The 137,755-nt window shown below is 39.5% G+C and overlaps 2 protein-coding genes and 1 long non-coding RNA gene across 3 annotated transcripts; 2 read left to right on the top strand and 1 right to left on the bottom strand.

Moving 5' to 3' along the window:
* The first annotated feature begins 8,818 nt into the window (after positions 1–8,818).
* kcnj3a (potassium inwardly rectifying channel subfamily J member 3a) lies at positions 8,819–30,449 on the top strand. The gene is made up of 3 exons (XM_056390070.1): positions 8,819–10,370; positions 11,412–11,628; positions 28,595–30,449. Exons 1-3 carry the CDS (start codon positions 9,693–9,695, stop codon positions 29,188–29,190), a joined length of 1,491 nt encoding a protein of 496 aa, XP_056246045.1. The 5' UTR covers positions 8,819–9,692; the 3' UTR covers positions 29,191–30,449.
* A 19,493-nt stretch (positions 30,450–49,942) lies between these two features.
* On the top strand, positions 49,943–136,545 carry LOC130178136 (uncharacterized). The gene is made up of 3 exons (XR_008829111.1): positions 49,943–50,090; positions 54,018–54,173; positions 136,429–136,545. It is a non-coding gene; the product is annotated as an uncharacterized LOC130178136 (long non-coding RNA).
* Positions 122,429–128,561, bottom strand: nr4a2a (nuclear receptor subfamily 4, group A, member 2a). Its single transcript, XM_056390271.1, has 8 exons — positions 128,408–128,561; positions 127,799–127,900; positions 126,750–127,621; positions 126,154–126,283; positions 125,803–125,966; positions 125,189–125,391; positions 124,851–125,029; positions 122,429–124,738 (listed from the first exon to the last, which is right to left on the bottom strand). Exons 3-8 carry the CDS (start codon positions 127,617–127,619, stop codon positions 124,482–124,484), a joined length of 1,803 nt encoding a protein of 600 aa, XP_056246246.1. The 5' UTR covers positions 127,620–127,621; positions 127,799–127,900; positions 128,408–128,561; the 3' UTR covers positions 122,429–124,481.
* Positions 136,546–137,755: the final 1,210 nt, after the last annotated feature.

Genomic DNA, 137,755 nt, shown 5'->3' with positions numbered 1-137,755 from the left:
CAAGATAGCAAATTATCAAATTTCTGGAAATTTCTTAATGAAATGATTGTTTCAACACCAGAATATTGCAAAATTATTTGGACTTTTAATCCCTCTAGAAAAAGTGTTAAGCAAATTGTTTTATGGCAGATATTAATTAATGCAGTTTGCATTCAAAAGGACATAGGGAGAAGTATTCCCTTTTTAATAACTCAAACTCCAACTGCATTTTTTTCATTTCCTTCGCTTAAGCTTTTTAATAAATATTTGTAAATCTCTCCAAGGTAGCCACTGCAGAGGTATTAATAGCAGCTGTTACAGAGCTGACAACACATCAGTGCCTCACCATATTCTCAGCAGGGGCCCTGTGGGGACTTAATGCAGTTTCAGACAGCCTCACACCTGTAGGAAGCCGAACCCAGGCTGGTTAACTGGGCCTGTGAGGATAAGATAGGTCTGTGGCCTGGCCAGGGGAGTCCATTAAGGGGTGAGATGCTTTAAAATAATAACCCTAATGGAGGCTTTATCCGTAGCTATCTGTGGCTTGCTGTGGCTCTCCAAGGCAGAAAAAGATCAGAGCTTCTCACCATGGATGCTGCACAGTTCTCAACTACATAAAGCATGGGCTCATTTAATCTCAGGAAATATAAAACCCTGGCTCTGTCTAGAGACCTGGGACCATATTACATCCTGTATAATCTACCCATTTTCTTCAGTTAAGCCCTTTTATTCTTGAAACTATTTGTTTGAACAATTTCCTCTTGTTTTTAGCTTCAAAATGTCCATAGGCTCTTCTTTCAGTGTAAAGATAGCATGGAATATAATACAATTTTCATGTTTGACCTCATTGAATCAGTGATACACTAAAATCAGTGCATACAAAAGCTATAAAAGTTTCTTCACGATGCTTTACACTCAGTAGCCAGTTTATTAGGAACACAGAGCTAAAACTAATGCAGTCTAATACAACAACCCTGCAGTAAATCGTCCTTTAATGACAGTTTTGATGTTGTCAAGCGGCTCCCAACTAACTGTAAAGGGGGTGGGCTCACAAGGTAAATCTGAGGGATTGTGAGATGATTGGAAAAAGAGAAAAAAAACAAAACAAAGTTCTATTCAACAAATTTCATATTTGTAGTCTTTTTTTATTTTCCCAGATCTTTGCTTTTGTTAGGGTTAAACAATTCAAAAGATTTTGCAAATCTTGAATCTTGAATCTGAAATCTATAATGAGGGGCCCCAAGTGTACACTGTTTTTTGTAAGGGGTTTTGTATTGTATTTTATACGATTTTCATGTGTTTTTAATCAGAATAGTAGTAACTATAGCTGTCAGATAAAGACAGTTGAGTAAAAAGTACAATATTTCTCTCTGAACTGTAGAAGAGTAGAGGTTAAAAATAACAAAACAAAAAATGAAAATACTTAAGTACAAGTACCCAAAACTATACTTGAATACAGATGGCCTACTTGAGTTAATTAACTTACTTTCCACCACTGACATAAAAGTGCAGCGTTGGTGTGGATTGTGGTTTTTGTGCCAAGTGATCATTTAGAAGCAGATAGACCATAAGACCAACAATGCTGGCTCAAAGTCCATTGGTACAGTGAACAATTGTGGGCAGAGCACACAGCCGTGTTGCAACGACCACAAGGCAATGACTGTGATTTGTGATGACTAATTTGTAATTGCCAGTAATTTAGCATTAGTCCCAGTAACCTATATGTGACAGGATATGTTTGTAATATACACGGGTCGGCGCCAAGGGGGGGGCCTGCCCCCCTAAATGAGTTATTGTGCCCCCCCTCTCCCATCAATCTGCAGGCCAAACCTTTGGTGCCAAGCTTCCGTTTTATTAATTAATTTATATTTATCATATTAAAAGAGAAAACCCTTTCGCAAAAAAGAAATGAATTAAAAACAAAAATAAGAAAAAGAAAAAAAACCACACACCCTATTGGTCTTATTTGCTTAAGGTCACATTTGCGGAAGTAGCATGCTCATTGGTCTGGTGTTTGACCTATGACCTAATAGTGTGACTTGTTGTCATTACGTCCGGATGAGCGCGTAACGCATAGTGAGCAAGTCCGACTGCGCTTAGAGCTAATACGCTTCAGAAAGAACTAGCTACTACGGGACTGCACGTTGGACAGAAATGGATATAAGAAAATAGCTGTTTAGCGCCAGCCAGAGGTCTCGGATTCTGGATGCCTTTGTGAGTACGGACTTTAGTAACTGCAAGAACTGGAAAGAGATCGGGATTTCATAAACACGAATCTTCAAAGGAGCATATCTCTTGCTATAAACTGTGGATGGAGCGGGACAGGCATGTCAGTAGTGGAAAGCAGATTTCAACACCAACTAAGCCCAATTGCAAAAGAATAGGTATTATGTTTCCTCTCTCATCTATGTTGTCGGATTTCTGGCGGAAAACCAGTTGCATTTATGAGGGAAGGTAGAGGCTTCTGATAACACGTCTGAGGGGGGAGTGGACTTTCCCCCTCTTTACTGGACTATACAATTAAAAAGGAACCCTGACTGATGTTGCGAAAATGATCCCTCAAAACGCCACGTACACCTGTCATGCAAAATGAATTCATAAGTACACAGAGCAGTGTGGTGGCAGAGGCTGCAGTGGAGGAAATAAGCGACTCCTATTACACTTTGAAAGTAGATGGAACTCGTGACCCCTCCGGAAGTGAGAATATATTGATTGTCATTTGATTTGTAAAGGAGTCCTATGAGGTCACAGAGCGTCTGCTAACCATAGCAACAGTTGGCAAAGGTAATGCACAGACATTAACAGACACCGTTTTTGGCAGAGCTAAATGGAGTTGGACTGGAAACATCAAAGATTCTAAGCCAGGTCTATGATGCGGCTGCTCTGATGTCTGGGCGGCATGGTGGAGTCCAGAAGATACTGCAAGACAAACTAGGTTGTGGGATACCTTATGTACACTGTCTTAACCACCAGCTACACTTAGTGGTAGTACACGTGATGTCAGCAGAAACAGCTGTAGTCGACTTTTTTGATGTGTGTAATGCCCTCTACAAATTCTGTAAGGAGCCGACTAGTGCTGCGCACTATAAGGGTGTGCATCTTAAACGCCCTCTGGAACAGAGATGGACGGGACATCTCTCCATTGTGTCAGTCATTCTAAAATCCTTCAATGACATAACATCTCTTTTGACTGAGATTGACTCTGTGCTGGCCTATGGTGCAGAGATCCAAATGGAGGCTGTAGGCCTGCCGCAAGAGATGACCGAGTCCAGTCCAACTTGATGACAGGTTTAAGTACTGTGGCTAATGCAACAGCTTGTGACACGGGATCCCCAAATGGAGACGCAAAGCAATCACAAATATAGATGACTATGTCGTTGTTGGACCTACAGGACACAGGGACGATGGCGAAAAAACACAGAGACTGTGAGATGGATCACAGATTCAGCGAGTGCAACTCACGGTTGGCCAGTGCACTTGTTGCAATGAATCCAGAAAGTGACACATTTCTTGATGTGAAGGCTGTGAAGCATATTATTGACCTGTCACAATCGCTTATAATTAAGACAGAGTACAAAGCTGCTAAACAGTTTTTCAGCTCACAAAAAACAATCACAGCCAAGCCAGTGGGATTGGGCAATAAAGCACATCCTCTCGAAGTACCACACACATCTGATCGCAATGCCCAGTGTACTGCTTTCAAACATGCCTTAACATTTGACACATCCACAGCAATGTGCGAGAATTCATTCTCCACTCTGAGAAACGTGTTTTCAGACCACAATGCTCCACAAAAGAAAGGCCCAGTTGGTTCAGCTAGCGTTTGAGAGGGACTTAACCTGAAAATGCACAACTGAGTGGAAGGCCACTGTTCTTTGGAGGTTCAGCACCATCGCTCGCCATCTACAACTCTTCTAAAGGTAAAACATCTGTTTAATTAACTTTATGATGCCCCTGCTTTCATGATTATTACGCAAAATGTTGAATGATTTATACATAAACATAAAACATAATGGACTACATTGAAAGATATGTCTGAAAATGCATTCGGCATTGATAAATTACAGGAAAACAAAAAAGCAACAACAGAAAAATGTTTACTTGGGGGATGTCATTATTAATATTATGTTTAGGACACGTACAAGCAATAATATGGTTGAATCTGATTTACATAAGTATGTGTAAGGTTTGTAGTAATGTTCGGGAACGCAGGTGTGCATTTAAGAGTAAATCCAAGCAATGTGAAAAAGTTTATTTTTTATCACAACAAAAGCACATTATAATGTATTTGTCTGAAGCTCATATCCAGGGCAGCTCTCAAGGACACCACAGCAGGAATTGAACCTCTTACCTTCTGGTTATGTGATTGTCTCGCTAACCTGTTTCCATTAGACCATCGTGACAAGAAGCTCTCGACACCTTCGTGCCTTGACTTCAAATACGATGCTATACATTTTCTGTCCTATTTCTCCAAGTGTCTCCAGTCTGTTTGATTGTATGCTGGTCTGCTTGTCTCTCCCTGCTCAATATATGGGGTTCCATCAACTAAGTGAATCCAATAATGGGCACAGGCAGAGTGGGGGAGATGGGGAGGGGGGTAATCAACCCTTTGGATGTGCCTTTCCTACTCCTTCGAGACCAGAGAAGAAATCCTGCACTTAATTGTTGAGGGGACCTCAAGTTCCAGAGCGCCTGCACTGAAAAGCAGCCTTAATTAGACATGGTTTGAGGCCAGTATCTCAGTGGGGGTCAGATCCATTGCCACAGGAAGCACACACCCCCACACAAACACACAAAGTTATGTACAGCACCTGTCTTTACATGTGCAGACCCAGCCTTGGGATTTAGCTGAGACATTTCTGATGTATGCTTGCAATCTCTTGAGTAATTTTTATTGATTTGCAGGGAGGAAGTGGCTCTAACAAGCTTCTCCTATGTGATAATCTCCTTTTAGCGAGGAAAGCAGTGATTAGGAGGCGGGGCCCCGCTGCTTTCAGCAGTAATTGTGTAGTAATCAATCATCAATCTCCAGGAGCTGTTCCACAAAACACTCCTGTTTGGATGCTATTTTTGACCGCAGCGACAACTAATAAGGTCTCGCTTCAGCTGGGGAAAAAATACCCCGACAAACTAAGCCAGAACAATATTTCCATTTGCTTCTTAAGTGGACCTATTAAGGGTTGCCACTATAATACTTCATCAATGACTATGCAGCGATAAGATCTATCATTCTCATTATCAGATGATATTTTGGCTCCACTGACGGTTCACTTTAGGTTGAAACGCTGCTGCTTCTTTCACGGTCACTTACAAATATCTGCAATGTCCTTCGATTACCACAAGATGCTGACAATGTTATCTGTCCCTTGAAAGCTCCATATTTTGACCCAATTGCTGGACCCCCATGGAATCACATGGTTTCACATTACATGCCAAGCATTGGAGGAGACCCTGTTAGGGCTTCGGCATCCATTGAGCATGCTTTCAGATCATGTTAAGACCTAATCTCTGCAGGAAGAAATCATAGCGCATGTCTTTCACGAGAAGAGGGTTGTTTGTTTAAAATTCAAAAATCAATATTGTAGCAGCAAAATACGATTACAGGGAATATTTTAGTGAGGAAGTCGCAAATTTGTAGGGGGGGGATAGAAGAACAAATCCATCAAAGCCAACATCAAAGCAGAGGCGGCTCTCCCTGCTCTGCCTCTGATTGTAGAGATTATAAAGGAAGATGGAAAATTACAGAAGATTGTCTGAAGTGATTGGCTGATCTTCTTGGAGAATGACCTCAAGTGCTATCCTGGCTGATTCAGAGAGGAGGACAAATGCATCTTCTGTCCTACATTGGTCTGATTAGATTAATAAATCAATCGAATCCCCACCCGCCCATCAGGTTTTGCCTGGGCTATTTTTGTGAAATGGGTTACAGAAAAAGATCATCACAGTATTTTTGACCATTGAGTTTGCCAACCACACACACACACTCCACTGGTCCGTGATGGTGACGACAGATAGTGTGTTGATGTGGAAAAAGCAGCTGTTTTCTTGGGCTGATGGTAAAAAAAAATGTTTTTACTTGATAGGATTGAAAAGTGCAGCTTTTCCAAATCCACCCATTATTAGACGAGAACTAATCTGCATATATTCCAATTTAGTGCACAGTGTTACACATCAGCTGCCTCCTGGTGTGTGACAAGAACAAGCTCAGGCCTTAACCTCTTTCATGTATTTAGCTGTCACTGACAAAGCCAGTGTGTTGAGCAGAATTAAAGAAGTGTTTCTGCGAGGTTGGGAATGTTTGAATGATGGCTCAAATAAGGGCTTCTACAGGCTCCCTTATGCCCCATCATTCAAAGGCACGCCATAAATGGCACTTTCATCACACCACATGTGATTATGAGTGATCTTAAAATGTAACCATGTGGAAATAGGAGCTTATGAATTTGAAACACATGAAAATACCTCACTTTGAAAAGAGCTAAACCGAATGTGACAATAATCCTTTCCTGTAACCAGGTCTGTAAATGCAGTTTATAGCTGCATCACTTAAAGGCCCTGTAAACATATTTTCAGCTTCTTACCATGACTGATGGGATCCTACATGAACACATTAATTTCTGCCAAAGCTAGAACAGTTTTAGTTCTTTTACATGATAGATTTCTGTGTTTGTGGGTTTTTATTTTTTCCTCATTGGTTTCAAATAGAAAAAGATGATGTCATCTACATCTGTGCACCAATCAGGATTCAGCAACATTTTGAATCTGAATCTGATTTTCAGTTTCATATTCAGTCGGTGAATAGTTTGGTCACTTTCAATCAAACCTGATCAATTCATGCCCACACAGTTTTGATGAAGTTGATTAACTGACTGTTAATCCTCACAAATACAATAATAACTAAAAATGTTTTTCTACTTTGACTGTTGCATATTCATGAATATTTAATATTACACAGAAATACTATGATATTTGGCGAAGTTATCAGGGGCTTCGAAGCTCTAGGATGCTGCACACTAAAGTGAGTTCACTGCTTTCTCCAAATGTACATGCAGCACTGACACTGACAAGAGTTGTGGGAAAACTTTTGTTTCAATGAGTATATCAGTGAAATAGAGCAATTAAAAATTTCTAGCTCATGTTACTGGCTTGCTGGCTGATGGCCAGTCCAAACTAATAGCCTTATTTTTGCTCTGCAAATATGTGAATAGCCTTTTCCTGCTAATGAGGACCAGAATGCATGGTGGATGACCCGTGTCCCCATGCACTCATTATAAAAGCACAGTGTCCTGCAGATGCTGTTGCTATCGTTCACCTGGCCATTATGATGGCCTGGTGACTGATGGGAGAAATCTTTTCCTGTCTGTCCTCCTCAAGAGGACTGAATCACAGAGCTTCGCAGACAACACTTTGAGGCACGTCAACATTGCGCTGTGCTGCCATGCAATCGTTCATTTGGAAACAGTTATGTCAGGCCTTAGTGCTGTTTTTAGACGCTACCGTTTGTACAGTAGGGCATGCTGGGATCAGACTGGACATAGAATATCATGCGGTAAACCACAGGGAGCTACAGGATAACAGGGGAGCTGGATTTCAACTGGAACCAGACTGACTCGACAGCGTATCGATCGGCCTGAGCTCAGATAAACAAAAACCAAAAATGATTTAAAAAGAATATCAACAAACTAGATTCTTACAGTATATTTTCACAACGTATAAGATGAAAACAAGCTTCTCTAGTAGCGTGATTTTATACATTATGCAAGTAACCGTATAACTATCAAGTTTGATTCAGGAGTCAGGAGGTTCAACTGAAGGGTTTCTTCATTTACATGTCTAATGACATTTACTCCTTCTGAGGTGAAAATGATCAAATTGAATTGATCCCCAAATTGCTTTGTGGCTGATGCACTGCGTCTCCAGCTATAACTGGCTTCTTTTATAAATTTCAAAAGATGCAGCCATCAGCGATTTCTTGATTAGGTGATAATTGTGCTTTTAGCTTGGAGAGATATTGCCCGAATACACTGATTTAGTATAATTAGCAACATCACAATATTGAGTGAAGATGGAGAGAGAGAGACAGAGAGTGAGAGAGACCATGAGGAGGAGAGGTGGTGGTATGTTCATCCTGCCTCGTGTGTTTGAGAGACACCATACAAGCCTGGGTAACTATGGTGTGGGTGTATTCCTCTGTGGCCATGATATGATAAGTGAATTCTGAGTAGTGCATCCTGGTTGCAGCCCCCCACCCCCACCCCAAGAGATCTCCTACAGTTTGCTGTGAGTTGTCAGCAGCTTTCCATGCAGAACCCGTTTCCCCCGTTAAGATCTCCTGCTGTATATAGCGTTCACAGGGTAAAGCTGGTGCAGCCACCCATGGAAGTGGGGTCGTCAGTGGCTGTTACCAGAGGCCTACCTGAAGAACAACCAGTAAACAAGGTGCATTTGTAAATGTCCACCACAGATAGGAGGACTTTTCCTTAAACTGCAGATAAACTGTGGAGGAAATTAGGTGAACAATAACAATATATATTTGCTCAGCATCATGACACTATGCTTCATGGCAGTGTGTGTGCAGCACAGAGATAAAGATGTAAAATACTGTTGTTGTTTTTTTTGTTACTATTTTTTATCATAGCTACAATTTTTATATTTATATATTTACCATTTTGGCAGTAGCCACAGTGCTGTTCATTTATTGTAAGAGGCTCAAATGTGCCGTTCATAGTCATAGTATCTTGGCTGCTGTTTCATATATTTGATCACTTGGAGAAAAAAAAAAACTGTCAAACCAGGCGAATCCTCTTCCCTCCTCCTCCGAATTGTCTGTCTTTGTAGTACCACTAGGCAACAGTGAGTGCATCACTGGAAACGTGGAAGTGGGCAGGAGCCGCGCAGGGAAACCGAAGGGAAAAAAGGATCTAATCAGCCAAAAGAGCATTTGGTGGATCTCTAGCGCTGAACCATGACAATCCAGTCGACATTTTTCTAAGAGAGGAGGGAAGGTGCCCGAAAAGAGCCTGGCAATCAGCGTCGATGCGCGCAGCCAAAAATGACGACAGTGGGACGGTGATTTTCTTCCTCCAGCTCGTCATTTTTTACAGTCATATGCTTGGATGCAATTCATTTCCTATGTGTGCAGATCACAAAGAAAGGACTGGAAACCGACTCATCTCAAACACAGCCGCAAGTGCGCACAGAGACGTTTCACCCTGGAAAACGTTTCCAGCGAATAATTACGCAGAGATATTGGTGTTTAATGGCGCACTGAGGGATTTTGAACTTTCGCATGAAAACTTACTCTGTGAGTACACTTTTGAACAGGTCGATAATAGCCCCAACCTTCACGGGCGATGAGTAATCCACGACGCAGCAACTGATAAACCTGTAAAACCTGGACTGCGACTGGCGCGTTTGGATACCTTATCCTGTGCGTCGCTTATAAGGCTTCATATGGCTTCTATCTTCGGGGTTCGTAAAGTACTCGCACGTTGTTGATATTTCATGGCTGTAGAGTGTAGCAACAGTAGTGTGTGGCGAAAGAGGACGATGCAAGACTAACTGGGGCGAAGACAGCGCACTTTTATCGCCTTATTTCCAAACAGGAGACATTGCGCACGGGCATTAACGACTGCAGCAACTACAACCCAGACTTTTTTTTTTTTTCATTTCATCGAATCCTTTGTTATTTCTTTCGCTGCTGTCATCGTAGTATGTCTGCACTTCGAAAGAAATTTGGGGACGATTATCAGGTAGTGACCACCTCATCTAGCGGGTCTGGATTCAATCAACCTCCCCCAGAGAAAAAGAAGAAGAGGCAGCGGTTCGTGGACAAAAACGGGCGATGTAACGTCCAGCATGGGAACCTGGGTGGTGAAACCAGCAGATACCTCTCAGACTTATTTACGACACTAGTAGATTTGAAATGGCGCTGGAATCTATTTATTTTCATCCTCACCTACACAGTCGCTTGGCTCTTCATGGCCTCTATGTGGTGGTTCATCGCGTACATCAGAGGAGACCTCAACAAAGCTCACAATGACAAGTACACTCCATGTGTGGCCAATGTCTATAACTTTCCCTCAGCCTTTCTCTTCTTCATAGAGACAGAGGCCACTATAGGATATGGCTACAGATACATCACAGACAAATGCCCCGAGGGGATCATTCTCTTTCTTTTCCAGTCGATCCTCGGATCGATCGTCGATGCCTTTTTGATCGGGTGCATGTTTATCAAGATGTCTCAGCCCAAGAAAAGGGCCGAGACTTTGATGTTCAGTGAACATGCGGCGATTTCTATGCGAGATGGGAAACTAACTCTCATGTTCAGGGTGGGCAACCTGCGTAACAGCCATATGGTCTCTGCACAGATCCGCTGCAAATTGCTGAAAGTAAGTGATGCTACTTTTAGTGGAGATGCATTCTGTCTTTTTGTTTTATCCCAGTGGTTTATCATGGCCCACTTCAACATTTTTTTTTTAAGGAAACTGATACAGTAAGGCCTACACACTGACATTTAAGCCTACTCCTAACTGTGCACAAAGCTATGAGGCATTAGACAAAACAACATCCTCATCTCAAAATATTCATAATGGATGCAAAAAAAAAAAAAAAAATCCATCACCTTTCCTAAGCTATAGCAACACATGCAAATTACATATGACCACATCAATATGTCCCCTGTCAGACCTTGCTAAGAACATCTTGTTTATTTTCTCATTTCTGAAATTGTGTTGAATGACAAAGTGGCAGTGTGTTAAAACTTGGTGTAAATGTGCTGCTGTCCCTCATCAGGAGAACACCTATCGACTTCCCTGCTGTTCACCTCCTGGCCTCACTAAAGTCTATAAGTAAAACTATAACAACCTTTTCTTAGCAATGCTCTACAATGCAAATCCATATCCACCAATCATCATGGTAATATATAGGAATGCAGTGATAGTATATGAGATTAAATGAAAAGTTTAAGGTAAGTATTAACTCAATAAGTTTGAACAAAGACATAGTGCAACCACACCCACATCAGTAACTTATCAAAACCGTCATATAGACAAATAAACATTTTACCTGTTTGTAGTTTCAGTGTCCTGACACAGCAGGGGAGTATGAGGCAGATGAACCCAATAGTACCAAGAAATTTGAACCAACTGGTTTGAGTCAGTTGTCTCAAACAAGATACATTTTAACACTCAGTGGCACATCAAGTCACATGCTGAGATGCGTATTCTTTCAGTGTGGATGCCTCTTTAGACATAATGTAGGAAAATTATAGTCATTTTTCCTGATAGCCTGATGATTGGTTACTCTGGCTGCACATAAAATGCGCAAAAGCTTACACAAAGGTCTTTGAAAAGCTGTAGATGAGTCTGTCTTTATCCATTCCTTTCCCCCACCAAACATCTCTTTCTGTCTGTTTCTGTACGCTTCCATAGTCTCGCCAGACGCCCGAAGGCGAGTTTCTTCCGCTGGATCAGTTGGAGTTGGACGTGGGTTTCAGTACCGGGGCAGACCAGCTCTTTCTCGTCTCACCACTCACGATCTGCCATGTGATTGACACCAAAAGCCCCTTCTACGACCTCTCCCAGAGGTCCATGCAAACAGAGCAGTTTGAAATTGTGGTGATACTAGAAGGAATAGTAGAGACTACAGGTGAGTACCCACAGATGCATTTTTATAGGCCTGCTCTGGTCAACAACAAAAAAAGAGAGTCTATAGCAGTATACAGTAGCTGAAGATGTTGTAATGTCTTTTGAGGTGTTTGTCTATGGTCTCTTTCTGCAACAAATCTTATGAATAATAGCGGGCTTTCATAGGTGTTAATAGCTGACATCCAAATGGACTCACTATCGACCTCTTGATTGCATTTCATTGATTTTTATTTCTGTGGCAACTAAAGAGTTACTTATAATAGCAGTGGTTAGCCTTTATAAATCATAGATTATTGATTTTCTGTTGCAGGTATTAAGTAAAAGAATTTTTAATCTATGCGTTAAAACGCTTTCTGGGTTTGGGGAAGCAGAGCCAAGCTACCTATGAACACTTTCAAACTCCATCAGGTCAGTGTTAGGCTATACACACTTTCTTTTTCTCATTTGAGACAAATTCCTTTCCTCCGTCTTTGTGCCCGAACAGCACTTACTTCACGGCTGCTATTTCTCAGAGGGGATAATAATTTGCTTTCTAAGGTCCCTTAGGAATTAGGGAATTCCATTTCCACGAGATGAGTAACGCCCTGAGTAAAATTGTCCACTGTGGTCATTTTGAATTCGACCATTTATTTGACAAAGCTGATATAGCGGTGTGGGGAGAGCTCCTTCAGTGTTACAGAGTGAACAGAGGAGCAGTTGTAATATGACGGTTCAGAGAAAACAGCATATGGAGATGTGACAGGGAGGCTCACAGGCTGACACTGCAGACGGCAATTAGCAAAGATATTCAGCTCCTAGCAGATAGTTTTGATAGTCATATTTTTGCAGTTTCATTAAAGTCTCTTTGCAGCTGAGATGTATCTGACATATGATTCTTCACTACAAGACCATTGTAATTGCAATATGCAGTTAATTAACCTGAACTTGCCTGATGCTGTGTACTGCTTGCTTTGTTTTTAAATTATGAATATATTTAGCGTAGTGATGAGATTTAATTATCATTGATACATTGGCAGATATTTATAGTACAACAGTGACTGTCACAGGAGCATGTGTCATCATATTGTCCTCATATATAATAGTCACCATCTCAGTCTTAATTAAAGGGATTTGGCTTCATTCTTTGGGACTGTTATGTTTACACTTCACACACATTTCTGCATTAAGGAGCGGTTGTGGTTAGTCGGTGGAAAGGCTGATGAAGAAACAATCTATGGTTAAAAATTGATGTACAGTGAAAGTCTAAATCCTCAGACGCTTTCATTTCTGGCCAATGTAACTCTGTTTCCATGGCAACCTCTCCTTGAGTATTCAGGATTGCAGCACTGCACCTAAACTTAGGTTTTTTTATTCCTATGGTATAGGAATCATAACACAATTTCAGTAATAAACCGGACAAACATGCGATGCCAAACATGAAATGAGATTGCTGTGCTGATAGCATCACCTGGTAGCGAGGAGGATCTCCTCTGAAATATGAAAAGCCCACAGAGGCGTTACTGTACCATGAAGCGCTCGCCAGAACAGGTGATACAGCAGAGAAAGAATAAGATGAAATATTTATGAGGCTCTGTGTTTACTAGTGAACAAGCTGCCCAACTCCTCAGATCTGTCTTTTTTGTTATGTGTGGAAAAACCACTGTCTGGAACACGAGTTAAAATACTCTTCAGTGCAGATTAAAGCCTCGCATTCCCTGGTTTTTTGGATTTCTTACTAGATGATAACAGACACAACAGTGTACCCTTTTTGACATAGTAACCTTTTGTTCCCCTACATCACACAAAAATATTTTGGACTCAGATTCTCTTTACACACAGGAGAAATCGGAGCACGTAGGAGCACAGGATTGTTCCATTTTGCAGTAACCTCTGACAACCTCTACATTGTATAAAAAAGCTGTGAGCTATTCATCATTCCTTTTGAATAGGAGCCGAAGATGTTTTTGATCAGCACCTCAGCATGATGCACTTTCCAAATGAGACATGTAGGACGTCTGGTAGCAGCATATTTTCTTCTGGAGCGATGCCAGTTGTGGCTTTGTCGTATTGAGTTGGTTTTCTAACACGGCAGCAGAAAGATGTTGCGCTGCTGACAATGAATCGGCTTTACATCGTGTTGCAATTAATGTACTGTACATGCTGTCGGACTGCTTACCCTGAATAAAACTGGCATGCTGTGTGGAGGGAAAAAAAAAGCACAGACGAGAAGCCCGTAGTAAGTTTTGGATGAGTTAACGGCACTAACAGGGATGATGTCTGACACAATAACAGTCAATACAAACAACACAAACCACATCCCTCCCCAACATGTAGTTTTATAGTGACTGCTATGTCAGGAGCTACAGAGCAAAGTATGCATGCATAAGGCTCTGTGTGTGTGTGTGTGTGTGTGTGTGTGTGTGTGTGTGTGTGTGTGTGTGTGTGTGTGTGTGTGTGTGTGTGTGTGAGAGCGCTTCATCCTCACACCAACACCAAGCTGATTTACTTCTGCATTATTTGTGCACTGCATGACAGGTGCTTGGACAACAAAACAGGAATTGAATAGTGCTAAAGTCAATATTGGTTGTGTGTGTATAGTGCTAATTCCAATAAATAATACATTCATGTCATCCAATAAATTCTAATGTTTTGCAAAAAAACAAAAAGTACCTGTTAGATTTTATAGTTGACTATAAGCTTATTAATTCTGACAGACTCCGCAGTGCAGCAACATCAACTTAGATGTGATATGCTGGAGTCTGCAGGACAAACTAATCACACTTACTGTTCTGATGTCTCAATATTGATTCATTGAATTATTATATGCATATTATATGAATCTTGGAGCAACCCCATCTCCTAGAAGCTGTGTTTATGTAGTAGGGATGCAACTAAGGGTTATATTAATTATTGATTGATGTGCTGATTATATTCTTGATTAATAATTTAATACAAACCTCTAGTACAAAATGATAAAACATTGCAAAATGTAAAATGCGCATCACAGTTTCTCAGTGCCCATGATGATGTCTTCAGATAACGCCTGTTTAGTTTAACTAACTGTTCAGAAGCCAAAGATGTTCGCGGAGTCATAATGTAAAACACAGAAAAGCAGTAAATCAATGGAAGAGGAGGAACTACTGAATGTTTGGAATTTTTGCTTAAAAAATTACTAATATAATAGTATCTGCTCTTGCAACCAAAGCCTGATAAAACTTTGTTAAGGTTATGTTTCGTAAAACTCTCAGCACTCAGTTTGAGCTGCATGGTGACTCCTTCACTTGTATTCCTCAAAAGCTCTTGGCTAAGGTTAGGGAAAGATTGTGGCCTTGGTTTAACACAGAACAAGACAAAAATGACTTGATGCACAAGACATGAAATGTTTACTTCACTATCTTCAATCTTTTCTTAACTATAACCAAAGTGCCTCCATTGCCTGGGTGTCTACGTGTCAAGTCCTGTGCTTTGTATGCTCACCATCCACCCTGATGACCTCCCTGTCTTCAGTTGCATTTATATATTACTAAATTAGTTCCCCAATCATATGTGTGGTGACAAACATAAGTCCTGGCTGGAGGGGAATGGAGCCCAGATTTAGAAGAGCTGTGGGAAGGTGGTCAGGGTGGATGGTGAGTGTACAAAGCCCAGGCCCTAGACTCCAGGGACTGGGGTTCACGTCCCATATGTGGTTAGGTTTTTGGCAATGAAAGGTTAAACTTAGGGAAAGATTGTGTTTAGTCACTCCAGACTTTTTCTTTAATAATAAACCAAGACCACAATATCTCTCTAACCTCAAACAAGTGCTGCCTAAACATGAACATAACCATCAATGTGGGGCGGGTCAGCTCACCCTGTTTTCATTCTAATAGGTCCATACAGTTTTGTGACATCATGTGATTTCCACTGAAAACAGCTACAGTATTTGTAAAAGGGCTTTAGTTTACTGTGCAGCAGGTTTTCATTTTAGATATTAAGTGTTTATCTTGCATGTGTGAAAAATAATAGGAAAACAAATCATATAATTATATAATGACATATTAATGGCATTGCAGGGTCATTTTCACCGTTCCACTACAGAGCTGACGACGATGACCTAACTTTGACTCATCAGCTGATTCAGAGCTACTACATGCAGTCTTAAAATACATCAGGAGTTTAGATAAGTGTCCCATTAACACCAGTAATGCTGTTCAACACTACAAAGGCTTAAATCCCAAGCCAGAGGCAATCTGTTCATTAGTGGAGCTGATTCTTGAGAACCCAAAATAAACTGTAGCTGCTGGTAACAGACGTTTAGGTTCCTCGATCCAGCCACAAAACTAATCAGCGCATTGCAACTAAATTCATTTCATGATTTTCGGTGTTGAACTTGCACAGGATGCAGTCACACCACAACACTCCTGCGTGACTGCTGCATTCATGGAGTTTAAGACCTTGCCGTTTTCAGATCAGAGACATAATAACTAACAAAAGATAAACAAGCTGAAGATTTATTTCATGGGGAACTCATTTTCATTACGGAACAGAAAGAAGTCTGTCGGCACATTAGTCAACCCTGAAATTTTGTATAATGCTTTAGGTCTAATATGGTGGCAAAACACAGTGTTAAGATCTCTACAAGCTTTGCAAAGTGTTTTTAAATTCACTCATCAGCTATGAAAAGCAGTGATTCATGAGGATAAACTGTATCATGAGCATAAACCTTTTTTTCTTTCTGAGATTGACGTGACTTTCATGCAAATGAGTGCGATCATTACACTTGCCGTGAAATTCATAAAATGCCGCAAATATATTTACAAATGTTTTTTTGGCAATGTGACCGGGGTTTTTAGGATTCATAGGCGTAAAGTTTACTCCATGATAAACTCCGCCAGCTTAGTATTCATTGAGATGGTTGTGTTTGAGTTTCAGTTAGACTTGATTTCATTCTTCAGGTGATACAACAGACAATTGGAACTGCACGAAAACACTCTCTGCTTAGTGAACTAACTAATGTTTGTAAATGATCTTCCACTGAATTGTGTGTTTGACATGAAACGCTGTGTCGCATTTCATCTCTTGATTTGGTTCTGAGGCAAATGATGGCAAAAAAAAAAAAAAAAAAAAATTCAAAAGACACTCCTCTTCTTCTCTTTGATAAAGTTGTACGTTGATTTTGATTGTTTTCAGAGACGTCTGCCAGGCCCCCTCTTTTTCATACTGCTACAATGCTTCCCTATGATTCACTGTTAGAGAATGAAGAAACAGAATATCCCAGTTATCCGCTCTTTTTAAAATGAGTGTGGGGGTGGCAGGGGTTGGTTGCATATAGACTGGATCTACTGATAATGAGTGTATTAATACAGTATTGACTGGAGTGTATGATGAATTGCCTGCCTATATGCTTCAACATTTGAAACTGTGCCTGAAACCCTATCTTTTAATTGAAGTCTGTGTTTGGATCTGTTTCAGGAACAAAAAGAAGCTAAAAGTATAATGACTGAATTCATGCACATAGGTGGATCTTCAATATTTATGATTAGATATATTAATTATTAATAAAAAGGCACTAAAGAGACTCTTGCCACCATAAAAAAGTAATTACCTGATCTGTGTAGTGGAAAAATAATTTTGTTATATAATACTCATATAATCATCATAGCTTCAATTAAGTTATTGTTGTGCAACAAATACAAATAAAGCGTATATTTAGAAAATGAAAATGGGTAATAATTGCTTTGATGCAGACTGTCTAGTAGTAAAGCCAGCCAGCATAATTAATTGGAAACATCTATTGCCACTGATTAGCAGAGCAGCCAATGTCATGGCCCGATCTGTGTTTTATCATCACCAGCAGTAATTGAAATGAAAATGGAGAGCTTTCTGTTGCGCTGGAGGCCTAATAGTTTCAATCACAGGAGTAAGAGGCCGTAGCCCCGGAAGGTCTGGGGTTGCGTGACGTCAGGAGCTTCAGAGCTTAGGTAAACACCGGCACAAGCGAAATGAGCCTGGTGTGACAGACTGTGCCGTCCTCTGGAGAAACTGACCATAATTCATTCTGAGTCATTACACCGAAAACGAGTCCTCTCTTCCCAGTGTCGTGCTCCCTGGCACAGCCCCGCGGGTCAAAGGGTTAAAGCGGGTTCAGTGGGGAAGTTAACACTGCAGATCAGGTGAGAGCAGGAGTTTCCAATTAAATCTAATGTGCTCAGGGTGAGAACTCAGGAGAGAAGTGTCTGCCCGTGCTGAGCTCCACCTGTGAGCCGAGGTGATAAGACGCATGTTGGATAGCTTATAGCTCTCTTGTTAAAATGTATTTCACGCTTTTGGTTCACTTGTCTTTATTAGCAATACATTTTCCAATGACCTACTCTGAATATTCCAGCTCAACAATGCTGGCAGTGTTTGCAGCGTCACGAAAAGTTGTAGAGATACATAAAATCTGTATCTGAATACAATGAGATAATGATATACTTCCCTGGTAATGTTTAGTTGACGGCATAGATGGTGTGGTCCTGCTACTTAAGGTAGCTGCACTTTTTTACTTCTATACATTTCAGTGGTGAATGTAGTACTTTTTATTCAACTACAGTAGTGTGGAGCTGTACTTAATAGTTACTTTGCAGATGAAGATATTACGTACAAACAATATGGTGATGTTATAAAACAATGCATCGTAAAACAGAAAATAAACAAGTTAAATTAGCTTCAGCTTTACTTTAACTTTAAGTACTATTACTTCTGCAATAGTGTATTTTTATATCATAGTGTTTTTTAAAATACTGAATAAATTTGTAAGATTAAAAACACATTAATAGATTAGACTTGAAATAATTATAGAGGCTTGATGAAAAATCATTAAAATCTATATAATCCAGTGCAGTCTGCAGTATTACAATTGCCCTGCAATAAATACCAACTTTGTGACTCATAATGTTCTATTCTGAGACAGGCTCTCAGAGTGTTGGTACTTTTGAGTCTATGTTATGGTGTACTGGATTGTAGCAGATTGTATTCTGTACATATGGGCTATAGTTGAAATATAATTAATTTCATTACAACAATAATAAAAATGTAAACTTCAAAATCACCATAGGGACGAGTTAACACCCCACAGAGTCTAAAAATGAACTGAGGTGTATAAGCTTCACAAAGGTTTGTTGCAAGGCTGTTGGATATGATTAAATTAGATTAAGGGTGTTCAGTATAATTTGTCCACCTCCTGTATATTGACGACTACTGTACAATGACTCATTATGCCCTGCGCAAAGGCAACCTGGTTTAGCCTACATGTTGCATCAAAAAAGACTGAAATTCGCACTACTAATACTACGTAAACAAACAAGAGTATTCCAGGAACATGTGTGAGATTTACCTCCTATGTCTTCTGTACATATACAATAATTGCATTGGGGATGGACTCCACATAATGGGCATCGCAGAGAACCAGCTATGACATCCTGGATTCATTATCCCTTTTTAGATGAACTGTGCTGGGCTCCCGAGGGGGAGCACGGTAATTGTGTCTTTAGGGATTTGTCAAGTCCCTGTTGGATGGCAATAAATCACTGGTAGACGAGGTGTGGTGGCAGACCTCGGATGAACTCGCTCTGTGACGAAAGTAGGCAGAAATGCATTCGGCAACAATGCCTCAGTCTCCTTGTCGTGCTACGAAGAGTTAGAAATAATTGACTAGGTCTCCGTTGTTTTTATCGCAGAAGATGTGCGTGCTGTGTTGTTGTGAAAAGGACGCTTTCTTTTTTAGTGATTAACAACACAAACTGGAGACCTCGACATTAACCCCTGTCTTGATGGAGGATGGGGCAAAGTGTTACATGGCCATAATGAGAGATAATATTGTGGCTCTACTTGTTCGGGGTGACGGTTGTGAAGAAGGTTGTGTTGCACTTGCAGTGTTGGTCAGTGGCAGCATTGATCGGCGGAGTTGTGACCATCCCTGAAGTGCAGGTGAATCAATCCTGCAGCCTGAACACAGATCCACATGAACATGCTGTTTCTCAAAGCTCGCCTTCAAGCGGGACCCTCCTCTGGGATGTCTCCTTCTATTTTTATCAATCAGACATGCTTGAGTTTACTGGAATAATCTGCTCGCTAGCTCAAGTGACAAGACTTGAAACAACAATTGAGACTTTGTCTTAACAGGAGTGCACTCCTTTTTGTTAGCATCCAATCCAACCTTTCAGTTATAACTCCTCTCTTCATGTTCTTCATGATTTAAGTAGATTTAATAGCTGAAATCAATATGCGATTATAGCTTTCACTCATCCAGTCTGTTTTATAGAAAGAAAATAATTTTCTGATCATTTCTGCTCTCAATTTATAATGAAGAGAAAATCATTCACAGCCCCAGCTGGTGTGAGCATATTCCCAGCGTGTTTTTTCCTATTTGACCAATAGTGGTTGTTTGGCCTAAAGGAAATCCATCGATTGCCGTTTTGCTTAACTGGCTCCCTTTACAGCAGTATTCAGCATCGCCTTCACTTGGTAATGTGTGCTCTTCTGGCTGTGTTAATGGCCTACAGCCATATGTTCCTCTAGCCTGCCTGACACCCCACCTTGTGTGGAGATGGTTGGCAGCCCCTGCTCCTATTCCCTTCCCTTCCTTCCCTTTCCAGCAGCCTCCACACTCAAGCAATTGCCTCAGCATCCAGGCTCTCCCCTCCCCCACAGCAGTGCACTTCCCCTGCTTTCTCCCTCCATCAGCTTCCTCCTTGTTCTCATTGCTCGGCCGCTGCTGCTGTATGGGTGGAATAAAACCTCGGAGCTGCAAACAACTAGAAGCCACCTTCACTAATGGATCACACACCAAAACAGTATTTAGCTGAGGGAGGGGGGGTGGGGGTGGGGGTGGGGGTGGTGGTGGTGGGGGGCACACACGACTTATTTTCATCTTTGAAAAGTCAAACTGTGAAAAACAGGTCATTGAATGCTTCTGGATTTTTCTACCACTTGATGGTGGTCACCATAGAAACAGATAATCAGACAGGACTTGTGGCCACAACAGCAGTATCCGTATCAAAATTAGATTTTTTATTCTATTATAAGAACAGTTTGTTCTATCCTTTGTAACATGTTATTGAAAAGAATAACAAGTCAGCTGTGAAAAGCCAAACTACTCAGAACTATATTACTCAGACTTGTGAACTGAACTTTCCTCTCTTCAGTAACTTAGACACACAGCTCAGCATCCTAATATTCTCCTCTTCTTAGCTTTCCATTACCTTATTCAGCACAGCAGCTGAAAATGTTGTAACGCAGATCCTACAAGAAGACAAAGAGAAATTCTGCCCCCTGTTTTTTCAAAAAGAATAACAGGATAACTGTCAAATGAATCGTTGTTCCTCACAGTCCAGCTGTGCAGTAAAGACATTTTGTGGCTCACCTTGGCCACAGCGAACGCTCCGACAAATGAGAGCAAGTGCTTGGATAAAAGGGTGAATCTTGGACGGTGTTGTGTGGTGGCGCCCTGTGCGTGTGCAACGTCCAGATTCTCATGCTTGTTTTTGCTCGCATTTTTCTCATACATAACACTTGAGCTGTTTCCACAGCCGTGATAGACTGTCAGGGGACTTTGCCGACAGCACTGCACTGGTGAGTGAGTTTGTGTGTGTGTGTGTGTGTGTGTGTGTGTGTGTGTGTGCACGTGTGTGTGTGTGTGTGTGTGTGTGTGACCATTTGAGTGACTGAGTGAAAGGGAAAGCCAGACAGACAGAGAAAAAGAGATAGAGAGAGAGAGAGAGAGATAGATGGGAAGGTTATTTGTGATTTTGTCACTAAATAGGGGCTTGCGAAGAACTCTTTTACGCCCACCTTCCTTTTTCAGTGACTCGCATTGTGAAGAGTTCATATAGAGAAGTCATTTGAATAAACATTCATTTTCACATAGCTGTCAATTTTGAGTGTCATGCGCTTGGTGCCTGTGGGTTGTTGAATCATATAATAGCAGTGATTTATTTTATTCAAAAATCTAGATTGAGCCTCTGCCTAGATGATTTGACAGAGCTGCAATAAATAGATCTCTGCTCTCAGGTCTGCCCCTTGACTTTACTCTGTCCTCAGTGTGTCAAGTGCAGATCTGCAGCTGAGAATATGACAGACCGGCGCCAAACGGATATGATCCTCCCGGCTTCTACAACCTGGATATGCTTCTTTTAGACCACTGAGCCTGTGAATACCACTTAGGTTTTTTTTCAGCTACTATCAAGAAACACTGGCAGACTGCCTTCGAGTTTACAGTGCTTTTCTATTCCAGCCACCAAAGAACCCATTTTATCTTCACTGTCACTCCGCTGACTCTGCGGCTGCTTCACTTTGTGAGACCAGAGAGGCAGCCAGCTCTGTGTTATCAAGGAAAAATGCATTTATTTAGAGTCTCAAGTGGAGATGGCTTTTGGGCATCTAAATCTCAAAGTTTATTCTTGACACAACTTCCTGCCTTTTTGCTTCTTTCGTAGTCTATAATGGAATCAGTTTGGAGTATGTGAAATATTGCATATACTGTACAGAGCAGATGGAGCACCTGTAATCTCTACAGCTCAGTGTTATATAGTCACTTCCTCAGTTTTTAAAATTCCATTTGAGTCATTTCTGGAGATTTTACTTAAAAACATGGTTGATGGCAGAAAAATCTCAGCGCGTAACACAAGTACAAACATCTAGGCAGAAAATGTTTTTTCTCTGATTTTCTACGTTCTTTTCCCCCTGAAATTTACCTTTAATGATATGCATTTTTTTTTTTTTTTTACATCTCTTTGGAATTTGTGGATTCAGCAGAGGATTATTCTAATGCCTCTCCTGCTGTCGCATGCTGTAGATATTGCATATGAGAGCAGTAAACTGCCTGGTGAACTCCAGCGATGAAGGACTTCAGAGAGGATTTCACACTCTTGCAGGATTAAGATATACTGTACATTGGCCAGTCAGAAAACATCACATATCCCTCAGCCTGTATACTGTATACATCCTTTTATGAAACATATGATGGAGATGTAGTGGAACAGCTCTTACAATTTGATATGTGTTATTTGCTTCATGTGTTGAAAAATATTTTGCTTGTAATTTTATTGCCTTTACACATATTTTTTATTTTCATATGCTACATTTAAATTTTTCGTTGATAAACAGGATGTTTACTATATATATATATATATATATATATATATATATATATATATATATATATATATATATATATATATTTTTTTTTTTTTTTTTTTTTTTTGGAAAATACTTCAAAACTTTGTTGTGCAACAAGTCCAATGCAATATAGATGCTGAGGTGAAATGAGAAACCGAAATGCTTCTGCTGATCTGAAACCATGAAAATTGGAGAGATGCAATTTTTAAAAGATGGTGAGAATGTGACAGAAATGTAGAGTTTAATATTCTTAACAGTAAAATCGAAAAGTCAGACCATCAGCTGGACCTTTTACAAATTAAGATGTTGCTTAGCCTATGTGTTATAGCACATTTTACCTTAATACTTTAATACTAATAAAAGTACTTTCTGTTACTTAAAGCAGTACTAATGGATTTTTAGGGGCAGAGGAACAAGCTGTAAACACAACATTACATATCACCTCATAAATTTGATATGGTGGACATATTAGCAAACAGTTGGCTAATTGGATCAGCAGCAGCCACAGAGCAACATTAGCATTTATTCAAAGTTGTGTTTCTGGCCACCTGGCAAATGGCACGCCACTATTCACTCTCCTTTTAGCTATTTTAGACATTTGGCTTTTTAGCTGCCAAATGCTCCACTTTGTCTTTCTGGTGTTTGGTGAGGAGCAAATAGCGTATAGTGGGTTTATCAGCTAGGTAATGACGACAACTGTGATATTTAAAAAATTAAATGATAATATCGTGATGGGAGATATGGGATGAGAGATCCTTGTGGATATTTTGTTTATCAATTCATCTGGTTACCCTTTTCACTATCCATTAAGTGTCATTTTTCTTTTTGTACAGTTATTGTTTCAGACTCTCTATAGCAATAATATCTTAATCATGAATTCTTTTGGTCATGGTAATTGTGTATAATTGTGATGAGAGCTGGTGAGACTGAACCAAAAGTAATTTGTATGTGTCTCATGTCAAGCGCTTCTATCACATTACACATAGTCATTTTTATTAATTTTTGATATTAAAGTATTGATTAGTGCAGCTGTGCGGCTTTCACTGGCCTCACATGCTGATAAGACTGCTAGCACAAGAGACAGTGTGGTAGCTTAATAATTTCCAAAATCATTATCTGTACAAAGAGTTTCTTTGTTGTACAACTGGTGAGAAATACATGGTACCATAAGTTGATATATAACACACAGCAGTGCATTTATTTGTCCACAAAACATATGTAATATTGGTAAATCAACCAGAACACTGCTGATTCTGTAACAGGGGTGTTACTAAATCTCTCACTGTACGCCACTTTACTGTGAAAGGGCATTCCATTGTGGATTTGAGATGTATCGGTATTGGATTCTACCGAGTCACAGAGGGGAAGAGATAACCATTTACTGAAATTAGAAGTGTAATTGATCCTCAGAGTTACAAATTTCTCTCCTAATGGGCTGAATGAGGAATTGTCTCTTCACCGACTCCAGTGATCTTTTTCCCTCCTGGTTTCTTCTGCCCCCCTCTTTCCCCTAACAGGGCTAATGTTTGTTTAACTGTATTTTTTTATTGCTCATGAGTGAAGGACAGAATGAATCTGCTTATGTGCTGACTCGCTTTTATTTTGATGATTTCAGTTACTTTCCCCACTACTTTTGGCCTATAAATTGCCAGCTAATAGTAAAAAAAAGAAAAGAAAAGCCCACCACAACATTTCGGAGCCTAAGTGATGTAGTTCAATCTTAATACTTAGACACCAGCTGTTTTTCTAGTCTTTTGTTTGAAAAAAATGTTTTAAATATGCATATGTATTCTTATACTATCCTTTCTGAATTGAAAACCCAGGATCTTCAAATACTGGGATTTCTTTTTTTTTTCTCAACTGAGACTGTCTCCAAAGGGAGAGCCAGTGGATTAAAATCTTTAATCTTTAATCTAAAGCTTTAAATAACCTGAAAATAGGAAGAAAACACCTTGTTTTTCTTGGTTCTTTAAATGTTGACATTTTCTAAATCTCAGGCCATGTGAATTCCTATGTTAATTGGCCGTTACACTGGATTGCTTTAGATGCTGTATGGCCAGGTTTAGGGCATCCTCGTGGTCAAGTTGTTGCAAATCAATACAGTGTAATTACAATTCTGCGTCCTTTGTCACACCTTGTATCTCTCTATCAAATAAAGGCAAAAACACCATAAAAAATCTTTTGTGAAAACATATAATCAGGAGTACCTAGCATAGGATGTAAAAGGTGTGTACAAAAATAGTCTCATGAGCTCGCATGGTTTCACTTTTTGCTACATGTTAACTGATGTTATAAACAGCTCTAACCGGCTGTGACAACAGCGCACACCACATCGGAGGTGTTTCTTTCTCTCTGCTGTGATGCTCTTCAGTTGCTTGTTCCCAGCAGCAAACAGCAGCAGAGAGAGGGACAGGATTATAATGGGTTTCTTTCCCATCCTGCTGTATGTGTGTTTATGACACAATGCTCATATGGTACGAAGGTGGCACAGATATAAAACAGAAATATACTGTAAGAGTGATAGATGACAGAGGAAGGAGAAGGACAGTTGCTCTGTGCTTTATTAAAGATGACATTTGTAATATAAGTGCCGGCCTTCACTGATGATAAGTCACCAAAATATATGATTTACCCACTGCACCAAAACAAAGGCATTTTGAGATGAGGTTTTGTGTGGATGGATGATTTGACCCTGTCCTCAATGGAAAATCCATTTTGAGCAGTTTGAATGCTTTTCTTTTCTCTGTTTTCCCCCTGTCGTGATCTAAGAGAGAGACTTTTGTCCTGTGTTGTCACTGTTACTTTTGCCCAAACTCAGCAGTGAAAAGGTTTATGGCTGTTGCATGCGCACATTCCTACAGTTTTGTTTCCATAGAAACACTGAGTCCCGGGCAGGCGTGTATTTTAGAGTTACATAAGGCTTTACCAGTGATACGAAATACACTCAGATATGAGTATTCTCATTTGACTGGATTCCTATTTTAAGGCATAATAATACACAGTAACTGCAGAAAATGTAAAAAATCAGGGTTTATTTATTTTTTTATATTGGTGCTATTTTTGGCTGTTTACTCTCTTATGTGATCTTTGTCGAACATATCCCTCTACATGCCATCACAAACTGAACCGTGTTGTGGTCTCACTGAAATTGGAGGAGCACAGTTCATTAGCATTGCTGTGTCTGTTATACTGTGTGCCATATGAATGTGGGTGTTGCAGAACAGCTGGTCTTTAGCAACACAATTGTATCTATATGATGCAACCAGGTCTATAATTATGCAATGGCTCAGGCACCAATCCTTGATCAGTGTATGAGAATTAAATGTATATTAATGACCATTATTAAGGTCTAGTGCCATTGTTAATTTTGGAAGAAAGGTACAGTTGGTTAGACCGTCCACATCAGAGAGATTTGTTTTGGGGATTTTGGGGGGGGTGGCTCCAGAGGAACAGGAACAGGGAACAGGTTGAACAGGGATTCAGCCCTAGGCCTGCAGGGTTCATGGGTTTCTAGAGACAGAGGTCTTACAGTAACTCCTACACCATCTGCACGAACAATAGAGCATTATTAATAGATATAAGATGAAGCTATTTGGGTCTTGTGTATTACTGTAGCAACCTTTTGCCTCAGGCACAATTTCACTTCACTTGTTCAAACCTTTTTTCTTATCATGCACCAGTAAAGTTGCTATTGATGTTTTAGCCCTGTATACACAGTATGGATGTCTAGTTAGCATCGCAGCATTGACTGTACTATTCAATAAAGCAGGTACTGCTGACTGCTGGTAGTGATTAAGTAGCTGTTATGAAACCTAAACACAGAGCTTTTTACACCACAGCGTTCTCAGAATCAGTATACATACGCCTGTTCTTGATCAAATGGCGACTGCGCTTTGGCTGGAGGCAGTTAACAGGCTCACAATACAATAAGATTTCCATTCACACTTAACTCTCAATCGCTTTGGCCCTAAAGTTCTCATTAGTTTTGCCCACTTTATTCACTGCTGCACTGCACACTTCCATGTGCCTAAAGGCTCCGGGCCTCTGAAGCAATAGTGCAGAAGTAATGCTTTGAATACCCCAAACGCACTTGATGTTCAGTCTCTTGCACATCTGCGATTGTGTTCAGAGCTGTTATCAGTGAATTATTTTATGACCTTGGGAATCAGGCGGAATCACAGATGCCTCTAGTTTTTGACGATGACATCCTCGCAATCAGCAGTGGTGTCTCACTGTGAATGAGCGCTTTGGACCGAACTGTCGCTGCCAGAACAATATTAAGCTGGTAATTAAAACATGTGATAATAACCTACTGCAGTCCCTGATTTCCTAATGGATTTCAACAAGCCTTAACATGAGTACCCCCAGCTATTCCTCTATGCTAAAAGGGGCTTTTTGGGCTGATATAACCAATTTAGTGTTTTGTCTCACATGTAAACCTAATTATAGATTTTCTATGCTCACATTCAGTAAGAAATTAAAGTTGTTTTTTCAGCAGAATGTTAACTATGTTGGGATGGACAGGGCTTTGCTGTGAGCAGTGTAGTATGATAAAAAAACAAAAAACATTGATCATTAATTCAAACCTCGTAATTTTGCTAATTGCATTAATTTGTTTGTGAGCACATGAGGGGAGTTTTTAAGCAGGTATTAAATTCAGAGTTCCCTGTGAGGGAAAATTTATTCCAAGTGTATCATAATCTGCTATCTGGTGCCAAACTTGGAGAGCATAGTGCACACACAAACCCAGAATATACTAGATAGGATTTTTTTATTAGGGTGTTGTTTTAATTTGTAATTTCCCAATGACAGAATTTATTGCTTATAAGATAATTGTCACACTCATTTTGGCCTCTCAAGCTGAACAATCTTATGAAACAGACACTTTATGTAACTTTTTGTGTTTTGGATTGAATTGGATTCCTTTTATTGTATAAGAAGGCTCCTAACACAAAAATAGATGTTGGTGTGAGCTAGACCTCCTCAAGTCTTTTCCTGCAGCCGTTCTCTGTCTGGGTTTGCCTCTCTAGCAATTTGATTATCTTAATCCTTTATCTTTTGTAGCTACTAGCCAAGCTTAAGGTGTGGACTGAACTGTTAAGTAGCATAAGAGACTATGTGGGGAAGACCTGTTTTATTTTTATTTTTTTTACTAACTAAAATAATTATTCTTTCTCATGTAGACTTACTCTTCCTTTTATTAAATGCATAGAATTGTATGTGTAATTACCTACAGGTGTGTCAGCTTCAACCTTTCTTTTATGCATTAATGTGGATCCTCAGGTAAACAAAGCAGTAAACAAAATACTATGAAAACATTATACTGATGATCCAATTTACTCTGAAAATATGGCAAAATGCCCTGGCAGTTATGGCGTGCGCTTCTACAGTAATTTCAGAATGAGCTTTTATTAAAATAATTAGCCATATGTATAAAAAAAACAAAACAAAGTGAATAAATCAGCTATACTTTTAATTATTTTTACTTTTTTTAAATTTTTTATTTCTTATTTTTACTTTTTAATTATTATTTTTCTTACGCTGGAAATTGCTCATCACGTTTGGAAACTAAAAATCAATTAAGCTTTTTATTTAGGCGGCTGGCTCTGTAATACGGTAAGTACTGACTCAATGAGGCCGTGGCAAGAATCCTGGTGAAAAACATATTGTTGATTCTTATGGAACTGTGCCAAGCATATAATTAAATCAGTGCTCTGTTGTTAAACACTAGAGTCATGAAATGTTTCATAGGCTCTACTTTGTTGGGCTGCGGCAAGACAATGACACATAATTTATCATAATTTGTGAAGCCTCAATGTTATTTTTGTGTTTTCTTCTTTCCTCCTCGACAGGGATGACCTGCCAAGCGAGGACGTCTTACACTGAGGACGAGGTTCTGTGGGGACACCGATTCTTCCCGGTTATCTCCTTGGAGGAAGGCTTCTTTAAGGTGGACTACTCTCAGTTCCATGCCACATTCGAGGTGCCCACCCCTCCGTACAGCGTGAAGGAGCAGGAGGAGGCTCTGCTCCTCTCGTCGCCCCTCATGGCTCCGTCCCTGTGCAACAGCGGGGAGAAGAACAGCTCCCTGGACTGCCTGGAGACCCTGGAGGACAATGACAGCACCACCAAGCTGCCCACCAAGCTCCAGAAGATCACAGGGCGGGACGGCCTGCCCAAGAAGCTACTAAGGATGAGCTCCACCACCTCAGAGATGACTTACAGCTTTGGAGACCTGCCCATGAAGCTGCAGCGAATCAGCTCTGTTCCCGGTGTCTCTGATGATAAGCAGGCTGGTAAGGCCTCCAAGATCAGCACAGAGCCCATCAGTAAGTCAGTGGCGGACTTACCTCCCAAGCTGCAGCGACTGGCCGGGGGAGGAGGGGGCAGGATGGACGGACACCTGCCGCCCAAACTCAGAAAGATGAATTCAGATCGCTTTACATAAAGAAGGCAACAAATTTTAACTTATGCCAACCACCTTTATTTCCCTACCTGAAGTCCTTGTACTATTCCTAATTTATTAATGGACAATATTCTTATATAAAAAGAAATGTAGAATATGTGCACAAATACCTTATATAAAGTAGGGTGATGGAATTGAGCACATTTGTCCCTGGATGTAGGTGTACATGCTATGATGAAAGACCTCTGACATTTTTTAGGATGATGTACAATTAGCACAATCTGGCATGTAAGAAACAGCGCATGTAGAACAGAATCTCAATAATTTCTGGCATGACATTTATTGATATCTTATTTTACAAAAACAATTTCATTAGTGAATTTACTGACAGTGAAAAATTGCACAAAGCCATATGATTTACAACGTGGAAAACTTACATTACATGGTTCTAATTTGTGGTGGCGAAAGACACATACATTTGTTTTGAGTTGATTGCTTTTGTTGTTTAATGTAAAATTGTGGCAATGTTATGTTGATTGCATGCTCCTCTTATTGACTTAGCTATACAAAGGTAATAGACAAAGATGTTTAGCCTTAACTATATTACCTTGTTTCCATTTTCATGTTTGTTCACAGCTGTATTTTTGGTATTTCATATATAGACTATTTTACCATGTGCGATTTTATGACTTTATTAGTTGATCAAATACCAAATATGTTGCTAGATGATGCGTTTTACATTTGAAAACGCATTATCTGCATCATATGACCTGTCTGAGCTGGGCACAATGCTACACAATTTCACTTGCTTATTAAAGTAACACTTAAGTTGAAAAAGTCAGTACTTGTACTTGATAAGCACAAAGCAATCATTATATAATAACCCTATGATATTAGACAGCATTTATGGGCATTTTGTCTTAAATTAACTGCTTAGGGCAGTAGTTCAGTACTGTGCAATCACTTTGTTTCATTACAAAATCAGTTTAATCCGCAGTAGGCCTGTGTGGTCATATGAGACACTCCATTAGAATTTCAACTTAGGTGTTACTGGTTAGATTTAGAGGTGGGCCTGTAAGGAAATCATAACCTTTGTCTTAAGGGCCCATATTCTCTCTCCTCTGTGATGAAAGCAATAATATTATAATGACTATAATCTTTATATAGCCACAGGGTCTACCACAGCCCTATATTCATTCTGTTTACTGAATCCATGCCATAAAATCTGGTTTTCTCTAAATGCATCAAAGACATTGTATGATACCCAATCTCTTCAGGAATAAAGATCTGACATAACTGTTTAGCATCTTGCTACTTTGACCGGATGTAATGCATGCTTTTCCAGTTCAAAATCAATAAATTGTTATAAATGAGCTTATTACAGGGGGGGTGGTCAAAATGATGGAAGACCAACAACACTCTTACCTCACTGCTGGCCGGTGTGCGGCTGCATCTACCACCACCGCATTGAGTCTGACCATCACCCAAAGCTAAGCATATTCAAATCACTGTGGATAGAACCATTTTTACTGGTCACCTGCAAAGGAATAGTGACACTGTGGGGAATGCGGTTATTTGTTTTCTTGCTGAGAGTTAGAAGAAAAGATCGATACCACTCTCACATCTATACAGTAAATGTGAGGCTGGAGCCAGCAGCCATGTAGTGTGAACAGAGCCAGGCTATTATTTGTTTCATCTGTCTGTTGCATTGATTTGATTAATCTGTTTGTTTTAATCTATACAAACACCAATGTGTGAAGATAACACACCATTGCAGCATATAACCCCCTCTGTAAAATGGCACCACACTTCAGTTTTTATACAGATTTACCAAAAGAGACATGGCCTTGCTAAATAGTGAAATGTAGAGCAGCCGGCACCTCAGGACAGAACCAGTTATGCTAAGCTAAGCTAAGCTAAGCTAACTGGATGCTTGCCGTATAGCCACATCGTGTATACTTCCTGTACAGACACAAGAGTGGTATCAGTATTCTCATCTAACTTTCTCTGCAAGGAAGTGAATAAAATGTCAAACTGTTCCTTTAATGCCAAAAACGTGTAAGATCCTTTCTTGGAGCAACAATGCCTCTTACATACCTGACAATTTATTCCCTTATGTATGCATTTAAAGAGCAGAGACAGAAAGCCCTGGTAAACAGGAGGTGCTGGGGGTGATCACTCCAAATTTCAAGGCCGACAGATACTGAACATGTGCTCTGGCAGATAACTAGACCAAAACCCTGTCAAAAGTCTCCGGAGCAAAGATGCAGACGATTGTATCTTTTTAGAGTCAGTGGTACAGTCTGCAGACCTTTTTCAACAACACAAAAGATACAACACTCACCACGGATTGCTCGTGCTATTTTTGTACGTTTATCTCTCCTTATTGACAACACATGCAGGGCTGCAAATTGATGTGATCTATTTCTAAATCTGGACCAAAACTGTGCCAGATAAAGGATCCCACTTCGACACAGAGCCAGTGTCACTGCGAGATGTCTTTTCTTCTGGCGCTTTCATTGTTTTGATCATACCCTGTGTAATCATTGTTGCTGTTCATATTTCACAGTACACTCTCTGTTGCTGTCAAATACGCTGTGTAAATATTAACTGTATTTCAAGAGAGACCTTAAGAAAAGACTGGTGGAGATAAAGTCAGTGCCATGACTGTAGGTGTTGCAGGCAGTGGGCTTAATCTGAATCTCTCAAATAAACATGGGTTGGATCAGAATATCAAAACTGCTGATGGCATTACCCTCTGACTCCCTGGAGACGGGGTGCTAATCCCTTTAGGCCACCTTATAACATCACTTGTTTTACCAGAAAACAATTGCCCTTTATCACCCAAGAGATCGTTGATCCAGATGTCACCTTTTTCTTTTTTGGCTTTTGTTACAGGAGGAGTTGCAGGAGTGAGGTCTCTCCAGCAGGAGCCATTAATGCCTCCTCACAGAAATAGCATTTCAATGCTAAAATAATCGACTCAAGTGTATTTGGAAGATGTGGGAGGACTGTAGTAGGAGGCAAGAGAAGGGTTATTCAGAGTTTAAAATCTTGTTATGCATTCAACAAAAGATTTAATTCTTTTGGAGATGTTTTGATAATTTCCATTATCAGGTTTCTTGACATATAATATCTGACACAGACTCAGCCTGTGGCGAAGGAAACAGCTGCTTGCTTATAACACAATTTTTGCCCTGAAATTGCAGCGTTTTCTATTTCCCTTCCCACTTTCTATTGAATCCAAATGACTCACAAACACATCTTTTTTACTTTCTGAGAAGCAGTTTCCCCCCCAGAAGAAATTTGCAAGTGCAACAGTGAGATGACAATGAGAGCAGAACTTCAGTGAATATTCAGAGTTAAATATGGCACGCTGACAGCTGTTTAAACACTTCTCTCACTTCTCACGCCACATCACCATGTGTCAGTGTCAAGATGGGATGATACATGATGCATCACATATGAAGAATGGGGACGACATAAGACCGAACTCTTGGTGGCTTCGCACTGCATGACACACTGAGAAACAAGACAAATGTCCTCACACTATTCTAATGGTTTGCTTCTGTTTCCCTCTGAATGTCTGCCATTTCAGATGCTACATATGATGATGTCTCATCATGTCATTTTAAAAAGGAAATAACGTGTCTTCTTCCGGGCGGAGGGTGCGACATGGAAAACTCAATTCCCAGCTCTGAAGTGGACGGTTATAAATAAAAAGCTCTAACAATAAATCATAAATACAATATATACTCTGTTATGGCTTGTCGAGGCTTGTAAATTAAGCAGGAGAGATGGGTTGTATTACATCTTCACTTACTATACTGAGTTTTTGCCTTTGATGTGCAGCTTTAAGGTTGAGTTATGGTTATGTTATGCTACGTTATGTTTCCAACTGTTCTGAGCAGCCTCATTTGGAAGCAGGGTGAAGAGCGGGCCCACAGAGAGAGGGCTGAGATGCAATAATCGTTCAGATATGGACGTAATGGTGCCCACTTTCGGACAATCTCTCCTAGAAGTCGTTCATACTGTTAACCTCTTGGTTTTAGAAGTGACTGACGTAGCAAGAGCAAGAGAGCTATAGAGAAAGAATAAATTCAAACCATTCTTTGTTTATCACTTACAAGTAGCTGGACAATAACGGCCCGAGGGGACTGTGTATATCATCCCCAACTGATCGACCATGTGAGAAGCATTTCTGAGTATACTGATAACTATAGTCTTGGTCGTCTTGGTCTTTCAACTTGATATCATATACCCATAAAGTTTTTGGACTTTTTCTCTAGTATATATATTTGATTTTAAGTGAGATATTAGATAATTTTAACATCTATTGAAATTAAACCATGTGAGAAGTTCAGGGGGGGGGGGGGGGGGGGATCACTGGAGCTGTTAACAACTAAAGACACCTGTGTGAGTGTGAGCGAGACTACACACTGCTTTATATAAGATGTCAGAGGCCAAAAAGGTTTGAAACCACTGGTTTAATCTTTAACAATGTGTTCTATTGTAAAAGCTAGTTATATTATCCATTGTGTAAAATCTTCATCTGAAAAGCAACTACTATCTAAAGCTGACAAATAAATGTAGTGGAGGAGAAAATACAACATTTCCCTCTGAAATGCAGTGGAGTAAGAAGTGAAGTATAAAGTAGCATAAATAAAAATACTCAAGTAAAGCACAGCCGTTGTGTAAATGTACTCAGTTACTTTCCACCACTGCTGGCGTGGGCTTCACAGGCATCCTGTTATCACTCTTTGTGTTTTATCACATATCAGAAACCAGCAGATGTATATCACCCAGTCGCCTGTCAGTATACGAGCCCAGTTGTAGCGTACAAATGCAACCTTGTTGGATTGACAGTCAGTTTGCGTCACAGCCGCTACATACTCAAGTGTCAAGTGTTTTTACATGCTTTTCTCCTTCAGATCTTCACATTAGTCTTAAGTCCATCTGACTAGAGAGTAAATCAACGTTCAAGGCCTCAGCAGTGATTTCCAATTCGATTTTAGTGCTGTGGCTCCTGACTCATGAGCTCTGGGTGTGATTTACTGAGGTGCACACTGGGCTGGGAAGCTTAGTGCTCATTTCACCTCAAGGCAGTCATGATGATGGTATCTGCTCCATGAAACAAATATGAAGGTGGTATTATTGTTTGTTGTCCTACATGACTTTTGGCGCTGAACATAAACTGAGGCCATAGCACTAGAGAAAGCCACTGCAGTGATATGTGAATGTTTAAAATCAACAAGATGATGCATTTGAATTTAATCTTACGACAAATAATGGTGGTATTATTTATTTACATGTTTGATGACGTAAATTTCTGTGAATTTGTGAAATTTTCCTTTTAAACTTTGCAGTCCATTTCAGATCCCCAAAGATCAGTGCCGTCCTACGACAGAGCAAACCGAACAAAAGACAAAACTGACAGGGAGATGAGAGAAGTGCATTACAGGCAGCAGAGGAGACCCAAATTGGTGTGTGGGATGAATAATGCATTTGTCTCAATCCTTCCAATCCTGTAACTTTGCAAAATGACAGTGATCAAAGTTGAGTCTGGAAGGGATGGTATTAAGGGGGAGATTAAAATGGTTGAGAGAGTGTAAAAGAGAACACCAGAGGGGGAGAGAGGATATTTCTGTCTCTTGTCAGATCCTGTCATGACTTGTTTTACATTTACACTTTCCCTCTTTATCCCTTAGCTCCCATCCTGGCAATACAAATAGGTTTGATAATTCAGTGTGGAAACAGCTGCCACAGCCTAATGCTACTGCTATCAAGACAGTACACTGCTGTGTTTTGCACTATTACATTAACACAGGGATCAGGCCTCACCCCCACCACCCCGACCCACCCAACCCTCCCATTTCTCTTATATATAGTCTTTACAGTTTATAGTTGGAAGTTTGTGTTTTATATGGAAACAGAAAGGTGGAGAGGACAAACGATGCAAAAAAAATCCATCATCTGTTTGTCTTTAGATAAACATCCACAGACACACAAACACATCCCTGCATACTTTTACATCCTCACACCCACCCACACACACACACACACACACACACACACACACACACACACACACACACACACACACACACACAAAACCACACACACACACACACTCAGCCACAACAGATGCCTTGTCTCTGGTGTATTGTATTTGTAAGATAACGGGCTGGTGTGGGCGTCTGCAAAACAGCTCCGTTTGCACCTGAGTCAAAATCCATCTCTGCTTTAGTCGCCAACAGCGCAGGGAAAAAGAAGCTGAGGAGGACACATCACACCAAAGCTCACTCTCTCTGTTGAATACGTTTGCCTGATGCTTGCTTTATCTGCTCCTGTCCATTTCATGTTGGTTTTAAGATCAGTCAGCAACTGTTGCACTCCTTTGCCAAAAAAAAAAAACTGCTTTGCTTTGAGATCAGTGTAGGATCTATTTTATTTTGCAGCTATTGGAAGCCTCTGCATGTCATTCAGTTGATGTGAGCCTCAGCAGAAAATGATCTGAAACTCATTAGTATAGTAATTTGGCACTGAAGAATGATAAATGGTTTAATTTAATTTCTTGTGTGTGTGGTGCGTCATGATTTTGAATCTTTTGCTTCTTTGTGTCTTCAAATAAGAAAACATTAAAAAAAAAAAAAAAAGATTTCAATGTGAGAAAATTTACAAAATGCTTAAATTGTCTGGAAAAATTACCCCATCATTACCTCACTGAAGTGATATTACAGAGTAAGCAAAAACCAGGCTTATCCGTGGCCGCGAGGACTGTTTCTGTGAGCCGCAGTGAACCTTCATAAATCCTACCACCTTTTGTTCATCCATGTGGTGGATGTATGCTCGAGGAAAATGACTCTCCATACTCGAAGGGCACCAAATAATTGTGGTGCTTCAGGCAGAGCCAGTAGGGCTGAAATAAAACAAGTGCTCTCTCACAATCCATGCCTGCTAAGAATAGGCCTGTTCAGACGAGGGTGGCGGATTCTCGGCTGCATGCTCAGCTCTCTGGCTGTGGAGGCATAACCGTGCATCTCTGTTCCTTCTGCAAGCGTGACATACAGTACATGACGGCTTTTGATCTAGCACACAATGCAGCATTGTCCCATATAACAGTTCGTACTCATCTTTGGTGAATAAAGGATTTCAAATTCATTGAGGCCATTGGTGAGCAATGCCTGTATCGATTAAAAAAAACAAAAAAAGAACGGGTCCAAACGATGTGATGAAATCAAGTTAAATGCACACAAGCAGTTACTGATGTGAATATTGGTATTTAAAATAAGTATTCAAACACTTCTATCTGCAAATTAGCAATTAATGACGTGTTTTAAATACTTCATAATAAGGGTTTCCCCTGAACCACTTGTTACCTAGCAACTGCAACCAGAACACATTGCACCCGCACGCAGCCAGGACTTAACATGTTTTAATTTAAATGTAGATTTATTTTGTACTGTATGTTTGGGGGGGGGGGGGGGGGCTTTGATTCATGGTTTCTCTCTATGTTTTAAGCAGCGGGAGTAAAATCCACAGGAGATTTAAGGATGGTTTCACATGGCTGGACAAAGTCTCCGTCCTGCTGTTGGTCATTCACTTTATCATCGTCTTTTCGCTGCCATTGCGGTGTCTGCTGTGGCATTGGGATAAATATTTCAGGAGTCTACACTGTGTTCCATTTGTTACCTTGGTTGTAAACAGTGTTGGACTCTTCCCCAGGTAGTCAGGTGTTTACATGCTGCCAAAAGAACTGTTCACTGCACACAAACACTTGGCTGTGAGTTTATATGCAATTACAAGACTTCTGGCTTCTCTACCCATTTCTTTCACCTACTTAGTTATTACATTATTAAATATACCATTAGTTGTCATGCTATTAATAATCACCGTGCTAAAATATATATTACTTTCAGAAGGAATCCTAAACAAAAATGTAAAATCTCAACTGAAAAATCTGTACTGCGAGTGCATAAATTGCAAACCAAGCATGTATATAACAATAAAAGTCAGATTTTTTATGTCTCCTCCGTTGAATTTTTCAAAACAGACCATTAATAACCCACGGTGGATGCTTCATGATGAAGGCGCCAGTCAGTCAGTAAACTGTGGTGCTGAACCGCCATGTGCTTACAGACTAGATAGATTTGTAAGACGAAGCCCTGCATGTAATTCATAAAGCACTTCACCCACATGCATTTTTGATGCTATAGAAAAATAGAGCAGTCTCGCAGCCTCCACTTTCCTTCTCCACAGGAGCCAAACCTCCCATCGGCGTTCAGCCTCAGGGAGCTGATTGGACTAAATGTTGCAGAATGAAGCACTGTTTTCTTTGCCTCTCTGTCTTCCTTCTTTTTTTTTTGGGATCGGGGTCATGTAAGCACAAAAGAGCTTAATTTTCTCCCCCTGCTGTTAATTTGAAGGACTGGTGAGATCAATAGGTGACAGGGAATAGGACAATGCAGATAAAGATAAGCTGAGGAAAGTGAGGTCACTTTTGACACAAGGTTCACGTACGTATGAGGTGGATCAAAAGGGAAACTTGCCTTGAATAATTCAACGGTGTGTTTTCATTTAACTTTAACACTGTTGTATCACTTTACCACATCAATAGTTCCCTGATTAAACAGGCTAATTGATGTTGAGTCACAGTGAGTAGAATTGAAGAGCTCCATGCTCACAGAAGTGGAAAAGAGCACCTCATCTGTTTACGTCTAGACAACTGAATGACTGACCGGCTTCATCTATTAAACACGAAAACTCTTAAGAGAGGTGTGCCTGTATAAAAACACCGCCTAATTGGTTTGCTCAAACTTAACATTTGACCCTTCTTTCCTTTCCCCATCTCCCCCGTATTTCATTATTAGAGAGTTATACTGAAAGTAATATGATGGAGAAACAATCTTAATTGGGGTAGAATGGGGAGTAAGGCTTCCTGGAGGCGATGAAGTCGAATGTGGGTGTGTGTGTGTGTGTTAGCTCTCACAGCATTGCGTTTGAAGGCTACATTCAATTATGGGCTACTTGTCAGACGGAATAAATCATTCAGCAACTGTACTGCATAATGCAGTCAAACAAAACTTTACCACAAAAAATATTTCCTCGCTGGAGAACTAATGATCGTGGTGGTTTGGTGGAGTTTCCGTATCGTTAAATGTCAAAGCCCATCATCACTGAGACAGAGAAAAAAAACCCAAAACAAACATTATATTGCCTGAACAAAATAAGACTCTTATTAGAAGGGAGCTATTAGAGGGAGTCAGTGTTGATATTTGCAATTGCCATGAATGATATTGTAATTTATAGACGCTGATGAGCTTTTTAAAACAACATGTTGACAGTCTGACAATGTCAGACCCTGATTTGTCAGTGGTCAGTGGACTGACAAAAACCAGGGCCTTTCCAGAACATGGGAGCTGATGTGGAAAGAATCTGGTTCAACACATAATAAGCTGCACATGCTTGACCAAGTCACTGACTCTTTCCTGACACTATGAAGAAATCATTCGTCAAAGCATTAGGGAAAAAAAAAAAGTAGAAGGGTTTCACATAAAATGTGGATGAAAACATTTACCTCACTTTGCAGGGAAAATCTATTAAGGCATATTTGAAACGGATTATACCCTCAGTACTTCCAGGAAAAGTGCTGCCACCTCTTATTTAAACTGACAGGTAGGTCTGGGGGCAACTGTCCCCTCAAGGACAAACATCCAGCATCTGAACCTGAAAAGCTAAGCTGCTGTAAAAGCCGAATGTCACACACAGCAACAGCTTGTCTACAAAGGTAAAACCAAAGATCGTCACAGTGAGGGGAGTGCAAACTAAAGGGATTAAATTTTAAGAACGGGCTCGTAGGTGTTGTGATTTTCCAGCATTTTCTTATATAATTTTCACACTTTCACATGTTTTTTGCATTTTAGATTTGTCAAAGAAAAAAAATCTCTTAAAATGTGTTATTCCAAGGTTTGTGACATCTAGACAAAAAAAAAAAAAGAAAAAAAATGATGATTTGAGTTTACAAACTAAAACTTCACTCACAACAAGTTGGAAGTTTTCAAAGCTGTTGCTGGCGTTGCTGCGTCATCAGCTGGGGGAATTATTCATTCTGGCTCAGCTCAAAATATGCTTACCATCTGTTCCCTTTTATTCCAGTGCCCGGCTCATGGCTCATGTTTAATGTATCTGTGCTAATGGCATCATCTACGTACAGCACAATGGCCATCTCTACATCAGGAAATCAGCGAAAGCAATGAAGGAGAGAGACCTTGGCTGTATGAATGCCTTCAAAACAACCTTTAATCTGAATCATTTGCTTCATCGCCTCTAAAATTGACAATGACCATGAATAATCGTGCTTCTAAAATATATTACATAAATGAAAGCCTATTACAATCTCTCCGTTTTGCTTTGCAAATGGTGTATTATCAAACATACATGTGACATATTAGCAGCATATCAGTGATTTGACCACACTGCGGCAGCATTTATGATCTATTTAAATCCTCTGCAAGGCAGGTCAAGAGTGACTCACTCTAATATGATTATGCCCCTGAGTAATATATGAAGGACATATGGAAGTGGAAGATGAAATGGGCCTTTCTGGCACATTTGCTCATACATACAATCATACAATATAAAATATGCACATCAACACGTACACCCACAAGCTTGCTGTACTGTACGCACAAAGTCCATGTTTACATCCACAATTGCAAATCAAACACCGAGCAGAATTTCACAAACAAACTGTCTCAAGAAGCTGCTTGTGTAGGTTTCTGAGCAGGCTCTGATAAGGTACAAATGATCACCATATAGAGAAAAAGGATTTCAACTGAAGGATTAAAATTCTTAAGTCCTTAAGGCCTGTCACCCTAGGAACTCTGCATATTAAAGATACACCAAGTATAGCATCAGGGGGGTGGGGCTTAAACAAACTTAGTGGGGTCAGGGTGATGTTAGCTTCACCTGCCATCTCATTTAACAATTATATGTAGGGCTGCAGCTAATGATTCCTTTCAATGTCAGTAAATCTATGAATTATTCTCTCAATCAATGAATTACTTTGTTTATATAGAGAAAGAAAACAGTGGAAACATTTTCTTGATTAAATGTTTCTCTCTCTTATGACATGCTTTGTGATTTCACTGTTATTAAAATAATAAACTATAAATGAATGTATTATATAGCCTAAATGACTGATAGATCAACGTCAAAACAACTACAGTATTTTATATTTTTGGAAATGTTTGGCTCTGGACACATAAAATCTCCTCTCTGTAGCCAAATCCTCAGCAGGAGGAATTTCAAATGCACTCTGTGATGTGCCAAGTCAATCTTTCAATCGTCTAATGATAGCAACTCTCATCAAAACATATTTGAATATGTGTAATTTCATTTGCGATCTGCTGCCGAGCCGAAATGTTGGCTCCGGACGAGCAGCCCGTAGGGGCCACATCAAATGGCTCTGGCTTTGAGGAAGATGAGAGAGTAGCATCATCTTAATCTTTTGCTCCCAGAAAGGGTCTTCACTACTACCTTTAATCACCTCGCTTCAAATTCTCACTGCTGACTCATGCTTCCTCATTTCATTTTATCCTCGCCCAAACAGAGCCGCATGGCCTTGAAAGTAACCACAGTGGACAGCTGAGGTGGCTCATTAACACCAGGCCCAGGAAATGTGCCTCCTAATAGCTTAATTAAGACAGTGTAGTGTTGCTTTGCGAAGCAGGCTGCACATCTACTGCTAAATTGTGATCTCAAATCGTTTATGTATTATATAAGACAGCTAATCTACCCTCAAACAAAAGATAAATCATACAATAAATGTCTTAATTTGATCACGGGAATAACACAACAAACAATATCCAGTTGTTGCATTATGAGCATGCATTAAAAGAAAATGCAGTTTGAGAGTAGTTGATGGAAAACATTTACTAATACTGCTAGCCATATGCTCAGCCAGGGGGTAGGGGTGGGGGTGGGGGGTAGGGGTGGGGGTGGGGGGTGAGGGGGGTGAGGGGGGGCAAACAAATTAAATATAGGCACAGATTTGAAGAGAATCTTATCTCAGTGGGGTAATATCAGTGTCACATTTCTTCCCTGCAGTCACTGACGCTAAAGAGCGATTAAGCATGCAAGATGACTGTCGATTCATGGGCAAAAAAAAAAAAGAAAAAAAAAAGCTGCACTGCACACTCAGTTAAAATCTTTTATTATCCAAGACACTTCATAAAATGGCCTATTCAGATACAGACAGCAAGTAATGTGCTGTGTGTTGCCGCTACTGGGATAGAAAAGGATCTTTTTCTCTAATTCAACAAAGTAGAATTTTCCAGATTTTACAAGGTGTCTAGCTGTGGTTACATTAAAAAGAAATATGCCTGGATTAATTCAGTGGGGCTTCGGGCTGTGGGCTGAACACTATGCAGCAAGGAGTCACAAGAGGACTGCAACAGACTGTCAGTCTGCTGTGAAGTCAGCCAGATGGGAGACAACATCTTCTTCACCTTAGGGAAAAGCACTGGACAGAAACAGGTGAGGAGAGAGAGAGAGAGAGAGAGAGAGTGAGAGAGAGAGAATGAAAATAAAAAAGAACGGAAGCAGAATTAGAGGAGCTAACTCTGGGTCTGACACAAAGATGCTGGATGAGGCAGTCAAGCGGTAATCACAGGTCTAAGGGAAGCTTGTGATGATGGCACAGGAAGTTTAATATGAGACATGAATAAAACAAAACAATGTGAAGAGGTGCACAAGCAGCAAGGTGAACACGGTGCAGCAAAACATGTTGTGCTCCTGAAAGCCCCCCCCGCTGCATGCTGAGAAGCTGTAGACCCTAATATTTATACAGGTCGAGTTAGTTAGAAAATGTAGCAGCTGATACAGCTGACGAATGTATTTGTGCTTGGAGGGATGGGTCAGGGCAATAACTGTGGTAGGACTCCAAATATATCACCCAGGATAACAGTAAGGTGGTGGAGGTGAGGGGGTTGGAAAATAGAAATATAAAAACACAATTCTAAGCCAAGACCAAAGCTTTGAGGTCTGCATACCAACCCACATGCAGACAGATTCCCTGCATGGTGATTCAGAGAGATCTCAGTCGTGGTTTCGCAAGGCAGCTGGAGTCATGATCTCCTGTCCTGGAGAATATATACTGTCTGTCAGCCACATGATGAGGTGCCTTTATATGGGCCATAAATTTCACAGCCAGACTCAGGCAACAACAATACATGTAATGCCAAGATTCATCACCTGCAAACAGATAACCTCTCTCTATTCCCACTGCCCTCAGCTCATAGCTCTCTATTGCACTCCTTTTTATAGACTGTGCTCTTATGAACCTGTAGATTATTGTATTTAGTTGTTAGTTAAATTGTAGCACTTCTCTACCAGAATATACCTGATTAAGGCTATAGTGTAGCAGCATTACATAACAGCATGATGTATGCATTCAGACAGCTTCGTCATGACAGCGAGGTCCCTCAGTGAAATTATCCCCACTTATTAAAACCGTCTATCAGGAGTGCAGCTCAGTTAATGAAATTGCTCGGGTCAAAGTCAGTCTTCAGCAGAACACTGCTATCTGTCCAGGGCATTTCATTCAGAGGAACGAATGCTGATCAGCATTTTTCCCCTCATTGTATGAACCGGAGTCCTTACATTCTTGCATCATGTTAATTCTCTTGTCATGGAGTGGCATGCATGGGAGAGCCCTGCTGTAAACTATATTTTATCCTTTGAATCTACACTGTTTACTCCCATTTGTGAGGGAACAGCAGCAAGACAAGCACAGTTTAAAATGCACCATAAATCTTTTAACAAAGCTTACATGGAAATAGCAAAGCAGATTATTAAAGGCGCCCATGCGATGGGGAAGTACTGTACAGTACATTCAAGAGGCGTTGCTAGGAAACGCTACTGCTGGGTGAGTCAATGAGCAATCCACAGGCTCTAAGAGGAGCTACAATAGAACAGACAGCCTAGCAGCCACACAATAATCTCAGTCCACATGGTCATTGCAATTATGCTAATTAATATCATCCTTACAGCCACTTCAATGAAAAACGTGGTATTTTGCTCAAATACCCACGCCACCTATTTAAATCAGAAAACTGTGGGGCTGAGAGCAGGTTTCTGCAGTGAGGCAGAGCCACAGCAAGAGCTGATGGGGTTATACACCAGTGAACATATGGAGAAGGGAAGTTCAGGGGAAGAGAAAGACAGAGGTTGTCACATTTTAAGAGAAAATGTGAGGATATATGTGAGTTACAATAGCGGACACGCAGTAAAGGTCAGAGAATTGTCACGTTTAGTAAAACGCTGACCTCCATTCTCCCCATTGTCACTTTTTGTGCAATTTATAAAACTTGTCTCCCCTTTGATGGTCACACTGTGTTTGGATAAAACATGATGCCTTCATAAATGTCATGTAGGCTCAAAGGGAAAATGTCATATCACACAGATGTGTACACCTGTGCTAATGCATAGGCAAAAACACACAGAGACACATACACACACAAACGCACACGCACTAAGAGGAAGCAGATAATGAGTCACCTATAATGAGACACAGCTCTCCTGTCAGACGAGCTCTGTCAGGTGCAGAAGATTTTCCATTTTGATGTGGAGTGCAGGCCACCTAGCTTTGTAGGGGCTGTGAGAAAGTGTTTCGCTCTTTCCTCCATAACACCTCATGCTGTTCATACTGTACACCTGGAACTGAGGCCAGATTTGTGAAGAAATAATTCACATAATCAAGATAATTCAGATTCAAACTTGTAGTTATACTTATGGATTCTCAGAATCTTTAGGCTAGGCCTAACACATATAAATAATATGTGTTTTTGTTCTTTTGGACATTCTTTTTACAGCTAATGCAGCAGTGTGTTTAGAGTAGATTTCATGGGGCCTTGGTTCAAAAACCTTATCATATAATATAATCCCTTTTTTCAAGGAGAGACAAAGAAATATATTCAAATATAAGTTAAAAAGCAACCAAGCAAAAGATGAAAATTCTCAGTATTGAAGTCAGTGTTTCTACAGTCAGCGTGTTCTTAATAATTTAAACTCTCTGGACAACTGAAATGTATATCTAACCAGCTGCCTTTACATAATGTTATCAGATTAAATATTATATCAAATTTTAGAATGATTTGTTGTAATATTTAGGGATATCAAAGAGATTTTTATGTATATGCTTTTTCTATTATATATACAGTATATATTTTTATGCTTTGCACACCATATTCATGTGGCAGTCCGTACAAAAATAGTTTTTTCTCTTGCTTTCTGAATCATTTATTATGAGGCAGTGTTGACACTTTCATTTACCTTCACAGATATTTCCAAGCAAATAGGATTACCACCATCTGTCTTTGCAAAGTCTATTCCTCTGTGATTAAATAATAACAAATAATCCATGAGCACAATCAAGACTCCGCGTGTTTACAATTGCTACTCTTCATAAAACTGGGAACCTATAGCATGTGTAATAAGAACAGGAATGCAAGATAATCCTTCAGTACACCAGGAACACATGAAGGCAAAGTGGCTCCGGGATGTAAGCCTGTTAGCACCATGCATCTTCATTTAAAATGACAACACCGGGCTTGTGCAATATTAACTTCAGGTTCATGAAGCAAACCAACCAACCTTTACAGAGTCAGGAGATATCAGAAGAAAAGGGACTATGACAAATTCAATACATCACCAAAAATTATGCACTACATCTTGAACTGATTAGCTGTGCAGCTAAGTATATTATATACATAAACATTAAAATTCATTAATTTTAATTTCCGAATAACAGGAGGTTTTATTTTTGTTGTCAGATGATAACTTCCATGTTCCTCACTAATTGTATTCGATGGTTCTTGACGCTGTTAGCAGCAATTCCCCCTTGCTCAGCAGTGAAGTCATAATATGAGCACGTCATCCATCACTACTGAAACCTGCATTCACGACAGCAACACTGTAACTATATTTTACTACAGATGGACAGCATGGAACATGTTTTAGATGAAGACAGATACCGTTGTGAACTTGTTGGTAGCAGTTATGCAGTTATGAGTGTTTGTCTCGCTAATGCTGACGTGAGAACATTCTGACTTGACTGTGGGTTCCACCATCACATTAAAAGAGCAATAGTGCCATCTAATGGACAGAAGAAGAATTGTCAACATCATTTCACAGTTCAAGCTAAAGCACTGAATTCAAGTGTCATACTTTTCAGTTTTCCTTTGGAAGCATTAATGGTAGAAACATTACGGGCACCAACACTTTGTATAGCCCCTTTGTCAGTCCTCTCTAGTCTCCAGAGTCCAACTTCAAATCTCACTCTCTCCAGCTGCTCTCAGACTGAAGACAATGATGTAGTTTGCTGAGTGCAGTTTGTATTAGCTTCAGACCATATGTTACTGTTCATTATTTTCCACTTCTTCGATCCAGACAGGCAGCAGTATGACTGACAGCACTCTCCTGTCAGCACAGAGATGACAAGGTTGCCGGGTCTCCTACTATAAACCAGTACAAAACCTCCACTATCTGTTTATGTTATTCACTATCTCTCTTTATTTTTAAGCAGAATTATACAACGGTATTGTATGTTCAGATACAGCATGCATCACATTTGCCGCAGCTGTTTTAAAATTTTGATCTGTGCCATTTTGAGAGAGGTGTCTCTACTTAAGTGCAGATTAAAGAGACGGGTGACAGTAATTATAAAATTCAGAAATGCTGATTTGCAGTGCTGTGTAAATCCAGGTTGTTGATATTCAAATTCAATTTTTCTTCATCAGCTTGTTAAATATTTAAAACAGTGTTACGCTGACAACTCACTGGACATACTAAAGGAGCCTAACACAGCACGCATTAACCTGTAGGTTAAAACCCAATAGGTGGTCCTTATCAGTCTCCATCTCTAAGCTATCATCCTCTTTAATCTTGTTTTACTTTGGAGTGAAGTTTCCTGTATTCACAGGTCCAGCTCATCTGTCTGCAAGACATCTGTCCTGGTTTAGAGACAAGGCAACACCATTGTAATGCCTGATCCAATGTTTAAGCTAGATGGCTTTGAAAATGTTTCTCTAGTGCCACCATGCGGTCACAATTTTTCTCAACATCTTGGTTCTTAATAAGATAATGTGAAAACACATAGTTTTAATAAATTTGCTGTGAAAAAAATGGTCCTTAAAAGATCAATTGTAATACTTTTGATGACCTCTTGACCTTTACTGTGGAGCTAGGCTCAGGTCAATTTTTTGCAGACTTGAAAAAAGTCAAAATACCACTGACAGAATGAATTATACATTTTCTGAACAAAATCATGCTCTCAGAGGATAAAGCCCTCTGATCTAGATGACAGCATGGCTGTTCATGTAGCTCTACTGAAATTTGCATTTGTATATGTATGTAAAGCATGTATGAATTTACAGTACTGTGCAAAGGTTTTAGGCACTGTAGATGTTTAGATTCTTATCCATTAGGGAGGCAACTGATCTAAGCCAAATTCAATCTGCGACATGGCAACGACCCCTAACATGCAGCCATAAAGTCATAAAGAACTATCTTCAGTGACAAGAACAAGGAGTCTGGCAACAGATGGTCCAGCCTCCACAGATTCCTGCTCTCAACATCATGGAGTCAGTCTGGGATTACATGAAGAAGCAGAAGACAGAAAACAGCCTATGTCCATGGAAGAACTGGCAAGTTCTCAATGTTTGCAGCAACCAATTACCTTGAAAAACTGTCCATGGGTGTAGCTAGGAGACTGGGGCTGTGGTCGAAAAGTCAAAATAATCTCCTGTCCTAACCACTTTCCTTGACATCGATGGAAAATGTCATAAGGTCAAGGAAAGATGTGAAGGAGAATTCATAAGGACGTAGGAGAAGACAACCGCACTGCGGAGAGAATCCAACTGCACTTTCACTAGGATTTTTTCTTTTTAAAACCAGCTTTATTTATATCACATGGATGATATTTAACCACAAACATAATAAGAATAGAATTGAAATGTTGAAATAAGAGTACATGAAAGAAATATACAAATAGAAAGAGTTGAGCCATTCAAATAAAAAAGGAACTAAGTAAGGGCCATAATGGATTACATTCAAACATAAGTAGGCTATATAGTTTTTTGACTTTTTTTTATGCATTCCTTAAGTACAGAAAATTAAATATTTCATGCAGTGAGCTGGGTTTTGAAACCAAGATGTATGTACAGATTGTTATTATGATTATGAAAATGATATACTTACTCTTCACGATTGCTCCCCACTGAATTTGAAAGAGAGGAAATCTATATTTATGGATTTGGAGTTTAGCTAATCATACAAGGATATGGAGTTTGGATTGTATCACAAGCATAAAACAGGTGCTTTGTTGTCTCCACATTTATGTGGGTCTGCTGTGGTAAAACTAAAATTGTGTGTTGTTGAAAATGTGGCTCCAGCAAGGAATTGTGAAACAGCTTTTTCTCCTTTCCTTTCGTAATGGAAGGTCCTGTGTATCCTATGCTAAAGGAGATAAGAAGCACTGAAGCTCCTTTCCTTATCATTTCGATAATTCAACCAGCTGTTATCATGGCTGCCACTTAGATACTTCTAGGTCATTTCACTCAGTAAGGACCCATCCTAAGCAACTGTAGCCTTGGTGCTATTTTAAAAGACAAAGGTAAGTCACACCAAATATTGATTTGATTTAGGTTTTTTCTGTTTACAGCAGTGGTGGTCATTAGAGGGCACACTTGTGGTGCTCCACCAGCCACATTTGAAATAAGCCAGTGAATGAATTTCTTAGTATCAAGTAAAATGATGTTATACAGAATGAAATTAACCGCAAAATAAGTCTATTTTGTATTCTCTTCCCCCATGTGTGCTGCCCTAGTCATGCAATACACACCAATTCAAAACTAGCTTTCTCCTGATCTGGCTTCCATCTAATACAATCAATGGATGTAAAAGGGTAGCAGAAAACAGCACCCTCAAACGAATTAAATAATGGGATTCATGAGTGATTGGCTGAATAGCAAATCAAGACCTCCAATAAGGGAGACTGTCCCTGTTTGTTTCTTGTGCGATCAATAACGGTAGCTTATCATCGGAGAAGAGAGACTTTTAGCCACGGATTCCAGGTGCAAGTGGGTCAAAGTAGTTTGAGCTTTGTGCTATACAGTATTGCATGTTTGCAATTCTATCACAATACCAGTAAGTCTTTAAAGCTTCTGTAAATGAACGTCACTGCCACTAGGTATTACATTCTCAATCACCAAGGTGTTACAGAGTGCAGTGAGAGCGGCCAGCAAACACACAACAAGAAGCACAACTGAATAAAGTTACCCTGTGCAAATAAGAGCCAACAAAAACAATCTAGCCACAACCATTAGCTGACAAAGCTAGCATTGCTGTGATATGCGCCACAGCAATTCTGGTAGTAAGCCAACTAGCAATAGCAACATGCCACACACATTAGCAACATGGGTAAGAGTAGGTTAGTTAACATTATCATGCCTTCTGTAGCCGGTCACTATTGAAAACAGACACGTAACATTATGGACCCATCAAGTTACTTACACTTTGAGGAGAAGAAAAGCCTGATCCATGTCAAGCTGCAGCCCTTTGGCATTTCGTAGGTTCTCCATGTCAGTCAAGCCAGACCAGTATTGGATCCACGGTTAGATTGGGAAAGAAATTCAGCCTTGGACTTATTGGCTGGGACTGGTGCACGAAAAACCTCAAAAACTTTATTGATGTTTTCATGGCCCACTGGCCAACCGAGATTTGAGGCAGTAGTTCCAATGGTCCCCTGTTTGCCTGTGCTCCGGACTTATCTCTTTCTTTGTCAGAGACCTTTATAGATGAGAAAAGTTTCTTCAGTGGGGAAAATGCTGTAAAGTGCTTTCACCTGAATGCTGCATACTGCACTGTGCTGTCTGAATGTGTGTACTTTACTGTGATCATTCAAATTTTTTCTGGACAGATATGCAAAACTTAGTTACCAGATGGGTATTAATATAGGCCTACAGATTAATGTATTTGATATGATGTTATATTTTATGTTCAGTGAGTTGGATAGTAATATCAACCATGATCATTCTTGGAAAATTACACTTCCACACATTGAAATAATCTGGCTCCAAACCTCCCCCAAACAGTATAACACTTTAATAACATATGTGGAGAACAAAAAAGCATCAGACTTTCAATATTTAAAAGAGCCTACATTTTATTTGAACTCTAAAAGGAGTCATAATGAATGGACTTTGAACTCCTCGTTTTTCGTACATAACTAAAGTTTTGAAAAGTAAAAAAAAGTTCAGCTGATGTGAAAGCAGTTAGAACATTCAGTTGAAGTGTCAGTTATTCAGACAGCTAAATGACTCTCCTGCTTTATAAGCCAAATATTTGTGTGGGAATGGAGTTGCTAAAAGTATGCTGAACTAACTGAAGTTTGACTATCAATGTGAAAAAGAGAAAGCAAGAGATCAAGAAAGCTGAATACAAGCAAAAGACATCAAAAATCCACCCACCTCCATCTCCCATGTCCTTATGACCCCCCAGCAGAGTAAAACGGACACATAAACAAACCAAGAACATTAAGCAGAAATAAATGATCATATAAAATATAAATAAAAATAAGTCAGTAAGTGACATTTCCATTGATTTTTCAAATATAATTTAAATAAATAAATAAATAAATAAACCTGACAAGGCTATTTAAATTTCGGTGACGCATTTTCCAAGCCACTTCCGGGTCATATTTTGAAAGCTAGGGTCAAAATCGGTCAAAATCACAGACGGTATATAAGACGGTTAGATTTCTACATGTTTCTCTAAGGCATCTTATGTCAAAATGGAAATTTCTTCGGAACATTTTTCCCAGCTGGATAAAAGCTTGACAGAGGAGTCCTTGAGTGATCTGGATATGAAATTAAAAACGGCAGGTAAGTGACGTGTGAAGTGGTGAACGACCTGCTTTGCTCTTTAAAGTTAGCTAAGTTTGTATTTGACTCTGTGACCAGATGCATGAGACTCAAAAGTTAGTTACCTAGCTAGTTAAGTGTTAGCTCTTAGTTAGTTACATCCTTCTCAAGTGGATAAGTCGGCCTATTACCTGTTCAGACCATCGTTTACTTTAAAGTAAGATATTTTTAGATATTAAAGGTGAAAATATTTTGCAATTTACAGCGATTTTGATTTGATATTGTTGGGGATTTTCCTACTGATGATGCCAGTCATAGTATTTTAGTCACTGTAGTTTCTTTTTTTTTTTTTTTTTTAACAATTCGTCAGTGCCTCCTTATTAAATAAAAATGCCCTTGTCTCCTGAATATTCAACTTTGAATTGGTTAGGTAAGATGACACACTTTGATTCCACTGCTTACAAATGTAAGCCTACTATACCCAGGGCCTTCCCATGCTGCTTTGAATACTGGGCCTCTGAGCTTTTTAAAACAATGTTTTTTATCTGCTTGGCAGCCAGCAGCTCTGCTCTCTTCTCTCAGGTCATTTTCAAAAGGCTGTGAAAATTACATTTATTAAGCCTATAACCTGGATGGCTCGGTAATTAACAATTATTGGCCCATACTGTATAAACCAACCTCCACTTAGCAACTTCTTGGCCTCAATTAATTTCACAATTTTCGATCCTCCAAAACTGTGTCACCTCTTATATTGATTTATGTATTGATTCTGACAAACTTTCAGTCCTACGTAGCTGTAGTGCTGTGTTCAATATTGTTGAATACAGCAAAGTCCTTTATAACATCTCTGACTATAGTATATTGCTTGGCAGATTGGAAAGGTTTGGACCTTATGGCACTGTGGTAAATTAGTTTATGTTCTCTTAAGTTGTTTATGTTAGCTTAAGATGTGGACAGAAGAAAGCAACATCTGTACAATATACAGTCCATATACTGACAGTGGTTCAGCTTGAGTCTTAGCTTTATTTTGAGTAGATTTACATCAATATTGAAAGAACTGTGTGGGAGCTCCCTTTTAACACATACTGCCCAAATTGCAAGAGTTCAAAGTTAATTGGACACTTGGCTGCTTGTTGGGCAGCTGTGTATCCTTTAAACAGTCATTCAAGCAGAGCGTAGGACAACATAATCTATGCCTATGGCACACTTGAGCTAACTGTCTTTGAAGATAGTAGAAATTGTAGAAAGTAGATTCATGAATCCATAATCTACAATAGATAAAGTACATGAAATCTACCATGTGGATACTGTGGGCTTATTGCATGATATACAGTATCTGAACCCCATTTAAGCATCTGTTTATCCAAATTATCCAAAAACTTGCATTTTAACTCTTATACCATAAGTGGTATATGGAAATAATGATAGTCCGTAGGAATATTTGATCTATACTATATGTACTGAAATGCAAAATTTCTATGGCCTTTTTAAACTTTGCACATGGATTGGAGCAGACCTGCGCTCCTCCAGTAGCAGTGTGGAGTTTTTCCACTAGATGTCAGGGAGCTCCCAGATTTCACAATGAACGTACCCACATCCAGCTCTCAGTGAAATCACACTTTCAACTTCAGTTAAACCAAAATGATCAAACTCAAGAAAACAATGACATCTCATCACATGTTAAATTAAAATGCCCCCAGGTCCCCATGATTTTTAGGTAACAATGAAATACTTAAATATGAATTCAGTTTTCACTGCATTCACTTATAATATGTAAAAACCCTGGCCATTCTGAGAGTTACAGAAACTCAGAGACAGTTTTTAAATCAACATACAAATAAAGGTCTGCTATGATAAAAATCCTCCTGTTTTGGATTTCTGATCCAAAGGTTACTTGTCTTTATAGATTGCTGTCTCTTTCATTCTACAGCATCCACCAAAAGAGGGAGACATTACATTAAAAATAAAGAAAAATAATATTTCCAAATATGAAGCCTCTACATATGTCTCTCATGCAATGTCTCAATTCACATCACTTAAAACTCTATATGCCACTTAGTTTATAAACCCAGTCTCCAGATTATTGGATATGTTTAAATGTTCATATCCTCTTTTTTCTGCATAGTTCACTTGACACTGGTGCTTGCACCATTTTGAAATTGTGCCTTTGCTTTATGTTCTTGTCAATCTCTCAGCAAATGAAATGCCTTGTAACCTAGTATGGATCCCCAAAAAGCTGACACAAAGAGCCGTGTGTGAATATAGTCAGAAGATGGCAATGGTGTCAGGTTATTGCTTGGCTGTCGGTGTTGGTGGGCTGGACAGGCAGCAGCTCCGCGGTGAGCAGGGCTACTTTCTGCCTGCTGGAGATCTTGTACTGGCGGCTTGAGTCAGCCCTAAGCCGCTCTCCCCACGCAGGGCTCCCTTCACCAGCGTTCACCTAAATCTGTCACACAGATTTGACACTGTGTCACTTGGAGTGCGCTCTGAAATGACATGTATATAATGTGGAATATTGTGCACATTTACAGCCTGGACTACCCTTAGAGCATTAACGGTTTTCTTGTCTTTTTTTGTGTTTTTTTTTTTTTTTTTTTTTTTTCTCTTGTGGGGAAAATATAACTCAAGTTTAACACATTTTGTAATGATAATACAAGTTAACGTAATATTTTTTATGTCTAAGTCTAACATGCTAAAATGCAGGTTAGTATTTAAAGTGTTAGCTATTTCCTTTTTTAAAATTTTTTTATTTTATTTTGCATTGATTTTAATTGTTAAATGAAGACATTCAGATTATTATAAAGAGCCTACTTTTTAACAGAAAGTGAGATGGCGTAAGATGTTAATTGTTTGTGTAGGTTTTATCAGATCTAATGAGCAGTTTACTGTGTTGCCATGTGGAGACTTTTACCAATCGCAGCGGCCTCTTTACATTTCTGTGCACAGTCAAAATTTTACTGTCAAACATTTGGCATGTTTAGGCCATAAACCTAACAACCCAAATCATCTCAAATTAGGCTCACAGCTATTTATGCATGAGAAATGACCCTAAACACTGTCTTGAATCTCTTTCCCTGTGGAAAAAAACGTTTCACACTGATCCTGATTTTTAGAATAATTTAATTATAGCTCCTTATTTCAAATCAGTACTGTAAAAAATGTAAAATATGAAACTGAAATGTTAAGTCAACAATATCAATAATACTTGCAAATTATCTTAACATGTTAAGCCATGTAAATGATTAATGTACAATGAACACAACATTTAACTGTGTGTATTTTATCTGTTTAATCACTGTTTTTCTTGAATCATATTTTCACAGTTAGCATACAGATGTAATCTTAATTATATACTTGGTTTTATGATGTGACAACATTCTCCACCCAGCAACATGTATTTACACATGGCTTTCCATTGACAGCTAAGTATTTTGAAAATATCTTCAATAGTGATTGCCTAACGTAATATATTTCCAATGCAAAAAAAGCTCTGTGCTTATTCAGGCCTATGTCTCCAACCGTCTGCCTCTCTGTCATCGGCGTGTCTCCTCGATAAGGAGCTCCTGCCCTGAGAAAGTTCTGCATTAGGAACAGACACAAGACAGTGCACTGAGTGCCTATCACTTCTTCCCCTTATACAGCTTTCGCTCTGTCGCTTTCTTCTGCAGTATTTACTGGATAAAGTGGTAGCAACTGGCCTTGGTGGCCAGTAAGAAGGATTTTCTCTCCCCAGCTGGTGTGGCTTTGTCTGTTTGTGCTGCACAAAGTGGCTTGAAACTGGGTTGTGGTTGATGGTTCTTGAGGCATATAAAGTCTCAGGTTTAAAAAAAATATAATACATTATTTAACTGGGTTCTGCTTGATAGAATGATGTTTGTCTCTATATCTGAATTTTCCGTATGCAGTGTTTTGTTTCTGATTTAAAAACTGTGATGTTTGTGTCTCCAGCAGGCCTATGAGGATCATTATGACTCACTTATCCAGTTGTAAATGAGGAGTCATGGACTTCTGCTCCTTTGGGAATCTCCAGCCCTTTGAAAAGAAAATAGAGGTTAAAAATCTGCTAAACGAGTTAGCAGCAACCTGGATCCTTGTCTTCCACAGGTAATGAGTTTGATTAATTTTTGACCTTTGGAAACTTTTCACTCCTTTTTCAGCTGCTTTTTTTATTTTATTTTTCCTACCCTGGGATAATAAGGAACTGTGTTGTGCAGGGTTTTACACTGAGGGCTTGAAATGGGCACATTGTTTGCACATGAATTACATAGGTACACAGAGGCAATATTGAAAATAGTAATTATATTGTGTATATGATCAGCATTTTTCCTATATTTATAGAATATAAGCCATTTATTGTAAAAAATAAGTATATGTATGTTTTAGATACTTTCTTAACTTAAAGGTAGACTAAAAAACTTTTTGGCCTATAAATAATAATGCAGGGGATGCTTATTTTCTCACACAGGTGTTTAGAGATCCTCTCTCTGATAAATCATGATTTGTAAACTTTCCCATAGACAGCAGTGACAGGTTTCCTCTGATAATGTAGAAAAATGGGGAAAGAGAGGGCCGGGCTTAAGTAGAGCTGTGATTTAGAGCAGAGAGATGCAGCATCTCTCCTTTCCAGTGGAGGCCCTCCTGGGTTTGATTTAATTCTCTCCTTGCACTATTAAAAAGGCCTTCCACTCTCTTCACTGCATGCACCTTGCTGTCATAACTGGCACAAAATCATTTATCAATGCTGCTTGTAGGCAGTGCGACTAAGGCCTTTCGCAGTGTATATTTTTCCATTATTGATTGTGTGTGTAATGCATGAAGAAGTACAAAGACGTGTCTCCTCCTGTGTTGGAATGACCATATTAGGCCAGTAGATGAGGGAACTTTTTCTGCCTCATCTACAAATCCATATAGCGATCATCATTCCTGCTGGGAAGGGAACTTTGTGCTTGAAATGTTTCTTCATTTGAGTGTTGTCTTACTGGCCAATGAACTCAACAATGATCCTGTGCCGGACGTATGACAAGCAGTTATTTGGTGCAATAAACTGAAAGGCAGTGAATGTCAGTGTCCCCCTTTGTTGTTTAATTTATTTATTTTCAAAGTGAAGGGAGGTGTCCTTGCTGTGAGAGTTAGTCATTGATGTGGCTATAGTTAGTCCATCCCCTGCTGTGACTGTCTGTAGGAGATGCTACTTCCTCTTTCCTGCTCGTTCATGGCTTCGTTTGCCCGGGATGATCGCCTCGCTCTGTCTTTTTTGGTTGCATTTTGTATGGGGATGGGTGCACTTGATCAAGAACAAAAGATATAAGTGTGAAGTACAGCAGAGCCCCAGTTCCAAGAGTCGTACTGCTCTCGGGTCAAACAAAGTCCCGTAACCTTCTCAACAAAGCTGGCACTCTTAAGGTTCGCACACTGTTGGGAGGTTGCTGAGATCAATGTGTCTGTCTCTTTTTAGAAGTGTTGAATTTAATAAGTGTTGTTGGGTACCATAACATGTTGCATAACAACAACCTTTTAGCCCAGAATATTTCCATGAATTTAATCATTTATATGATACATTAATGGGCTTAACAATAGAATAAAGTTATTGGTGATACCCATGATTCTTGGTAGGAGATTTCAGATTAGTTAAGAAAAGGTTAAATGCTCCTATTCTATTATGCCAGGGGTAATGTGGTGTCTGAATGCAGATCCACTTCCGAAGGGTTGCAGGATTGACAGAATAGATTTTGCAGCATAAGAATTCACTTTACATGCTCCAATCTTAATGATGGCAGGCTATAGGAATTACACTTAAGTTGTTGTCAAATTGAAGGGCATAAATGCTTTTCAGAGAACATACTGTAATGTGTAACTGCAGTGTAATTGCTGGATGTTGATCTTATCTGATAACATCCACCATTTGTTTTATTTAGACTTATAATCATACTAAATTGTTTTATCAACAACTAACTAATGGTCTTATCAGCAACTGACGAACCCTCTGCTCAATAAGCTTAAGGTGAATAGGAAGAATCTATTACGGGCTAAGAGCCCTTTATCTCAGCTGTCTTAAATATTGACACTTACAGTAATTTGTCCCCATTTTGTATTGATTTCTTGTTTTGCTTCCAGGTTATGTTGTAAACAGGGTAAATTATGACAGATTTGAGCATTGGAGATGGTCCACACCTAGCAGGCTGTGTTGCTGACATAGATCACTCATCAGCTGTGTGACTAATGAAGGTTCTGTAGAGCGGCCATAGCAGTCATTTCGGTTTTTCAGTGGAGGCTAGGTCAGTGGTGACATCTCTCAGAAACGGATCAGGCATGTTGTCGATGCTGCAGGAAGTATGGTTGAAACCTGAAGATGCTGATCAGAGCTGGCAGGGGATGTGTTGGTGTGCTAATTGTAATTCATAAGTCAGATGAAAGGAGGTGTGGCTTTTGCTGGAGTTCGTTGAGTTCAGGGAAACGAACACTGGCAGGCACAGAAAACCATGAGTCAGAAGTACAGAAAAATGTTTGTAGAATTTCTCAGTGGCGTTAAGCAGGCTTGCAATTATTTTTATTAGCTTATGAGCAACATCTTCATAGGCATTATTTGATGTTAAGTGAAATGACTTTACCTTCTCATGTATCCTCTTATGACCGCAACATGCATTTTCTTACAGTATAAGATAACTGTTCTTCTAGAGTAAAACTGGAAAGTTTTCAACTTCCTTATTTATTTTGAAGATCTGTGCCTGTGATGTCTTTCCTGGGTTTTATCACTTCTATATCGCCGTCTGGAATGCATTGGTAAGCCTGGCCTCCAAGGGCTAGCATATAGCTCTCTCTGCAGGCTTTGTACAGGATGAAGAAGTCATAATCCTCAAACAGACTTAAATTCCTCCAGAAAGGCTCTTGATCCTGAATCCACTCATTTTCTTCAAACAACTTGGCCCAAAAGAGAAGGGGTATTTGGGCATGGCTGAAATCCTTGATTGAAATCGGCTACAAGTGGGCACAGACACACATGCACTTCCACACATGTGCATCAATGCACATGCTTGTACACACACACACACACACACACACACACACACACACACACACACCACACACACACACACACACACACACACACACAAATAACCCTAAAACACCTAAGTACACACACATACACCTCCCCAGCCATTGCCTTCTGTCTGTGAGAGTCTGGGCCAGGTTGTTGAGAGGGCCTCTCTGAGCTCTTATTAAAAGGTAAACTTCTCTAAGGCCAGGGAATCATGTCAATCACGGGTTGTGTTTTCGCACCGAGCCCAAAGCCTGCTCTCTCCACCCTGTCAGACGCTGTTATCACCCTCAAAGCCATATCAGAATGCTGTTTGTTCTGCGCTTTAGTTTCACCCACACAGCGGATTCAAAAAGGTACAGGTCTATTTGATAGTGTATATTTCATTGCCGGAGAGAGACTGTGTTTGTCTTGCTGTGTTTGTCAGCTCATATTTGAGCTGAGGGTTCCTATTAAAACTAAACACCATATCAGAGGAATATTGCCACCACCAGGCTCTTTTAAATCGCATATTGAGCCCATGGAGTGTGGAAGCAATTTAGTTGTAGCGTAGTTTATAAGTGTGTCTGTGCTTGTGATGTTTCTGTTTACTCTTGATTCTCATTTATTTAGCGACCGTAGCCTCCCTCCACATACCTCATATACTGTAATAATTACTTTACTTATATTTTCATTTCTAATTTCATAAAAATATTACCTTATTTGCAATTTCACTTATTTAATAAATCTCTTTGAAGATATGGCTGTTTTCATTGAGCACAATTTATCACGTCCTCAAAGTTGTCAAGTCAGCTGAGGCTTGAAAACTTTATGTGCCTTTACCAATATACTTCATGTTCAATATATGTTTGAGATGACTCAGGGAGGTTATAAGATGCAGGTAAGATAACAGGACTAAGGTGTCAGGTGTTTTTTTATTTTAATTTTATTTTTTTGTGTGACACACTCTTAATCTACCCACTTAACTGCTAACTGAGGTATGAGTGCCTGGGTAATGCTTTTATTTAAGCTTGGGCATTCTGTCAAGACATTTGCATCAGATCTGGGCAAAAATTCAATCTTATAGTTCACTGCCCTTCACTTGAATCATGTTGTGATGACATGCTCATATTGCGTTGCATCTACAAAATGTTGTTGTCCAAACTTATTCCAAGAATACTGTAGTTTAAAGAAAAAAAAAAAAAGAAAAAAATAGATGATGTTTGTGGTTTACACATTTGGAGAGGTGTGCATGCTGTAATGCATTATAGCAGAGCACAGTTAATTGCATTGAACACAAGTTTGATTATAATGATTATGCGTATACAAAATTTCGAAGTTATGAAGTTATTAAAAAAAGGAATTTCAGGTTAGTTTTAAAATTACACTGGACTTAACTTATTATTTTCTGTCTCAATATAATTTTGTAAATTTTATTTAAGAAAAGATCAGGCCTGATATAGAGAAGGGACACAGATTTTTTTTATTTATTTTAAGGCTCTTATATTGATTTTCTCATCTAGATATTGGGCTACAGATCATGCATGTATTCTCATATATGTGTCAGTTTATTACTTTAAATACCTCCTAGATCCTCTACATTCACCCACCTATGGATAAGGAAAACAATAGCGAAGCAGTAGGGCTATTCCAGTCATTAGTAAGTTTGCTGGACAAACTGCAGGATCCAACACTGTGGGTGGCTGGGGAAATAAGAAAGGTGCTTGCGCTAGTATTGACCTTGTTGCTGGACCTACTGCTGTTTTCTCTGTGGCCAACCTTACATACAACACACACACACACACACACACGCAAATGTGCACACTCACACACACACACGTGCGCACATCCACACATATTATGTGATTTTGCATCCGTGCCAGAGAGAAATGCAGTGAGTAATGACAAAAATACTTTGAGGTTTCCAATACTGTCAGGGAGCAGCAGTCTCCTCACATAGATGTATGTAACAACAACAATAACATCCGGGCAGATTTAAACAAAGTAATTAGAATCGCATCACAAACTCAGTTAATTTTTCATTGAAGACACATTTCATTTCATACATTCAGTGAATGCATTTTTAGTTGTTCCTATGCTGCTGGAAAACAAACAAAATAAAGCGAACAAAAAGAAAAAAGTTTCAGTTTATTAGCATTCTAAACAGTAGTGTACTCCTGTCTGCTCAAGAATCCGTATCTGTGTATGAGAAAACAGTCCAAGAAGGTTTGTGATGAAATGCAGTGTAAACAACCCATTACTGCAACTCTGGCTGATTAACATATGATTGTAATTCATCATATCATGTGCAGCTGGTGACATCTTGCAGTAGCATTTATTCCATGTTGATACATGCCTTTGGTTCCTTTTTGACAACTTAAAACAAACAGATTGCAAGCTGTCGCTACATTTGCTCAAGATGAATGGAGAAAATGAATCGGGAAATCAGGTGTGTCAGGTGATTAGCACAATCATGCATGAGATCCTTGTGGAATCATAGGAACTTTGTATATTTGGATAAACACTGACAGCGAAACAGACTGGCAAGAGCTATAACCACTTGAACAAGCTACAGTCTCTTTAAACACATCTTACGAGTGTCATAATACAACTATTATACCGTATATTCTATGGTGCATACTCAAGCATTACCTGGATATTAGTAACATTGCGCAGTAGTGTGAAATTCACAGTATGGGGCCATATACTAAATAAAATGGTCACCCCACCACCACAATTAAATCAATTAGGACTGTAATCTGTTGTGACTCTCTAATGTCTTAGTTGGCTGTTTTGATGCACACAGATGACCACTAGATAGCATGTAAGGTCCTTAGTTTTTTCTGTTAAAGGTTTATTTACATAAGTAATATTTATAAGAATAAAATTTAAACTATAGCCTCACTGCTTCAAGATTAAAAAAAGTGGTATTGATAACTGAGAGTTTATAAAATGCAATAATGACATACTGGCCAATATTCTTCTTGTAAACATAACAACTGCAATCAAGATATGTACTGAGTATGCCTTGTTGTAGGTGAAAATTAACCATGTAGTTGCTCTTTGGTGGTTAAACTATCTAATGAGACTCTTGTTTTACGTCAGGCATTTTTATGCTGGAATATTAAATGCCTATCTTGATATACCTACAAAAAGCCAGTAATATGCCCCAAATGCAAACAGTACTTTGAAATAATAAAAGAGCTCTGATATACAGAACTATGTTGATTGTATAATTATGTACATGGAACTTAAATAAACTAAGAAAGAAAAAAACAAACTTGGTATTTCAGTAAGCTTTGCTCTGCAAGAACATTGTGGAATTTCTGGTGAAATGAAAGTTAACTTATCAACTTAATAACTTAAATTATTTTTTAATGGTTTTCTCATCCTATCAGTAACTTTACATATCCTGAATGATGGGTGTGGTACCAGTTTGAGTAAAATTGTTTGTCCCTATAGAATAACTATTATTTAAATTCTTATCCAAAGTACAGAGCCATCCAGACCTTTTAGGTAGTCATGAGCTTATGTTGCTTAGATACTCTTTTACAGCTTGAATTAGATGAGAAGTTTAAACAGACAGAAGTGAAGAGGTGGAGTTAAAACTGTGCTGGCACTTCAAACACTGTACCCTGTTTGTCCTGCACTCTGCTTGACTGGGGAATGTGGGGAACTGAGTGGTATCACTGGGGACATTGAGCTCTGTTGTGCAGCCGTCTCAGGGTAGTAATGGGACGCAGTCACCAGGGAACCCCTTGAGTGTGTGTACTGAGGGAAAACTGACAGGAGCAGAAGAGAGAGGAGAGGGATTCAAACGAGTGAGCAATAGTGAGGGAAATAGAGGAGCATTTGTATGGTCTTCTCTGCCACTGAAGTTGTAAAATGGAAACCTATTTCTCCCCTGACAGCTACAGTAGATTTAACCCCCTGAGTTCAGCTGCTTATGATGTTGTGCAGTGTAGAGGTGGACCGCGGGGGTGTCCCAAAGGCTTGTTGTTTCTTGTCAGAGATTAGATTGAACCAAGCGGCTTTGGTTCACTCTCATGCCTGAGAGAAGCCAAGAGTCCCTGTCAGTAACCACAACCTCTGAGCTTTGCTCTGTAGCACTGCATCAAAATGTATTTCTTATTGTAGAATAATGTATTTTTTATTTTTTAAAATAGGCTCAAGCTTCTTTGGTGGTTCCCATGCTGCTGAATATTTAACTGTACCACACTGTACCCTGATGCATCACTGGCCACGGGATACATGTTTCTCAGTTTTATGATGTCATTGTTGATTTGCTACTTCACAGTTTCTTAGTTTCTTATTTCATATATTTATACATTTCTAATTATTCAGCTGGGTAATTTTAAACCTAGACTCCAACAATCACTGAAAACATTGGAAGGGGGAAAACCGACTGTATTTATTACATATGAACATAAGAAGGTGATGACAAATTTAAGTTAAAATTGCTCTAAATTGTTTTGCTTCATTTACTATAGATTTTACCAGGAAGTAAGTCTGGGTGCTGTATATGTGTTGAAATATTAGTTGAAATGTACATTTTCTTTGGTGTTGTGTTGTGAACTTCTCGCATTCTAGATAGACTAATAAAGCACAGAGGAAGCACTTAGTCATCATGTCAATTTCAGCCACAACAATGTGACAGGAACACAGTGATTTGACAAAGTAATTGATTTTCCTTCATCAGCTGGGGGAGGTGTTTTAAAGACTATTCGGGGTGTTAGAAAGAGGGGTACAGATTCAGTGTTTTTCAAAATAGTATTAAAGAGTATTTAAAAAAAAAAAAAAAAGTAAAAAAAAGTATAACGTTCTAATACTGTGTGATGTTAATGTGAATAATTTATGACTGACCAAATTTACAGTTATCTTCTCCTAATAACTCTCATAATAGATTATGTATTTATTAATTTTTCCCTATGTAGTATCACTCTTAAGGGTTTTGGGGAATTGTATTTCATGATTGCCTTTAGTCTATACTTGAGTAAATTGCACTGTAATTGTCTGGTAATAAAGATTTTTAGAAATCACCCCCTTTGCTGTAATAATCAGTTTGATGCATGCTTGTCTGCTCTGTGAGAGAAGAGGTTAGCTGTCCCCCTTAGTTTTAGAGAGAAGGTTTAAGGAGGAATCCACTGAAGGCATCTGTCAGTGAGGTAAAGAGCACTGACAGCCATACGTCATCTCTGCCTGGTGCAGGCCCCTGTATTTAAAAGAGTACGGCAGTCAAAAGCCCATAAAAGTGAGTGACTCCTCAGGAGCATCTGCCACTGCATGCAGGGAGGAGATTCAATGTGAAAAAGGGGAGATAATGTGCTCACTCACTAATGGGCACCCGACTAGACACAGGCTCATTTTTCACATCATGTCATCTGTAAGGTTTGAATAAAAGTAATGGCCACAATGAGCCTGGATCTCTCCCAGCCATTATGGCTTTTGCTTCCTCACTTTTATTTGTGTTGACTTGTACAGTCGGAGGAGATGACAGTCTCTGGGCCTGTGGATCAGTCAGAGTGATGATCTGCACTGCTCCCCTCTGCTGCTGACAGGTCCCTTCTCTCTGGCAGGCATGTGAGGCCAGAATGCCTCACTACGTCATATCAAATGCTGTAATCTGACAGAATAAGGAGATTTGCACACTGGGGACATCACAAACTCTGTCTTTTGTAATTTTCTGACAGAGACAGAAGGGGGAAATGAAAGGGTTTCTACAGTTACATGTAGTAAGAATTAGTGTCAGTCAAAGTTAAGTGGCTATTTTAAGATAAATAGGGGAGAGTGTCCGTGGCATGTTTTGGGGCATTGGGCTTTAAAAGACTATGCTAATGTGAGTAGATACTGATTGGTCGTTGGATGTTTTCATTTCCTGAACATTCAGAGTTGCAGGACACAGCTTGTCTAAATATCCATTCTGAAAAGGTTAGTACGTAATTAACGCTTAAATTCACTGCCACTGTCAGCCATGTTCAGTTCAGAGTAACAGTAAATGCTCAGATGTTCATCTTTTCATCTAGGATACATTGTGAACACTAGTTTATATAAATGTGTAATAATAATATAATAATAAAATTTTTTTGTTGTATTAGTGCTTCAGACCTCTTGCATAACACAGTCATTTTATGTATGTAGAACAGATGAGGAAATGCCTTAGTATTATATAACACATATTTTATGCTTCATCAATTACTTTTCAACTAAAGAACTGTTTTGTGTCAGGCCCTATAAAAAATAGGAAGACGGATGAGAAAACAAGTGATTTCCTTATTAGGTTCAGGAGTCAAAGGTATTCTTCCAGAGCTGTGGGCTTCAAGAGCCCAGAAGATTAAGACATATATTGGATTCATGATGGGGGCCACAAAGTTCATTTTCAAAATAAAACAGAATATTATTCACAGTCCTTTTAAAATTCAGATTGCCAGCTGACCTGTGACTTGGAAGTAGTGTATTACATTTTCAATGAGCTGGCGCTATGTCACTAGAAGGAAAAATACAATTTTTTGCTCCTTTGCCAGGGGAATTATGGGATTAGACCAACCATAGTTTAAGGAACTATGAGAGAAACAAATATATTGTAAAGTAAAATTTTTACATTTGAGATTCCTTTGTTTTCCTCTCAGATGTATGTATCCCTTTTACTGCAAGGCGTTAATTCTTTAAAGCAATGGAACTGAGACAGATATCTTATTTTGAGTCGTACTGGGACAACACTGTAGTGAGGGGAAACGAAAACAGTCCTGCTTTGTAAGGCAGTGAAAATCTCCCACTGGTGATATTATAAGAGACACTTGCACACAGCTCTGGCTGATTTTCATATATATTAAAATCACTACCTACTGTGGCATATGAAATTGTGCAAACCGCTAAGGCCTAAGCTTACCATTCAAACTTCCGCTTCTCTTTGATTCAGATTTTCCTCTCGATTCCCTGACCCTAAAAAAAGGTGGCCAGTAATCTCATTCACACACTATTTCCATCACAGACCCCCAGTACCCTACATAAGACCATAGAAGTAATATTGACATTGTTCAGCTGCATAAAAAGTTGTCATACACAAACATTATGAAAAGTTAACACACCACCCCCCAAGCTATACACACTCACAGCTCCCAGTATAATAGAAATCTTCATTTAAACCCTCCTCTAGGACAATGGAAATCTGTACTGGCAGAGAGATAAAAATGTAATGCTCAGTAAGAAGTCTAATTTTACCATTACAATACTGAGAGCTTTAAGATATTGAGGAAATATGCTGAACATAATCAATCAACAGCCCTGGTGGAGGGCTGCACCACACATGGTAAGAAAGCTACAACTTCAGCATGGTGAGCTCATTCCTATAGTACCCCCCATCCAACCCCCATCTCCCTGCACCAATGCCTGCCTCATCACTCCACACAAAATATCCCACCCTTAATTGGTCTGTGCTCCTCCAACATGTTTGTAATGAAAAAAGCAGCACATAATTCTTAGTTTGTTGGCTGGCAGAGCCCAATTTACAAAAGTGGAGGTTGGTGATAAGCAGAGACAGTACGGCTGTGGAGTGCTCAGAACAATGAATCACCCCGCTGCCAGGGTTGAGCAGAATATAATTGAGTCCAACATCTCTGAGCACTTTCACCATAATTAATGATAATCTGTAACAGAGGAATCTGAGATTCCAGTTCACAGAACTGTTTAATTAGGCCCAGTAATGAAAGCACAGGCACTACAAGAATATGGCCGGCCTCATGATTAATGATTTGTGCTACTGAACACAAAAGTGCTGCACCGTTAACTCCAACGGATGCTGCTGTGTTTCCCTGGCATTTACAGAACACCAAAATACATATGGAGCTGTTTGCATCCCCTATATAAAACAGGATAAATACTATGTTATTTTTCTACATGCATATGCACATGCATTTTTATTATTCAATCATCTGGTTAAGCCAAAACATTTTTCAACTCCATTGGAATTACTAAATTTCAATGTACTGATATATAGTTTTTTTTTTTTTTTTTTTTTACATAATAATGAAGACAGTTTCTCCATGCATTGTATTGCACTGATTAGTGTTCACAGTTTGGCTTAGTACAATGTAAATGGCCATCTGTGCCCCCTGTAATTAAGACATAAATAAATCTACATTCTTGACAGGGTGTAGGTTTGTCAATATGATACAGATTTGTTGATGAAATTTTAATAGCAGGTGTGTTTATGACAAGAGGAAATATTTAAGTGTGATAAAAGGTTACATCAAATCGAATGCAACCCTTAAAATAGGTTTAAATGGTGGCAGTAATTGTGTCGTGGGAAGCGCCTTTTCAAACTGAACATAAGGACTGTCTATTTTCTTGGCTACACAGCCAGTAAAACCACTGCTTATTTATACAGTTGTGATAAAGCTCTGTGCAAAAAAGATTGGCATGTGACGGAAAAATAATGTGTGGTACCATTCACTCGAGTAATAAAAGAAGGACATAAGAATTGAGGTCTTTTACTTAAAAGTATGGATTACATTATTGAATGAAATGCTCCAGCTCCTGTTTGTGCCTCGCAGGCATCTTTGTGGTTATTTCCTGGTAGTATAGCCAGAGTTCTGCGACTTCATAACACAGCAGCATGCAGGGATCTGCAGTGGCTATGTGCTAGAGTGGCTCCACCTTTTTAAATGGTTCTCATGAAATGCACAGTAATACAGTCATACCATTACAGAAACAAAATAAGATTTTTGTTTGGCATGAATTGGATTTCTACCCAGGAAAAAAAAAAGCTATTAGTCACTCCCTGTCAGTTTGTTGACTGCTCTGAGTTTGACGTTCTGGTGTGCTAGACCTCTGAAGTTAAATTTCACACTTAGTTGCATATTTTAAACTTAATGCTTCCTTTGGTGAAAATATGGTTTGGCAAATCAAGAGTCATGCTAAGAGACTTAATACAAAGATCAGACCGTTATGAAATAATAGGAACAATATGCTGTGCAGGAACCTGCAATTCATTTTATTCATCATACCTTTCAGTAAAATGCTGTCTCCATCAAGCAGACACATGCCTTAGGAAATGACAGTGTGAAAGGCAATAAGTGCAGAAAACCAGGCACAGGAGCTCGACCCTCATAAATCTATGACAAAACTTTCCAAAAATGAGAAAAGAGGACATAAAGAGAGAGAGAAAAATAGATGTATTCCTGTGAAAGAAATGACTGTAACCGCCCACCCCCTTGCCCTACCATTCCCCATGTCTAAATCTTGTTTAGTTCTTTAATTCTACAGTTTCTGACCTGGATCTGGCCATCGCTGCACATGAAAGAAATTACAAAAGCCTCTCAGTCACAGCAGCCCAGCTTCCTCCTGCACCACAGCATTTGTCATTGCCAAAACAGCAGAGTTTAATTAAGTGTTGTGAGCAGCCTAGTGAGAAACACACTTTAAATTAAACCTCTGAACATGCTGCTATTGGTTCTTTACCTTCTCAACAATCAGCGGGGTATACGGCATAAATTTCTATCTCTCAAGGGGGAAGGCAGCTGCTGCACCTCTAGCAATTCATAAACGGCTTGCCTCCCCAAGAGCAATCTCTATTACAGCACATTTCATTATAGCCCAGTTTGGAAACAGCAAGCAGATGAATGTGATAATTAATGTCCCTTCCCAACTAAACATTTTATTTACTCTTGATGAATTAATGGTGGTTATCAGAGTTAAAAAAAAAAAAAAAAAAAAAAAAAAAAGCACATACTGTATGTCATCGCATTTGTGTAGGTGAAAAGAATTACATGGCATATTATCTTCTGAGGCATCAAGCAATTCTTGGTGCAAGCGAAGGAATTAATTCTGCCCCTTCTATAATAATGGATTGTTTCAAGTTGGTAAGCATTTTGATTCAATAATGCATTTGTAAGTATGCCTATGGTATCATAAGATGCATCAGTTGAGCCGATGGGAACAGCTTTGGAAGAAGACACAAGAGCCATTGGCGGTAACATCTGTAGTTAAGACAGACAGCATTGAATTGGCCCTGGAGATTTTAAGATGCTTGTTATTAGATTATTTTAAGTCCACTTCAACAAAAAGGAACATTTAGACAGTGATGGCATAAAATGAAATTAATCAGCACATGAAACTTACTCTTGCATTATTGATCATTATTGTCATGCACATAATGTTATTCCACAAAAGACATATAGTAATCACGAGGACATTTAAAAGTTAAGTCTGATGATACTCAATATTTTTGTTACTGTCATCAAATCCTGTTAAGACACAACAATGTATTGATCTTACTAACAACATTGTTGTCCAAAAACTACTAGGTGACATATTCCTTCATTACAATGAACATGGCCAGTTTATTTTGAGCTCATTCCAGATATGCATACATCCTGTAAATATTCATTAGCACACACCAAATCTGTGATTAAAAATGATGGCCAAAAGCACCAAGCTGAAATGATAAAGCCTTTTCATGAATGGAGGTATAGATTCATGTCTTCCATAGGAAGGAATGGGTCTCAGTACCAGAGACATTGGGAAGTCAGAAACTACTTGAGAGACAGACTAATGCATGATTGGTTTTGGTCTTTTCACTACATTTGTTAACAGTAACAAAGATATAGAACATAGTCAGCATTCCTTTATTTGTGTCTGTATTTTTTTTGCATTCTATTGCTTTTGAATAGTTATTCAATAGTTCCATTCAAATAGTTATATTCAATAGTTATTCAATAGTTAGTCAGAGTACTTCTGTGCAACTCCATGTACTATTCCTCTATTTAGGTCAGGTGCAGTACAGCTCCTTAAGGATAGACTTATAGTATAGCTTCATTCACAAAGTCAGTCTACATTGGAGAGCCAGATTTCTAAGTATGCTGAGTGGTTAAAAAAAACAGTCAAGTCTTGTGCCCATAGAACATCTAACAAGCCAGGCCTTGGCACAAACACAGAAACCAATCAAACTCAGCCCATATGAACCTTAAACAAAGGTGGAGGTACATTTTCTATCCATGTTGGATGACATTTCCTTGTCCTCTCGTTGCTGCTGCTCCTACGTTTGAGTGATCAGACAGCCATTACAAGGTCCAGGTTTATTAGCGAGACCATATAGGCACAAAGCTCATTGTGGTAGAGGTGTAATTCTCTACAAAGTGTGTCACGTTAACTCTGTTGACTGATCCACACAACAGCTGGTTGAGAAGACCTCTCACACCTCTTTGCGGCAGCCCTGTAAGGGAGCAGCGATGTCTGTAGCTCTCTGCAGTGAAACCAGAAAGAAGCCATGACATGCCTTTCATAGCTGGCTTATTCATACTGGAGCCGGCAGTCACTTATACAAGGCAATTTCCAAGTGCTAAATTGGATGATGCGTCTTGTCTGAAGTGTCTTTACTTTATCTACAGTATGTTTAAATATACAAAAAAGAGAATGAGTTCAACTTGCAGTATAGTATATAGGAAAAGTAGGTCTGGTAGGATTTGTAGAATGGGCTTTGATCTGTGTTAACAATTGAAATACAAAAATGATTTGAATTATTTGAAGTCCTGTCGCTCTTACAGTATTTGCATCTGGCATGGCTTATTTGCCCAGGCTTTGCTCATGATATCACTACCATGTTTCAGCAACTAATTGTAACTAATTTGATAGGAACAGCATAATCAGTCCTATATAATGAATCTGAGATTAAAGGGAGCTTGGCTTACATTGAATCCTGCTGGTAGATAACTTACCCTTGTTTCACAGTAGCAACGTCATGCAAAATGTATTGGGACCTATTAAGGTCAGAGTTGGATCTCTTTCATCGCTGATCATTTAAGGATGCTCCTCTTTGCAGTGCCAAATGATATATGACCACTTCTACACCGCTAGTTAATGTACACTATTAGCTCTGTATTTAAACATGATAATGTAATTGATTCACAAATTGATTTATTGATGTTAATTCAAGTGTTTCATGTATTAATCACAGTAAAGAAATTAATTTAGTATATTTTATGAGCTGTTGTGCGATCAACTAATGGTATGAATTAATCAACTTTAATAAGAATTCAAACACTATTGTTCGGCTAATTTGTCACTTTGTTAGAGGGAGAATGAACAAGAACCTCTTGATTTACAACACATAACTCTACTGGACCATTTTTAGGGAATTTACACATCATATTTTAGAGGTGTTGGTGGATACATATAGTTAGCAGTTTATCAGATGCACCTATACATGCTATTCGACTCCACAAGAGCAGGCCGCTCTGTAATTAATTCAACCCTTTTTGTCCCAGCAGGGTTTGGACCAAATTGCATTCAGGACACTTGTTCCGATATGGATTCTGATCCTATTGTATAACTTAATGCAAAAAATATTTTATCACAATGATTTTGGTTAAAATGACATTTTTCTACTGACATTGTCGAACTCAAAGGGAACTCAAAGACCCAAACTCTGCACCTTTTACCGTGTACCGTGTATTTTTATTTACAGTGTATCCTTTGAACTAGTTGTAGTAGTGCAATAAAAGTGTTTTCACTCTTTGCTTTGAGTAAACACAGCAATTGTTTTGCACTCCAGAGAGCCGTTTAAGTAGTTCATTAGTGGCTATGTCATGTCTTTAAAGTATTGATCTCTCCGGTCAATGGAAAAATAACAACCTGGTTATAAGCTACTTGTCCATAGCGGTGGGCAACATAAATTATTTAAAAAGGGCAGATTCACTGCGGCCATGGAGCCATCAATCATAAGATATGGCAATGACAAAAAAGCTGAGCTTCACAGGTCCCTCCTATCTCCCCCCAGAACAATTCTATCAGCCAGGTGACTGTGAGGAGGCAGGATGACCTGATGTCACTCACATTGTTGCCTCTGCCTTTGAAGGGCCCAGCTCTTCTCTCAGCCCTGGAATGGGATGGCTAAATAGATTCTCTGTGTTTACCGCTGGCCTCCCTCCCAGTGCACACTTCAATTTGTCTAATAATAAAAGGTGGACAGAAGAGTTGGAGTTTCCAAAACAATGGATGAATTTTTTATCAAATGGTTGAATTGAGTTGCAAGTGGCGCAATATTTATTCATAGGTGTTTATTCAGAGATGTTCCATTGAAAAGTGAATGATACAACAAGTATAGAGGTTTCTATGAGCTAGATTTTCCTACTAGCTAAGGTAATTAATAAGCTAATTAATGAATTATGAGCGACATGTCAGATTTTCCATCCTGATTTTACCCTGTTTGCGCAATCTATGATTAGTGTGGATCGTTACACTTTGGGCAATATCAGTGCAATGTTGTTGATGTAGCAGATACTCCAGCCCTTGCTTTGTCTCTGTTCTTCCAAATCCATCATCTGGTTTTGTTTTCTGTTTTTTATTTTCTTATAACTATGCTCAATCACAGATATGATCAATGGTATATGTGATTTATCTATTGATTTTTTGGTGTTTCTGCAACATGAAAATGATCATATTTAGTTTTAGACTATTTTTTTTATTTTTTATGAACACATTGTATTTATGTTACTGTATGTGCAGCAGTAGACATCCCATCTCAATTGTTGTGAAGTGGAGCTAAATTGAAACGCAGAAGTTTTTCACATGCCTAAGTAACATTGCAAAGTGCAGAGTCAAAATAGAAACTTAAGTGACTATATATGTTTCAGTTTTATTTGCCAAATAGCCACCTAAATGTAGCATATTTTCTATATGGTATGCAGCAGACATTAGCTTTATAGTATTAATAACCAGAACAACCTTTCATTGTAAGCCCGATAATCTTGATTGGATGTCCTCTACAGATTCATTTAAGCTGCAGTAATTCATGGTCATAATGTGTGTCCTTTGTCTAGTATAAATCACCACCCCAAAAAATGAACCCGCCACTGCATGAATATGTACCCTAATAGCAACTCATCAGAAACACATAAGAGCATCATAAATAAAGCCATGAAAAGGCGGCCAAGCAAATAAAAAACACAGGGAGATACTTAAGTGTGGCAGGCGTGTCTTTGAGTTTGATTTTCAAAACGCGACTTTGATTAATAATTGATTATATAAACCCATGCTACATGAAAGGCAGGAAGAGCTGCCATTCTTGTGAACGGCCAGCCAGTCAAACGGCACTTTGTTGTTTCAAATGCTCCCCTGCATATCAGTACCATGGTCAGTTCTCTCACCAACCCAGTGCTGTGCAACAAAGACAGCCTGACAAAGTGCCAGTGCTGCCCTGATGAAACGAGACATGCAGGGATATGAATGACTACATCTAAGGGGTAATTGCTGCAGAGCAGGAGCCTCCTACCTCGTTTCATTTAGTCTATTAGCAATTTATGGCTGGTCTCACTCAGCTCTACGCAGGAGGGGTTTGATCTAAATTCTCATGAGCTTTTAGGTGAGACTGGGACCCAGTAGAGAGCCTTGGGGGGAAGAAAAGGGTTTCACTTACCACTGTTTTAATTCTCTTTGGCTTATCATTAATTTGTTGTCACAGAAGAAAGGTGAGCATTACATAAATCTAATTAAAGTTAATGGGATTATGATGCCATTCTCTGAGTCTCTGAAGTCCTGGTTTATAGTTGTTTAGACAACGGAAGGGTTGTCCTTCTTAGTGCCTCTTCCCTCTGTTTTGCCTCTATGCTTGAAATATATATAACTGGCTGAGTGACAACATCTGTATATGTCATGAAATTAGATAATCCACTTTACTCTGATATTGATTACTCTAGTGAATAAATTAGATGTAATACCACTAAAATAGCAATACAAAATTTGATATGAATTGAAAAAAGTAATAAATAGTCAAATTTGTAATTTTTAAAAAGTAGAATTTATGATGATAGAAACTCTCTTTACACAGAATACTGAAATAATGCTGATATCAATAAACAGAATGTAGTGGTCTGTAAAGATTTTGACTATCAGAGTTTTAAGGCTGCTTGTCCTGTTGGTGGATGTTTGTGCTTGGGCTTCAGGCTGAAGGTGAAGGTGTTGGGGCTATCAGAGGCCCCACTGGCTAATGCCTGGTGTCAGCCCCCCACTGACAAGGATGCAGATCTGTATGTATTGGGGTGGGGGGTTCTGACTGGCCCTACAACAGCAGGCAGGCAGGGTGGGCAGGCTAACTCTGTGTGATGGCTTCATGCCGTTCTGGCCCAGTGGCCAGCGCACCAAGACATTGTGTTCGTGTTAACTGAGACTTGGATATGTTTTGGAGTCAGTAGTGTTTAGAATAAGAGGTTATTTGGGTTTAACAGCAGAGTAGATTAAAGGTGTCCCTGCAGTCACACTGCTTAGCGGCGACAGGAGGCTTAACAATGACTACATTTTACAAGGTTGAGTGTTGTGAAAAACCATCATAAAATGTCTCTCTTCACCTTTTCACACAACTAAATAAGCTGCACCACAAATTGGATGATATTTTTCTTATTGAACTACTTAACCCTCATTATCTACCAATATTTTTATCAACCATACACTGCGTGTCCAAGTGATTAAGTGATTATTTTGGATACTGTACAGAGAACATGTAGTGCTTGGAACCATAAAATTAACTAAAACATGAAAATGATTTGTAATTTAAAAATGAATATTGTACACGTAACATGATATCAGAATATTGATACACATTCATTCAACAACATGAAAACAGAGAATGAAAAATAGCCCGAGCTATATTCTCCATCCTTGCCACTCCTCTCCAACTGTGCAAGACCATGTGGCTCTGGTGAATGACAGGTCTGGTGTTTGCTCTGAAACTCTCTGTGGCACCTCCCTCCACAGGGGACTCTGAACCACCAGCCCACAGGAGAGACTCCCACTGGGAGGGCCAGAGCCTTGCGCTTCCTCTCCTGGATGACCTCTGACACACCCAGTTTGTGCTTGGTGGCCTTGAAGAGACAGTGGTGGGGATTTCTCCCCAGCCAAGCAGCGGGTTGTAATTGATGTGGCAGAGACGTCAGCACTAATCTTTTGCTCTCTGACGGCCTCTCTGTAAGCCCCTCATCCACTCGACTCTGAGACCTGCCGTACCAACCTCTGCAAACTGCTACCTAGTCAATTAGATCTACTCTGCCTGTTCCCTGTTTTGTGTAAATATATCTCCTGTAGACACCCAACATGTTCAGTTATCTACCGCGGCACATTCAGGGTGATTTCTTAATGCCGCCGCATGCCACTATCAGCAAATGGAAAGCTAGGCTGATATCTCTTCCCGCAGTGGGTTGACTGATTATATATGGAATAGGAGGACACTGTTGATTTTCATATTTGTATGGAGGATTCCTATCTTTCTCTACATACCTTGGGTCCCACAGTGCATATGGATATTGTAATCACACAGTTGTGTATTGTGTGTTGCACCTGGGGATACCATTTCTAATTTCTTTAAAGTGGTGTGAATAGAGTCCAATGTGAAGCATGTCACAAGCACTGGTCTGCTATGTGTTCACTCATCCCTCAACAATGTCAGCAACTTTGCTTTAGAGGACAAACCATGTCACAAGAAGAGGTCTTACTTGTTACTGTCAGGGATACATGGATCCTCTTTTTAAATGGAAGCAAGAGACACACAGCTGTACCATGTATCAAACATTAGTATTCAAAGCTCACTGAACAGAGCAGTTGCATTTTAAGATGAGTAAGATTACATTGAGTAAATAGTACTTACTAAAAAGAGAAGGTGAAGGCTTAGATCTAATTTTAGGAATACTGAAAATGGCTTTTGATTGCAGGTTTGCTAACTCAAAAAATGTTGCTTTTGTTGTTTGTTACAAAGTCAAGTCTCAAGTGGACATCTATCCAAGGAAAAAGCAATTTGTCACTGTTTTGTTTTAAGGTTAACAGCTGTACATTTCTGACTTTGTCCAGTGGGGTTTTAAAAGGCATCCTTGCAACAATTGTAATATAGCTTTTACCACATTCCATTAAAGTTAGAGGAAAAGTCCATCCTAAAATATAATTGAAGAATAACATTTTTTGGAACTCCGTAATTTGTTTTCTTGGTGTGTGTTTGAGGAGAAGATTGATAGCACTCTCTGGCTGGTATGGTGAATATGGCGCTACAGTCAGCAGCCAGCTAGTTTAGCATAAAAATTGAAACAATGGAAGTGCAAATTGTTTGGTAAATCCCTTCAAAAAACTAAGTGAAAAACAACACATTGTGGTTTTATGGGGGGTTGTTTTATGGAACTGCTTCTTGGCTGAGACCAGTTTAGACGAGTTTAGGTCTTGGGAGAGAAAGGGTGGGATTTGTACATCCCTGCCTTCTAGTTTTGGACATCAGTATCTACTGTACAAATATGGCTCCCTCTTAGTTGAACAGAAAAAAGTAGTTATATCCCTGTAAAAAGGCTTTTGTTTTCCATCAGCTTCCATCTATAAAAAGTCAAATCTATGATAATTTCTATGAAAAAGTTTAGAGTGCTTCCTGTTTACATGCTCCACTCCAGGTAATCAGAAAAAAAAGGGTTCTGACGTAAGCAATACATCAACTTCAGATGTGAATAATAGGCAGACTTTTGAAGAAGAGAGACCACCATGAAGCACATTTATCGCTGTGATATTAATGGAGTTAACAGCTTTATCAGAATTTGCTTCTCAGAACCCCTGTCACTGCTCCCCACGATTCAGTCTTGTTGAAAATAGCAAATGTCATTTATTTATTTTTTGATTGAGATTTGACTTAGAATATGTGGTTATTAGGAACTGTGGATAAAGTATCTTCTAATTATGTGGAAACATGATCTTGTAAGTGCAGGAAAAAGATCCTATGATGATCAAGATGAATTGATAAGTCAAAAATAATGTTGGAGACAGGAATGTGGGACTGATAGACTCCAGCAACCTTAAATGACACTACTTCAGGTGGTGTGGTTTTTAATTGAATGATTCCAATGATTTAAGATTACTGCACAGTTAATTGGAATGCCATCATTACTCACTGACAAGGAAATACAAGCAAATACTTTCTGTAGTATTCATAAATGACGAAGGGTTACGGTTAGTTATAAAATCACACAACAGTTAAATTTCTTCTTAATTGTGAGATGGATTTTTCATACAAGTTTTGTTTCTTTTATGAATCCACTGTCTATCGGGGGGGGGGGGGGGGGGGGGGGGGGGGGAAATCAGATTATAGTTGAAATATTATCTTAATATTGTCTTATTTTGTGCTTTGGAGCAGCTCCAGGGTTTGTCTGTAGATGACATTATCAAAACAGTAGCCTGTTGTCTGTCTGCTGAAAAGTTGTATGATACTAAATATAACTTACAGTAGAATATGTTATAACCATTCTTTATTATAACTATGATATTAACTTTATAAATCTATACAACACATATTTATCCTGTTTTAAGGTAGACTGTGTGTTTGAAATTGTGAGTTTCACCAGTGCTGAAGATATGACATTTTCACTCCACAACACTGCAACAAACCTTTCACATCCCATCACAGCGGGAGCGATTTCAGGCTGAAAATACCCATTTCTCTTATTTAGTGCTACCTAATATGACCTTCTAGTTGTGATTCTACTTCAACACTGTGGATATGAAGCCTGTACTATACGGTATGTTACTAGACAGGTGGCAGACATGCTCCTTGAACATGGTCCACTGAGAATACTCCAACCTCAAGGGATTCATTATTTATATAATTACTATGACTAAATATTCCAACATAACAGTCGTGATTATTTTGCAAGAGGAAGGTCAAGATGGTGAGAGAAAGATGGAAATGCAATAATTTGCCAAACAGAGTTCTGATCAGGATGCATGTAAATGTATCAAAGAGAGGCCCATAGAAAGCACACACAAGGTTAATCTGCTATGACTGTTGAAATTTCCATGATATGCCAGTTGAATAAAGAATTATGATGGAATGAACCATGCTGTTTATCCAAACTCTTCTTCCTCCAGAATAACAGCATGAATTATAGACCTTTTTGTCAATGTACAAATGCATAAAGGCAAGCAAGACTTCAAGGTTTATTCTTGAAATAATGCATTATTGAAGGGGAGATGTAGAATGAATATATCAAAGTAATACCACATAATAAACAATTTATAATATGGAAGTTGCATTTTATATTTTGGAAGCCTTACAAAAATGCTACAGATTGGGACAAAGTTGAAACGTTGTGAAATTTTCAAACTCTGAGTGGCAAGTGTTGCTTTTTATAGTGAATTAAATTCAGCTGCATATAGAGAATTGAAATGTTCATCACAGTCTCATCCATGAGCAAACCCACTGGCAAACATTGACAACCTCTCCCCATGGCTTCACTCATATTAGACAAACTCTGTCAGAGAAGTCTGCTTCATTTAAGTCCTGTTGATTAAACTGAGTCATATGTGAAATGGTATTATGCATAAACACAGATATGAATGATAAACAGAGGATATGAATCGTTTCAGTCAGAAAGGTGTCTGCCAGTTCAACCCATAAGCACTTCCCCAACACAAATTCACATCTCTTGTTTACTGTGTTTGCATATTTCATGAAAGCAATGCTCTCAACGATTCAATGTAAATGTGAGAAATGAAAACTAATAATCTCACCTAAGCATTTTACAGCAAAATATAGCGTTCATAGTAATTCTCTTTGCTTCCATTTATGTTATTTACAAACTTCACATTGAGAATAAATTGTATAGCTTCAAAAACCCCAAAACAAAACCCAACCCCTGTTTGACACACCACAAGTTGCTTTGGCCTGTAAAGTTCAACCCAAAGTCATAAACTGTGCCGTCTTAATTAAATAGGTAATGGCTATAATTATTCTGTGATTGATTCATGGTTTATTAGTTAATGATATGTCTCACAAATTCTGACAAACTTTAGAAATGGCTCATTTGTAAGCCTCCAACTGTGGGGAGATACAAGGTGTCTCAAACAGAGACACGCACTCGGTTACCTTGTCTCAGTCTTGTCCATGTCAGTGTTTATCAAAATGTCCAAGTATGAGTCGAGAACATCATCAAATGTCTGAAAATATAATAGGTGCAAAATGTCAGGGGAAATGGCCCGGTGTTAGAGGAAGCGATGCCATTTCCATAAATGTTTAATTGATTGTAATCCTTTGTTGAGGAGACATTTGCACAATGCATGAGGTTCACACAGAGCAGGATATTGAAATATTGAAGTAAAATAATAATTTTGATCCATCTGTGGCTTAATTGTCAGAAAATGTCTGATAATAGCCTTTTATTTAGCGTGATTATCTACCATACATTTAAAGTGGCAGGGGAAATGAAAGTTGTAACTGGAAGTTGTCAGTGGCCAGAGTCAGCTACTGTAAATATAATCATACTTTCTCAGATATGCTTAAGCAGCCGAGAAAAGGCTTGAATTGTTAACAGCAGAATACCTGCCATGGCCACTCTGATTGCCTTAATGGTTTTCATATGTCCGTTTATTAGAGCACATGTGGTTGATTAAGTCACATGTCAGCAGTGAGCAGCCGGGTGAATTGCTCCTGAGCTGTCAAGCCAGAGGGAGGCTTGTGAGAGGGACGTAGTGATGGTAGTCATTCTCCTCCCCAGCCGGTTGGCCCAGCCACCTCCACACGGAGCCACAAACCACCTCCCAGTCAGGTTTGCGGGCAACCATCTTTGCTTGAGCTGCTCCGCTCGCTGCAGCCATGACGAGATTCACAATTCTCTCCCTTTATTTACACACCATCGCCCCGGCTCCACGTCATGTCAGAGTGGTGTGGTCGCGCGGTCGCGGCTGACCCCAGGGTATGGGCTGTCTCCACTGATCCAAGCTTAGCCTGCTGGGGGACCAGGTCCTGGTCATGTAATACTGCAATGTAACAGCAGCAGCTTTTCATGCCACCATACGGATGTCCTCAAAGAAATTGATAAATCTGTCGCATTTCAGGCTGTGCCATAGTGCTCTATTAAAAGGTGATGTTATTTATTTCTAATAATATATAAAATTATATTAAAATATACTTGTCCTAGATATCCATGAACAGTTGGCTTTTTATCATCTTATCCTTTAAAACAATTGCATCAGGATCATCAGCAAGTGAACGGAAATATACTGCACCTTTATATAGTGATTGCTTGGATGTTGGCTACTTTTGTCACAGCTCTTCCCACAAGCAAATGTATTATTAAACCAAAAAGCTGCCGGAGGTGTCATGTAAATACCTAACCATAGTTAAAGTAATAGGCTATAAAGTGATCTTTAAGTGGAGTTTTAAGCACCCCCATAATGGCTTTGGCTGCCTTTTAGCAGACCATGTGACTCCCCCAGAGTAGTGATTATGAGTCACGGATGAAGAGGTCTTGTGTGTAGGTCAGCCTGTAAGCATCACTTTCACCTGCCAATCTTTACTTTCCGCGATACTCAGAGAGCCTTTTTCTTTATACTGTTAACTGTCTTACAGCAGGTGGTATCTGGTAAATTATGTCCACAAAACACTTTGACAAAACTTGAGTATAGCCTTGTGGAATTCCTACTGTGGAGAAAAGCCTCCAAAATTGAAAGACAGAAGGAAGGAAAAAAAAAAACATAAATTATACATGCATCTTATTTGGCGTATTGTAGCCCAGTAGGAGGAATGTACTGTATTATATAATGTAGATAGGCATAAGAATTTTCCAACAATGTTTGAGGAAGAAAATCCCTGGCTCTGCTCTGGCTAGATTTTCCTTCTTACATTACACAAGGACACTGATGCATGGTGCTTTTTGAATTTTGTATTATGTTAGAGGTCAGGGGGGCGAGTTTCAGGAAGTGTTCTTAATTTCACAGGGTTAAGGAACAGCAGATTCACGGGGAATACAGATCACTTAGCACAAGCCTGCGACCGCCCTGAAGTTGGCGAGCTCTCTCCCCATTTGTTAACCACATCCTTGGGGCCGCTGAGCCGTTGAGACTGCCAAGGTGAACGTGCAGTCCCAGAAGAAGGCTGTGCTGTCATAGATCAGTGAAACAGTGATTCAGCTTCACCCGTGTGTTTATGTGAGTTCACTTGTGCAGGTTCCTTTAGTGTATTAACCCTTGGCAGTGTGTGCATGTACATGTATGAAACATATTCTGCCTCTCCAGTGCTAAGGTCCATGATCAAAGCAGGGCCATCTGAACTGTGCAGAATCGGATGTCTACATCAAATATCCTTATGATGAGAGACAGAAAAGTAAAAAAAAAAAGAAAAAAAAAAGGGGGGGGGGTTGAAGGTGTGTGTATGTGGGGGTTCATCGTCTGTGAGACTCAAAATCGAGCCACTGTGTAAACTATATGAGAGAATGATTTGTTTCTAGGAAATGGAATGTAAACTGGGATAATTTTGATATGGCACAAGAAACGTGATTCCTCTTTTTTTTTTTTTTTTTCTTTTTTTTTTTTTCCCCTCGAAACCATAGACTTCCAAAACAAACAACAGTGAGTTAAGCCACTGGATAGATTGTACCAGAATCCACCCATTATTTGCCCAAACTAAAAGGAATTGTACATGTATCAGTGATAATCCGATAATCATGCTGCTCCTAAGCTTTTAATTTGATTAAGTGTGTGAAAATTGAGGGCAGAGAGTCTCTTGGAGGATAACATCACAGACAGCATCTCCTAATTGGTGCTGTAAATTTACATATGGATTCCTGTTTAATGTTTAACCAGTCTTTAATCCACCCAGCTCTGTGATGTCTGCGGTCGGAAATATCCGCATCTGTCACATGATGTGTGATTATTCCAAATACGCTCAGGCTGCTTTTGATGAGATGGTAACAATTACTGGAGCTTTCCAACAGTTAGATTTAGGAAGCGTTTTAGTCATGGTGGACAAAACATTCTCGGCTTCCTCCAGGAATTGAATAGAGCGCTGCTTTTAAAGGGCTTTCAGCTGGAATCCACACTGGCTAGATTAACAGCAGACAATCATTATCTCCATTATTGTCTCTTTACAGCACAGTCTTCCCTATTGAAATCAATCGCCATCTCCCTTGTGCTGTGCTGAAAAATGACAGATTAAAATGATCATGTAGTCCATTGTAAAATAAAGTTAATTAAGATGCTGCACTTTTTTTTTTTTCTCCATTTCTGCTCGAGGACCTATCGACTTAAGTCATATGTGCCAATGGTGCTACAATATTTATTGGAAAACAACCAACACCTCACCTTGCACGGTTCAATTTACAGATATTCTGCAAGCTTACACACATCAGTCAATCAATAGTTTTGGATTAAGTGTTACTGGTGAGTTATATGAGGTAATATAGAGGTGAGAGATTTTTCATTACTGTATGTTGTCTATAAAGTTTTTTTCTTTCGCTTTTCGTTTTATTTTCTCTAATCCTCGGTTCCCTCATTGTTTGTTTTTCCAAAGCCTTATTTTCTTTCCATTTTTAATAAGCTGAACCAAACCATTTTCACTTTTTACAGGCGGTTTCACTCTTTCGGCTCTGAATAAATGGTGACTTTATTTCCATGAAATTCTCAAATGACATAGATTTTACTTTTGCATAAAAGCATGAAGAATGTGCCTAATATCGGCGGCATTCATCTGCTAAGTGGACATTTGCATGGGTGCGAGGGGAAGGGGAGAGGGAGAGAACCGCTAGCCTCCTGGGGTGACAGCAGTGCAGGGGGATGACATGTGACAGCTGTGACAGTACTGAAGGGGGGTGGGCAGGCGACTTGCTGCGCCCCCTGATCCAATTACGCCACACGGCCCCCTGTCAGACCCAGCAGCTTGACTCCAGCCACTCTGAGGACGGTATTGATCTCTTGTCAGGAGGACCAGTTGCCCTCCCTTACAATCCAGCACAGCTGAACTTTCCAACCAACCCGCCATCACACCCCCACTTACACCCGCCATCTGAGTTGCTATCCGCTCTCCTGCCAACCACCCTCTTAAATGACTGGTAAAATCAGGTTATGGCATTCAGGTAAGGAGAGATGCTCCCGTAGCTAGTGAGGGAGAGTGCGTAACATCCTGCGAGCAGTGGTGCTGGTGCTGGTGGAGGTGGTGATGCGTCTGTACAGCTCTGAGCTCAGTGCTATACTTACAGTACTTCACTAATGGCCTGAGAAGATGCTGCCTCTCCTGGCTTGTATGAAAGCGTTTGATTTGAGATGATGAAAAGGCCATTGCAATTAGCAGGCTCTGGTTCGTTTTGCCAGAGCTAGGACGGAGTGGTTGAGACAGTGGCAGCTGCCAATAACTTCAGCTTACAAAGAACAGACAATTAGGCCGGGGCCTGTTACCACTGCTAGTCCCACATCTCCAGACCTTTGCACCGGCCCTACCTCTGAGCACCTGCGGGTCAATAGGCAATGATATTGTGGGGTGCAACAGCTTAGAGCAGAGGTTAATCAAACCACAACTACACACATCACTTGCATTCAGCTTATTATTCTCACCACAAAGGCCAAGAGCAGGAGAGGAGGAAAGGGAGGGAATATCTGCTTTTTTTGTGCATCACTGCAGGAGATGATCTCACCTACAAGCTTCTCTGGTTCTCATGAGATATGGTCCCATATTGCTTTAAAATAATGATGATAAATTATGCTCTACTGTTGTTACATATATTGGTTGGTTGATTGGTTTGTTGGTTGGCCCTAAGTCCTACTTACAGAACTCACTGTTTAACTTAAAATGTAAAATGCTCCATTGTATTGTTGGCACTGCTATCCATAGTAAGGCATAATGTAGACAGTCCCTTGAAGTACAGAAGACACTCAGTATCTACTAAATCAGTGTGATCAACTGATGCTGTGTGTGTATAGCACCATGAAATTGGGCACAATCTGGAAAGAAGCTCATACTCACTTTCATGGTACATGCAATGTGTATCCAATGCAGAGTGTGAACATTAGCCTGGTCACTCATGCATTCAGTTGTGACACCAGAGAGGTTTGGTCAGAGGTTATGCAGAGGTAGAGTACCCATGTCTTGCTGGGTAAAAAAACAACAACAACAAAACAAAAAAGAAATAAATAAAAAATACAAGGCTTTGCAGTAGAGGAATAGATTATATTATCGTTCTCTATGTGTCTAACTGTTGTACAAATGAACAAATTAGCTGCATTGTAATTTCAAAGAAAATATTTCAACTGATTTTTTTTTTTTGCTGTAATGCCTGTCAGCTGAAAACTGATGACCTCTTTGCTCAAAGCATGCAGACTGAAAAAGGAATTATTCAAATGAATCATTTAAGAGAAATGTACATTGTTTTCTTCTGAGTTTCAACAAACTTCTTGACAAGTGATTAACCACCCTGTTAAATAATCAATAAATCAGTTATTACTACTGGACTGCTGAAAAGGAACAAGAGAAATGACTCATTCTTCTACAGGGCTAGCTCTTCAAAGACTTTTCAATTTCAGCATCAAATTTCCACATTTCCCTTTAATGCAATACTTGCATAGTGAGCAAAAATAGGCTGTGTCTGCACCAGTGAGTTGTGATAGGCTGTTGTGTGACTGCCAGACTTTTGTTCAGTAAGAGTGTTGCTGTTCCGAACAAGGTAATCATTCATGTAATTAATGTAGAAGAAACTAGTGAGCAAAATAACCCAGATGTATCGTAGAAACACCAAGTCGCTCCTCTGTGATATTTGATTTAATGCATTCTGGGACAGAGAAGGGGATATGGCTACACTGCTTCTTTGTGCTCTAGACATAAATCAAGCGTAGTGCTTCGATGAAATGTTGTGCAGAAGAGAGCTGACAGGCAATTGTAGCTACTGATATTGTCCTATAGATGATGGTTGCATCATATAGACAGTTTAAACCCTCTCTGATCTGCAGTGGTCAGTGAATTTGAACCCGCAAAGGTGCCCTGCAGTAATAAACTCTTTCAGTGCTATCCCACTGACAGAGTGTAGTCCTACAGTTTAATGTGTAAAAAGGCATTAAAGTTGAACTGAAATGTGAATTTTACTCACATTTTGTCAGAAAATATTAACTATAATGATACTGCACTTACATTACTGCATCTAATTTTCAAATGAGGATGTCTTATTTGTGGAAACGGCATCTAAGCTTCAGCCTTCTGGGTGGGCGTTTCCTATGGCAGTTGAGATGTTTTTTTTCATAGTGTCGTATCCTGCAAACATTGACAGATTAAGTTTTCCCTGTTTTTCAACAAGCCCACATAGCACTGGTTATGCACAATACCAAAATAGGTCACTTTACACCATTCGACATTTGAGAGGAGTTATTGAACACTGCAGCTTGTATGTCTGTGTTTGAATCTACTGTATTCCCCCTATATGCTACTTTTATACTTTTCAACACCTACTGAATCACTGGCAGCTCCCACACACTCACTGTTGTCCTCTATTATAGAAAGGGGTGTATGTGCAGTATGTGTGTATTTATATAATATATACTGTATGTTAGTTATATAATTTCAGTTTAATGTTATTTAGGAATAAGCTGACAATAATCCACACTGTTGTGTAAATTTTTGTATATAGTTGTTGTACCCAAATTGTACTTAATGGCAACATTTAACATTTTCAGCAAAGCTTAAAAAGTAGAACTCTATTTGAATTTCTTTCATCAAAGTGAAATCTTTTCTTCTGGTATGATGCCTCACATATAATAAGTATAACGATATCAGACACAGTGTAGCCTCCTCTCAGGGACACATCCTTGGACCAAACTGGGACACTGTTTCCCTTTTGGAAAGTGCAATTATGAGTGTTTTCAGACATCCCAGTGACATGTCATTTGTGAACCAACATACAACTTGCACTTCTAAACCAAAGATATTTGTCACACCTACTGTAATGCACCATAGAGTCGCTGAAGCATCGGGTCCTCCAGAGGGCCCCAGGAGGGGAATCAAGGAATCTGTCGAATTAATACATGCAGTGAAGATTCCTCCTGTCATCTCAGCTCTCTTTTACCACTGGCTTTTAAAAGCCATTTAAAGGCAGCAAACTGAACGGGACAGACAAGCTTGACAGCGACTCTTGAAAGAGCATCTGTCTCCTTTAACACTTAAATAAACTATGATACTGTCTCTTACATATGAGCTTAATTTTAATTAGTGAATTGATTTATTTTGTCAGTGACAAAGCCAAATTGTTTAAAAGATGCCAGAAGCAATCTATATATTTCCTCCTGTAAGGGACATGTCAGGCTTTACATCATTCTGCATAATCCTTTTCTTAATTAGACATGTGCTTAAAATTACAAAGCATCAGTATAGGTGTTGGTCTAGAGTACTTGGACAATAATTTTTACCTAGAAACAATATGATACACAGGGCATCCTAAACCACTGCATTTGCTCTGTGTTGCTTGATAGCTACATTCCTTGAAGCGGTGACAGAGATATAATAGACGTTTGATACATAATTTTATTCGTGGGGCAAGATTGAATGTCAAATGATAAAGTTTCATGTAGATAAGACCATGTTTTCTGAGTGCCATTGTAGATAGGAAACTGTGATGTGCAATCACAGCAGGTTTTATCCAGATTAACAAGCTGATGATGACTGTTCTTTTTTTTAATCTACTTTACCTCCCACCAAACAGATATTTAATTGTGGCTCTTTCTATACTTAAAAAAAAATTGTTGTTCAGTTAGAATTGCGTGTTGCATTTCATATACCAAGACCCTTCTGAAAGAATGTGCTCAAAAAGAATAAAATCATTTACCTCAGATAAGGAGAGAGATCTACATTTATTCCATCTACTCTGCCTGCTGTAAACTACCTGACAATTGTTCATTAATGATTCCCAGTAAATTCCTTAAAATGGTAATTTGTCATCCTGTCACTTCATTTGTGACCTAAAATTCCTCACTAGAGGCATCATCAAATAAATTAATCACTACCCAGGATCCATTTCTCCCTTGTGCGTGCTATTATACCCGGCTCTCTTGTGTTTCTCTTCATTTACATATATTTAATGGCCCAGTTGTGGGTGGTTGTGCCATGCGACTTGCACAGCTCAAGTCAGGTGAAATATTCCGACTGCCACAGTCTTTAACAGTGCGAACCATGTCTTGTTCATTTTACTTGAATACCCGAAACACAGGAGAATAAAGAGAATTAGAGACATTTTATGGAACTGTAAAATCAAAAGCACACGTTTTGCAGGCTTCTGGAGAGGCGCGTTTTCAGACACACACTTGATATTTATAAAGTTTTATTTGATATTGCGTAGAGCAAAAAGATTAGAAAATTAGATACACTAAGTTGTCTGCACAGTTTGCTTTGATTTAATTGTATCTTATTACATTAGCAAATGTGTACAGTACATTACCATTCAGACAGCTCGCTTTGTTGTGTAGCTCAGTGGAATTATGATGAGTGTTGCCCAGTAGAGACTGAAGATTTTATCTTCTGCTCTTTGTTCAACATGAAACTTCAGTTCTCACATGGTACAGTGTATTAAAGATAGATGGAGAAAGATGGATCAAAAACCCGAATTGTAAAGTACAGTTTACTAAGTGTCTTATCTGCCCTGTGTCAGCCATTGAGACATTAAAATAGCCCTTGATTCATTTTTCAAAGTAGAATCATTTCATTATATTTCCAAAGGAATATAAAAAGTTATTGAATTATATTGTATTTTTTCTATACTTAGAACTACATTGTACACTTAGCAGTTTACTATTTATGTTTCAAACACCTTACACATGTGTTGACAGACTTGGGTGCACCTCTGTTTTGTGTTAAAAATGTAATGTTTTAAAGTGCTCTTGAAAATTTTGTTAGGAATTCATGCAAATGAATTACACTGTTTTCCGGATTTTTTTGACAGATAAAAAAACAGCCCAATTATTTTTATGAGGCGAGAGCATGTCATGTTTGAACTTCCATCCTCATTAAGGGTCCCTAACACCAGAGGACATGTGAACGTGCTAGCAGCATTACCAGAGAAAACAACAACCCCACGTCGCCAAAGGATCCTCTCTCACCCAGCCACCCTGTTAAAACCTCACAGCCCATTTCAAATGAAATTAGCATAATTAAGAATTAACATGCATTAATTGTTGTGCTTAATGCAAACTGAAGCCAAATGTGTCACTTACTGTAGAGGAGCTGCTAAATGCTTTGTCACCTCCTGTTTAGGGGTGTGGGAACACCCCATGTGCTCAGAAATAAAGAGCCACTTATGCAGTGTATATGAAGCAGCATCAATGACGGATACATAAACAAATCCCTTCAACTGTAAAGCTTGACTGACATGTATGCTTGTGAGTCAAAGGAGATACCGAGGAGTGTATTGATTAAGAAAGTTTGTGATGTTGGAATGATGGATTTATGACAAAGGAAGTAGAGACAGGAGATACAAGAAGTGCAGACGATTGGTCTAACCAGGGCTCAACCTGGCAATAAAGGCTGGCATTTTGAGAGAGCAGAGCACACAGAGGGTTATACTGTCCTGTGCCACTTTGGATGGTGGAGGAGCTGTCCTTTTTGCTTTTACTTTGTGGTCTGTCAGATGGAAGGATGATCAAAGGAGATCAAATACATGTTGCTTAAAACCTCAGAAGATGACTGTTGTAGCAAGCCTACATAACTTCAGGGCAGTTGTCAGTGGGATTTTAGTATGAAAGTTCTTTATGTTACATTAAAGTCAGAGTTAGGGGAAAAACTACTCTATTGATTGCTTTATTATTATTATGAGATATATCTCTGAGGAGCACTGACATGGATGTACTGTTGGAATTAACATTTAGAATCTAGTCTAGTCTTTGTGTTTATGTTTATGTTGTATTACTGATTATTCTGTAGTTTATTTTTAAGCTAGGTTGTTAATTATTTAGTCTATAAATCCCCAAAAATGTATATAGGCCCGTCTCAGTGTAACACTGTACAACCAGTAGTTTAAAACATTTTTTTATGTCAAAAACAAATTGAATATTTGGTGTTTTTTAGCCATGCTAGCAACTTGGCTCTATGGATCACAATGTGAGTTCAACACTTTGGTCCAACAACTCAATCTATCTCAGTAACTATTGGATAGATTGCCATTCATTTTTATACAGATATTCACGGTCCCCAGAGGATAAATCCTAATGACTCAGGTGAGGATCCTTGGCAGTTTGTGTTTAGTGCTTATTTGCAAGTTTTAGCATGCTCACACACTAAACTAAGACATGACCATAGTGAAGATTATAACTGTCATCACTGTTAGCATGTTGGCATGCTGAAATTGGCTCAAAGCATTACTATGCCTCCAGCTTCACTAGTCTCACCAACTTCATTATCAAAATTGTCAACAATTTTTTTTTTTTTGTGGACCAACTAACTGATATATCTATTAATTGTTTCAGAAGCAAAAACAACATTTACTACATCTTGGCTAATATATAAAACCTTTTATTTTCAGTTTAAACATATTTTTAATTGCTGTATGACTTTTCTCTGGTTATTAGATAACCATGCTTGCCATTTATTTTGCCAAAAAATAAACTTGTGATCTCCCATTGTTCCATTTAACAATTTCACACCTCTTGAATTTAGATTTTTTTTTCTCAAGTGGACTGCCTTTGCTGTTGTCCCTTTACATTTACAAAGAGCTGGGAGGTTTTCCACATTAATCTGGATTTAATATTAATTTCAAAATACGTTTTCCCTATTAATTAAAAGTAAACCATGTATTGTATGGTACATTATCCCTCTAACGGCCCCATGTGGAGATTATGAAGTGGAAAACTAATGGTGTAGACTTTAGCATTTGGGTTTTGCCTGAGTCATTTACATATCTGTAAGGGGATGTCAATGTATGTGCAAATAAGCAGAACTCTGTGTGTCCCGTGCTTTCTCTGCCACTACCCCCGTCCTCTCCCTCTCCTCCCCTCCCCTCCCCGGTTTACAGAGGAAGTCAAAGAAGAAGTGTTGCCTCTCTCCCCTCAGCTAGAGAAGGTAATGAGATTCTGTGCACCCTCTATTACGAGGAGGATGAGAAATCTGATTATTAAGGAGAGGCATGTGGCAGTAAGAAAAATCTGTTTGTTTTTTTCTTATTGTATCACCCCAAGAAACAAAGGTGACCCCCATGTTCCGTTCATTAAATCTTGCCTCCTCTAATTTATCAAGGTAAACTATCACAGTTTCTGCTGAGCTAATCAGAAATGGACAAACTTGTTAGGTGTGCCTCAAAAGGACACATCACAGGATTTGGATATCACTTCTACATACTGAGTGGGGCCTAATTCATGATTCCCACTGCACAATGAATGCTTTATGGACATTAGCATGAGTGTATTGTGTTTTTTTATTTTCATACAGCAAAGTTCAGGACAATGAGGATGAATTATGACCTTCATGGCAGTACAAGTGTAATTATTTCAAGGACACAGAGTTGCTGCAGGTGTGAATTTCTGATGAAAATATCACAGAAAATATAATTTGTGCTGTATATTTTGAGCCTCCAGTTATTATTCTTTATGGTATGAAATTTCAGCAGATAAACTTTAGTTCCTCACATTAGAAACACAATAAAGTCACCTGTATATACATGAGAAAACCAATCAACCATGTGAAGACCACTGTCACTTTGTTTAAATTGTTTGAGCAATTTTATTCATAAATACAGAAAGACGGTAATGATTTGATTTACAGTGCTACATGAACAACAACGACTGTTTGCATTATTATTATTACTGTACTTTTAGAAGTTTATTAGGAAGCATTACATGAGATACATTTTATTTCAAACACAATGTAATACAGCACATCACAGCACAGCACAGCCACAACACAACACATGAAATTAATTTTCAAAACTTGTGCCCCTTGCAGTTAATAGGAGGAGAATCTCTTCTCTTGTAGTCTGGGAGTTGTTAGGAGCTATTTGGAGCTGTTTGGTGTGAGGGGGTGTGTGGGGGGTGTGGGGGGTTGCCTAGAGAGATGTGAGAAATGTCCCACACATCGGCAAGCTGAGTCACTGCTGTATGCCTAACCAGCCACGACTCGTGCCCGTCCCTCCTCCCAAATGTCACATGAGCTCATGTCAAACCAGCACTTGTGGCAAAGGCACCGCACAGGAAACAAATTAAACTGATTGGTTTTCACAACACAGTGACGTTTTTTATTTTTTTATTTTTTTATTTTTTATTAAAGAACAGGTTGCAGAGTTACAAAAGTGGAAACATGTGGTGCAAAATTAACCCTAGAACATGTTTTCGAAGCATCATTTTCCAAGATTTTCACTCCCTTACGGGTGCAAAATCAGCTTATATTACATTTCTTTGCCCCAAATAAAAAAATGGTAGGTTTGTATTATAAGTGGTCAGAATAATTGGCTGGTCTAACTTTCTAATCTGTAATAAACACAGTCTAATAGGCATATTTTAATCCTATTGTGATCTGCTTAGACGCAGGAGACTGCAGGTGTCGATGCGAAATTGGTATTTATTACTGAACTGGTAATCACACCAGCAACCTATCTCTGCAGCCCTTTGCCTTCTGACTGAGACCATGATGTGCACAGCAGGCTCACAAAACTGCACTCCCAGTTCAAATGACCCAGCTTAGCTAGCACGGCTGCGTTGACCCTCACATGACAAAGCCCCTGTGTAATTAATATGCACGGTGAAATGCTCCCTGCACAGCCACTAAAGCGATTGGAATCATGCACAGGAAAAATGTAATCGTGGATTCTGCATGGTGAACATTTTAGTCAAGTGGCATCTGATTGCGTGCAAGTTTTTTTTTTTTTTTTTTTTTCTTTCTTTCTTTTAATGTTCCTTAAGATTGAGATTAAGACTTTCCCCTCAAAGATGCAAATTAATCTTTTAAAACTGGACATTTCCCAACATGGGGAGCTCAGTGGGGTGACACCACAGCCCACCGAGTTCATTTTAATCCCTATGGGCAATTATACTTTCAAATGATATCCTGAAGTTAAATCATGTTCACACTTAATTAATTTTAACCCTAGATTTTAGGCATGAAAGTCTCCTTGTCCTCCTCAAGACAAAACTGTTGTTTAATAGGATACAGTAGCCTCGGTGATAAGGAGAGTTGCGCTTTGTGCTGTTTATTAATTATGTAGTCTTTCTATTTAGTTGGTTATGCTCATATCTATGAGATATATATGAGAAGGGTGGGGAGTGATTTAGATAAGACAAATGATCAGACAGTAATACACTCTGATGACATTTCTTTGTCTTTTTCTTACTTAACTGATGGGATCTCATGTGTGGGCTTTAGCTTTATAAGATCATTGCCATCAGAAAAATAGTTAAATCAAAGAACAAGTGGGGTCAGCAAACCTCAGTATCAGACAACAACTCTTCTCTGAAATCTATATTTGTTCTTTTCAGATGCGACAAAGCACATTTTTCCTGTTTTGGAAAGAATATTCAACAATGAATTGACTCTGTGTGTGTTATTGTTTATTGGCATGGAGACCATAGTATTTGCTGAAATGCTGTCGCTGTATATTTGTCTTTTCTAAATGCTGAGTTAATTAATGGTATGTGTGGACTATTGTTTCTCATTTTTATAATGAATGCATTACTGTACTGTCACTGAGTCCATTTTGACAAATAGGTGGGTGGATGGATATAAAAAAACATACATTGGTGGCTGCCAAGGGGTTAGATTTTGAATTAATTGAGGGAAATGAATTCAGCGGTAATAGGCCCTGACAGCAGACTGTGGCAATTCTGATGGCAATGATTGATGGTTGATGCACACACGAGCTTATGACAAATAATGCTTATTTTGCTCCCGGTGTATTTTAAATCATGTTTGTGTGTTCATTAAAAATAAATACATCAAGTGAGAAATAAATAAACAGATTGATGGAAATAAATGGATAAATAAAATTCTGAAAAGAATTTCTTTGTCTGATTCTGTGAGTCTTTTCATACATATCAATTTCTTTTGATATTGAGAAGGTATTGTTGTGTGTGTAGCACTGACTTCTTTCAGGGAGGTGGACCGGCCACCTCCATCTTTGACCCATATGAGAGAGGGAGCCCTATCACAGCTCTCATCACGCTCCTGTAGTCGGAGCCTTCTGACAGTGGCATAATGCTGATCAGATAGCTGTGTGGAGTCATTGCTTACATGTGTCACAACCGCCGTCCATGATCATGTCAGAGTCATGCTGGGCGCCAGAGCCAGGCTCAGGGCTCAGTGGACCTGGCTGGTTTCGCGGCTGACATTTCCCCAGCATGACCAGGCTAGTGGAGCTCCAGTCGCAGCCCCGGCTAATGTGCCTCTCCTGGGCCCCGCAGCACAGCGCTGGCAGCTGGAACGTGGGGGCACAGGTGCTGCCAGTCCCTGTTAGCTTTACAGTACCGCCTGGTGAGTCACAAACAATCCCAGCATGTGTCTGCTCTGATACCTCAGCTTATTAAAAGTCTAATGAATAAACAAGTCTTTTGTGTGCATGACCATGGAGGTGATAGTGGAAACTTGTATTCTCTTAGCTGTCTTTGATCATTTTTATCAAGCAGGAATAACAGTTCTGTGGCATCATCAGTAATGACAAATTCATCATTTTTAATTGGCTTGAAGACAGAGAAATGTTCAAAACATATTAAGATTAGATCACATAGTGAGAAGTAACAAAGGCTTGTTTTAAAGGCACATACTGATGTTTTTTTTTTTTTTTTTTTTTTTTTTGATAGAGCTAAACAGAAGTCTGTAAAACGTGGTTGTTAAACCTGATTGATTTATTGGTTCTTTGGGCTGGACATGATTATCTTCTGACTCTGGGGATCAGCCTGCTTCCCAAACAGGACTGGGTCCTGCCACACAGTCATGACGGCTAAATTGTTATACTCAAGAGGTTGTCCCCTTGTCCCCCTTACCTAAGCCACTTGTTACTAGAGAGATATGGTATAATTGTACCCAGAGGAACTTGTAAGCCTATATTGTGAGTCTGTTTCTCTTCAAGAGCATGGTCCTTTGTGGCACCTAAAACTGAGAGGCGGAGGAGGGTAGGATCTGTTTTCCCTCTTTGTTAGAGGCAATATTGGATCATGGTTTCATAAAGTAGAGCACCGTTTAGAATCACTTATTTCCTCTAGAGCTTTGATTTTCTCTCATGGCAAATCTACTGCACTTGCTGTGTTGATTGTATTGAAGCTAACATGGAACGTATTTCATGTGCATGATGAATGCTTTGTGCTGGGGAATACAAAGCCCAGATTTTCTTCTAATTATGACTAAAAACTTGCCCTAATTTTATTCGGTATCACAAGGTTTTATGCCCTTTGTGTTAGAAAATATCACCACTTAGAGTGATATCTTTGGCAAGTAGAGCTGCACATACCTGAGCATTTTTAAGTGCAGGTGAATATGTTGGCAAGTGGAGACGAGAGGAGGAAGGATCTATAAATTGCTCCTACTGCTTTGGTGTCTGCAGTGGTGTCTGAGGGGGAGTGGGGTGGGGGCTACTCACTGACCATTAGTGCGCTCAAGTGCAGTACATTCTATGGCCTGTCAACTCCTCTACTAATGTGTGAGGAAATAACTCTATTTCCTACCCCAGTGAAAATCACCTGCTCTGACATGACTTGGAGTACACATTGTTCAGAGGATTTTTTTAATTTATTTTTTAATTTTTTTATGGTGAGTTTGTTTCAAAAGCCTCATGAAAATACTGTTAAGTAAACATGTTGTAATAGGTGCATGCACTTAATACCCACAGAAAAAGCAACATGTAAGGATCAAATGCCGTGTTAAAAAAAAAAGAGATAATCATTATTATTTTTATTGTTTGTTCATAGAGCACATTTCAAAACATTAGTCTTCTGATAAAGCTTTCAGAAAAATCTTTAAATCCACACTGAAATGCAGAAGTAACCAGTGTAAAGATAGTAAAATGGGGTGCGTTTGTCTTGAGAAAAACTAATGACCATAAAGTAAATGATATATGCATATGATCCCCGTTTCTTCATTTTAGGAACGTTAATATTGGATATATTACATTTTACTACATTGTAGATAAGAACAAAACCTGTCTCGCTGTTTTAGTGCTTATTACTGTGTTGGTACCCAGTTATGACATTTACTTTATCAAAGCACAATTAGGGAGGTTAGTGAAAAGAAACACTGTAATTCTCCACACGTCACAGTGATCCTCATGAACAATAATTTTCTTTAAGTAATGCTGAGTGGTATGGAACTAACAAATGAGCCGTCCAAAGCCTGCACGTTGCCTTAAGAGGTGCAGAGTGCTGAGAAAAGGTGTGTGTGTGTTGAGGGGTTAACCCCTGCTGTTTCTGTCTGTCCCAACACCCTAGCACCACCCACCTCCCACCCACCTCACTTCACCTCAAGCCCCCCACCCCACCCCACCTCACCCCAGCCTCCTCCTCTCTTCTCTCCGCGCTCCACTCCTGCATCTGGCCAATATAAACAGCATTATTTATGCTCGGCAAAACACCCCTTAATTACTCATGAACTGGCGCACGCTCCAGAGTCCGCCGCTCCCTACCACCCACCAACAGCCATTAAACACTCCCTAAAAGCTTGCTATTTGATATTAGCACACTTGAGCCTTTGAGAAGGAATTAAAAAATAAATAAATCTGGGGAGTGATTTACATATGCACAGCAGCTGATATTTATACTCAGCAGTGTGTCCCTGAAGGGCTTGTCTTATTACCTCCGTCCTCAGGTCCTAGCACAGAGACCAGGAAGGCAGGCAGGTGATTAATTCTGTGCTCATGAGAAGCCAACAATTCCACAACAAGGAGCAGAGGAGGATTTCTATAGGGCTTTTTTGCGGAGAACATTCAGTCTCTTTACTTTATGGTTTTCTCGGCTGTTTATTTTCATATCCAATTTTATTGTTCCCTATTAGGGGTAGCTTACTTGTGATTAAGTGCTAATGTTGAGCAGAGCACACACAGTACTGTATGTGCCATGATGGTTTGGACAGGGTGTTTTATCTAGTAACAAACAGTGGATTTACTGTATATCGGATGTGCTTTATGCCTGAGGATTTACCAGCTTCTGTGAATCTCTGTGAAAATTATTGCATCTTTACATGTTGCAGAGCATCACTGGGTTCTTGTTGTGGAAGATGCTCTTGAGCAGCTGTGATAAGCTCCAGATGTCTTTTTTTACTCGTCGCAACACTGAGATCAAAGTTGTCTAAGTCTGGAGCTTGTTGTTGCATTCCTATCACACACCACACATATGTCACCATTTCACCATCTTAGAAATAAACATAACATTCAGTTTGAAAAAAATGTATTTAGTACTGTATCATTTAACTTCAAAGTTTATGAATTGACCGTGTTGGCATTATATATAATGATGTAAAAGGCACACTACTTGCAGTCCTTGGTCCAGGCCTCTCCCAACAAACAACACAAGTGGGTTTTTGTTCTTTTGTTTTTTCACTTACCGTCAGAGAAACATTAATTACTTTTACATCTTGCTTCTAAAAAGCTGGCTAAACCTCTAGCTAGACCTTCATTAGTTGAACCAGCAAAAACACTGTGTTCAACTTCGTCTCTAATTACATCATCAGATTCAAACAGTAGAGCCATCAGCTGCTTGCTCGGCGGGTACTATTTAAAATCCCTCTGTCTAATTACTGCTTTAGTCCCATATCCCTATGACATGGCAGTGATAGATCATTATTTTTCCCTGCAATTTGTTATATTCTTTGCAATATAATTGGATCAGATTAATTATTATGATTAATGAATTCTTGGGTTTCCGTGTGTAACCACGAATAGTAGGAGTTTGAAACAGGCAACATACACAAATTTAAGATGCCAAAGCAACATAAGCTATTAAGTGCAAGCCTCTTCAATGTCTCACTGCAACATTTCAGAGGCGTGAGAGAGAAGTCTGTGTTTTTGTTTAGTTTTCTTGCATCTGGCAAAATCATAGAACAGTTTTATTTTGAAAGTGTTAAGGTGCTTGACTACTTAGTATGTAGTTATAGTACAGTATAAGGAAATACATTTTTGTGAAATTAACTCAAATTCTATTTCTTATGTAAATAATTTTCCTGCCATATAGTCAGTGAAAAACAGCTTTGTCTCCTGATCGTGTCTACAAGCATTATAGTAATGTCACTTTAACAATCAGTACCACTCTGTTTACTGCTCCAGACACGACCAATCAGTTCAATTTCAAGTTTATAACATGATAGTTTATTAATGAGAAGTGAGACTGTTATCCGACACCCTCAATCTATACCACGGCTGCAATTTAGCTCTTCCAAAAAATACTGTCCAGTTATGGTGGATGGACACTAGTCAATTCCCTGTGCATGGGAATGGCTCATTAACGGGGCGAGGCGAGTGGTGTGCGTTTGTATATGGCTGCCGTTGGTCGACATGTAGAATGGATTTATGGTGTCACTCAGCCCTGGAGAACGACTAATGAGGGTGTGCAGGCTAGCAGCGTCCGAGTGGGGTAATTCCACCCACCATCCATCCAGCAGAGGGGGGTTGGAGCGAGGGAGGGGGGGTGGTAGAGGGGTGGTGGGGGTGTGTGGAAGGAGGACACATCCCTCATTACGTGAGAGTGTCTCAGGAGGTTCCTTTAATATTTTAATAAATAACATCAGCCCAACAAGAAATTAATGAATAGTATCATTAATAATGAGCCTGAGCCTTGTAGTGATAGGACAGATATTAAATTGAACCACTGTGGGGAGATCTCCTGAGACTCTGGATTTTTCTAGCAGCAAACAAGGCCAGTGAATGAGGCAGCCGTCCCTCCGTGCCAACAGCTTTTACAACAGGTTGAAAGTAATAAAGGAGGATTTTCCCAGCGATAAAGTTAAGCCCTAGGAAATCTGCTCATGTAGATCGCTATGAAAGGCACAGCCAAATGTGATCCTTAATTAAACTTTAATCAAGATAATGCTGTTTGCAGGAGAAGTAGTTTAAAAAAGGTGTCCCTAACCCCCTTTTCCATCCAGTCAACCTCCCTGCTTCATATTGTAGCGGTCATAACCCCACTTATCTGCTCCTTAAACTTGTGTTGGTTTGTTTGTTTGCGTTTGTTTTGCTTGTTTTCATTTGCAAAGCCTGGTGTTCTTTCATTGTATGGTTTTGATTCAGGTTTACATTTGTCAGGATTTCTCTGTATTGTCCTCCTTTATCTCGTCTTAGTAAATTTTGCCCTCCAGGTTATTCTGAAGAATATTCATGTACCAGTACTAGCCATTTTTATCATAACACAATGCATCATGTTACTTAATTTACTATTAAATTATATAATTCTGTCAAGTTGACATTTTTGAAGAAAAGGAAATAAACACTGACATCCTATTTCTCTTAAATGTTATCACATAAAGCTGTAATCAGACAAATGACATTAAAAGACAATTTTTTACCAGAGATGAGACAAAATTAAAAATTGTCATAGTAAAAAGAAATGCATCCTTTGGTGCATTGTGTGTTTGTACTTTTAGATCATCTCAATGTTAACTGAGGTCTGACTGACCCAGAACTAAATTACCGAACAGGTTAGTCAAGCAAGCTGCACCAGTATTTTAGCACAGAGACCACAGATGAGTAATGACATTTGTTTTGCACCTTGAAAATACTATTATTACAAATAGAATAATATGAATGTTTTTTATGGAAATCATTTAGTAGGAGAATTGCTCAGCAGCTTCATCTTACTATAATTTATGCCAGTTTTTATCTACTAAATCTCAGCTCTACCTTCTTGTTAACATATTACACAAACAGCTTTGTGGATATGCACTTATCTTAAAGGTAAAATACATTAATTTACACAGAGCAGATTTGGGTCATGTCATGTTCATTTACATAATAGTATGCATTATCAAAGCAGGTAAACTACAGTATGAGGCAAAGTGCTTACACTTAATCATCGGTGTGTTACCTTATTACATGGAAAGTTAATGTATGTCTCTGGGTTTCTGAATCATTTTCTGTATAGATAGTTTTCTGCTCTGCCAGCTAACACGGGATATTACACACTGTGAAACTTAACTGTGGCAGTTGGCCTTGCTTAATTTGTTAGTTATACAGCCATACAGACTGTGCCCAAAACTGTGAGATGTCCAAAAGTTGTCATATGTTTACTGGCCCAAATGCGGTTATTGCATTCAAATCTTAGAGCAGTAATGTTGAAATAAAATGCATGACTGTATTTTTAAAGGAACATGATATAATAATATAAATAAAATTGAACTTAGAAATTAAAATTCCACTGTGTCTTTCTTAGGAAACAAATATTTCGATACTTATAATCAAACAGTCTTACATTTTCCAATATATCCATGAATATCCTTAAACTCTTTTGGATTTTTTAACTTAATTATTTGTGTAGTACACAAGAAGTGCTGAATATTGTGCCTGAAATGTGGCTTGTAATTTCTGTTCTGTTTAGACCATATGTCCCTGCCACGTACAATATTTATTCATTCCCCACTGTATAAAAAAATACCAGTATTTTCTTCATAATAAAAAGTGGATTACTGTGAATCACAGGAAAGCATCCCCAGCTGTCACAGAGAAATGAGACCATGCTGGCCAATGTCTATGATGATTAAAAAAACACATTTAGAAATTAATGATTAATTAGCCATTATTCTTTTCTGTGCAGGGCAGTAGTTATTAGTAGTTATCATTCAGTTGTTTTAAAAAGTTATTTTGAACAAATTTTTACATAATTATTATTAGTAGTTGTGTTTTTGAGGATAAAACATTTTATGATTCTTAAAATTTGTTCAACAGGTGGAAGAAATGGAACAGCAAAATATCAGTATGAACTTTACAGTCTTACTTATAATAATGTATGAAAAAGTACTTTTAACATTGTTCCATACACTACAACTGTTAATTGTACAGAAGCCAATTCATTTAATTGTGTTTAACATGTGGTGTTTACGTGTACGGATTATCTGAATCGGCAGAATGGAAAAATGTAGTCTCGTAACTTCTGGGTCATAGAAGTGGGTGAGCGATATGAATGAGAGGCTGGCCTACTCAACTTTGTGTAAGAAAAGGACACTGGGACACTTCTGAGGTAAATGTAATGCACCACCTGGAGAAGCAGTAGTCGGCTTTGACTGATTACAGCACCACCGTTGCTTGTTTGGTTGCCTCATCTAAAAGCAATACTCAGCAGAACATGGCTTTTTCTCTTTCACGTTGTGCTTTCTGCATGAGTAATGGCATCCATGATTTCTGAGCTGCAGTAGTATCTTTTCCACTGAAGAAAAATCCAAGGATTGATAGAGGCTCCTCCGGTAACTAAATACTTTTTAAAATCGGACAGTGAACCATAGGACCAAAATCAGCAATGAGAGTATCACATCTTCATATACATTATCTCTTAACCTCTGAAATGTAATTATGAATGTGTGTGTGTGTGTGTGTGTGTGTGTGTGTGTGTGTGTGTGTGTGTGTGTGTGTGTGTGTGTGTGTGTGTGTGGGCTTGCGTGTGTGTGTGTGTGTGTGTGTGTGTGTGGGCTTGCGTGTGTGGGCTTGCGTGTGCTGTGTAAAGAACACAACTACCTTGAGCTGTACCTCTACAACTGGCACAGAATACTGTAGGAGGGTGACCAGACAAAGACAAATCACAAGCTCTGTAATTTCCATAGTGCTGTACATCTTTTAATCATAATGACTAAACAATGAACAACACTAGGCTTGTGGCATTGGATGGACAAGAGCAGTGAGGCAACCCCCCCCACCCCCCTCTCCCCTCTCACCCCCTCATGCTGCCGGTGGAATGACTAATGCACAGAGGGTCATGGTGTAAAACCGTTGCCCCAAGGTCAGCGTACTGACACTTAATTGTTTGTCCTGTCATCTGTCACTTCCTTGAAATTTCATATCTGACCCTTGTTAGCCCTGTGTTTCTGTTTTAATCCCCAGTGTGACAGAAAGATCAGGACTGTGCTGTGATCAAGATGTGTCAGATTACTTGTGTTGTGTCCTGTCATTTTGATGCAATACAGTCCAAAGATGCTTGTCTGTCCTGCACAGACTGAGGCATTGTCTCAGTCTTGAATGTTATTTTCACAGATTGGTTGGAAGATATTTGTTGTAGATTATTAACAATTTAACTGAAGAGAGCAGACAGTCTAATTGCCCAGAGGACATTGAGGAAACTGAATCTCCTTGCTATTCTGTTCCAACTTGTTAAATTTATTTGTTTTTGAGAATTACCCACATCTTTAAGTCCTAAAGCTATCTTATGTAAAGAGTTGCACTATATAGTATAAACGATGGTAATGAAATTCACAAAGTATATAATATAGGTATAAAATTGCGTTTGTTTCATGTCTATAGTTTATCTTTGTTCATACAGTTTGTCTTATTGCCACACTAGCTGTTATGCACCTTACCTCTTATCATTTTGAAGCACTTTGGGAATAAGTGAAAGCCGATACAAATTAGATTATAAATGTGAAGGTACATCAATCACAGCACTCGTGTAATATTGCTTTTTTCATCCGACTGGCTGCTGAATTTGAATCAATTTTTATGTTTGCAACAGAATTTTGTGCAAAAGTACAGCGCATACTGTTCACAGTGCAGTATTAGACAGTGCATGTCTGCAACTGAGTAATACAGCATGATTCAGCATCACACGTGCTATTATTTTATAGTCTGTTGCCTGCCCTGCCCTTCTCAGTTTCACCTTATGTTTTTATCTTAGCTGTCTTACTCACAGAGTTCATTGGAAAAGCTGCAACACTGGTAAAAAAAACAAACAAAAAAAAAACATCACAATGGGGCAAAAAAACATGAGCAGTCAAATGATCTTACAGGTTTTAAGAAAAACCCCAGGTTAGTCGTTTATGTGGAAGAGGAAACAAAGGTGGACAGAAAAATGATTGAAAATGATGTCATTACAGGTTCAACTGTCTCACACTTTCTGTAGTTGTGTGTGCTCACAGTTTTCACATGAGATAAGGGATTATTTTAGACAATTCGGGTGTGCTCACGTCAAATAAAGTGTCTGACTGCTTGTCTCTTGCCAGGTTCGACTTCACGACGCTGTTGTTACCGTGTCCCCATATCTTAGCGATCAGCTGTGAAGTGAAAAATGTTTTTACAACCCATAGAAACGATGGACACAATACTATGAACAAAAGCATTTTAGAACTTCATGGCCTTTTCTGTCCTGGACATACTCTCACGTTTGACCTATTTAAATATATCCAGTAGAATTTTGTTCACAGCCAGTGCTTCTCACCAAAATCACCTGCTTGTATAATTAATGCTGAACAAACACACCGAATGGTTTTCAAACCAACACTTTTATCGTGCATAACCATCTGCAGGCAGCAGATATATTTATCACATCATGTCTAAGCTCATACATGCAAGTCCTTGTGTGCAGATGCAAACAATACACTGACTGATTCAGCAAAACATTTCATCATTTTAGCCAGTAGTCAAAAACTCCACAGGTTGCCATTTTCAATCTGTTGTGATGGAAGTTGTAATAAACAGAGATTGCTGTTTAAAAGAGTTGTAGCACTTTGTGGCTTTCTCTTTCCTGGACACACTCATGTTTGACCTATTTAAATATATCCTGTAGAGTTCATTTCATGAAAAACACACTCCATTTCCCCATTCATATACTACAAATTACTCTATTATCTGTAATTTATGGTGTCTTTCTTTTCTCACTCCTGCAGTTTCCCATGCGCAACAGTGTGAGGCTATCACCCAAGACTTAACAAATGATGTGCTTGTGTTTGTATGAATGTATTGATCAGCGCTCTATTTGGGCAGATATCTTTCTTTATTTGGGCTGGCAGGCTCGCCGGCAGGAACGCTGTCTCTCTCCCTCATGCCATGTCTTCTGTTTTTTGCCTCACTGGCTTTCCTAACCGCTCCGCTTTATTGAATAAATTCAAGCTGTCACTTCCCATGCTGGTAGAATAACTCAAACTCAACATATAGTAATACAAGAAAAGTAGGATAAAATAAACTTGTCATGGCTGTAAAAGTGATCGCTTGAAGCCATAGTCGGCAATCAATACACTAATTCCATAATTTATACTTGCAGCAATTGAGGAGGAAGGAGGCTCTGATATGGTATTTCTTGGCTCACTGACCAACTTTGACCTTCAATAGAAGTGAGACTGGGATTATTGTGTTGTTCGGCTTAAAGAAATCACCTACAAGAGTTGAGAGGCAATGTCTGACATTTTATGTTCAGGACCAAAACCTAAACTGATTAATTCTTGGTAAGCACCAGCTCTTGAGCTTTCACTATCTTTATGACAGCAAATCCCTGACACTCAGCTGACAGTGAAACATAAAAGCTGGTCAGTGATTGTCTGTAACTTTTTTTTATTTTTTATCCTTTCTTTTTTTATGGAAGGGGGGTGAGGGGTCTTTTCTTTTTCACCCTTGAGCAAGAGGAATTTTTCACCAGTGCCAGAACTCATTATCAGTTCCTCATTCTGTCTGCTTCACTTTTCAGCACTTGCCAATCACAGGCTTTTCCATTTTCTGTTAATCATGTCTTTTTATGGGTCATTCCTGCCTGCGCCTTATGAGTGAGGTTGTACCTAAGTAGCTCTGTAAACTACAATATTTACCTGGATATCCTCAGACATGTTTCAACAGATCCGCTGTTGGTGGCCAACAACACTGTTTTTCGGATGAGATCCATGAAGCCCCACGTGAAATCCATGAAGAGCAGAATACCGGCAGGCATCAGAAGTTATTCTGAAAGGAAGAAATTGATTGCAATTAGCAGAGAGATTTTTTTCAAGTGTTTTTCTGCCCCCTCTAGTGATGCTAATAACTTAATGATCCCTAAAAATGCATGCAATTTGCCTCAATTGGATTTAACCATATTGTATACTTATGTGCTAGAGATTTCCAATCACTGAAGGTCTGATTGAGCATCAGACATTGTATGGTAAATAAAGGCATCAACTGGCTGGAAATACCACAGCAATTCTATAATGGCTGAATATTATGTCATAAAACTGAGTCTATAAGTGGCAGAAGGGCTCTTAGCCTTGTTCAACTTAAGCCAAACTTCTTTTTATTGTTGCAGCAAGTTTCTCAGGTTAAGATGTCAAATAAAGACACTGTAATTGTGTTTTGGCCATAGAAATCTCTTAAGAGTAATTTTTAACCCTTAGTATTAAGACTCACTTTTTGCCCTCTTATCTGCTCAGCCCAGTATCCCAGGGATTAACTCTATATTGGACAGTTCCCCAGGATTTACAGCCAATTCAAATATTTGCATTTTTATTAATCGTAACCACAATCTTTTCCTAACCTTAACCAGGTGTTTTAGTTTCTTAATTGTAACCCTAAACCTAATCGCTTCTGTGAAATGTAAACAGTAAATGTTGCGCTTCATCTATTCAGTCATTCAAAAAAAAAAGAAAAATAAGAAACGTTCCCTCTGAACGTAATCCATCTGACAATTATATTGCCACCACATTGTAATTGGGAAAGCAGTTTAGTAGTATATAATTGTCATTTCTTGGAGTTCACATAGTCTTCTATTAGTTCTAATGACATCTAACTTTTCCATTTCCTCTTAATCCCATTGTGTAATTAACAGTTGGCAGAGCATTAGTGACCAAGTGTGATTGACCACATTATGGCGAAAAAAAAAAAAAAAAAATCCTTAATCTTCAAGATCAACTCCAGTACCCCTAAACCAAACCTCGGTGTCGCTGCATCATTGTGAAGCCAACCCAATGCAATTATAAAAACCACACAAACGGTGACTGTTCAGTCTGTATGATGTCTGTATGTTGGTAGATAGAAGGTGGTCTAACTCAGCAGGGGGACAGTGACCAGTGAGACCCCTGCCAAGTTATTGGGGACAGAAGGAACTGGGAGTGTCATAATGATCACTAAATGTGTGGTGTTCAGTTGCAGCAGGAGATTGGTAAGGAGGTGCATGACCTTTGCTATATTGACCTATTAGTTGACTCCTAGTGTGGAGCGGCAACAACACAAGAAACAACATTCAAGAAGGAAAAGGGGGGGGGGTTTGTTAAATGTATCTAGAGATGAACCACATAGACGGACATATTTATTCTCTTAGCGTAACTGCATCTTTGTATGGATGTACGCATGCATATGAGCCTTTTACCGCCCATGTGTGCATCAAAGTGCAAGCCCATGAATTGTGTGTATGTGGTTTTTGGGCAAGATGGTGTGGCAGTGGAGTGGGGGAGTGGGGGTGGGGGGGGGGGGGGGGTGGGGGGGTTGTGACAGACAGAGGTCTCACCTCACACTTCACGTCCAAAATAAATTAAAGGAATTTCTCCCAGATTCTGCCTTTCCCACTGCTGCCTGAAGCAGAATGAGCAGTTGTGAGGATAATTAAAATTGATGATATAGAATGACAGAGACATGATTTCTGCCTGCAGCGAGAGGTCTCCTAAGACAGTCTAACCAAACTGTCATGCCACCGCTATTCTGTTTTACATGACAGTTTCACCTTACTAAATTGATCGCAAGTAAATACTCTCTATTGAATTAAAGTGTGATGTATCAGTCTGGGGACTCAGGGTTACTGTCTTTTGATGGCAGTTGTCCTTTCATGACCCTTTATCATGGTTAGCCTAATGTGAGTGATTTCTTTTGCACCATTGTGGATTTTAGCCTCTAGTTTAAAGAATTCACCAGAGTAGATGAGAATATACAGTAGACGAGGGTAACACTTTATTTTGACCCCAAGAAATTCAGCATTTATAAGCAGGGAATAAACACTTAATCCATTTTTTTTTTAATGCATTGACGTTGTCAGCAGAAAAACCTAAGTTATTGTATAAATGATTGAAACCGAACACAGTTGCAATCTTATAAAAGATATTTTATATAAATATGAAATATTAGATATGTATGAATTGTATTTAAGTTATTATGTATTTATTATTTATTTCTAAATAGGTCCTGACTTAGCAAAATACAGTATTATCAATCATTCATTAACTACATCAGTTACAGTATTGCTGCTTTATAGGGGAAGAGATATAAACATTTCAAAATGTTCTGCTTACAATTACATTGTATTGTGTTTTAAATAATTTATGTACTGCTTATAAATGCTAAGTACAGATGTTTAAGAGTTATGCAAAAGGGATTCTATTCCAAATTCCATCTGCTTAAAATCCATTTTCTATTTTGAATAATTGCAAAACTTGAATAATTGTAGAACTTGTGATTTTTATGTATATATCTATATATCTGTATATATTAAATATCTTTCTTGGAGTACGTGTTGCCCCTCTCCTTCCACTTGTGCACAGGTGAGAGGATAATGTCAAACTAATTATCTGAGTGCAGAGTATCAGAAGAGGAGAGTACTCACCTTTTGATTATTCATGAGTTCTGAAAGTTTCATAATATCCAAATGTGTTGGTTTGTGAGAAAAATATGAATTGGCTGTTTTAGGATACTAGTTAACTGTTGCAGTAATTACGCAATGAAGAGCAAGTTAGATGGACTCCCCAGCAAATTGGTCTGCATCATAGTCTGCTGAACTTGCTCAACATGTATTGTGCTGGGCTACATATTAGGGTCATTTGATTATTCACAACACATGTCATTTTAGTCCTGAGTGGGAACAGCTTGCTCCTGTCTCTGGTTTGTTTAAAGGAGGTGAACAGCTGTCAATGAGAGGAGCATGGGGACAGAGGGCTAGACATGGGGCAGGGTGGGGGGATGGTGAGGCACTAAACCCCCACCAGGGTCCTTCTAAAGATAAATATTGATTGCGGACAGTTTTAATTACTTCTTTAAATTGAGCAATTTTGGTTTTCCCAGTTGGCTCCCTGCGAAAAATCCATGCAGGATTCCACATTGAGGGAGAGGGACAGGGTTGAGCATGGCGCACCATAAATCACTGCAGATACATAATTCATTGGAAGCATGTGAAAAGGACAAGACAAGATGCTTTGGATCATTGAAAACAGCATTTCCACAGGTCTTTCCATGTAGTGAGATCTCCTTCTTTGTTTGTATTGGAATCTGTTATCTTGTTCAACTTGCACTCTCATCTGAATAATGCTGAATGATAAATGTCCTTCCTGACACTTTTATTCTTATGCATATTATTATCAGATTTGATCAATATGAAAAGATACTTGAATAGAAAAAAATGTCAATAGTTTCATTTAACACAGGAAATGGATAAAATGGAAGGAACGGCAGCATAAAGATTTCACTCAGTGATAGTGTCTCTGCAGTGTTTTTTGTCCCCTCATCTTTAGAAGGGCAAGGTCAGTGCTAATCTCAACGCTACTCTTGATCTTCGGTCATCATTTGGCATGTCATTGATATTACAGCATAGGAAACGTTCTCTCTGCCGCTTTTTCAGTATCTCAATGCAGAAAAGGGGATCATGTCCTTGACATGTAGGCAGCATTATTGCCCTGCTATTCAAATGGCTGGCTGCTAATAGGTTCAGTGTCCGCCTGGAGGATGTCAGTGCTTTCAGATTAGATATGTATCTCGAAGATGGTCATTCTGAATCGCTGATGGAATCACAATTGGAATTTTTTAATTGTATTATGGTTATCTGAATCATCACAACACTATATTGAGAATTATTAACTCTGACAAGGAGGTTATGTGTTCACCCCTGTCTGTTTATTTGTCAGCAGGATAAGTCAAAAGTACTTTGCACCAAACTTTGTGGAGACATGGGACATGGGCCAGGGAAGAACCCATGACATTTTGTTGCTGAGCAGCTTAAAGGAGTTGATCCAGGAATCTTTTATCATTTTTTACAACTTTTACAACTCAGGAAATGTATGGATATGGCTCTAACTAATTCGCATTAAATGGAATGTACAGCTGAGGCTGATAAGGCCGATAATATCATTAGTTTCGCAGATATTAATCATAAAGTACCAAAGTCAAATTTAACTTGATGATAGCGCTAGATGAAAAGTCATGGCACGACCAAAGTTATCACAGTTCATCCTGAGAGGGACATGTATGTCTGCACTAAATATCACGGAAATCTATCAAATAGTTTTTTAGTCATTTCACTAAAAACCATGAATGTCAACCTTGTGGTGGCTCTAGTTGAGAAGTCAGGAGATCGCCAAAGTCATTTTGGTTTATCCTCTGGGGAGCATGAATGTCTGTACAAAATCTCATATCAATCTGTCCAATAGTTGTTGAGATATTTCAGTCCGGACCAAAGTGGTGCTCTAACTGACCAACAGACTGACAATGCCATCCAATTTTCCCAGTTTTTGTGAGGATGCAAGTGTTCCATTTCCATTCTTATGAACACATTCAGAACTTTTCATGTGTTGCCCTGAAGCTAGAAATTGAAAGCAGCAACCAAGGTCTTGTGGCCGCTCTGTCCGTATGACTGCAGCCTGTAAATGGCAGCTCCCACTCTCTCTTTCTTAGGACTGACCTGCAGCATCTCTCGGGCTTACCTGTGGGAGAGGCAGCACAGCTTCCTTCCACTCATCTGTCCCCCCTGAGACGCAGCTCTCCATATCTCCAAATAGATTGGTCACTGGAATTACACGATTGAGGTTTCTGAGCAAGGCGTTGCTCTGTTGTATTGTAAAGACCCCCACTCTGACCTGTGCATGGAGGCATAGGAAGAAGAATTTTTACACTCTGTTCATCAGAGGTGCCACTTCCAATTGGCTTGGAGTTTTTCCTGTCCCTCTTCTGGTATTAAAGAGAGGAGAGTGAAAGGGAGCTGGCTGGAGCACTGACCTTAATCTGAAGGGTTGTGCTGTTATAAGCAGAGGTGAGTCTGGTCAGCTGTGCTACGCCAGCCCATTGTCCATCCATAACATGATGGTAGCCGGAGAATGCATAGAGTGAAGCATTAAATGTAGATACTCCAACTGTAGCGTCACACTCACTGAGGAGCCGGTAGAACAGTTTCAGACTGATATAGTTTGTGTTGGGTACCTAGTCACATTTCACAGTCAGTTTTAAATGGAGATGCGTAAAAATGGTCAAAAAAACAAAATAAAAATCCACAGGGCAGACATTGCACGAGCTGCAACGTTACAGCCTGAGCACATTTCTCATGACTTATCCGACGTTGTTAGAATACTGCAAACAAAACGGAAAGGAATCTCGTATGGTGTGTGTTGCAGTCAGTCATTGTTGTTTGATGTGTCTGATGTGATGTTTTGTGCTATCTGGCCTGTTTCACATTCTTATTCATGTGAGTGGATCAGCATATATACCATACATCAATAGTGTAAACACCATTCAACACTTTGCCTCACCCTGCAGATGACGAGGAATGTTCTAAAACAAACTCAAATGAATAAATAATATGTCAAGGAAGAGCTGCTTATAGTCAGATCCATAAATTACCTCTGCAGGCCCCACAATGTCCTCCATGACATCAGTGTGAGTGAGAGTCCTTCGTGTGATTACATCCCTCTCCTTCTTATGCAGCAGACTGACAAGCCCATGTCGCACAGACAAGCCCCTCGCCTCTGAGCGCTAATGGATGATTGGTGGCAGGATAGGAGGCTTCAGTTCTCTCTTTCATCCTTGCCTGCTTTTGACCCGGAGAGCCAGCAGTAATCGGCCCGGCAGAGGGGTAATCATTCCCCGTGTGCCGACTCTGATAAGTTGGAACACCTTCCCCCGGCAGCGGAGGGAGCTCCTGCGGCCTCCCCGGTTATCGCTGTCCTCGGCACCCCTTCAAGAGGCTGCATTGCCTCCTCTTCCAGGCTCAAAGGCTCCATCAACAGCGGCTCTCTGCTCCGCTTTCATCTGACAGAGCACATAAGCCGCTGAAAGGGAGGAAAAATAAACTGGGTTCTATCTCTCAAACTGTGATCTTATGAATTCGATTTGGTCACTTTTAAAATGTAACTGCACAATTTGTTATTTTCTCCTGTTTCCATTTCTCTGTTAATATCTGTGGCGATAAATTGCTTCGATTGACAGGCTCATTTTTTTTGTTGTGTGCTTCTGTATTTGTGATAAGGCAGCAAACCGTGGTCACCTGAAGGGGCTGAGAAGTTCTCTGAGGCTTGTGTGCTGCTGCTGAACACCTTTCATGTAAGCCACTGTGAAAATTGTTTGGCTTATTTTGTTGAGGAAAATCCCCATGTTTTGCTTGATTACATTTTGTTATGGTTTTCCTCCCATTTTTCAGAGAACTTCTTAAGCCTGCTGAGATTACTGTTTAATAGGGATGATATTGTGCTGGCTTTATTGGCTATTTGCAGCTGCACCGTCGGTTCATTTAATAGCCCCGTCGGTTGTTAAAGGGATTACACAGCTGCCACACTCTAGTGTGTACAGTGGGCCTCTGGAGGAAAAAAAAAAGACTATTGCCTGAAATGGAAAGACAGAAGAGGAAATAATTTTTTTCTCAGTTTTTTCAGAAATGTGTGATCATATATGCAAAGTTTGCCTGCCACATTCAAATTACTTGCTCGCCCCTTTGTGATCTGACTCTGATGATATCCCATTCCATATCTAAGTGACCTTTAGAAGGCCAGAGGCACTACCCAACATTGATTAAATAAATTGATCCCCACACATTCAAAGGATATTAATTAGACATGGAAAACAAGTGAATGAACACAAATAGCTCTTAGTTTAAATGCAATAGCAAATAAAACATTGAGGGGGGTGTGAGAAAGCACAGTAACACATAAAGACTTGAAGTCTCTTGATATTAGTTTAAAATGGTGAGGCATGCGCAGAAACTTCACTTTGTGGGTTGAAAAACGAGTTGGACTGACCATAAAATCATTTTTAAAATGGCAATGTTTTTCTCAGTTAATATGATCATTTTATGGCTTAATGTAAATTCTTTTTTGTTACATTTTTTTTTTTTTTCAAGCTAGAACAAATCAGCATGATGACTGATACATTGTAGTCCTAAGATCAATATGTGGCCGGACTGAATCTGTCATCTTTGAACCAGGATGCATGCTGAGATGTCGTACTTCTGCAGCCTGTGACTTGTCCATGTCAGCAGCAGCTGCCAAATAGGTTTCAGTCGAGAGGGCAGAGTCATACAATATGTGCCAAAGCTAACAGCTGTTAACCACACAACCTGCAGGCTATGAACTGCAGCTCTGTCCATTGTCAGTCTTTCCACAGTTAAATATTCCAGGAGGAATTTGTTACAACAAGGCCATACATAACGGGTGAAAACCCTTTACACCAATATTGCTCTCAAAATTGGCAGCATGAGAAGGAGGGACATGAGGGATGCTTGAGAGTGGTAACCTATCCCTCTCAGCCCCCTGGGAGCCACTTGGCCAGCTTTCATCCACATAATTATAATAAATTTGACATTTCATAGATAATATTGATTTCTTTATTTTAGCATTTCACCATAGGTGACAGTCTAGTGTCAAGAATGAAATTTCTATTGATCTTCTGCGCATTAATCCCTCATGTGTATGTGATCATTTTTATAAGACCTTTTACTGCACATAAATCAATATTTCATATTTCCAGCCATGCCAGAGGAGATGTCATATTTGTAAACTGTGTCTTGACACTAGCAATTCCTTTCTTGTTCAGCTGCAACTGTGCAAGACCAGTCAATTTGGGGTGGTGGGAGCAGAGGCACAAGGGAGGAGGGGCGGAGGACGAAGGGAGAGAATTTGCAGTCTGCGGCTTTGGTCTGGCTGGGAGGAGCTGAGCCCTCCTTGAGATACATACTGCAGCACTGATGATGAAATATCATTTTTAGAATTAATTAGCTTCTGAAGTGATGGGGGGCTGTTAATAATGAAAATAAACTGGCAAATCATTTCAGATTGATTAGCTCAGTGCGAGGAACAGGATATTGAACACTTCTTTAAATTGTCTGTTAATTTCTCTAATTTCTGGCTGTATTTTTTTCCAAATTTTTAAAGAGTATGATTAAATCCCAGCAGTCTGCTAATGGAAATGCACTGTAGATCTGACTGTACTTAACTTTTGATGAGGTAAGGGATAAAGGAGAAGGGTTTTGCAGTAGCATTTTCCCTTTAATTGATGTTATTTTTTTGTGACATATCTATATTTATTGCTGTGCAGATTTTAAAAGTAACATAAAAAAATCTATAGGCATATGAAATACTTTAAACACAGAAGGAATTTACCTGTCCAGTATCTTGGAAGTGTCAGAATGAGTGACTTGTTTTCCAAGATAATTTGAAATAAAATTTCCCCATATGCAGGAATGTTGCTCTCAGCTGCAGTATAACATGACAATAGCCATGGAGAATGCACAACTGTTTGGTGAAAAATATGATCACCTGAATGGTGCAGACACCTGACCTTTTCTCAGTCTCCCTTAACATGTCCCTTCCATACAATCAGTGTGAGAGCGGCGCACAAGAAAGGCCAGTCCATTAAGAGAATATGCTAATTTTGCCATCCGCTCCTAATTGATGCCATTTTACCAAGTAAACAAGACTTCTGTCTACAATGGATGTGTTTCTGCCAGTTAAAAGGAAATTTCAGATCGGCTTTTTCCTGTAATTTTCTCTCCGAGAGCTATTGGTGTGCCATTATTGCAAATTATAAGTCTCTCTTTTTGAAGAGAGGTGCTATGCTTGCTGTGTTTTTTTTTCCCCTCCTTAAAGGCCATCCACTATTTTTTGTCAGTCACTGGAGAATCTTCATTCACGTGAAAAGGTGTCAGTGCCTGACTGTTTGAGCATGATGACAGACACCCAGTAGAAGTGTGAGTGACTGCCTGACACCATAGAGGTTTGTCAATGATGTCAACGGCACTCTGGCAGCTAACACAGTATTGTCCCAGACACTCTACAGGACAGCACCATAATATAGGACGTAGACAGGGCGTGATGTGTTATCTCCACAACCTCTCTCCCATCCTTCAGTCTTTACCACAGGCCATGACTGAAGGTCTGTGAGGATCCTCGATGCGGCGAGTTGCCTAGATTCATCTTCCCTGTCAGCCACGTAATGCTGTATGAGCTTGTTCCTCCATTCAAGTAATGCTGATGAATCTGCTGTCCAGACGCCTCGCGCTCCACTTTGTTGAAACGGGGGGATAGACCCATCACAATGTACCTTTGGGTTTGACCATACACAATCATTTCTCCCTTTCTGCCAAATAGTTCTTTAGCAAAGAGGCTATCAAAGTGTGTGTGTGTGTGTGTGTGTGTGTGTGTGTGTGTGTGTGTGTGTGTGTGTGTGTGTGTGTGTGTGTGTGTGTGTGTGTGTGTGTGTGTGTGTGTGTGTGTGTGTGTGTGTGTGTGTGTGTGTGTGTGTGTGTGTGTGTGTGTGTGTGTGTGTGTGTGTTGGGGGGGGGTTGCAGCTGCATGGCGATGTTGACTGGCACTCAGTGCTAAGCTGTCTCTCTGAGGAAAGGGCTGTTTAAAAGGCAGGAGCTGGCAGTGGAGCAGACCTCTCAGCTCCCTGTCTAAATACTGCCTCTGTGTGACTGACAGCAAAGCAACAGCACACTGGCATTCTCCTTTCAGCCACTCAGCAACCCTTTAACAGAAACCACGGGATTTAACATAAAACTCAGACCAGAGTGTCACCTAATGCAGCATTGCTGCCTTCACAGCTCTTTAAATTATTTAACATGACAAGCTGTCCTTTTGTTGTTATTGTTGTGCATGTGATATGACCCTGTCAGTTCAAAAAAAGTGCTGTTGTAACATGACTTAATTGGGATGATTTGAATAATCAGGATTTTTCTACCTTGTGTAATTACAAAATCATCCTCCACAGAGTAAAGCGCCGTTTTTTTTTTTTTATGTTTCTAATGAGCTAATGAAAACTCTTCCTTTATACTATGAATTCCTCTCCTTGGAAATGATACAAGCTTCATCTGTGATTTATTGTTATTTGGTTAGAGATTGACCTTTGTAAATTCAATTTTTAGATATATAAAATGTTCTTTTCCCATACAAGGGGACAAACAAGAGTCATCAACAGGCAAAAAGAAGACATTGCAAATGTTGCCAAAGCTTAATAGCACAGAATTAACAATCTACGTTGTTTTGCTGGATTCAATTAGAGGGATATCTTGCTATTTCATGATGCACTTAGGAATGACAAAGCACAGATATAAGTATTGATTTTTTTGTATCCATAACCAGATAAACAATATGTATATGTATGTATTTGCAGGACAAATTGAATCAAAATGCACATATTACATTGACTGGCGGTGGAAGACTGACAGCAATTGAATTTGTCAGTCAAGAATTTAGTTAAAGAGTTAAAGACCTTTGATCTACCAGTGGGCAAAATGATATGACCGTCCTGAGTAAGAGATATTTATGGCATCTTGGCTTTGTTACTGTTGTCTGTTGTCTGTGCTCATTTTCACTCAGTTCTGCAGTATGCATGTCTTCCCCTGTATTTATTTGTGTGTATGTGTGTATATATATATGTATGTATATATATATATATATTATATATATATATATATATATATATATATATATATATATATATATATATATGTGTGTGTGTGGCTGTGCATGGTGGTGTGTGCCAACAGGTAAATTTCTGTATGTATCTATTCTTTATGCTGGTACATATATGTGTGTGCATGCAGTAGAAGTGTATGTGGCCATGTGCGTGTGTGGCAGGGCAAGTGTGAAGGAGATTGTCTCCAAGTAGCAGAGAGAACGATAGCTATGTTTGTGGATTAATAACTATTAATTCTCCTTTTGACTGTAATTGATGCTTAAATCTCCACTCCCCTCCTCCTCTCGGCAGACCTCTTGTCCCCCCGTCAATTCTGTCCTTCTAATAAGGGCATTATTCCAAGGGATTTCATGCATTCTGATAAATCAAATTAGAAGGCCAGTGACTTAGATAGATTGCAGCGAGTAATTAGAGAATCCTCAATGCCTTCCTTGCTGCCACTCATTTACAAGAGTCTGTTATCTACCTATCTGTGCGCAGCATGAGGCGATGTGGGTCTGCATCACTTTTCCCTCTTAAAATTCCTTCCTTATGTCACTGGAGAGACAGATCCCAGACCATATCTTGTCACCCAGGCTAGCACAGCGCACAACGGACAGCGCAGTGGGACAGCCATTAATTGGAGCAACTTGGGTTGGTAAGTACCCACGTGTGTGTCAGTGACATGCAAGAACAAGGAGATGGGCTGACACATGGAGACAGGGGACACCCTGGGCTGGGCCCCCCACCCCACCCCCTTCACCCCACATACACACACACATATACAGACCTACCTTCACAGGCCCCCCTCCTTTGCCCCTCGCATGCTCTCCTTGCCCTCTGGAAACAACACCATGTTCTTGATACCGAGTCAGTGGTCACTATCCATGTCAGCGGAGCAGCCTTGTTCACATGCCATAAATGTTGTGTGTGCGTGTGTGAAAGTGTGAGAGTGTGTGTGTATCTGTTTGCAAAATGAATAGAGTATGTGGTTTGGATGATTAAATATGATTTCCAGCTGAGTAGAGCTGCTGTTTTTTAAAAAAATAAATAGAATAAATAATAATAATAAAGGAGTTTTATTCGAAGTCACCTGTGAAAAGTAACAGCTTAACTGAAGTACTGCACTTAAGTACAAAGTTGGGTATATTTACTTGAGTATTTCCATTTCATTCTGTTTTATACATAGGGAAATATTTTCACTCCACTACATTTATTTGAGAGCTAGAGTTACAAGTTGCTTTGCAGATTGAGACTTTACATACAAAACACATAATGAGCTTAGGAGATTTGACGCACAGTTATATGTTAAACTGCACAACAGTATAGAATCGCTAGAATTAGCTCCACCTCCCCCGGCTACAACTGTAAGATGCTACTGATGCATCCAGTAGTATTTTGTATAGTAGTATATAGTATAACACTCACATGGACCATTTTCGGCCTTATGAGTACTTCTATTTATGATACTTTATATAATAATACATACATACTTATTTTCAGTGCAGGACTTTTCATGGACTTGTAATGGTGTGTTTTCATAGTGTGATATTGCTACTGTTACTTTAGTAAAAGATCTGAATGCGTTTTCCGTATCCATTTGAAATTAAAATAAACTATTTGTCAAACCAAAAAGAGAAATCGCTCAATAGAGAGGACCATCTGTGTACCTTACAATCATCTTAAAGTCCAAAGTCCTGACAGCTGCACTCCCTCCTGATCTACCGAATCCCCTCTCTGGCATTTTTCTTCCTTTCTATTCCACTTCCCCTGCACCCTTATCACAAAGCAGTCTGACAGAGTTCACTTTTCTCCTTTAAGAGGATGAATGAAGATAAAAAGCAAAGCAAAATGGAGCACGAGAGGCATCACTTGCTTTGATTCATGATGGCTGGGAGTTTGCTGCTTCTCTGCAGCCGGCCTGCTTGGCTGTCTGCCTGCTTGCTCGTCTGCCCGTCTGCTGCTTCCCAGGGACTCTAATGGAGAGCCGCAGTCTTCTCACAGTGACACCGTCAAGCCATCAGGAATGGCTGATTATGGTACTAAATATTGATCTCTGCCTCACATGTGTCAAAATTCCCCCCACCCTTTAATTAGAATTTCCCCTCCGCGCCATACAGGAACTAACTGAATATATTACAGGACTTCATGAGGAGGAGGGGAGTGCAGCTAGTGGGGCATAATTGTGACCTCTTGTCTTGCCTCTTCCCTCTTGAGTTTTGAGATGACTCCCAACTGTCTGTCTAATGCTCCCAGCCTCTGTGATAATCAGACTTATTTTCCTCATCTTATCACTGGATGATCGGCCTGGCTTTCCTGTTCTCTGCTCCCCTCTCCCCTCTTGTCCTTCCTTTCACACCTCCTCCATCTTACTGTCTTTACCTTGTCCTGTCCAGCTTTTTGTCAGAGAAAGCTGTCTTGAAACACAGTTACGTTTAAATTATGTTTGGCTTTGGTAAAAGACAACAGAAAAAAACATAACACCTCTTATACTGTGTTTGAATAAAAAAAATTTAAATAAAATTTAAGAGTGTTCCACCGATTTAGGATTACACTTCTATAACACTGTCAGTCTCATGATGCAGCAGAATCAGAGACATTGTTTTTTAATTCCACGCATTCACCTTCCTCATGGATGGTGCCTACGTTACCCACAATACAACTTGACTGCTGACAGTCTGTTTTAAATTTGGGCTGAATTACGCTAGTAGCAGTTAATGTAGCCTCGAGCTGCTAGCCTCAAGCAGAGATGAGGAGTGGGCTGCAGAGATTTGGTAGGCTCACTAATTTCTAACTCCACACCCCCGGATTTCTTTTTCCCCTTTCAAACTTGTAGTTGTTAGACCCGACCTATGCTGTCTCAAGTGACATCACTTGAGGAAGTTTAGCATATTTTTGCGCATCTCTCTCCAGACACACAGAACACTTTATACAACTGTTTTCATATACAGTACGCAGTAGTATTCCTCAAGACCTGTAAACAGACAAGACAGGTTAGCACATAGGTCATCTGTGCAAGCAGCTTATTGAGACCCGCAGTTATATTTTATTGTGAGGCGACCTCCAGCGGCCATAGGAATAAAGATGAGCGCATAGGAGGAAGTTGGAGGTGACATAGTACACACAGTAACAAAGTCAGAGTTAAGAGGAATGGATTGACAAAACACAGGACTTTCACACAGGAGACCGCTCTCAGTTTCCTGTGTGAAACCAATAATCATCATAGTTTTTTTTTATTTTATTTTTTTATCTGTGACCAATCCACAACATCATAAAGTTGCCCTGAGAGAAAAGCCATCACACTGTGAGTGCCACAGCAAAACAGTCATCATGCACTGTTAGTAGATACCAGATTTTTTTTGAAAATTTCTTCTCTGGCAGGATTCATCATTTATATTTCTCCACTCTCTGTACTCTTACACACTTTTACTGTTGAATATTAAATCTATTTTTCACAGCAGGTGGGCTCAGTTGTCAGCTCTTCCCAGATTTCAGAGCACTAACATGCTACCTTCTTTCCTAACCCTCTCCAGCTCTTAATCCATCTTTTCCCCCCCTTTCTCCCTGCCCTCCACCCCTCCTCTCATCTCGCTCTCCCCCTCTCATACTTTGGATAGGAGGCACTGGTCGTTATTATAGGACGCTGGCAGGCTTGCCGTCAGTTGCATTCTGGCGAGAGTCAAGTGACACAAGGTGCCTTTTTCTATTTGTTTGTTTCATGCTACACTGCACCAGCCACTGACCTGTGCTAGCCATGTCGTGCAAGAGGGACTCAGGTTCATCCAATCAAACACCGGCTGAAAATTAACACTGATCTTTCCATTCCTGAAGAGGGACTGTGGCAAAAGGCAATTTCATGACCATAGTATGGACCCTGATTTTTTTTTTATTTTTTTTTTTTAACTTTTTTATAATTAATTGTTATATGTTTTTCTTCTCCTTACATTTGATGATTAAAATGTTTAAATCGAAGCGATCAGGTCTGTGTTACAGGGTTTCAATCGTTTGCTCTTATACTGTTCACAACTGAAAATTATTTTCACTCAAAACCTAATTTTTGAGTCTCAGCCTTGAAATATGATTTTCTGATATTGCTGATTTATTTTTTTTCACAGTGAATTCAATCTGATCCCCTTCAATTCAGTACATGCAATATTCATAGTTGATCCATTGACTGCAATTCAAGCGGGAACTATTTGAAGAGGGAAAGTTCATGTGCATTTTTGATGGATTGTGCATGTCTTCCCCTACTCTATATGGATAGAGAGCTTGTTTGAAGGTCAGTGATTCTCTTCAGTCAGAGTCTTCCCTCCACACTCCTTTTTTTGGAGGAGGGAAAATATCTCCAGTCTTCACTCCATATTTTTCAAGTGCTTCTAGGATGACTAGGTTGGATGACCTTGAATCCTGGTAGAGATGAATCTCTTTGAGCCTCCACTCTGTCCTTTTTCTCAGAGAACTCTGTCATGAAGAAAGACGACGACCTTCTCCCATAAGCCTTTTCATGTAAAATATCCACTTTTCCCAGCTCCCAACCTTTCATGTCTTTGATATTTTATGTTTTTCACCGTATGTGTGTTGAAGTACCTTTTTTCTTTAACGTACTGCAATACTCGCATTGCATTTGATTCATTCCTCTATTGTCTGACAAATAAAAATTCTGTTTTCAATTAATTCCTTTTCCCCTAATCAATATCCAGAAATTTGGTCATTTCTGTGTGTGCATGCCTTTGTGTTGACATGTAGGAAGAAGGGGTTGAACAAGGGTTGAGTGGATCTTGAGAGCTGGCAGGTGCATTATTGCAGCTGGCTCTGCCGAGCTTGACATGTGTGTGTTCCTAATCTCCCAGTGATATGACAAAGCTGTATGAGAGCCTGGGCTGGATCTCTTCTGTCTGTTGTGACACAGTCACACCGTTACCCCCTCCCCCCTTCTCTTTTGTCCAACACACACACACACACACACACACACACACACACACACACACACACACACACACACACACACCATATTCTCCTCTTGACCCTTCAAGAATCCACCACTCTACTATCTACTGGCACCCTCTCGCTGTACATGTGTACTTACATATATGTGCAATGGCAGATTTGTAAAACCAAGCATCTATTTGTGTTGTCGGCACAGTCCTTTACTGTATGTATCCATGCACTCACAAATCCAATGCAAACAAGACTAGACATCCTGTAGGAGCAGCCAAGTTTGAGTGCATTGCAGGCTTGTTTGTTAGTCAGCGCTGGGAAGATTGAGGTAAAAGATGTGGTGAAGTTGTTGAATTGTTTGACCTGAACTTGTTGGAAAAGTCACATTAAACAAATCTGTTTGCCTTTTTTGCAAGTTGATTTGACCGCGTCTGAGATTCAGCTCGGAAGCAAAAATACCCTGATGTGAGGACTTTGGAGCATTTTTCCAAGTCTGCCTTTTCAATGGAGGGGTGACACTACAGAGTTCTTGGGCTTGGCGCCTTTAAGAACTAATTTTCTTGTTGAACTTTCAATCATCCATCAATAGACATATTTTTGCTCTTTATCTCTATCATTGTCCAAATGAAGACCATAGCTGCTGCTATTCCCGAATTCTTCTCAATGAATACTATTCAGGCTCTCTACTTAGAGATCGACAGAAGAGACAAACATGAAGCTGGTGGGGAGAGAGAGACGGGTGAATGGCATGCAGCATTGTTCCCCCGTTGTGATTGCATGGGGAATCCGCTAGGCTACCAGAGCGGCCCTCTACCTGCTTTTTAATCCAGACTGCAGATGATAGAAGACCACACATACACACACATGATTTGACTCAAAGACATGAACAGATTACATGTGCATGGGTGTGTTTTATATGTTTCACTTCACATGGAGCAGCGCCACAAACCATAACACAGGATAAGGGCATATTCATGTGGGAACTGAGCCAGTGCATCTGACCATGTTGACATTTTACACACTGACATCAGACGGAGGGATAGTTTGCATCCCTGCATTCAGTCACACTGTCATAGAGGGAGGTGTAAATGGGGGGAGAGAAAACAAAAAGCAGGTGATGGGTAGCATTTTTTTTTTTACACTGTAGGAATTTCAAATGTAGTCATTTTACAAAACAATTCCAGTCTAAGAATAAATGAATGTATATGTTAAGCTGCTGCGATGAAATTATGTAGATGAGACTGTTAGATAAGCAGTGTTGTTAGTTGGTGATACCCCCATGCGCGTCATCAAAACTATATTCTTCTCCAATGTGTTTTTACAGTTTGCTCCTCAGTCTCCTCCGGCCTCGCCCCAGAGACCTAATGCATCATTTGAGGCTCATACAATTCATTGCTTCCCAAGCCACTGGCTCCTACCAGCCTGATAGAGGCATTTTTCGCCACTTAGAAACACGCACTGTGTGTCCGATCCCTTCCTCCTTAATATGTCCTCTATTACCATCAGGCATTTATGCCTGTTTTTTCTACTTCAGTGACCACTGAGCACCGGCTTCATTAAAACTAATTGAATCGGAAACACGTCTGCCTGAGGAAACATTAACTCTTTCTATAAGGGAAATTTCCGATTTCATTTTGTCAATAAGGTCAAAGGACTGAGCCCATGTGTTCAATACTGATACATGCTGTGCACATAAACTTAAACTGTAGGGCTATTTAATTTGGATAGACAGAGTGCTGTCTGTCAGCACTGACTGTACTATTTCAACTGGTTTCTGGTGATTTATATCTGATCATTTGTAAAAAATCACCTCTTTTTTTCTCCAAATGTATAGATTCCTGCAGAAACCTGGAGAGACCCTCTCCAACATGATGTCCTGTCAGTTTCATTGCATTATTAATTTCTTGTGGTTAGCATAATTGAGTCTTGGTACAAGCATTGCATTAATGGTTTTTACTGACCGCACTTGAAACAATAATTTGATGGCATCCGTCAGAAATCAATGTGCAATAACAGAGCATACACAGCTGTTTAATATGAAGTAAATATTTATGAGTGATCTGACTGGGCATCAGGTTCAGTCAGTCTTCTTTGAGAGGATCTGTGCGAATGATTAACCTCATTTTACTGGTGCTGTCTGGGCTGGTAATGGCCATTAGAGCTAAGAAGGAGTGAGGCCTTTGATTTTTGGCTCCTCATCATTCACAGCTTGTCGCATCCCTTCATCCTTCATACATGGCTGCTGAATTGATTGTCTGTTTAGTCCTATGAATGATAAAGCTGCTCTGGGCCACAGGCTGAGAGGGACAGACACAGCTCACCATCTATATGCAAGGTGGATTTCTTTTCCTGCCCCGCCACTTGGAAATCAGCTTTTTGCATTATTTATTGGACAATCATCAGCATTTCAATATGGTAAATCAAATAGTCACAGCAATATAACTATAGACAGTCGTATCCAAAGGGCCATCATCCCACTCATTATTCATTCATTTTGTTTAGAGCTATAGTCGGCGGGATTCATAAGTTGTGTAATCAACATGTTTTACTGTGGGCTCACACAGCAGCCCGCCTGAGCAGCAGGAAAGGTAACATTAGAGGAGATGACTCTAAATGTGAGAGTGCAGTCTGAATGCACTGCATGAATGAAAAGCAGCAGAATTATTGAAAAGCAGTACATAACCGAGGGCAGCTGCAGAGACAGGTGGAATGTAACCTGTGTGTATGTGTGTGTGTGTGTGAGACGACCAGAGTGAACTACTCAGAAGTCAGATAAGTTCTTTGAATCACTTTCATTTTGAAGAAAGATGGCAAATAAAGAGAGATAAGTAAATAAATAAAGAGCATAGTTTGGCGTTTTAGTCATACGGATCTATTTCAGGTCTTGCCGACAAGCTTTCTTAAAAGATTCTCACTTATTTCCTCAAAATAACATTTAATGCCAAGATAAAACTTCACTGTAATTTACTTTAAGCTTAATTCTATCCAAGTCAGAAAAACTACACAATCTACACTACACACACTAGTTGTACTGTACAGACTCTCATCACCATGCAGCATCTCAACGTGTATGTTTGGACAAGGTAGCACGGAGGTTTGTAGCGTGTGTATTTTCCATCCTTCCATAATTATTCTCCCACTGTATTCCCCATGTGACTGCTGCTGCACTCTACTCTTTGTTTGTGCAGTTTACAACATATTTTTCCTCCTTCAAAATATAACTGTGTGAGATTTCCTCTTCTGATGTCTACCAAGTTCTCATGTAGTGCAAAGGTGAAAGGTCAATTGTTCTCCCACCACAGGGATCAGATGAAGCAAAGGTCTATCTAATCTCCCCAACATGGTAATTCACACATTAAACCTACAGACTTAATTTAAGTCACAGCCAATGCTGTCAATTTAACAAAATCTTTTTCACCTCCTCCCAGCCAGAAAACAGAAGTGCGCTTCCTTATTCAGCTTTGTTGTTTGGGGGTGGGGGCTCCTGTCCATAACTGTTGATGTTAATGATCAGTTCACACGTCCTCCAGCAGACGGTCACCACACTAAACACACCTGCACCTCAAATCCACCAAGCGCCACACACGTGAACCTGTCAGATTACATCACAGAATTAGACAGAAGCGAAGAAATGTGCAGCTGTGCATGCAACACAATCCATGACAGTCACAGCGTGCAGCGTGCATCTAATAGTGGTGCTGTGTGGATGTGAAGGGAGCATTCTCTGAAGCAAAGGGCTCAGGCTTATGATTTGATGCCTCTCTCACTTTGTGTACAAGCGAGTGCTGCAGCAGACACACAGGCCTTGTGCTCGGAGGAGGAGGGCCAACTTCACCTGGTGCCTCTGGTTTGTTCTCAGTGCAGGGGCCAAAAGACGAGTCAGAGCAACTGGAAAATGATTTCTTTTCTTTCTTCTAGTCCTACTTACACTGATGTCTAACCTTCCAGTGATGTCAAGTGTGGGGAGGAAATTAAGTCACGGGCTCTTAATGAATTTAGACTCAAAGTCCTCCAGCATATATAATCATGCACAAACACTGACAGAAGTCTTAGCTACATGTGTCATGTTTTATTGTGTCGAGAATAGACATGTTTAAAAGCTAACTGTACTTTGAGTCAATAGAGTGAACTTGTGACATTGTAATGCACCCTTTCAACAGATCTGCTAAATGTCAGCAAACTGGTTCTGAATGTAATCCCAATTTGCCTTGGAATTAGCACTTTACAGTGACGATCTAATTATTTAGACAATTTATTGCCTGCCGCTAATATCTCTCAAAATAAGCTGTTCCCTTCATCTTGATCATGTGATAAATGTGGAATCACTGAGGATAAGTCCCAGACATGCCTCAGAGCCTGGCGTCACTTCTCCCTTCTGACAGACAAAAGCAAAGGCTTTGTGACAAGCGGCGCTGCTGCACTTCGCGCAGGCCAGTCACCGCCGTTTTATATACGTTTCCAAATGACTTTCATTCCCGCAAGTACGGACCATAACATGCAGATGTGATGCGATGCGCAGCAACAGCTGAAAGTAGCTTGAATCGTCGTTGTATAGGTGCAAACAGTAAACGGGATGAAGGGATCTGCAGCAGGACTCTTTTTACCTGACTGTAACCTGTGTGATTCAGTGGCCGGTAGAGCGGGAGCAGAAGCTGCAGGAAATCAGAGGCGGTGGAGGCTGGAGTCCCCGGGTGGGGGTGGGGGTTGTGTGGGAGCTGGACGGTTACAACATGCTTACTATTAAACTACAATAAAACAAACTAGGTTACTTTGTCTTCTCATCAAACGCCGACTCCGGTAAAACAAAAGAACAAAACAAAAAAAACTAAAATGTGCAACTGTAGAGAAAAATGTGCCATCCTCATATTGTTTCAAAATTACAGACAAACGCAATAACATGAAGCTGTGCTACCTGAGCCCAGGCAGCTCTCACTCTTCACAACAAATGTGCTCTGTTCAGCTGCGCACTGACTGCATCTTCTGCTGCTTTGGGGCGGCAGGTTGCAGCTATTCGGCCTTTCTCATTTCGGAGAAGTGTAAAATAGTTGAGTTGTGGTGTTGTGCTCTGACTTGTCGGCCGAGTGAAAAGCAGCTCAGGTTAACAGTGCGTTTACATAATGAAGGCAAATGAAGCGGTTCGTAAAGAGCGCAGTGGCTAATGATCTCATGTAGAAATTGAAATATTATAACAGTGGATATTACATGTTTATACCTTTTTATTTTTATTTTTTTTTTACCAACAAGGAAAGTCTATCCAGAAAGATGACATTTAGCTTTTATTCGCATCATGAACATCCAGGGGAAAACTCTGATTTATAAAAATCCGATGTTCACTTTTAAATGATCGTTCAAAAAATTCTAGTCCGTGTGGGATCCAAACGAAAAATGAAGATTCCTATATTTAATCCGTTGTAACCTTTTCATTTGCCAAATGCAAATAGACGGTAGAAAATGAAAAGAGCTGTTAACAGCCAGGGATGGACTAATAAAAGCGTATTTTTTTCTTTTTCACAGTGTTGAAATATTAGAAATATAGACACGCATACAGGGGAAAACTTTTAGTTGTTCAGTGTATTAAAATGTCATTTTGATGACTGAAATATTCACCTAGTATATGTTTAAATAAAACGGTTGAAAACGTCAAATAATAAAAACGTGCATTTAGAAAGCAACTTTTTTTTGTCTGAACAAAATAGAGATTTCAAACTTAGAATAAACATGAGTAGGCCTTCCCATTATTTGCGACATATTTATAGTCTTTAAAGGTGATAACTTACTTTTGTCATTTGAACTAAATAGCTCTCTGTAATTTCACACTTAGTTAAAGTAAGTTACCATTAGAAAATGACGTATTGTTATTAAAATGTTAGGTTTTGCGCACAGGCCTGTAAGCGATGACAGGAAATTAAAGTCATTAGTTCCAACTCGTAAATAACATTTTCTCTCGGGCTAGAGCACATTATTTCAATCAGATGGGTCTAAATTTAAAGAATAAAATAATTTCAGAGAAATTATTTAGCAAAGAATTGATTTAAAAGTTTTATTTGTAAACATTAAATATTTCTTTCTCTCTAAAGTTTTTGAATTCGGCACCAAATGCGTTTACAGAAGGTGTTAAGTACATCATGATGTCAAAGATGTGGGCCTAAGATCACACACTCATGAACCTCTTGATATAATAAGATGGAGCTTTTTTTTCCATTTCCAAACGTGTTAAAAATCATAACTACCTAGACGTTTATAAGACATAAAACATAGACAACGTGCTCAGCATGAACTTGGATGGTTTGAAATCGTTTAAATTGCACCATGCTTAGTGTAGCTCTTGGCAATAGAAATAATAAATATATAGAAACGTTTATATTCAACAGCAACAATACTTACAGCACATACAAACAAGGAATGTCTGACAGTTTTACAAACACCATGGGTCCCTCATTTTCTATACAGATGAGATATTTTTCCACATATGCGTTATACATAAAAGGAGTGCCATAACTACGAATCTGTATCAAATCTAGCAGACTACATAGTGTCCGGTATATATTATATATAGACATCACCTCAGCAAGTGCCTATAAAAGAAAAGAAAAAGGAAAAAGAAAAAGAAAAGTAAACTAGAACATGCGTTGTCTTTTCTGGATACTTTTGGGATCCTGTCAGAAACACATAGGCACGAGTCAGAAAAGAAGAGAAAATTAAATCTTTTTCATTATAACAAACTTTGTACACGTTATAAACCGATGCATTGGAGGCATCACATAATCTATCATAATATACAGTGTGTGTGGGGTTGTATGTGTGTGTGAGTGTGTGCGTGTGTGGTCATATATATATATATATATATATATATATATATATATATATATATATATGAATGGGATATATTACATCTGAGTATGCTGAATCAGTAGAGCCGATGTTAAATAAACAGTAAGTGATTGCAAGACCGGATTAACTCTGTTGACAATTTGTCCACAGAAATTCCCAGCGATGATTCACTCGTTTGGCACTCAAAAAAAAAAAAAAAAAAAAAAAAAAATCGGAGAATTAAAAGGCCTACACAGCAATCACACGTTCTGTCTCTTATCCTCCTGTTTATCTTTTTTTTCATGAATCATAATAGGGTACTGTTGTTCTATTAGCCTACGGAGCTGGAAAATATTCGGAAATAATGACGTTAAAAATCTGTCAAGTCTGACTCAAACAGTCTTTTTGGAAGTTCTTTGAAGTCTCGCCATGGAGTCAGACTCAGAAAGGTAAGGTGTCGAGGAAAAGTTTGTCAATTATTGCTGGCGGAGGGACTAGATCTTCTAGTTTTAGGTAAAAGATACGCTGCAGACCTTGGGTACATAGTGTGCGCAGTTCAGGGAGCTTTCCCAAGAGTTTTGACAAGTAGTTGGGACGATTCAATCCTCCGCCATTGAATGTCACTTGATCTTTGAGGCAGTTGACTATCTTGTTTTGAAGGTCTTCCACTCTTTTGGGTTCCTTGAGCCCGTGTCGTTCTGAAATATAAGAAAGAAATGAGATAGAGGAATTATTTTCGATGCATGGGCTCTGTCGGTTTTGCATGTATTGTAACGCGGAGTTTGCAGAGGAGCAGCCGCCTTTACGCACCTGTTACCATGGCCAGAGCTGCGATGCAGGAGAAAGCTGAGATGTCTATGTTCATGCTCTGCAAGTTCGAGGAAAACTCCACGATAGCGTCCACCCACTCGCCAAATCCGCGGACGCACTGTAGCCTGTGTAACACCACTCCATTACAAAAAATAAGTTTGCCTTCCACTGGGTTGGACCTGCAATTAATAAGAAAATGCCATTAATTGCGCCTGGGAATAAATGGGAATATAAGAGCCATCTAATTATTGAGCAGCTAATAAAACACAAAGCAATGAAGCTTGAAGGAGGAGCTGATAAAGCCCAGATTGTTTTGTTGTAATAGTTACGCAGCTTACCTGTACGCCAGCCGCAGGACAAAAAGTTCAAGGAAGGCGGATTCAAAGAGGAGATCTTGATCTTGCTTCGGTAGATCAGAAAAGCCAGGGATCTTCTCCGCCCAGCCCCGGATGATCTCCATGGAGCCCGTCAGGAGATCATAGAACTGCTGGATGTGCTGAGTGTTGTCTCCAGTCATTTGGTAGTCAGGGTTAGCCTGGAACTGGAATTTAATTTAAACAGCGCCTTAATGAGGTCCTTTAAAATATATAATCCGTGAAATTGCAAATGCGCATTTCCAAGAGAGAGAGAGAGGGTGATTTTTTTTTTACTGTTAAATTCATGTCTTCTTTTTATTAAGTTCTCTATTTCACTGCAATTTACTCAGGAAAAAAAAAACTATGCCACATTAAAAGCCTGACAAAGTTAGGAATTCAGCGACGTATTAAAAAACTTTCAAAGCAATAAATTGTTGCCTAAAAGCAGAAGTAAATTAAATAGCTCGTCAATCTTGTTGTTCTCTCTGCTTTCAACCAAAGTAATAGTTACTGTCCTTTTTTCCTTTTTAAGTATTGTGTGTGTGTGTGTGTGTGTATATGTGTGTTTAATTTTAGGATTGTGGTACTTTACTTACTCTCGAGTAGTCCAAAGCAGACATGGAGGGGTTGGAGTCCACATGGGCCCTAACAAGTGCGCTTATGAGGCTCACCGGCGGCGAGGGTGGGGAGGGCTCCTGGGGACTTTTGGGTTTGGATGGTAGACGTCCTCTCCGACCTTTGAGATTATCCGTTCGGACAACTACGTTTGGAGAAATATGTGACGCATGTAAGTAAACAATATATCACCAATACATACCCTGTTGTGGTGCGTCAATGCTTAAAGATGGATGGGATAACATTCCATTACGCACAGGGTTTTCCCAGTGTATCAGTGTGGAAATATAAACTACTAGTCTAAAATAATTGAATGCATGGCCTAAACATACCTTCTCTCACCATTCCGACGACAAGGCACTTCTGGAAACGGCAGAACTGGCAACGATTTCTTCGGCGTTTGTCAACAGGACAGTTTTTATTTGCTAAACACACGTATTTTGCATTTTTCTGGACGGTGCGCTGGAAAAAAAAAGAAACATAATGTCACTCTGTAGGCCTATTTCTAAAAGCTATAAAACATGTAGTACACGGGCTGTGGATTGCTGCGCAACGTGAAAAGAAAAATGAAAAGATGAAAACGATATAATATCTGTCTCATCTCCTGTTTGGGACTCTGCTGTTTGAAGCAACAAGAGGGAATAGACTGTCAGCAAATACACATTCCTGATCTTTCATATTTGACTTATTCCTTTGAGATCTATGTGTGGATAAGTAGGGTTGTCATATAAAGTTATTCCATGCCTGCATGTACAGCTTAATGATATTTAGTGTGGCGTGTAGCATAAATGTTTATTCTGCAACATTATTGTTTTTAAGAAATTGGACAGGAGTTAACACAGGTGCGCAGAGGATAAGGGGCAACACAAGCGTATCTTTCATGTGAAAACAGTAATACTGATTCATGATTGCTGTCATGTGAGCCCACCTTGAAAAATCCTTTGCAGCCCTCGCAGGTTCTCACTCCATAATGCTGGCAGGCTGCGTTGTCTCCACATACCGCACACAGACCCTCGTTTGACGGAGATCCTCGGGACGGGGGCGATGGCACTTGGCTGTCCACCAGCTGGTGCCCGTGGCCGAGTTGCAGCGAGTGAGGGAAGGCCAGGCCAGCCTGTTTCCGGATGGCGCTGGGCACCGCAAAGCTCTGGCCGTCCAGGCCGCGGTGCGCGCCCGGGTTGTCATGGTTCATGGAGACGTGCAGCGGCCCGTCGAACCGCATCTGACAGCTGGAAACAGGAGTGCCGGGCGGGGACTGCTTGAAGGAGAAGAGCGAAAGCCTCGACACCGGATTCTTGCGCTGGTCTATCATATGAGACGTGGCCGCAACATAGTTCTGGTGGAAACTGTGGAGGGAGCCAGGGTCCTCCCACATGTGATTGGGCTGAACTTGGAAGTTTGGTGTACTTGGGGCATGAGGCGACGAGGGTTTGAAGTACATAGGCCCAGAGTGAGCCATCATTTCTTCTGACTGAGGGGGCAGGTGGCTCTGCTGATGGTAGTTGTGCATCTGGACGTCCTCCACCTTGATAGAAGACTGCTCTCCAGAGTGGGGCATCTGATACAGACAGGGCGGTTTAACGTCGTAACTGGTGTTATAGTTGTCCATGAATGTACTGAAACTCGGGAGAGAAGTAGTAGCTGTGATCTCAGTATTGGTCAAGTCCATGCTAAACTTCACAAACTCAGGTGTTAAGAAGTCGCAGCTGTATTCTCCTGCGGTGTGGTAGCTGTAGCTCTGGGAAGCAGGACTAGCTCCTTGAGGTGATGATCCATACTGAGCCTGAACGCAGGGCATGGCTGAAAACCAAACCGGCAAAAAAACAGAATCAGAATTTCTCCAGAAAATGTTCAAACTGTCAATAAAGTTAAATGTCATATTACTCTCAACAAAATAACTTATTAGCAGTACTTCACATTAATGAGTCATTTCAACATAAAATAACACTGATTTGTAAATAATTTTCCATATCATACCTCAAGTCTTCTGACAGTTTTTCGGTGACACTTGAAATGGGTAATGTCAGGAGTTGTATGGGTGTCAGGATTCAAAAAGGCGGCTCTGTTCTGGATCGTCCCCTAATAAAACACACAACTCCGACATTTACTAGATGATAAAATAAAACAATATCTGAAAAAAAATGTCCAGATAAAGTCAGAATCAACCTTGACAATTGCGCACACACTATAACCAGTTTCCTATTACGCACAGCATTTTGGAAAATTTCGTAAATATGTTTAATGGATACCGACAAACTACTTGCATATATATATATTTAACAACATAAGTCCTCTTTTTCTTTGGTTAATATAGAGTGTGGAATTGTTCAGGATGAACAGACCAACTTCGCGCACTGGACATTTCGAACAACTTGTCTGGCAAAACAGCACGTTGAAAATTCTCGTGAAATATCGGTCACTTCCACAGATGTGAACAGTCCGAGTCAGACTCAGTTTTGTTGTAAATTCTATTTAAGTTGGAAAAAATGAGTGAAAGAAAAGATTCAAACGGCTCGGGGAAGTCGGTGCAAGTGAAGCGCAGACACGGATTATGCTGCAAAAAGAAAAGCGATGAGTGAATCTTACCTCTTTCACATCAGGATCGTGGCTTTCAATCCATGCGATAAGCATGCAGGGGGTCTTCATCAATTTCGGTAAAAGCTCCAAATCATGAGCGTCGGTACCCAACAATGCCAGGCAAGGCAAACCGTGTGACTCCGCGCACTGACAGCGACACAAGCTTCGACTACCCAGTCTGGCCAATGTGGCTTTGTTTATGTGAGCTCTGGATACCGTGGCCCACGTGTTTCGCAGCGCGACGTCATCGGCGTCGACAGCGACATGGACCAATCCGCATGAGAACTTTCTCAAGCCCCAATTTTTCTGGCGAGTGTGTTTGGCTTGTGGTATGTGTTCTGTGTTGCTTCCCACATGGACATTAGCAGAGATGTAGTGGAGGGTAAACCCACCTAAACTCAGTTCAGACACCTTTGTGTTTGCAGGGACTTAAGTCAGACTTTATTCTAAGCTGACATTAATCTCTGTGATGTGATTTCATTGTGTTTATTTTATCACAGGTCTAGAAAGTAAATGATGCAGGTTACAATGAACTGCTCACTTCTGCTCATATAGTTATTTTTGTTTATACTGGTGGATATTTCTCTTCATGTCATGTTGTCATCACATTTGTTTTCCCCACTGTCTCAGCACATGGGACCTTTCTCTGATACAATGAATGCTATAGGTTGCAGCAGCCAACATGTAGTAATCTTGTCCCACCCAGGTGCATTTCAGAATATATTTTTATTATATAACAGGTTTAATATATAACAGGTGCCTCAGGTAGAAACATTTCTACTTACCAGCTTTGAGTTAATTTATTCCCTGACTGTGGTTATTTTACTGTAAAATTCAGTGTATACATTGGCACATCTAGGCTTAGCTGGCTATGTCACAATGAGGCTGATATGCCAGACTCACTGCACTTGTATGAAATAGGCCTAATGAGGCGGGGGTCAATATTATTCTTCGTTATCTTCTGACAGGATTTCTGTATTTCAATTGTGTTCCAAATTTAGACCTCAGATGGGGTGGGGTCTGCGGGGTGGCCTGCCTATTCATAGAGCTGGTAGTGTATGTGAGCTGCTGGAGGAGGAAGGGGGGATAATTAGTGGGCCTGTAGCCAGTTGTCATGGGGGAACCAATTTAGTCCCCAGAGAAGGGAAACGTGATAGGAGCGGGCAGAATGGAGAGTGACGCAGAAAACGCTCAAGTTGACGCAGTCGCCAAAATAATCTGCTGGCCTTATTGTTCTGCAGCGATGGAATTACTGATCTCAGCGTTAATCTTACACCAACACCTTGTAGCCAATCACGTCGGCCTAAATTTTTCTAGATGCATATTGGCCTGGGCAGCAAGCCAAAAGAGAGAGCGTATACCAACTACATGTGTGGAGATGTGGCCCCACATGCGTAAAACATCGGCCAGAATCACACAGAAACCAGAGCCTTGTGTTATTTCTACAGGACTGATGTTTTATTATACGAACCACAGAACAGCCATCAGTCTCGGAGCAGTTTTTTTTTCTTCACTGCCCTGCACTCAGAGCACACAAGGACAGAGTGTGTAAGGAGGGGGTGGGGGACTGTATATCATGGTTGCACTCACCTCTAGAGGACACTATTGTTCACCAGCCATACATCAAACAGCTCCTGATTCTCACAATTAACCTTTTAATTAACCTAACCCCATTAAGGCTGTGTGGTCCCGCCCAGTCGTTTTCAGGTGGGAAATGTGGCAGGATTCACTGCACTGTGAATATTCAGAAGCGAAAAATTCTTGTAAAAGTTTTTTGATAACTTGTAATTGCCATCCCACCTCCCCCTTCATGATCGCTGCTGACTGTAGCATCTTTCACCTGCATCTTTCACAGGGCGCTTTGCACGTGTGCTGAAATCTACCGACCGCACTTAAGAGTGTATATGACGCACGTCTGCATAACAAATTCAAACTATTTTGTCTGAAAACAGTGCTGCCAGGGCGCTGCATGGTCACACTGCGCGTATTTACCGTTATCCGTTTACCATTTAGAATTAAAATGAAAACACAATTAGCAGTTTAATTGGCCATTTTACTGGAGAATAATTAACTTCCCATTTATATGCACAATTAATTGACAGTCATTTGAAAGTGAGGAGTTAGTTTTAATCACACACAAGTTATTTACTCAGCTAATATTTTTAACTTTGTCTGAGGAAATGTTTACTGACATTACCAGTCGTGGTGTGTGGGAGCGCAACCGTGCGCCTGTGTGTGTGTGTGTGTGTGTGTGTGTGTGTGTGTGTGTGTGTGTGTGTGTGTGAGAGAGAGAGAGACAGACAGACAGACAGACAGACAGACAGAGGGAGAGAGAGAGAGGTGGCATCTTTTTAAATTGGCTTACAAACCGTCACATCCCTGTGTTATTAATGCCTCTTCAGGAAGCCACAATCCGGGAATCTGCAGGAAATGCACTTTATTAATGGATAAAACACTGTCGTCATCTCAAGGTCACAGGGATGTTCATGGATCGCAGCTACAGTTCAGACGAGCCAGGGTGAGAGCATCACAGTGAAAGGGGTTGTCCACCATGAACCGTTCATTTTCTAATTTGCCTCCAGATGTTATTATTAGCATCTCTGCAAAAGTAACTTGGGCAGTCCAGATGTTTTCTTTTTTCGTCACTGCAGCACTGCGTGAGTCTAGCCTACGTCAGCACTATATGTCACTAGCCTCCAGTGTGCAAGTGATCCATAGATTGTAGGCCTCCGTCAACATCACTTAGACTCTGCCTCACATGAAATGGTCAATTTTTCTATTTCATCTGGATACAAAGAGATATGACCATTATGTCAATTATAAGATTACATCATGTGCCTACCCATGATGCAGCCCTGACACATGGCAGCTGCAACCCTAACTTTTAAACCTTCTATATGGTTAACTGGTATGTTTTGTGTATTTACCTTATAATCCCATTGCTATGATGAGTTTTCGTGGTAGTGGAGCAACACTAGATCAGGTCATTTCCAGTGATAAAATAAGAAGTAATGTAGTGGTGCAGATGTACGGTGTAAAGTTGCAGATGATGGAAGTATTGTATTCAAGCACCTTACGTGACAAAATTATGAAAATACTTGAGAAAACTGAGAAAACGTGTTTAATAAAAGACTTTGCACTTCTTTTAAAGTTATAGTATGTAACTTTTCTGCATTAAAAACAACTAGACATATGTATTTAGTCATGAGTCGGCTATTTACATTATCCAAAATGTTTCAAGCAATTTTCAAACTCAGAGAAATTCTGATTTTAAGCAGGGTAACGGTTTGTTTCGTTTGCATCATATCCCCTTTGCAGTCAAAATAGAGTTTTTTTTTTTTTTTTTTTTTTATGCAGCTTTAACCCACATTTTTAGCATACACCTTTTCAATCTTGGTTGTTTTTAACTGTATATTTTAACCAGATGAAGGATTTTAGCTTTCAGGCATCTGGATCTGAAGTTATCAGAGAAACAAACTTAGCAAATGTTATCACCACCTCGGCTCGGAGCCCCTCAGAGACATCCTGTGTCTTCCTCCTCTCATAATCCTAGCTACTTCACCATCACCAAACTCAGTGTTTTGTTATTGTATTGATTAAGAGACTCCTAGTGGTAGAAAAATGACATACTGTGTGTTTAAAATCATTGGTCCACACATAGCTTTACATTAGTTTTATTAGTTTAATTTAGACTTTTTTTTTCTGTAACTGGATAAAAACTAGCTGGCAGTTGTTCCATCCTCCTTAAATTGTAGCCTAAGTAGTTTGCAAAATCTGCTCCCACAAACCTCATTTCATTTTTAAGCACCAGCAGGTATCAAACTTTCTGAGAATTGAACAGTCCAACCCTGAAGGCATCCCTTTGCTCAGTGTCTTCTTTCCATTTCTAGATTCCCACTTTACAAGCTTAAATGTCTACTTAATATGCTTTAATGCCTGCTCTTTAGAGCCAGGGAGCACTTCATCACTTTTATACACCTTTATATAACACACTGTTAACTAGCAATGCCTTATGGAACAGCTTGTCTTGCAGCTGGAAGGCGCCTCCATGGCATGATGGAGGTACCTGTTCACCATTCACAATGAGACAGTAAAATGGGAATAGAGGCCTCTGCATACTGCTGCTGTCTATATCAGTCAACGATGAATATTCATGAATCACAGTGTCATGACATGCTCTGTAATTGGCAGCAACATTAGCAATGACACTGCTGGTATCAAGTTCCTGCATATTCATGTGGTGGGGCAATATTTCCTCGTGGTGCTGTTTTTTTTCTCTCCTCTTGAAAGTGAAAATGTATTCTGAAGCTGCAGGTGTCCTTGGTGCCACAATCAATTGCTGGCTGGATTGTGCCTCAGTGAAAATCAGACAAACCATTAGTTTCTTTGTCAATCTCTTTGATTAATAACATATCTGAATTATAAAAGGCTGAGAGGACTCTAAATAGTGTAAAGTGAATCTCTTTGTAATCGTTATGAATGTGGACCGTAAGGACTCATCCACACCCTGTCATTGCCACTGGCTAGTGGGCTTTTAAAAGATCACTAGTAAAATGTATTGATTACTTTAAAAAGTAACAGGTTTGTATTATTTAATTATTATTTAGTTAGTCAGGAATGTGCTCGTGCTCTCTAATGATATATCATACAGTTTGTCTCTTTTCGAAGTTGTTTGAGGTGTGAGTAGATTGTGCAGCCATCACAGACACAAGTCTGTTCTCTGATAGTAGGCACACTGTGGCAGATTTCTTTTTGTAGTGGAATTTTCTGCAACTCCATTTCGGCCCCACTAAAGTGTCCTAGAATGGATAATGAGGGAATTGGATGAAGCTTTGCCTAAGCTGCAAAGCTTTCTCCTCAAAGCGGCTGGATGGGGGGATTTTTTTCTCCTCATGGCTCCAGTTTAGTGCAGTGCACCATTTGAGCTGTGGTGTAAAGAGGTAGACCTGGTTCTAAACCAGTGGAAGAGGCAGAACTGAGATGGTCACATTGTGTTTGACAACGTGAAGTTCATAAGCACAGCGTTAGTCATGTTTCCATTAAAAGTAAGTCCTTCATTCAAAATACTACATAAGGAAAAGTACAAACGTATCAGCACAATGTATTTGAATAATTAAAGTGCTTTTTCTGCAGTAAAATACCTTAAGTTTGTACTTAAATACAGTACGTGAGTAGATATACTTAGTTCCCAAAGTTTGCAGGCCGTTATAAAGGGAATGTGGTGGTGGAAAGTAACTAAGAAAAACTACAATGCAAACATTCTGAATGCAACTGAATTGCCACACAATGCAGTTTGTTTCAGCGATGGACACTGCAATCCTTGCTGTTCTTTTTCCTCTTTTTTCCTGTTGATCACCAGCTGAGCAGTATCTGCACATTACAGTAGGAGGCATGGCATTCTACAAGGAGGTAATAGAAACTGCTGTCACAGCTAGAGGAGGCTTTTTTTATAGCCAAATTCAACTGGCAAAATACAGGAGAAATCATGTGAGATTCTCTATGTTGCAGACAAGTCATCAGTGACCTGCTATGTTGTTAAAGTATTGATATAATTAGGAGTCCTCAAATTGTGTGTGTTAAATAAATATTTAGAAAGCAGGGTAGTATTTTTCATATTAATCAGATTTAATCCTACCTAATCAGCATTGAAAATTAGACTAAGCCTATTGATATAGATTATATTTGTAACTTAGTTTCATTATATGGATCCTTAACCATGAATGGGACAAAATAATAAGGAACAACTTAGGAAGTAATTTTAGTTACGCTACATCCTGTTCACTATTGCCTCTTCTTTCTTTGAGAAGGTAGATTGTATGGTGCCTCCGTAATGTGCACATGACAAACAGCCGCACTGAATTTGATAATGGGTGTCATTTGTCTTTTTCTGCTTTGCTTATTTTAGATAATCCTGTGCCATCATCTTCTTTACTAACTACAAGTCTTGCAATTAGTCAACTCTGCTTGTTAACATGTCTCGATACCGTTCGTCTGTGTGCCACATGCAGATTTCGTGATTAATCTAGAAAGACAATATTTTGAAATGTTATTGGGTGTGGAATATAAACAAGCATGTGATATATTGTTTTTATTGCTTGATGGTGTCTGACAGCTTTGTCACAGAAAATGCATGGCTTCTTTTTTCCTAAATCCATCATGAGGAATATAAAGACATATGCATAATAATGAAACACATTTATTAATATGTACTGTCCCCTGGAGTCATATGACAATGAAATGGATGACTGGTTTTCTTTTGCATGGATGCTATAGGTCTGTGTATCGCATGTGCAGAGGCAGCTGAACAGGTAACAACGGTCTACATGGATGAGTTCCCACCCAGACAAGCTCAGGCAGTGGCCTTATGGAGCTCTCAGGAGTTTGATGGGTTCATTGTTGGAGGAGGAGCCACTGAGTCGGGTCATACTTCGATGCACTCACAGGCGGCAAGTTGCTTTTGTCCACTGGTTAAAGCAAAAAAAGCTGAAGTTCAGTGCTCCTAATGGTATTTAGTACAACCACGTATTTTTACTAAGAAAGACTCTTTTTGAATTAAACTGCAGACTTTGCCATCTTATTTAGAGATTGTGAATGGACAGTAGCAACTGTCTTATCAGCCCCTTTATAGATACATTTGGTGATATACTATTTTTTTCTTTCTATAAAACCAATGAAAATCCCAAAACCATTCTTGTCCAAAAACTCATAAGACCACATAAATGAACCACACACAGTGGGTAACAAGTTCCTTCATTATGATAAACATGGGCACTGTAGTATATTTTGAGTCAACTCCACAAGTATGTTAATCCGTCACTGAAAATAGTCCCCAACAAATGCAGTGTGATGTTTATTGAAACTAGAGTTGTTTAAAGAAACTAGCATTTTTAAATGAAGCTGTATACTCGTGACCTGACTTGCATCTTCAGTAGGAATGAATTGTCTTGGCCTCAGTGGACTGTGAAAGACATGGTAGGTGACATGGTTCAATAAGAAAAATAGAGAATAAGGTTGGCTTTATTCTTTAAGCCACTACTTCGATTGTTTTTAAATTAATTATGACTAAAATAATTGTTTTCTATGTAAATTGAATGTATCAAGGTTTCATGAGCAAACAAACTGATAAATTACAATTTTTCTTCCAACACCAGCGCCATCGTTTTTTTGTGAACAGTTCTTTGAGAGGATTTTTCATGGCCGACTCTTGTTCAGTCCTTGCTTGCAACAACAAATATGCATTCTCCATCCTGATGTTGCATAACCTCCTTGCCATTGTGATGGAGCTGCTTCCAAGCTCTCTCTCTCTGGGGCTTCATCTGTAAGTCTAGAGCAGCAGAATGTTTGAACTGGGAGGATTTCTCTCCTTAACAAGTCCATGGGCTTTAGTCCAATCACCAAAACAAAAAAAAATAACTGATAGCTCTTTTATTCTCCTCCAATGAGGGAGAGCATCCTCTTGTGGTTACCATTACATACCAAATCAATTATCTATGCTGCTGGTTGGAGGCTTCTTAAATGTGTTTTGCCCCTTTATTTACTCGAGTTGTCTAATGGTGGTGTAGAGGGGGTTTTCAAACCCTTTCTTCTAATCCTCAGTTATTCTTCCTTTCTTCTTTTCAAAACTGGGATTTACAGACCATCTGGGACAGCAAAGAAGCTTCTAATAGGCAAAGTAAAGAGCAATTTCAGTGTTAAAAAAGCTATGAAAGTCATATCATTCCTCTCAAATACATGTATTAAATATGTGATGAAGAAAACTGATGTTTTCTAGATCTTTTTTTTTTTTTTGGTTTAGTTTCTTTAAGTGTGTTTTCTAAACATGCAGTTCCTTTTTGATACTCATGCTGTCATACTGGTGGAAATGATTGTTGTTTTTAACCAATGGAATATGTATGGCCTCACAATATTGTTCTGGTCATGAATATTACAGTGGAAGGTTGTGCATATGTGAATAGTATCTTGATCCATTCTAAAGATTTGGGACAATAAGTATCCAAATGTTGATGTGTTTCCTTGGTTCCCATTGTCAGATCTCAAAACTGCCCCCGTGCAGGGAGACAATTTCTCATCAGGCACCAGCAGCCGCAGCACCAAGCTCATTCACGGAGGAGTCCGATATCTACAGAAAGCCATCATGAAATTGGATTACAAACAGGTAAATGCTTCATTTTTTCTCCGCAGCTGACACTTATCCGCAGAATTCCTGGTCCCTCTGGTCATATTGCTTTATTTACCCTCCCATGTTCATTTTTCATTCGTGGGAAGCAGTGACATGTTTGCCTTGAATGACTGCCTGCCTGGAATTTTCCAAAGTTGTTTTAAAGAAATCTTACAACTTAGCAGACCTCTGTTGTTATCATATTGTGAGTTAATTCATGAAATTATCGCTCAGTAATAGGTAGAATGACGCCTACGTGTCCTCCTTTGTCGTTGTATTGTTTAAGACGAGTCACCAAGGTTCAAACTGAAATGTCACCATCTTCTGTTACATTTCACAGTATTTGAGAAATCTCATTATTCTCAGCTTGTGTTTTCTTTAGGAGCCTTATTTTGCTATCTGTATGAACATACGAGGGTCCTGGAGGTGAGCAGCAGAGGAGACCAATTAGTGTGATTGCAGGAATCGCAACTGCCTAGTCAGCAGCTCGACAGTAAAATGTAGGCTGTACTACATGTCTTGGATGAAACACAGGGCAAATTAAAGCAACAGTGTTTGGGGCTGGGAACTTCATACTTCTACTCACAATAATATTTACCCCCAAAACCTATATAATCTCATTTGGGTGTCAAAATCAACTAATGACTATCAAAACAGCGGGAAATTAAATTTTGGTTCTTTATTAGTGAAATGAAATGTCCTGATGCCAGCAGGACAAGGTAAACTGTAATAGGTCACTGCTGTCATTCAAATATGCGCACAGATTATTTTTAATTTATTACTTTAACTATGGAGATAAAGGCTGAATTAAAATGACCTGAATTGAGCTGAAACAATTAGTCGATTTAAATAATTTTTTAAAGCAAAAATGCAAAAATTCACTTGCACCTACTTCCAATGTGTGAATTATTGGTGGTTTTCTTATGCTTATATGATGATAAACTGAATGTTTGGATTTTGTAATATTGGTTGGACCAAAAAAAAAAAAAAAAAAGTAGATGTCACCTAGGACTTTCATGGTTTTCTGAGATTTTATGGATCAATAATGAAAATAAATGTTATTTCAACCCAAATTAAAATATATTTTGATCCTGACAAATGATGCATTGAACACTCCTCCAGTGCAAGATAGTGAAAGGAGCCCATGTCTAGTCTAGTTTGTTGTACAAGTGAAACCTATGTTTTCCCCTCATTTTACC

The sequence above is a fragment of the Seriola aureovittata genome, chromosome 11 (assembly GCF_021018895.1).
Source record: "Seriola aureovittata isolate HTS-2021-v1 ecotype China chromosome 11, ASM2101889v1, whole genome shotgun sequence".
In the NCBI taxonomy this organism is placed as follows: Eukaryota; Metazoa; Chordata; class Actinopteri; order Carangiformes; family Carangidae; genus Seriola; species Seriola aureovittata.
This window is presented reverse-complemented; position numbering and strand designations above follow the sequence as displayed.

Coding starts and splice junctions, on each gene's coding strand:
- kcnj3a (XM_056390070.1), top strand. CDS start 9,693: ATGTCTGCACTTCGAAAGAAATTTGGGGACGATTATCAGGTAGTGACC. Junction 10,371..11,411: donor TCCGCTGCAAATTGCTGAAA/GTAAGTGATGCT, acceptor ACGCTTCCATAG/TCTCGCCAGACGCCCGAAGG. Junction 11,629..28,594: donor AGGAATAGTAGAGACTACAG/GTGAGTACCCAC, acceptor CCTCCTCGACAG/GGATGACCTGCCAAGCGAGG.
- nr4a2a (XM_056390271.1), bottom strand. CDS start 127,619: ATGCCCTGCGTTCAGGCTCAGTATGGATCATCACCTCAAGGAGCTAGT. Junction 126,284..126,749: donor GCTGCAAAGGATTTTTCAAG/GTGGGCTCACAT, acceptor TTTTTTTTCCAG/CGCACCGTCCAGAAAAATGC. Junction 125,392..125,802: donor CTGCTTTGGACTACTCGAGA/GTAAGTAAAGTA, acceptor ATTAAATTCCAG/TTCCAGGCTAACCCTGACTA.